This window comes from Phacochoerus africanus, chromosome 8 (genome assembly GCF_016906955.1).
Source record: "Phacochoerus africanus isolate WHEZ1 chromosome 8, ROS_Pafr_v1, whole genome shotgun sequence".
NCBI classification, from domain to species: domain Eukaryota; kingdom Metazoa; phylum Chordata; class Mammalia; order Artiodactyla; family Suidae; genus Phacochoerus; species Phacochoerus africanus.
Window position 1 is genome coordinate 116,059,696 of NC_062551.1, and position 144,179 is coordinate 116,203,874.

General features: G+C 40.0%; 1 protein-coding gene and 1 long non-coding RNA gene across 2 annotated transcripts; one reads left to right on the plus strand and one right to left on the minus strand.

The window, feature by feature from the left end:
* Positions 1–7,528: 7,528 nt before the first annotated feature.
* KLHL14 (kelch like family member 14) lies at positions 7,529–106,245 on the minus strand. Its single transcript, XM_047794069.1, has 8 exons — positions 105,221–106,245; positions 78,062–78,183; positions 28,345–28,434; positions 23,429–23,507; positions 15,493–15,683; positions 15,253–15,411; positions 12,107–12,264; positions 7,529–9,201 (listed from the first exon to the last, which is right to left on the minus strand). Exons 1-8 carry the CDS (start codon positions 106,174–106,176, stop codon positions 9,061–9,063), a joined length of 1,896 nt encoding a protein of 631 aa, XP_047650025.1. The 5' UTR covers positions 106,177–106,245; the 3' UTR covers positions 7,529–9,060.
* A 1,116-nt stretch (positions 106,246–107,361) lies between these two features.
* Positions 107,362–108,983, plus strand: LOC125134589 (uncharacterized). The gene is made up of 2 exons (XR_007136694.1): positions 107,362–107,822; positions 108,857–108,983. It is a non-coding gene; the product is annotated as an uncharacterized LOC125134589 (long non-coding RNA).
* The last annotated feature ends 35,196 nt before the right edge of the window (positions 108,984–144,179 follow it).

Here is a 144,179-nt window from a genome sequence, read left to right on the forward strand (position 1 = left end):
TGTGTGACAGCTAAAGTTGGCTGGTTTCTCTTCCCACAGGATTTCTCCTTTGCCTGAGCCAAGGTTGATCAGTGTGTGGCCAGCACTTGAAAATGTCCCCAGAAAAAAAAAAAAATACCAGCCACCATCAGCTCACCTCAGAACACTGATTCCTTCTTTGAAACTTTAGTTCATCTACTCCTAGTTGCTTTTGTAACTCTCTAATGCCTTGAAAACTAGTAAAAAAATAACTTATTCATCTTTTGCTAGTTGTCACAGTGAAATCTTGGTGTAGTGTGGATTATGTCATTCTATCTAAACATGAAAAATCCTTGCCCTCACACTTTTACATGTTCTTCATTAATTATACAACGATTCAACACGTGAATCTAGAGATGATTATAAAAATCATATATATATATATATATTTATACAACAGGGTCACTTCACCATACCGCAGAAATTGACAGAACATTGTATATCACCTATAATAGAAAAAATAAAAATCCTAAGAAAAATCCTTTTTATCTAGTAGTTTTCCATATGAAACTGGCTTAATTGTTGTTTACTCTGTTTTCAAGGCTTATCTTACAAACATTAATTGGAAAAATACCCATTTATTTTAAATTTATTCTTCAGGACAGACTTTATATACTTCCTCCGCTCTGTTTTGACTCCCTGATTCCTCTAGTTGGACATTAAAATCTTCCTTTCTTCAGCTTCCACATCTTGACTGCACATAGATACCTTGCATTATAATTATGTACGCATATTTATATTCTTCACAGGGAACATCTTACAGCTTTGTGCACAGTGGAAGGCATAAATGAACAAAAGACTGATAGCAGAAAACATAATAATACTCAGGGGAGACCAAGAGAGTTCTTGCATATTCATCCTCGACACTTAGGAAGAGATCACCCAGGGAGCAATATTTGTGGATGTTTTCTGAACTGGGGGCCAGAATCACACCAGTCCTATCTCATGTGTGTACTAGGGCAAATATTTTCATAATAGTAGTGTTTTTATTTAAAGAAACAAGGGTTGCTGCCTAATAATTATGGCTTTCAGAGTCATTAAACAGGGGAAACGTGGTTAATATGACAAAGGCCACTTGCACACTTTTTTTTTTTGGCTTTTCATGGAGGTTCCCAGGCTAGGGGTCCAATCGGAACTGTAGCCACTGGCCTATGCCATAGCCACAGCAACACAGGAGCCGAGCCATGTCTGTGACCCACACCACAGCTCAGGGCAATGCCGGATCCTTAACCCACTGAGTGAAGCCAGGGATCAATCCTGCCATCTCATGGTTACTAGTCAGATTCATTTTCGCTGCACCTCAAAGGGAATTCCTCACGCACATTTATTGACAAAGGCTGTTTGCAGAGTTTGTCATATTGGCAGCAGTCAAAAGTGTCTTTAAGAAAATCCTTGTACGAGTTATATTTTCAACATTATGAGCATAAAATATCCGAGTCCGAAATGACTCTGCTACTCCAGGGATTCTAATACTTTCAAAATCAACTGCTACTCATTTATTGAGCCCTGCGTGGACAAGGCATTGTGGGGGGAAACAGAACACTTGAGACATTGCACATTTTACTCCAAGGGGATTAGTTAAATCAAGCCATAAATTTATCTTAAAATATCATGAATACAATAAAGTATGTGCTAGGTGCCATGCGAACAGTGTAGATAGTCAACATTCTAAGGATTTAGAAAAGATGATGAGCACACTACAGATGGTCTAGACAGAGACGTGGATTCTATTTTCTCATTAGACATGAAGCCTCAAGGGCTTTTGGCTTTAAAGTTCCCTCTTTTCTTTTCTTATTTTTCTCTTTCCTAAAAGTTGGTTTAACATGGCCAATCATGTTAGAAGAGAAGTGAATACATTTAATATGGCATCCAATCCCAGCTGGTTTTAATAGTCTGAATTGCTTTTAAGACAAACTTGTAAGAACAAGGAAAGGACTGTCTGCCAAACTATATGCATGCCATCTGGCCTGAAGTGAGATCTTGGTGGTGGTCTGAGTCCATTCACAAGAAGAAGACAATTTACCACAACTTTCTGGAAGAGCTCGGAGGTTGGGTGGGGGCGTCGCAGCGTTTCTCATTAGAAATGTTAAATGAGGAAAAGGGCCAGAGATGACTGAATAAGACAATATCTTCAGAGAGCCAGCGCCTTCATGTATTTCAAAGAGGTCATTATGGTAAAACCATATTACTTGTTGAATGTGTAATAGAATGTGAACTGTGGAGTGAAAATTCATGGTTTTATCTGACAAAACTGTGGTAGAACTTGAACTGTGGAGTGAAATTCATGGTTGGGGGGCACCAGAAAGAACGCCTAAGAATGTTGTTTGAGGATTGTATGCGACACCAGCCCATAAATCAGAATTTGCCAATGTTTGCATATTTGTTCAGCATACGAGGAAATTGTTAAAAATGACTATGAAGACCACCTAGTCACATGGAAGCTATGTTTGTGAAATGCTAAAAATGTAAGAGGTCAAGATATAATTCAGTTGTACAGAATGCAAAAAAGTGCAAATGAAAAAGACTGGGAAGAGTCTGCAGCACCAAAGACAAATTATTATTGCATGGGGGAGTACAGGGAATTTTGTTTTATCCCCCTATATTTCCCTAAATGTCTGTAGCTTGATTATATTATATTAATATATTATAGATTATATTTAAAAGCATAGTACTTTTATTCAAGAACTATTTCATGACTTTATGGTTTTTTTCAAAGACCTATTGCTATCCTCAAGGAACCTTGAATCGAGTAAGGGGGTAAGATGTAAAATCTTACAAATAGTATGGAATATATAACAAAAGAGAGCCATAGGAAATCAGATGAAAAACATCGCCTAGGACTGTTGTGATCATGAAGGCTTAGTGAAGGCAGCAAAGTTTGAACTCGACCTTGAAGCACAGGATTTTAATAGATTGTGTTGAGCCTGAAATGACATTCTCTGTGGAGAAAATGCACAAACAAAAGGGCAAAAATGGAAAAGCATAGCTGTTTTTGTGGAAAAGCAAGGATCCACATTGCTCAGTGAAGAGAGCAGCAAATAAAAATGTGTCTTAAATGTGAGGCTAAGGCCAGATTTTTAGGTATTGTTGCCAGGCTAGAAGTTGGACTTAGTCCTCACATCCTAATATTGGATATGCGTATTTCACTTCAGAGTTTACAAGGTGCAAAGTGTTTTCACATCCTTTACATATGAGTTTCACAATAATGTTTTGAAGAGGAGATTATCACCCTATATACAGAAGACAAAGGTGAAGCTGGAGAAACTAACTCATGTCCCCAGGTCACAGAGCAAGTTCTTTCTCCAGCTCACTCTTCCTTAGTTCATTCATGAGAACGATATAGCATTTGCCATAATGCACCATCATTAATCGTTCACTTTCCTCTTCGACAATCCTACTCATATATGGAAAAAGCAGTCAGTCAATTCACCAGGAATTCCTACATGATTTCAAATGATGGATTTAAGAAATTTGTGAGGGGGGGGGGTTCCCATAGTGGCTCAGGAGGTTAGGAATCTGACTAGAATCCATAAGGGTGTAGGTTCGATCCCTGGCCTCACTCAGTGGGTTATATATCCAGTGTTGCTGCAAGCTGCAGCATAGGCTTGGAGATGTGGCTTGGATCTGACATATGATAAGGCTTGCAGCTGCAGCTCCAATTCACCTCCTACCCTGGGAACTCTTGTTTGCTGCAGGGAAAGCCCTAAAAAGAAAAAAAAGAAAGAAAGAAATTTGGTTTGTGAAGAGGAGAGAGTGCTGGTCAGAGGATAGCTTTAGATAAAGCTGCAGTTTGAATCTCAGCTCTGCTACCTATAAGCTGTTTGACGTTACCAAATAGTTTATCCTTTCTGAGCATTAAGTGTCCTTACCTTTAATACAGGAATAATATTTACCTTATAGAGCTATTTAGAGGAGTAAATAAGAAAACATATATAAAATGCCCAGGAGGGGGCCCAATAGCAAACCTTAAGTTAGTAGAAGTGTTACATTGTTTGTTAGAATATTGCTGATATAATGCCTTTGAACTAATAACTAAATCCTATCCTTTATTCCTTTTTTCCTAATTGAGTTCAATCAGTTCCCAAATGTCCCAGATTTGAATGAATTGATTGGAAGCCAGGAGCCTGCCATCTCTCTAAATGTAGGATGACTTTGTCCTGCAACCAAAGGTTCACCCCCTCAACCCCCGCCTCTTCCCATATGTCATTTTGTTGTACATAGGGGGTTTGGAAGGTCAGAGAGGAAGAGTCGATAAGTAAAAAAGTGGAAGGGAGATCACAATCAAGGGTCAGTTTACCTGGATATAATTCTTCTGGGCCTAAGTAGACAGTCTTAAGTGTCAACTCACAGCAACCATCTTGTTTTTAACGTCACTCCTACTGATGTGAAGAATTGGCATTTACCAAGTCCTTAGTGTATGCTAGGCAACGGCCTAGAATAGGATAGAATAAGCCACTCATGTTTCAATTTGTAGAAGACTTTTTCCTTATTCTTACACCATTATGTTGCATTTTTGAATCACACTCTTTTTTTTTTCCTTTTTAGGGTGGTATCTATGGTATATAGAAATTTCCAGGCTAGGGGGAAAATTGGAGCTGCAGCTGCAAGCCTATGCCACAGCCACAGCAATGCTGGATCTGAGCTGCATCTGAGCTGCAGGTGTGGCCTATGCTGTAACTTGTGGCAACACCAGATCCTTAACCTACTGAGCAAGGCTAGGGATCAAACCTGTATCCTCATGGACACTATGTTGGGTTCTTAACCCCCTGAGCCACAAGGGGGTAAAGCACTTTCTTATTATGCATGTATATACCTGAATCTTTTATTATTGCACCAAACCTGTAGAGCCAACCAATGTAGAATAACTCCATTAAGAAATCCTACCCATTGTGTGGCTCATATTTAATGCATGATGCACAGCAGCACTATACAGCTACTACAGCTGTACAAATAAAACAGAATAAGTATTGGGATATTTTCTTCTTCTTCCTTTTTGTTTTTTTGGCTGCATCCATGGCATGCAGAAGTTCCTGGGTCAGGTATTGAACCTGCGCCACAGCAGGGACTCTGTATGCCACGGATGCGCAGTGACAATACCGGATGCTTAATCCACTGAGCCACACAGGAACTCCAGGATATTTTCTCATATTGACCTGTTGCTTCTCATTGCCATTTTATTTTCCACTCAAATTTCAACATCCTCTAAGGTCAGGTGCCTCTAGGAAATCAGGCTTGATTAGTCATGATTTTCCTGCCACCTCATCTACAGGAACTCGGTTTATTAAGATACCCACTCACTAGTGTGTATTAATTGGCTTTGGTATGCTTTACCAATGCTACTTTCAGCTGGTTTGCTTGCTCATTTAAAAATATTTTGACCTAGAGAAGCGAATTTTATCCAGAGTCTGGCATTTATAGCAATGCCTATGGGATATGTTCAATAAATATTTGATACTTACAATGTTGATAATGGTGAGAGTTTGTTAAGAGCTGTAAGTGTCAAGCAGCTGGGAAAATAGGAATTTGGCCCCCGTAGGGGAGAACAAATGCAGGTACTAATTTTGAGACCAGACACAGCTTAATTAACTAAAAAAATCTAGTCCCTATGTCCACTCTTCCAGTTTCAGCAGTCTGGTTATGGACTTAAAGTAGGTAGTCCCTTGGGATTAGGAAAAAGACAGGTATATTTGCTTAACTGATCATGATAACCAGTCAGCACTAGAGCTTTGGGGGCTTCAGAGTATTTGGAAGAAGCCTGCAACAACTAGCCACTGGCTCAGGAGATGAGGCTACCAGAGAGAAGGGTCTTTTCTGCTCTGCTACACTAGCATGGGGGGATGACGAGCCAGTGGAAGAGAGAAGCTCCACTACTCTTGTTTCTGTGGAATACCAGGGAGGGTCCAAAGACCCTTTAATCATGAGTTTGATCATTAGTAATGGTAGATTTGGTTGGGAAGCATTACAGTGAATTCTTTCTAGCTTGCATGCTCTTTGCCTGGAAGCTTGTCCAAGCCTCCAGCTACGTGCCTCAGTTTCCTCTACTGTCTTCCACAGCCGCTTCCTTTCCTTGCCCCATGCAACTGCTTTTTCAGATTTCTAAAAAGAAAATAAAATTGAACACTATGTATTTAGATAGTTGACCTAATTAAATCTGTGATTCATCCTTTAGAAAGTGAGAAAGTCTTGATTAGTACATGCGGTGCTTCTAACAATTTCTGTAAATAGTTATTAGATCTTGGCTTCTTGTAACACTTTTTTTTTTTTTTTTTCCAGAGCCGCTCCCCGTGGCATATGGAGGTTCCCAGGCTAGGGGTCTAATCGGAGCTGTAGCCCTGGCCTATGCCAGAGTCAGAGCAACTTGGACTGTAGCCCTGGCCTATGGCGGAGTCAGAGCAACTTGGAATCTGAGCCGCGTCTGCGACCTACACCACAGCTCACGGCAATGCCAGATCCTTAACCCACTGACCAAGGCCAGGGATCGAACCTGCAACCTCATGGTTCCTAGTCAGGTTCGTTAACCACTGCGCCACAATAGGAACTCCCAGCTTCTTGTAACACTCTTACAGTGGAAGAGAACCAGATTCAAGTCATGATTTTCAACCCACAACACTTTTCCTGAAACATTCCAAAATTTTTAGCATTGTTCATACTACACATACATACATACATATTGCTAGGAAGCTAAACTTGTAAAGTGTATCTGCAGAATAAAAATATTTATGCATCGGGGAGTTCCTGCTGTGGCACAGTGGGTTAAGAATCCGACAGCAGTTGCTCTGGTCACTGAGGAGGCATGGGTTTGATCCTCAGCCTGGCACAGTGGGTTAAAGGATCTGGTGTTGCCTCAGCCGTGGTGTAGTCACTGCTTCAGTTCGGCTTCAATCCCTGGCCTGGGAACTTCCATATGCTCCAGGTGTGACCATTAAAAAAAAAAAATTTATGCATTTACATATTACAAACCTTCAAACAATTTAATGTGGAGATTGATACATATCCTTTATAAGTCGGACTATGAGAGACAATTGAATTGGTACATAAAGTTTTTATTTAAAGTTTCCCCCTTCCAAGCAAGCTTCATTTACACATTCTAATATTGTACAAAATTTACATTCTGTCACTTATTTATTCACCTTTCACTTTCTAATAGTTTGTGTCTTTCTGAAATACAGAAAGCTTTATGTATAGTTCTCATAAATGCTTTTTATTTATTTTGGCTAGAAATAAAAAATAGATGAAGAACAAGTCCAAGGAAAGCAAATATCTTTGTATAAACTGTGACCTTCAGAAGAAACTGGGATGGTTGATGACAGTAGGTCCTAAAGGAGACCTTGTATTCTTCATGACGTCAGCTAGGATTTTCTCACAAAGTACTGTAACTTTTCATTCTTTCTATATATTCATATGCGATCAAGGAAAAAGAAATGAAAGTTGATTGCACTGGATATATATTCATATATATATATTTTTACAACGGATCCTTTGGATCTGAACATACAAATAAATACAAAAACAACAAAGATTGCACTTTACTGTAGAAACAGCATTGGATTCCAGTACATCCATCCATCTTGACATGCTCCGCAGTGAAGGTTGATCACCAAGGCATTTTTAATCTGTGGCTTCCCCAGGTGGTTGGCTTTCAAAGACACATTGGTTAAGGGATTTTACACGGTCAGTGGGTGATTAACAAAATATTTTAGGCTTTGATTTATTCCTAACTATTGTTGGGCCAGCTCCGAAGAGCTTGAAAATCAAATTTATGTTCCTGCTAGTTTTTTTCTCTTTCGATTGGCCACACTGAGACTGTCTTATGCCCTCCTGGCCTCCTGCTCCTAAATTCCTCATGCTTCGCAAGGAAACTAGCAATTGCTCACTTAACTGAGCCCAGGCATCTCTGGTGATAACAAACAAATGTGATGAACTGGGGGAAGAACGAGGTCCCTCGTGTGCTTTTCTGGAGCCAAATCTAGAGCCTTTCTAGAGCTGGAGGTAAGGAAGGGGGGGAGGTATTTTGTTAGGAGCTGCAATTTGCTCTGGCAGCTCTTAACGTTTTATGTTTTAGGGACAAAGCAACAAGGGGGATTTGTTCTTAAGAGAAATTTTTCTTCCTTTTTGTCCCTGAATTTCAGAAAGCAATCTCTCAGTTTTCACTGCGAGTTCAGTTTGGGTCAGATGTGTTGTTAGCAGAATCTCTTGAATATCATATGACTGCCTTTGTCAGTTCTACCTTTTGAAGCAAATAACAGCTGTGTTCACTACTTATATGCTGCCCCCAAGGAGAAAGTGTGGGCCTCTATAAACTGAATAGTGACATAGTGCATTTCGTTTTAATCTTTCAGAGAAAGTGGAGGACACAGAAATTATGACTCTGGTGGGCCTAGAACCTGCAGGGCAGAAAGCAATTGCTGCAAGAGCCAGTGTCTTTCTTTTCTCCATTTCCACAAGGTTTTGTAAGGGGCAGAAGGAATATGAAATAAAGTTAAACAGAAACAAAAACATTCCTCTTGAATCCTACATGATTTTCTATAACTGCGTTGCCTATGGAGTCTGTGAAGTAGCCACAGGTTAGGAGTTTAGAATCAAGGGACCATTGCTGTAATGCAGTGTGAGTACATTGGTGGGTCAAATTCTGAATCATTCATGAACACAGTATCCCCAAAACTTCAACATAGATCACATGCAGGTAGACTATAATGCACAATACTGATCTCAGGTCTCTCTGGGGGCACGCCTCTGTATTTTATCTTTCTCCTTTTGCAAGGTGAGATCCACATGAGGAGTTTTTGTAAAGCTGGGACAAGTTAGAACCAGTCTGAAATGGAAGAGTCTGTCACCCCAGGAAGTTTGGTGTGATCCGAGTTATAGACTCAATATCTGTTCAAGAACAGGTCTTCCTCTTCTGAAGCTTCTTGTAAATCATCAGAAACCAAGAGTGGGTTTGGGCAGTTGTAACATTAGAATGCATTGTTCCTATTATAATAGCCATGTCACCTGTCATTGCTTCCTAGAATGTGATACTGTTCATTCCAGGGTCTCCTTGTGTTATTTGTTATAAGGGACACAGGCGGGCAGGATCACCGTTGCACAGGCTGGACCTGCCAGTGGTTCTGCTACATCTCCTTCCAGTTCTGTCCAGGTGCCTTTTTCTGGACAATAGCATATTGTAGATGACTTGTAGGCCCCCTGGAATGGCAGAGCACAGAGCATTTAGGGAAGGGTGTTCAGAGCAGTGCAACGGCAACCTTATTTGTCACTGTTATGTTGGGAAGACAGTATTGTTTCTCTACTCTTGCTAAAAAAATTCCAGGAGTTCCCATCATGGCTCAGTGGTTAGGGAACCTGATTAGCATCCATGAGGACACGGGTTTGATCCCTGGCCTCGCTCAGTGGATTAAGGATCCGGCATTGCTGTGAGCTGTGGTGTAGGTCGCAAACAAGGTTCGGATCCCGTGCTGCTGTGGCTGCTGCGTAGGCCGGCGGCTACAGCTCCGACTGGACCCCTAGCCTGGGAACCGTATGCCTTGGGTGTGGCCCTAAAAAGACAAAAAATAAAAAATAAAAATAAATCCAAAAAAACCCAGTAGATTTTAAATTTTTATTCTAAGGAAAATTTAAGATTAGCAAGATTTCAAAATCTGGGTTTTTGTATGCATATGTGACTAATACTAAAAGTCAAATACCAGAGTTCCCATCGTGGCTCAGTGGTTAACGAATCCGACTAGGACCCATGAGGTTTCGGGTTTGATCCATGGCGTTGCTCAGTTGGTTGAGGATCTGGCGTTGCCATGAGCTGTGGTGTAGGTCGCAGACGCGGCTTGGATCCTGAGTTGCTGTGGCTCTGGCGTAGGCCGGTGGCTACAGCTCTGATTAGACCCCTAGCCTGGGAACCTCCATATGCCGGGGGTGCGGCCCTAGAAAAGACAAAAAAAAAAAAAAGTCAAATACCTATAACACCCTAGATGATTAACAAATCCTTTATGGTAACTTACCCCAAATTGGAAATTACTTCTCTGGTTTAAACTTTAAAAAAGAAACATTTATCTTAAATATTCAAATAATTGAAGTAAATTGGATTTTAGATGGCTACTTCACTTTTCCATTTTTATCTTACTACTCTATAGAGTCAGAGATGGGGTTCAAAACCAGATTACAATACACTGGAAATGAAGACTTGCCAACTTCTTCACACGTTGATTTATTTATTTTCAAGAGGCCACATGAGAAATAAAAAATATCTTTAATCTTGTTTCCTTTGTCAACCCCTGGGGGTAGTAGTGCTTGTATAACATTTCCCTTCCTAAACCAAAGCAGCTTTGTTTTTATCATAGGCAAGAAACAAATAAAAATCGCAACAGACATAACCATTTTCTGAACGTGTACTCCTGATGTCTCGTTCCAAACATACATACTCTGGCAGCCAGCGATTTGCACCAGCTATATGAATGAATGAATATCACATGTATGAATATCCCATGATATATATCAATACATATGCACTTCCATGTAACTAATAACTTTTCAAAGCTTCTTAAAACTTTGTGTAACAATCTTGTTGGATGCCAAAGAAATAAAACTAATTAATACTATTAGAACCTCAAATTAATCTTATAAAACCAACACATACAAATAGGAAAATATGGGAAGAGTCATTATTTAAAAAGTGACTTTGGGGGTTCCCACTGTGGCTCAGTGGTAATGAACCAGACTAATAGCCTTGAGGACACAGGTTCAATCCTTGACCTCACTCAGTGGGTTAAGGACGTTGCGTTGCTGTGAGCTGTGGTGTAGGGCACAGATGTGGCTCGGATCCTGAGTGGCTGTGGCTGTGGCTGGCAGCTGCAGCTCTGATTCGACCCCTAGCCTGGGAACTTCCATATGCTGTGGGTGCAGCCCTAAAAAGCAAAAAAAAAAAGTGACTGTATACCCCCCTAGACCCTGTGTGTCTTCTGATGTGATATAATCTGAATCACGCAGCCACCTCCTTACATGTTCCTGCCAAAATAAATACATACATGGATACGAGTAACAAATAAATGCATATCCAAAATTTTTTTAAAAGAAAAAAAGCTGAACTTAATTGAATCCTTATCTCTAACTGCCAGTCTATAAGGAATAAGGAGACAAAGGACTGTTTTTAAATGACAACACAAGGACATCATTAGCTAATTCCAGAAGGCTGGATATTCTATAGGATAAGTGACCTTGCTTTTTTCAACGTCAATGGCATGGAACAGGAAGAGTGGCAGGTGTAACCCTCTAGATTATAAGAGATGTATGAGATATAATAACCAAGTACAAATAAGTCTTATTGGATCCTGATTTGAACATATCAAAAACATACATTTTTTTTTGGCAAGTCAATGGGATAAACTTGAATATGGATTGGATATAAAGGAATTATTGTTAATTTCATCAGGTGTGATAATGACAGTGTGTTTTTGTAAACAAATGATTTCCTTAGAGGAATACTGAAGCATTTAGGGTGAAAAAATATGTCTAGAGTTTGCTTCAAATTGCTTCAGTCAATTTTTTTTTAAGGGAGGATAAATGAAATAACTATGGCAGAGCACTGATGGATGCTGAAGTTGGATGGTCCCTTAACAAGGGCCCATTGAAGTTCAGTTTTTGTATATGTTTGAAATTTTCATGAAAAGATGGGGGGAAGTGGAAAACAATGGTAAATTACATAGCCCTAAATAGAAGTTGTGGATAACTGAACAATTAATTTCCATTTTCTTTTATGCCTAACTGGTCAGAAACTTTTCAGACTCTCCCGGTCAAACAATTTTCAATTTTCATAGAACCTTTGTAAAACGACTTCAGTCTGACTTTTAGTTGGAAAGTTAGAATTGCGAAAGCCTGGGATGGGAAAGAAGCAGAGACCTACTGCATTTTTGTGATACAAGTGACCAGAGAGCAAGCCAGCTCCACAGAAACCACATTGATTCCATTTTACTACTTAATGTACTTTACTGCTTGCATAGAAACATGATCCTCTTAAAAGGCATGAGGGTGGGTGGTAAGAAATTTGGAAGGAATCAAAAAGTAAGCACAAGTAGAAGAAGAGGAGGTGAATGTGGTCACATACCATACTCCAGCTGTAGCCTCCCACAAGGTAAATGCTGTCATCAAGCACTGCACAGCCAGGACCACTTCGGCCCTCCAAAATGGGAGTTTGGAGAATATTCCACTGGTCACCTTTTGGGTCATAGCATTCCACGAGCATTACATCGAGGTGGGAGAAACCTAAGTGACAGAGCAAAATGGAATCGCCAATGAACAAATTCTCAAGGTCCCAATTTAAAGTGAGGGCTTCCTTTGAAAAAAGGATCTGGAACCAAGAAGTAGATAAATGTGTCTTTGATGATACAAATATATAAATTTATGGTGAAATTGGGAGACATGTCAGACCTAACAAACAAACAACCGTCCACCCAAAACCCCAATCCTGGATGTTTTGGATTAATTTAAGGCAAGAATGCCTGGCGAAAAAAAAAAAAGGAAAAAAAAAAGAGTTCCCACTGTAGTGCAGTGGGTTAAGAATCTGACTGCTGCAACTCAGCTCACTGCAGGGGCACAGGTTCGATCATTGGCCTGGCACAGTGGGTTAAAAGATCTGGCATTGCCACAGCTGTGGCATAGGTCCCAGCTGAGGCTCAGATTTAATCCCTGGCCCAGGAACTTCCATATGCTATGGGTGTGGCCATTAAAAAAAAAAAAAAAAAGGTAAATTTGGCTTACCTTGGAGTGTCAGTAAAGTTTTATTTAAACCTTACTAAAAAAGGTTTAAAATAGTTAAAGCAAGCATTTTATAGATTGCTTACAATAAGCTGGTTGTTTTATCTAAATACTTTATATAAAGGAACTCATTCAATCTCCTCAACCATCCTTTAGATAGTATATCATTATATTCATTTTATAGATGGGAAACAGGAACAGAGGGAGTTAATGACTTAAGTCACAGCCAGTAGATGAGATAAGACTTCAATCCAGGTGAACAGGCTTCAAAAGTCACACTTTTATAGACTAACCTCTATTGCTTTTCTTAAGTGAATACTCAATTCTCTCAAAATATTTTACTTTTTTTTAATAGTCTGACTATATTTATAAAAGCTGTGATGATGTGAATGGTTTCCAATATCTACTAAAAATAAAGGTTTAGAGTAGAGGACTAATTTACACTGAAGGAGTTTTTCCCACTTCTGATAAAATTTCTGAGTGGCTGGAGCAGTAACTCCAGAGCAGAGAACAACTCAGGTTCCTGGACTGCACTGAAGTCTTGTCTTCCATTTAGGAAGTCAAAGGAGCTTCAGAGTCACCGAGCAGACCAAATCTTCAAAGTTTTTTGTTTTTGTTTTTTTCCTAGTTAAATGCATGCTATGAGTGTTTGCTAGCTGACAATCACAACGCATGCACTAAACTAATCAACATACTGGGCTTTTCAAAGTAATTGAGAAGATAGATCAAAAATTAGAAAAACTTCATTACCCATCAGGTGGACAGATTATTTCAGGCCACTAACTTCTGACATAAAATAAACCTTATAGATTTGGGAGCAATAGAGCAATGTACTAACTGTAACTCTATGGTGTAATCTTTTCCTTTTACCATTAAGATTTGGATGATAATTTTTGAAGTATTTGTACTTGGAATGAGGATTTGGACAAGTTCCATCAGTGGCATCTATAAGGACATGTGTGTCTTCTCTGTACTGAGTACCTATATTATATATGTTGACTATTATAACCCTCACAATTACCAAGGAAAGCATAATTACCCCCTTTTTACAGACATGAGGTAAATGTTTAGCATAAGACCACACAACTCTAAGAGCATAACTGGGATTCAAACCAAGGCTTAGATACAAAATCCATACCCTCTCTTCCTTGTGCAGTGCCTCCCTGAGCTAACCTAATTTTGATGTGCTATTTTTCACTCAGGTGGTCATTACTCAAGTCTGCTCTGACCAAGTATAACCTTAACGATGAAAAGTTCCTGAATTTTTTAGGCACTTTCATGCAAAAGAAATGAGTAGAAGTCATAGTTTAATGTAGAAAGCTGTAAGTGAATAGAAAATACATTGATGTAAAGGAATGAATGGTATAGGGACTGAGATGAAAGGGCACCAATGAAAGGAAAAAAGAATGAAAAGGGAAGAGTTTGAAGAAGTAAAGATAATTCCTTTCCACTGAAGAGAACTCAAAGGTGAGAAACAGACATAGATCAGGATATTGACAATTCTGATTGAATATGAACTATGAATACTTAAAAATTACACTTGTCCAGTATTTTTACATTTAAGGATAAATGTATTAGGAAAAATAGAAAAACGTCTATATCTAACCCGCTGCTTAAGATGGTTATATGATTGGAAAAGAAATGCACAGAATCGCTTATGTGCCGTGTTCAAATAAATACCTTTTTCTCAGTTCATTCAGTTTCAAGGATCATGGAAGGTCAGAGCTGGAGGAGATTTTAAAGACCAACTTGACCAGCTTCTTAATTTTCAGATGAGAAATCTGAAGCTCAGAGCAGTTCAGTAATGTTCTCAATATCATGACTCTCTCTTTCCTGTCGAGTTCAGTGTCATATACATGCACTGAAAGTTACACACATGAACACAAACTAGAAAAAGTTGTAGCCATTTATATATATCAGGAAAAGGAGCCAAAACATGGCTCTAAAAATATTATGCTTTAAATGTTACTTATTAAAAAAGCAAATGGAAAGAATTTGAGAATCATAGATGGTTTGATATTCAACTCTTCAAATAAAATATTCTAAATTTAGACATGAAATCTACTGTTTCCTTTAAGAAAAATGACATATTCACATCTTTATGCAGCTATGACTAAAGTTCTTTATGATTATTACAAAAACAATTTTCTGGAAAAAAATCCATTACTATAACTTTGGTGATAGGGAATAATTTATTTAACTGAACTCATTGTTACAACAAATTGTTTGTGCTTTTCTGTTATTAATGCTCCTGTTTTTTATTTTCTGTTGACATCATTATTCATTTCTTTAATGTGTGTGGTAACTTCAAAATAATCCTATCTGCAGGAGAGCCAAAATAAGTGCTTGCCTAAGGGTACTGCTAATTTACACAGAGTGGATTTTATTTGGTCAACATGTTTTTTACTTGGTTAACTATGATTATCTAACGAGAAACCCCCTTAGCAAGAAGCATGAGATGCAAATGTTATTGTGATTTAAAAAAAAAAAAAAGACCTTTCAAATGATTTCCTCCAATTGCATACAAGCGATCATTCATTACAGCCAAAGTGTGGATGGCACGTTTTGTGTTCATATCTTGTTTTCGAGCCCAGACATCCATGACGGGGTCATAGCAATAGAGCCATGGGACATATTCTCCATTGTGTACACCCCCTGTGAGTTAAACATAGACATACAAGTCAAGAAAGTGCTTGGGAACTGAATTTTGTAACAGAAAGCAGAGGAATGACTTGCCTGAAATGTATATTTTCCCATTGTGCACTGCTCCTGCGTGAGCTGCCAGAGGCTGGGGCAAAGAGGACACATAACGCCATTCATTTGTTTCTAGGTTATAGCACTCCACGCTGGACAAGTAGCCAGTTTCGTTCCGTCCACCAATAACGTATAAGTGTTTGTCCAACCGACATGCGTAGAAACTGGCTCTTCTACAATGAAAAAAAAAAAAAAAAAGCAACTCACTCTAAATCACAAAAGGAGCCCAGTCGGGAAAAGGGGGACATCCCACTTCAGCAAGGTGTGCAGACCTTTGGAAATTACACATATAGTTACCTTCTAAATCTGTAACCTTGTATAGCAATCATGCGCAGGGCCCATTCTGGTTAACGTTACTGATAATAAAGTCATACTAGAGGAGAAATTCACCAGCTCTTTGTTTCAGCTCTTTTTATCTTGCTTTTTATACACTGTGAAAGTGTTCACTAATGTTTGGGATATTTGGTACCTTGTAAGGATATCACAGCTCAATAAGACAAAGTGAAAAACGAGGTAGATAATGTAACAATAATAAATTATCTTGACATTCACTTTCTTTATGGTCCTTCAAGGGTCATTGTTCCCAATTTATAAGAGAACTACATCATCAAAATTTTTCTTCAATTATCATTTTTTTTCTTTTTTCCCCCTAGTATTACTGCAAATAGAGAAACTTTTTGAACTGAATATGGTGTTGAAATTTTGGTCTTATACAACTAATTTTAGGAATTTCATCTATATAGCTTTTGGTGTTGAATCTTACAAATATCTCAAGTCTCTTTTCAAGAGAGGCTATATGAAATTATAACACCATTCCATCAAAGGCAAAACACATGCAAGCTGTGTTGAAAGGACTGGAAACAGGGAGGCCAATTCTGAGGTAGAATATAATCCAGGAGTGAGATATTAAGGACCTGAATTAGAGTTTTAGTAGAAAACGGTTGATGCAAGACATTTTAAAGGAAGATGTCAGACTTGGTAACTAATGAGATAGGAAATCTTAGAGAGAAAATAGGTTGGAAGAGGACTCAAAAATTTGGAATTAGGATGACAAGGTTGAAATCTTCAGCATGTCCTTGTCCCTTTGCTTCTTCTTTTTTTTTTTTTCTCACTGATGCTACTGGAATAATATGCTTCATAAGGATAACATGTGGTCCAATACTGAAAAAGTACAATTGCGAAGTGCCAAGCGACTCAGAGAACATCATTTATGTTTGATAAATTAATGGTCTTTATAAAAATTCATGCCAAGACTCTTGGGCCATGTCAATAGCAAAATGAGGAGTCCTAGAGGTTTTTAACCAGGTAAACCTATACTGTTTGAAGAGTTTCCAAGCAGTGTTTACAAGGTGTCAAAACCTCTGGTAAGCAGTATCTAGCATCTTGATGAAGAGTTTGGTCTCTGGAATCAGATTGCCTGGCTATGTAACTTCTTGGGTGTGTGGCCTTTGACATGCTACTAAACCCCTCTCAGCCTCAGACTGCACATCTCTACATGGGGTAGATAATGGGACTTCCTCCAGGGGTTATTTGTGATCACATGTGTAAAGTGCTTGTCATAGTGGCCAACATTTTGTTCACGCTCAGGAACCATCAGCTAATATTATCTGGATAAAAATTTCTTAATAATCAGCCATCAAGATGTTTGTATACAAGCTTTTCCTAATAGTATTTTAAGTGATGACTAAAATTTGATGTTTGTTTATGTAATTTATTAATATATAGTTATGGTATATGTTATAGATGATGAAGGGTTGTTTTATTTTATTTTTTCCAGCTTTGCTGAGGAATAATTGACAAAACTATAATATACTTAAAGGGTACAATGGATGATTTGATATGTGCATGCATTGTGAAATGATTCCCACAATCAAGTTAATTAGCACATCCATCAGCTCACAGAGTAACCTTTTTCTTTCTTTCTTTCTTTTTTTTGGTGAGAGCACTCAAGATCTACTCTCTTAGGAAATTTCAGGTAAACAATATGGCACAGTTACCATGTTGTACATTAGAGCCTCAGAAGTTACTCATCTTCTAACTGAAAGTTTGTACCCTTTGATAAATCTCTCCCCATCCTCCTTCCCCTGGCCCCCATCCCCTGGTAACCACCATTCTAATCTGTTTTATTCTGTTTGACTTTTAAAACAAGATTCCAGTAATGGAACATGACGGAGGATAATGTGAGAAAAAGAATACACACACACACACATACATACACACACACACACACATATATCTATATCACTTTGCTGTACAGCAGAAATTGACAGAATGTTGTAAATCAACTAAATAAAAAAATTTAAACAAGATTCTACAGTGATATCATACAGTATTTGTCTTTCTCAATCTGGCTTATTTCACTTAGTGTAATCACTTTGGGTTTCATCCATATTTGCCATGTAAATGGCAGGATCTCCTTCTTTTCTATGGCAGAGTAATATTCCATTGTATATATACACGCACCACATTTTATCTGTATCTATCAACAGATGCTTAGGTTGTTTCCAAATCTTGGCTTATATGAATAACGCTGCAATGGATATGGGAGTGCAGATATCTCTTCAAGATATTGATTTTGGTTCCTCTGGGTACACTATATATGCAAAAGTGAAATTGCTGGATCATAAGGATTGGTGGATAGTCCTGGAATTATTAGAATCATTGTTAATTTTAGAGGAATATTTTGGCTATTTTTTTCCCTACATTTTCTTGATGCTTTTGAAAAAAAAATATACTATGGAAAATTCAGGAAGATGATGAAAAGATCAATAATGGAAAAAGGGAGAAGGATAAAAGTAAGAAGAATAAAGAGCAGGTGAGACAGATTTCATTAAATATGGGTTTCTATTAATCTGGGCCATGTCTTCTGAGAGGTCCATGAAGTTCTGAAATTGTAGAAGGAAGTTTAATAAAATGTTGCATATATATATATATATATATATATATATATATGTGTGTGTGTGTGTGTATGTGTGTATATACACATGTTACGAATATATATATTTTGGAGGAGTATATTTGAAGAAAGATTTTGGGAGGAAGCTTTAAATCAGATAATCAAAGGAATTGCTAACCTAAAAAAACTGGGATTTCCTGGTAAAGAGAAGTAAAAACTCATCTAAATATGAAGTTAGGTTTAAAAACAATTGCAAAATTAAGTGCATACAGCTGGACCACTGGTTCCTTCCATTTCTCTAACCAGATTTCAATTGCTTTCTCATTGAATATGATTGGTCAATGTTACTTTTACTAGTGCTTTTACCTTCTCGAGTTAAAGTGTTCCATTGAAAAGACTGACATACGTCTACAAAAACCTAAAGTAACACAGATATTTCTTTGCACTATTGACACAAGGATAGGTAAGGATCCCTCTTCCATATGATTTTATGACAGGTCTTGGAGTTCTGAAATAATTAATTTACTAATTTTACTAATGGGCCATCTTTAGTAGGTCAATCCCATAATTTGGACCATGTGGGTTGTAATGTACTATATTCTGAGTTCTTTTATGGACTATGTACTACGTACTGTTTTCTGGTCTTGAAGAGAAAAATGTTAGTTATGGTAAGTATGAAAACCCTCTAATTAAATTTTGATAGTGGAGAATAAGAGAAAGATCTTCTTTTGGCAGTATGAACATCTTTTATCTTGTCTAAAGTTCAGTTTTCTCACTCTTTCTGATCTGGTTCCTTTCTTCCCCTCTGACACCAAGTGAGCCTGCCAGAATGCTCTCTTCGGAGCCCAGGCGTTCCTAATTTGATGCTCTGTGTGTACTCCTAGCTTTATCCACACAGTGTCACTGTTAAGTTCTGAATGGGAAAAAAAATCATTGTTTCACTTCCTGACTAAAAGTACATTTTAATGTAGAAATTCTACCAGTGAAGGTTCTGAATCTCTGACTTTTCCTTTACATGCCCAAAGTGAGAATTCACGAAATGCATTATAGAAACACCAGATAGATACTTAATCGTCTGTCAGCAACTGTGGACATTTGCTCAAGGCTAAAATTTTACCATACCAGTCTCTCCTGCGAATGCTTCCCGCCCCTCTCCACGTGAAGAGTGCACCTGATTAGGCTTTTATTTTGGGGGAAAAGTAAGCCCAAGATTATTGAAGATTTTTTAATGGAATTTCACTATTTGTATTTCAAATTGTTCTTCTCTCCCTCCACCACTCCTCCACCCCTTGTTCCAATTCCAGAGAGGCGATTCAGTGTATTGAGAAAAACTTTAAAAGACTACCAAGGATTTCTTAAATATATTTTGGACCTGCATCTTTTACTGATTTTTACAAGTCCTTTCTAACCGTTGGGGTGATCAGTTTATATCCTAAAGCATGACATTGAATTATTATAACTTTATCTTGGTTTCAACTTTTGACTTTCACCAACAGGTTAAAAACAATAGATTTTTTTCAAACAGAATATTGTCTCCCATTGCTTTTTATAAAGCTGCTGGAAACCAAGTATTTAAATCTAGAAACATCTCTGATGTATTTTCTTCTAGCTTTTCACTTACTCTGTGAAAGGTAAGCTCTGTAATTAGTGTTTTCCAAATGACTTCTTTTCCTTTCTCTTTTTTTATTTAGTGAAAAATAAATATTTTGTTGCAGAATTTTTTGGAAGGGTCAGGGGATGTGACATATTGGAACAGAGGCATGGGAAATGATCTATTTTATAGGCAGAGAACAAAATATGTTTTGTTTTGTTTTGTTTCCTAAACTAGCTGGGGGTAATACTGCCACAGAATAATACCTAAAATGTCTACTTTTATTGAAAAGAAATCAAAGGCATCAATGCATTTTCATTGATCCAAGTGTTTGTTTTGCCCGCTTCTTACTGAAGAATCAAATCCTAGATCTGAGACTTTGCATTTACATTTTTACTTTTGTGTAAGCACTTCTCTCAGTAAGCTCATAGGTAGCAGGCATAAAGTTCATGAGCTGACCTATGGCTGAGTAAGCCTGTGCCCATTTCCCTGTACTTTATTATATTCCTTTGGAAGCTCTGATTAGGTAATATATCCAGGAATTTGCCCAGCCATTTCTGTAAGAGAGGGTGACCCCAGAGGTGGCTTTCAATGTGTTTCTATTATTCTCAATCAGTTTGGTAACTTAGCATAACAACTTCTCAGCAGCTGGGCAGCAGCTAATCAAAGGAGGGAGATGGGGAACTTCTGATGAGTTTGAAAAATGATTCTATACAATGCAAAATCAACTCAGTCAAGTGTCTTGAGAAACTTATTTTCTGATCTGAAGAATGTCTCATGTATATTTTGTATTTTTTTCCGTTTCTTTGTTTAATCACCAAGTATACCACGCTGGCAACTAATTGTACTTGCCATGTTGAATGGAAGCTGGGCAATGACAGAAAAATCTCATTTAAACTATGGATTGCTGCCTGGGTCAACCAACCCATAGGAGATATGGAGCTAGAAGATTGACTGGGCATTTGTGAGATCTGCCTTTTCTCATTCAGCTTGGAAGGAGCTCTTTATTTGGTCTATCGAGTTGATTGTTCTAAATCCAAAAAAAAAAAAAAACTTCTTTTACTAGGGACCTGACATGATATACCATAATGACTTAGAAAGAAACGTTAAACAGTCCATCCTGTCAACGGTGGCTGCCGGGCGCCGACAGACCATGGCAGGTCTTTTTATCAGGTCAATGAGCTGCTAAAAATTGTCTAAGTAGGACCCTGCCATGATCGGCCATAGTGCCTCAGAGGAAGTCATTATAGAATATCAAGTAAACAATACACATTTAAAAAAATTACTAATTAGGTTTTGAAGCAACACTTCTCATCCTTAGGGGCTCTACAGTGAGATAATTGACCACGACGTGAATTATGCCTCCCAAACCCAAGGCATGAAGGTTAATTATCATGGTGAACAGCCCCCAGCAAAGGGGACGATGGTGATGAGATGGTGACATCAAACATGTCATTGATGTGTATTTTTAAAAATTTTTTTAAATAAAACTTTCTGGAATGGTTTTGATTAAAGGGCAAAGTGATGCAGCTACAATAATAGCAACTAGAAAATAACCACAAAAGGAGAGAAATAAGGTACGTTGCAGAAAGACATCAGGAGGGTTTTATATATATACACATGTATGCAACTGGAGGATTGAGAAATTTGTCAAGATATTAATTGACTCAATAATTTCTTGAAGTACCTTTAACCTAGACATTCCTAACAGTGTCTCTTTGGTCTTTAGGGTATATTGTGCCTCATCGTTTTCAGTGTATACCTTTTAGTCTCCTGAAAGAGAGCTTTAATATATGGAATGGAAAGTTTGATAATAGCACGATTCATACTCTCTGTGGTAATGTGCCTTTTTGAGTGAATGGTATGATCTGAAAATTTCCTTTTAATTTGGAATTTATGATTTGATCTTAGTGTAATCTGATTGAAAGTTTTAAAAAGATGTTTGAGGTGGAGTTCCTGTCATGGCTCAACAGAAACAAATCCGACTAGCATCCATGAGGACGCAGCCTTGACCCCTGGCCTTGCTCAGTGGGTTAAGGATCTGGCATTGCCATGAGCTGTGACAGTGTAGGTGGCAGACGAGGCTCCAATCCCGAGTTGCTGTGGCTGTGGCTGTGTTGCTGTGGCTACAGCTCTGATTTAACCCCTAACCTCAGATGTGGCCCTAAAAAATAAAAAAGATATTAAGGTGAAAGATCATGAAGGAAATAAGAAAGAAAATTATTTCTTAGTTCATTTTCGCTGAGAGGAGGAAATAGGTTGCTACTTATTGTTACTATTATATTGCAGAATTTGTTCAAGAGGATATAGACATATTATTTGAAAAGAACTAAGTGTTCAACAGTTAGTATGTGAGTTTGTATATGCATATTAAGACAGAGCCTCCTGTCTAAGTAACAGTCAGGAGAACCAAATATGTTAAATGTAATTGCTTTCTTGTCCTTTGATCCTAGGAGAATTGGGTGGGATCAACACTGCGTACATTTAAAGTGAGGATATCTTGCAAAACTTTTTTTTTTTTCCAGCTAACAAGTCACCTGTTTTTTGAATGTATGATAGGAAGAGATTTGAGGAGGCAAATGTAAGGGATTTGAGATAGTGAGACTTGAAACATTCAATATTGAAATACTGCATCAAAATGCATAGCATTGTGAGAATGGTGTTTTATTTTTCAATGATAGGATTTAAATGTACTATAATGACAAAGACTGGGGTAGCTAGTAAGATTGCAGCTCTGCTTGTCAAAAAACTAATGCAATGAAAAGGAAGACAGGTCATGGAGGGCATTGTGCTAACTGAAATAAGTCAGACAGAGAAACCAAATACTGTGTGATATCACTTATATGTAGGATCCAAAAATACAAAAAAATAGTGAATATAACAAAAAAGAAGAAGATCCACAGGTCTAGAGAACAAACACGTAGTTACCAGTAGGGAGAGGGCAGAGGGGAGGGGCAAGACAGGGGTAGAAGATTAAGAGGTACAAACTATTAGGTATAAAATAAGCTACAAAGATATATTGTACAACACAGGGAATATAGCCAATATTTCATTATAACTATAAATGGTTTATACTCTTTAACAATAATGACTCTCTATATTGTATATCTGTAAGTCATATAATATTGTATAGCAACTATGTCAATAAAAAAGTGTACCTTGACTCGTAAAAAGAGAAAAAAAAAAAAGGAAAACCCGTCATGTACATTTTTTCTTCCCACATTGGGACAAATAATTGACTTATCTGATTGCTTTTTCTTCAATGAGTTAATAAGGCAGTTAATCTAAGTTGGCCAGGCTAGGTTTTGTGTTTTGCCTCATATGTCTTCTCATTGGCTCTTTTTAGTGTACTTTTTCATGGAAAAGCATTCAGCATCTTGCTTCCTGTAATGCAATCATAAATGTTTCAGATACAAGAAATGAACACTTACCTTTCTTGCATGGGCGGAAGTTGTATCCAGCTATTAAATCGGGGATCGTATCGACTGACAAAATTCGTACTGTGTTTTCCTGTAAAAATATATTTGAGACTCTTACAACTTAGATCCCTTTGTTGTTTTGCACATTTAAAAGTATTTTATAAGATGCCTCTGTTCTCAGGTTTAACAAAGTAAGCAGAGGGACAATCTCACATGGTATGAGAAGAGATCACTTCAGGTGTTTTCCCCTCTTCTTTTCTCCTCCACATTTTTGGGGAAGGGGGGAGAGTTGGAATAAAAATAAACCATTATAATAAAAGCAAGTGTGTTTATCAAACCAGGTTTTTCTCCCCAAAGTGGTGGTACAATTTCTGGATTTTAGTGTTCATATGTTTTAAAAACATGAAGTTACTGTCTATACATAATCAGTTCTAGACACCATCTTGTGTGATAGCATCAGTTAGAGTCTTTTTTGTAATGATCCAAGAATTCTAGCAGTGGTAGGGTCCATTCAGTCCCATGGAAATAAAAGCAATCCTTCCAATAAGAGTTGGATTAGGAAGTCAGTTGTAGTCTATGTTTGTCATGTAAGTTCTATTTATGCATTTGGGAAAAGCACAGTCACTGTGATGTATTTGTAGGTACCTTTGCTGAAAGGGAAAACATGAGTCCTCAGAGCTGGTTAACCAGCTAATCTCCTCTGTTGAGCCCAAGATGTACCATAATGCCTCCAAGGGATTAAAATGAATCTAATTTTACATACAGATTGACACCAAAACAAGAAATAGAAGCAAGAGTATATTCCATTTTCTGTGTAGCACTTGAGATGACAACTGTCTACAGCACCTGAGGTCTTTGCTCTAAAAGTCTATTTTTGTTAATATGCATGTAACTAACCATTGGAATATGGGTACCAAACTTCAACAGGAATAAACAGCTCACTCATGCACGCACGCACGTGTGTGTGTGTGTACTTGCACTCATGCAGGCATGTATACACAGCACAATAATTAATTGCACAAATATATATTGAGAGCCTACTATGTGTCTTATGTAGTCTAGGTTCTGAGAATATATTGGTAAACAAGAAAGAAACTCCCTGTCTTTGTAAATACATAAACATGCACCTGTCAATAAATAAATAATTATCAAGTGAAAATGAGAGTTATAAAGAAAAATGAAGTAGAGATTGCAAGAGGGGAAGCCAGTTTCAGTAGAATGGTCAGCTGCTCACAGATGCCTTCTGCAAGCCAATCAGATATCTGCAGAATTAGCCTCTCAGGCAGTGCAGAAGGTGAGTTGAAGGTCCCTGGGCTGGCCATGAGTTCAAAACCAGCAAAAATGTTGGGGTGACTTGGACTGAGTCAGAAGCACACCAAGGTCCAGACACAATGTGCCTTGTGGACTGTGGTCGAATTTTGTCTTTTGTTATAAGGACATTAGGAAGTCACTGGAAGGTTTTGAGCACGTGAGAAACATGGCCTCATTGATCTCTTACCACACTCACTTCAGCTGCTGTTTAAAGAATTAACTGTAGAAGGGCCACTCTGGAAGTGGGGGACCTGCCAGGAGGTCACTGCATTAGTCAAGGCAAGAGCTGAGGGTGGCCTGAATGAAGGCAGAAGCAAGATATGGCCAAGTTTGGGATCTATTGTATGGGTACAACCAATAAAATTTTCTGATAGATTGAGCATTGGGATAAGAAAACATGAGTAATTAAAGATGACTGCCAGGTTTTTAGCCATAGTGACTGGATGAAAAGTCATGCAATTTACTGAGGTGGGAAAGACTAGGCAGGAGTAATTGGGGGGTTAGGGAGAGGAGCCATGAGCTCTGTTTTGGACTTAACCTTGTGGGGCCAATGGGATCTCAAAATAGAAGTAGGTTGCTGGCTAGATGAGGCAGGTGCAAATTTTGGAGTCACTAGTTCAGAGAGATTATTCAAAATCATAGAACAGGATGAAACCTTTTAGGGAGAGGGTCTGGAAATGAAAGATAATGAGTCCTGGGAATGAGCTTTGGGGAAGAAGAAGAAAAAACAGCAAAGGTAAGAAATCGTCAGAAGTGGGAAGAAAGCATATTTTGGGAACCATGTCAAATAGTGTTTCAAAAAGAGGACTGGGCAACGGAGAACTGACCAGAGGATTTAGCAACATGGGGATTGGTGATAAATGTGACAAGTGCCGTTTCAGGGACAAGAGGGGATGAAAGCCTGAGCACTGATGTGGTTATAGGGAGGGCAACAGAATATAAGCTCAGTAAGGAGGGCAGGAGGGGGTGACAGACAGTGAAAAAGTGGTAGGGTTGAGTGAAGGAGGTGGCATTTCTAGGATGATGGCAGATGATCGTCAGATAAAAGGGCAGCAGGTGGTAAAATCTGAGGACGTCCTTTGAAATGGTGAGTTTGGGGAGTTCCTGTAGTGGCCCAGTGGGTTAAGAACCCAACTAGTATCCATGAAGATACAGGATTGATCCCTGGCCTCACTCAGTGGGTTAAGGATCTGGTGTTGCCTTACACTGTGGTGTAGGTCATAAATGCGGCTCGGATCCCGAGTTGCTGTGGCTGTGGCTGAGGCCAGTAGCTGCAGCTCCAGCCAGTAGCTGCAGCTCTAATTTGACCTCTAGCCTGGGAATTTCCATATGCTGCAGGTGCAGCCTTAAAAAGAAAAAAGGAAAAAAAAAAGAAAGAAAAAGAAATAAAATGGTGAGTTTTAAGGATGTGAGTATGGCAATGAAGAGGAAATAGAAAAGCTACCTGCCTCCAATATTGTGCAGTATAAGGGTGGGGGTGGGGAACAGAATACAGTTGCCATCAAAGAGGGTGGCTGGGAAAACAGAACTTAGAGAAGAGCCAGGTGTTGATTAGAAAACGAGTTGAAGGGGAGTTTCTGTCATAGCTCAGCAGGTTAAGGACCCGATGTTGTCTCTGTGAGGTTGCATGTTTGATCCCTGGCCTCGATCAGTGGGTTAAGGATCCGGCATTGCCCCAAGTGGACAAATCAGTGAGATCGGATGCCACAGCTTTATGGAAATCTGAATTCGCTCAACGAGAAAATCTTGATTCTCAAGAGAAGGGAATCTGTCCCTTATACACACCCTTCATCCCCCCACTCATCCTTTCAGCTGTGTGTATGACAGAACTTGACCAGGAAGCAGTGGCAGTTTTGGGGGGAGAGGGTTTTCTGTGTCACTAATTAAGTCTGTTTCATAGGATGGGAGGTTCATAGTGTTTTGTGAAGACTGAGTTGTTGCCCCAAGACTGGTCTTTTTTGAATTTTAACTTTTATTTTTTTGCTTTTTAGGGCCACACTCGTGGCATATGGAAGTTCCCAGGCTAGGGGGTCGAATCAGCAGCTGCCGGCCTATGCCACAGCCACCACAACGTGGCGTCTGAGCGGCATCTGTGACTTACACCACAGCTCATGGGAACACCAGATCCCTGGTCCACTGAGTGAGGCATCCTCATGGCTACTAATCAGATTCATTTCTGCTGAGCCACAACAGGAACTCCCCCAAGACTGGTCTTTTAACAAAGGCTTATCCCACCAGGGAAGGGAACTGGACTGAGAGGGTACTGTGGTACAGAAATAGGGCTTTCCAGCCTTCTCTTGCCACGTGTTAATTTTAAGCTGGCCTTCAAAAACAAAAACCAAAAACATTCTGCAGATTTTTCCTTTGATAAACCTGTTGGCTTTGCACTGTTTCCTTACAAATGCTCTATTCTGTTCACATCACTTCCAAGGAGGAAGAGAAGTAAAACAGTAAATGGACAGTTCACAGTGGATTGTGCATCTACCAGGGTGTTTTTGTTTTGTTTTGTTTGTTTGTTTTGGTAACATACCAAATCTGTCATTGCAAAGATAAATTAGAGGAGAGATATTAAATAACATTTTTGTTCCTGACCCAAATCTGTTTCTCCCAAAGCCCAGGAACTGTCTTCTTTCCAACACTAAAAGAGAAGAACCAACAAAGCTGATCTTGAGAAAGAATGTCCCCTTCTCTTTAAAGAAATGTTCTTGGAGGGTGGCCTGGGTTGTTTTCCTTTAAGATTTTCTCAAAGGAACAGATGTAACAATTTTCTATAATTTGCCTTGGTGCAGATGCTGAAAGAAAACATTCACCATAAAATATATGCAGTATATGTAATTTCAGCTGGATGTTCTTGGGTTTTAAAGTAAAAATGTGTACCTGCAAGCTGTTTTATGGTTTCTCAGTCATAATTATCTCTGTTACACAGAAGGCTACAACTGCAGCCCTTCCCTTCACATGCAAGATTTCCAAAAATATCTTGATAATTTTGCATGTTCTGCAAGGCGCAGTGCTTGCCCAGCGTCGAGTTTGGGAAGTGTATTAAAATGTTTAATGTCTTTTTGTGATACGATTATGAAATCACATCAACAAGGAAGATGGTGAATAATTGGTGGAAGAAGCCCTTTGCCAAAGATGCAGCAGCCAGAATAGGTTTCAAGCAATAAATGCTGCGGAGGAACTTCAGCTCAGGTTACCTACAGCACGATGGCAGATAATGCTTATTTGTTGAAACTGCATGTTATTATCCTGATAACATGGGAGACAAGTGGTGGAGAAAGTGGTGAGAATTCTTAATAGCTGTCGCTTGCTACCTGCCTCTAGGGAGTCTGGGCTTCTGCTGGTGGCATTCCTCAGGGGATGGATACGGAGAGCGGCTGGGCATCCCAGGGAAGCCAAATCCCCAGACAGTCCATGAGTGAACGCACTGCTGCGTCTGTCCTCTGCCAGCTCAACGGATGACCCTCCCTCCAATTGTCAGCCCACTTCACCGACTACTTCATTTGTCCCTGCTGCACGGAAATATATTTTCTACGGTAATTACCAAATGGACCGCCCCTGGTGCCTCTCATCACGCACGTACTTGTTGAGCACCTGCTATTAAGTGGTTCAATAGTTACCATTAGGGTTCCATTGGTCCTCTCCGCCCAACACGAACAGGAAGTTTTCCACTTCCACGACGCAGTGATGGGCGCTGTTGTATGGCATAACTGGAAATGAGAAAAAAAAAAAGACGTATAAAATTTTCCATCTTAGGACTTGAGACCTTGGCTCCCGACTAAGAGGCTTTCACCAAAATGTAGAAAATGTGGAGTTCCCATTGTGGCGCAGCAGAAACAAATCCGACTAGGGACCAGGGGATTTTGGGTTCGATCCCTGGCCTCGCACAGTGGGTTAAGGAGCTGGCATTGCTGTGAGCTGTGGTGTAGGTCACAGATGTGCCTTGGATTCCACGTTGCTGTGGCTGTGGTGTCGGCTGGCAGCTGTAGCTCTGATTCGACCCCTAGCCTGGGAACCTCCATATGCCGCAGGTGCTGCCCTAAAAAGAAAAAAAAATAATTAGAAAATGTGACACTAAGTCAGAAGGAAGAAGAGCACAGAGACAGCAGAGTGGGGCACCTACCAATCCATGGGGGCTGGCTCAGTGATTGCAAACCCAACCCCTTTTGATTAATTTTACATAATGTTATTCCACAGACTAGTCAAGAACAACCTGTCAGGCTGCTTTCCATTCTTTAGTGCCCCTCACCTGCCTTATGATGGGGATCATGGTCTAAAACCATGACTGACACTGCCAAATGGTCAGGGCTGGGGGTGACTTCTTGGAAGAAATAACCCGGCATACACTTGGAGCCATTAAGATGCTCTGCCCAAACTTGGCTTGCTGGCAATCTTTCCATAAACAGACTCGGGGTGCTTGGTTGCTTTCTATTCCACAGCAATGAGCAAGCTGAATTTCCATACAGTTTTAAGTTTTTAAATTAAGGTCCTGCTGATTTAATGCCTTCTCCAAATGTATACGCTTAATTTCCTGTACAATGTCATTAGCAGCACAATCACACATTTTCTATCTATCTGCTTAAGAGCTCTTCTGGAACAAAGATAAAAACTGTCAGGAACATCACAAATATCCATTCCCCTCATCTTGCCCTTCTCTGCCCCAGATGTGGTGGCTGGGAAGAGGGGGGTGTGATTCCAAAACCCACAAAAGCCAGGTTTCTCTAGATCTGTTTTCCTTCACATTTTCTTTTTGGGAGACACATAGGACCAGAATGGGACACCCCTGTCACCCCGTGTGCAGCCTGGTGCTGGTCTCTGCTATTATAATATCATATGGAGAATGTAAGCTTATAGGGCATTAGTTATCATAGCACATGCAGTGGTTTGGGCCCAGTGACACCAGTAGGAAAAATGATGTCCTTGTTCAGCTCATCATATGGGCACCTTAAATCTAGGTGAGGACAAATGGGGAGGTGATGTGCGTGTTCGGGCAGGGAACTTATTGCTTGACACGGATCAACAGAGCACTTAAGAAACCAGTGCAGTGGGAAATCAATATGAGTCAGGGCCAGCTCTGACTTTGTACTCTTTTGCCAATGGTGAGAGAGAGAGAGAGACAGAGAGAGAGAACCTATCTTATACCCAATTTATTTTGCGTGATATATAGCTCTCATTTCATTTTGTTTTTATTATCTTCTATTTTTCTCAGAATGCACTTATGCTGGCTATGTAAACAAAAATAAGAAGAAACAGGCACAGCTTGGAAACCTATAATACAGCTCCTGAAAGGGCAAATCAGATCAGTGAAGCTTCTTATTAAAGGCTTTTAGGAGTTTTGATTATTTTATGATGTATTTGCTTTTACTGTGAATATTCATTGTTTTTGAACTTATATCCACAAGGGGGATGGCCCTGGTGTAATATAGAAACCCTTGATCTCTGGGGTAATGGAGAAATTGGATGTGCCCTGGAATTGTGTGGTCCATGAATAAGGTCAGCTGATTTAGGAAGTCATCTCAGGAACGTCCTTCTGCCCCCCCATCCTCAGTTATCTCTTTGCAAAATGCTTTTAACTACATAGCTCCTGCAGGCTTCACTTTCCAGAGCCCACTGGGGCAGAACATATGCTGAGTTCATGGAGCAACAAAACTTGGGTGAATGGATATGTTTTGAACATCTTCTTTTTTTCTTAAATTAACTCCTCATTGTTTGGAGTATGATGCTGGTTCCAAAATACCAAACACAAAACTATGCCACCCATATATTATGTGTATTGTGTATATTGTGAACGGTACTACTTTGGCTTGTCATAATGTCACCTGGGCAGAGTAAACCTGCAGCACTGATGATCATCCATATGCATCTATTCAGATGAGACAGGAGGGTAAGAACAGAGACCCCTGAATACCTCTAGCTTACTTTCTGACCACCGCTCTTGCAATGTTTCTTTTAAACTTTTGGTCACTTCGATGCCCACATTTTACAAATAATAAAAACCTATATTATCTTCTTTTTAACTGGAAGTCCAGCTTTATAATAAAGCACAGACTCTGAAATAGAACAACAGTTGTGTTTCATTCTCTCCATTTACTTGCTCACATTCAGGCCAAAATTAAGTGAAGGAAATAATACATGATTTATCCTTAAGCCTCCTTCTCATTTGATTACCCCTATTGTTATGCTTTATGCAAACAAATGAAACTATTGCACTAAACTATTGAAACCGTCAAAATAAGAGGTCTTTGAAATGTTAATATAAGGGCTACTTAAAGATATTCTTATTTGTCTATCCATTTTTACTCTTGTTTTAAAACCTTGTATGCCATATTTCTTGGCTACTTCAGCATTTTCATTCCTGAATTATTATCTTTTCTGAATTATTACTGTGAATTGAGAAGCTATAAATACATACAAATAACTCTTTGAGATTCTTTTGAATATAAAGTGCTCCAAATCTATTAGGGAAAAAATCTATATTAAATCAATGTTTGAGTTTTGCAGAAGACCTCATTTCTTTGACTTCTGATTAAACCTGAAGGCAAGCAAAACAAAGAGGGCAGTAAGCAAGAGGAAACATCTATTTAAAATGGCCCTGGATACCGCATTTATTGATTATCTTTTAAATAACAAGGAAGCAGTTGCCTGCCACTCCCTTCCAGATTTCTCTAGGGGTGGATGCTGGCCTCGCTCTCAGATGCAGGCACTGGAGAAGTTTGCACTCCCTGTTCATATACAGCCCGGTGTGAGTTTTTTAGCGTGTCAGTCAGTGAGTTAGAGGGAAAGGGTAAAGAGAAGCTAATCAGGATGAAATGAGATTAAAGGCTGTCTAATTTTACAGCAACTGTGATCCATCAGCCACTGTGAAAGTGACAGTGGAAATGAATGATGGAGACAGACAGGTGGGGCTGTACATTTCACTGATTTATCCTCAAATGCACTGGGCCTTATTTTATTGAGTGAACATGACCGCATTTATCATGACTGTCATCTAAACCCACTTCCCTCCATTTAAAAAGGTCACTTTACTCAGAGGGAGCAGGAGAGAGGCACTTTCAAATCAGATTTAAAATCTCCTAACACGTGTTTATAAGGCCCTTTGTGAGAATTCTCAACTTTATTAAACACACTCGAAGCGTTAGAAAGGAAGGGGAATAAAGCAAAGAAAACTGGAAAAGAAGAAACCTTTGGTCACTGAGGGAGCACATTCATCTAGTCCCTAAATTGGAAGCCATTTGTACCATTTTTGCTTTTCCTCCCAACACCTGATATTCTCTTCTCATCTGAGAAATTCAAGAAAACATTTACATTTAATATTTTAATTAAGAAAGTAGGAAGCAGGCTATACTATAAAACAACTTGGGGAGGATACTAAGTCACGGTATTCACTCTTCAGAATGACTAATCATCACCCACTCAATAGCTGTTAGTCATTGTTACAAGTTAAAACTCTGCTGTAATTCACTTATATACCTGCTCATTGTTTTCCCAGAATTTTTAGGCCATAAAAATCCCAGTGATCCAAATTCTTTTACCCCTCCCTCTACCAGTGCAATGAAATATCCTGGAATGTTGTGCACAGAACTGGACTTTGTGGACATGAAAATTAAGAGTCACAGAGACACACAGAATGGACTTGTAGTTGCCAAGGTGGAGAGGGCGTAGGGGAGGAATGGATAGGGAGTTTGGGATTAGCAGATGCAAACTATTATATATAGAATGGATACACAACACGGACCTATTACATAGCACAGGGAACTCTATTCAGTATCCTGTGATTAAACCAGGATGGAAAATAAAATAATATGAGAAAGAACACATATATATGAATCACTTTGCTATACAGCAGCAATGAACACAATGTTGTAAATCAACTCTACTTTGATAAAATAAATTTGAAAAAATGAACAGTCAAACCCTCAGAATATTTTATGTTACTTTCATAATAGTAAACACCATTTACCAAATATTTATTATATGCCAGGCACTCTCTCTATGTGTAAAACGTGTGTGTAATAATATTTATATAAATATAGTTACCTATATTATATCTCTGAAAATACAATACTTATGTTTTGTTCTTTACTTTTTTTAGGGCCGCAAGTGCAGCATATGAAAGTTCCCAGGCTAGGGGTGGACTTTAAGCTACAGCTTCCAGCCTACACCACAGCCACAGAAACTTGGGATGCAAGCTGCGTCTGTGAACTACACCACAGCTCGCGGCAACACTGGATCCTTAACCCACTGAGTGAGGCCAAGGATCGAACACACATACTGATGGATACTAGTCGGGTTTGTTTCCACTGAGCCACAATAGGAACTCCTCATGTCTTGTTCCTTTTTTAAAATCTTTTTTAATGTTAGGGCTGCACCTGCAGCATATGGAGGTTCCCCAGCAAGGGGTCAAATCAGAGCTGTAGCTGCTGGCCTATACCACAGCCACAGCAATGCTGGATCCTTAACCCACTGAGCGACACCAGGATCGAACCTGTGTCCTCATGAATGCTAGTTAGATTCGTTTTCGCTGAGCCACAATGGGAACTCCTCCTTATGTTTTGTTCTTACTTGCTCTTATTCAGGTGGAAATTACATGAAGGGAATAATATATGACATTATAATACATGATAAAATAAATCTACATTTTATTTGCCTATATCTTTCATTTACTATAACTAACTACAAGGGAAGCATCAGTCATTCATTTCATTTCTGTAAGAAATACTGAGGCTGTGAGAGGTTAAGTCACTTGTTGAAGGTCATACTCAGCTAATGAATGGCAGAGATAGAATCCAAACACAGGGATATCTGGATCCCAACCCACGCTCTCATCCATTTCACTCTACTGATTTTCAATAGGTATGTTCATCCAACCAGCAAGTAATTACTGAGTACCTGTGTGTTCAATGATGGTGTTCCTGAAATTTCTGTGTAATTTTTTTTGGTATTGAATCGTTTTTTAAATGTTTATTATTTTCATATTTAAAAGAATCCTTAATTAAAGCAAGAGGACACACCTTTACATTTGTTTTTTCTGTAAATCTATATATTCAAATAGTAGATTTTCTTAGAGTAAGATATATTTATTTGATGGAGCCAGAAAAACACTGACCAAATCAGCCAGCTAAGGATGTAAGGATGGGTAGAGTTCTGTTGGTAGAGGGTTTTTATTTATTTTTTAAACAAAGAGGGCATATTTCTACCTCGCAAGCAGATTCAAAGTATCTTGGGCACACAGGGTTTTTTCGTGGCATGTAAAATATGCAGGGGTCTTGTTGCATTTATGAAGACCATATTCTGCTAAAGATCCATACTAGTGATTCCTTTCATTTTACATCTAAGTAATATATACCTCTTCCAACAGAAACTACAGATATCCATTTTTTTTTCTTTTTATGGCCACACCTGCAGCATATAGAAGGTCCCAGGCTAAGGGTCAAATCAAAGCTGCAGCTGCCTGCCTGCACCACAGCCACAGCAACTTTGGATCCAAGCTGCATCTGCAACCCACATCACAGCGTGAGGCAATGCTGGATCCTTAACCCACTGAGCAAGGTCAGGGATTGAAATCCACATCCTCACAGACACTACGGACACTATGTTGGGTTCTTAACCCACGAGCCACAACAGGAACTCCCATGTATCCTTTACAACCACAGATTTGCATGAACGTCCAAACAAGCGACTGCACAGGACTGTGCTAAGTTTATAAGATTGCAAAATAAATACACGGTTATCAAACATTTATCATTTCAATGTAACTTTATGAGGGCCTGGATTTCCTTTTGGCTCCGAATACATAAACTTGCAAAACTGTCAAATATGACATAATTTTTTGGAAAAAGTAATTAGTGTCCATGTTTTGTAAAAACACAGTCTTTTCAAAAGTAATGATACATAGGAACAATAAGTTTTCTTCCTCTCTCTATCAGCCTTTCACTTCCCTACAGCAGAGGCTATTATGTTATTGCATTCTTGGGTTTTTCCTCCAGAGTGTTTATATATATGGGTCATATTCTTTAATACAATTGGCACAGCATTCCCTAGGCACCCTCTTTAGCCCCTTGCTTTTTTTTGCACTCAAGAATACATTCATTTACTCATTCCCCACCAATCAAATATCCGTTCAGTTGCAACTCTATACCAGGCAACGTTCTACCTGCTGGGAGGTTATGACAAACAGCATCAAGGAACGTTCTAGTCAGGGGAAAACATAATCAACAGGGACATAAATAAACAGGCAATGAAGTGCAATGAAGACAAGGAAATCAGGGTCCATGGAGAGGGAGAGCCAGGGTGAGGAATTTTGACAGTGGTTAGGGAAGGTCTCCCTGAGCAGATGATTTGTGAGCAGAGAATTGACAGAAGTGAGCAAGGGAGCCAGGCAGGTATAGATGTCAGTGTAGAGGCAGGAGCAGAGGCAGGAATGGCAAGGGCCAGGTATGCAGGCGTGGAGTGGAACAAGAACAGCAAGAAGGCCAAGAACAGAGGGCTCTGGGATGAGGTCTGGGATGGAGATGGAGGGCAGAGCTGGGTGACGGTGGGGTCTTGGTCACCACTTGTACTGTCTACCATCCCATTCTTTCCAACGGCCACATAGTGATGGGTGTCCTATGATGTATTCCATCCCCTTCAGATGGCTACTTGTTAATTCATTCAACAAACATTTTCTAAACACTCACTATGTGCAGACACTTTCCTGATTGCTGGTAATCCAGCAGGGATCTAAATTGACAGTGTCCCAGCTCTCTAAGAGCTAAATAACAGAGGAAAGAAAAGCGTAAACAGATACACAGTGAAATGCACGGAAACACAGCCAGGTGGTGACAGACAATGTAAAGAGGAGAAAAATGGGATAATATGTGAGAGAGTGAGTGCCTGGCAATGGCTCTAGCCGGGCTAGCCAGGGAAGGCCTCTCTGGGAGCTGGCATTGAAGGTAAATTTTGAAGAGTGAGAAGGGGCTGTTAGGAGAAAATAAGGGGAAGGAATCCATGCAGAGACCCTGAAGCACAAGTGAGCTGGAGCAGCCCAGAGAAAGCCCCTGTGTCTGGAGTCCCAAGGGTAAGAGCTGGAGAGACACAAAGTAAGTCAGGAAGTAGCCAGAGGCTGGGTAGATGGGTCTTTATAAGCCGGGATAAGCAGTGTGGATTTTATTCTAAGCAATGATGGAGGGAAAGGTTTTAGAGGGATATTAGCAGCAGCAGGACATACTCTGATCTATTTTAAAACTACTGTTCTGGGAGTAAGAACCTGACATAGCATCTGTGAGGATGCAGGTTTGATCCCTGGCCTTGCTCAGTGGGTTAAGGAACCGGTGTTGCCGCAAGCTGCGGTATAGGTCACAGATGGATTTTGGATCTGGCATTGCTGAGACTGTAGCATAGGCCGGCAGCTGCAGCTCCGATTTGTCCCTTAGCCTGGGAACTTCCATATGCCATGGGTGTGGCCCTAAAAACACAGGGAAAAAACAAAAGCAAGAAAAACACTACAGTTCTGGCACCTATGGATACTGTGGGAGTAAAAGGGGAAGATTAGGCAGGGAGCTACTTCTGTGGTCTACATGGGAGATGAAGTCGTGGCCAGAAAGGACCCTAGGGTTGGAGGGAAGGGGACATGTGTTGAAAGTCATTGCTATTATAGACAGTGCTCAGCTGGGTGTCCTCATAGGTACGCAACACGCATACCCTTTATTTTATCTGTAGGAGTCATTCTTCCAAGTGAAATTCCTGAGCCAAAGGATGGGTGTGTTTCACAATTTGAGGGATATCATCATATTGTACTCCGTTTTACATTGTACTCATTTGCCAACATGGTAGGTGAACACAGTTAGTTAAAATTTAAATCTCCATTTATTTAATTATGGGAGAAGCTAAGCATCTTTTCATATGCTTAAAATCTATTTGTATTTTATATATTTTCCTGTTGGTTTTTGATTTCTTGATATCATATGTTGCCTATTATTATGTGATCTCTGTTTTTAAAGTATTCTTTTCTGTGGCAAACTGGCAAAAGAAATAATATTTTGGAAGTATGCTATTTCTGGAATATATACTTGTGAAATATTTACTCTTGAAGCAAATTCAAATAGCAATTACATTCTGTTGAAAACAAATACAACCTGAGAGATGCCTCACTTTAAACATATTGAATGAGTATTTCTTGCCATAGGATTGTAGAAAAACTTTTAAAAAATAACTTCTTCAATTTTATAATAACTATAATTGAGAAACATAAATGTTTAAAAATTTAGTGGTTTAATTCTAACCATCTCATCTTTCTGCAAAGATCTAGCGAGGTGGCCAGTGCTTCTTTGGAGATAAAAACAGACACAGAGTAAAACATCTTGCATGAAACAGGTGCTTGATAGATATTATTAAATATGTAATAAATAATCTGCAGAAAAGGCTCTGTTACTCTTTTCTGGTTTTGGACTGGTCTATCCCTGAAAACTACAAATAAATGGAAATGTTTTGTGTATTTGGGGATGATTTGATCATTATGGGCGGTTAGTCTGGAAAATTAAATCCTGGAAGAAATTCACATGGTCTGAATCTAGTGATGAGTTGGTGGAGGTTCTAAATTAACCCAAAGGTTGCCAACACTTTCTCCCTGGCTTCCAACATGTTCTGCACACTGTATAACTGGAGACAAAGTTATTGAAGTGAGTTCAAAATCAATCTGAAAAAAAGTGCCTATATGTTAGGTTTCAGAGGCCATGCAAGAACCAAGAGAGTCTGTTTCCCTTTCATAATTTGAAACTGTATCTAAGGACAGATACTCTTCCTGACAATGAGTATTGCTTTGTTACTCTCTCCTCTGTGCAACTATTGCAGTAAATGCACACCTTTACCCTACACTGGACCAGTCACGATACAGTGTATTAAAATCACCTGTCCTTTGCACATCACACCCCCCTCCCCGGCCAACCAAAGGATCTGTGAGCTCCTTGTGGGCAGACTGTGTCATCTCTATAGCTTTATGCCCAGCACCATGACCAGGACAAAGGACAGTACAGCCTTAGGCATTGCTCTAGCTTTTATACCTATTTCAGTAATTAGAAATATTAGTGAATCAAGAAGTGCTAGTACCATGAATGAGTGAATGCTGGCTTAGAGAGACTGGAATTTGCTTCTTCAGAAGGTATAAAAAATGTGAAAGGTACCAAAAGATGTGAAGGAGGGAGGGCGTAAAAGAATTAAAGGGAGGAAATTCAGGATTCTGTGGCTTCTAGATGGATGTCACCCTAAATGTAATACATGGGTTAAACAAGGAGGTTTGTAAGTTCTCCAAAGACTGTGACATATTTCTTTAGGAACTATCATAGGTCTAATTGTGCCAAGGTCGAAGGTTTTCAATAAATCCTTATTGCTTTATGGTTTTAGCTCTGAGCAAGTAAATGGAGGGAAGTGCTAACAGCCAGCGAGGCTAAGGGGACTTAAAAATAGGACCTCTGTTAGCCATTTATGCAAAACCGACTTTCAAAGTCTTATTTTTAATCACAATAATTCCACTATTATGTTCTTATATCACGACTGTTATTATAACATCAGCTATTTTACCTTGGATATTTCTTGGCATGTTAGAATTTTTTAAATAGTTCTATTTTCACTTTTGGAAAGTGAAAAAAAAATATTTGGGGGTGAAAGCCACAGTTTCATCCAAAGATTAGAGTTTGTTTGTTTGTTTGTTTTCTGTTTTATAAAGAGTTGTGTTTGCAGAGACGTGGTGATGGAACACGCTGGCACTTTGATGTTTGTCCTTTCTTAAGGGCCAATCCAGCACCTTCCCGATCATGTCCTTCTCAGGGAGTGAGAAACTGCACTTATTGTTCTACACCCAAAGAGGCTCATTAAAAAAGAGTCAACTCTGTAAATGAATGAAAGTAGTAGAGCAACTCATATAACTTAAACTTGTGATGATAAGATCCTCGACAGAGGTCAAAGGAGCCAGGCCTGTTCATGCCATGGATGATATGGCAACAGGATAGCAAAAATGACTGTGAAACAACTTAAATTCTCTTCGATGATGACCCTACAGCTGTCTCAGGGTACTTGAGGGCAGGAAGAAGGAAATGGGTATGGTCCAGATAACAAGGAATTGTACGGAAGCGTTTTCTGATGTGGATCACACTCAATATTGAAAAGTGAATTCTTGTGGTTCAATTTTAAACCCAGGAGACAGCAAAAGAATCTATGGACTCATTCATTTGCCTCATTCAAAAATGTGTACTGAGGAATTAGTTATTGCACTAAATTCTCAGACGCCATTCCTGTATTTTCTTGTGCTAAACTCTAGGATGCCACAGTGCAGAGAGAAGGAGAAGGTATAAACAGAGAAATAGGATACACAGTTTTAGAACAGCAAGAGAAGCACCAAGGAGGAAACGTCCATAACTTCAGGGAGAAGATGAGACCTAAGATACATCATAGAACTAAGACGGGATTTTCCAGGCTATCACAGCAGCAGAAGTCATTATCAGTAAAAGAAAAATGGATTCAGCAAATAGTTATTGAGTTCCTATTATGTGCCAGAATCTTGGGCTAGGTCCTAGGGATATTATTTTAATTTTAATTGGATTATTTTTATAAAAAATGATTTTTTAAATGAAATCAAGTTCCAAAGTGTCCTTACTACTATGATAATATTATACAATATCAACAACTGTGTTGAGATTACAGAAAATGTGGTTGGGGAACATGGGAGCAAATAAAAGGGAGGGAATTAGACCACCAGCAGTCATGGTCTCTGCTCTAGTTGAATCTCTCCCAATATTTGGAGCCACCTGAGAGTTCTGGAAGCAGTTGGTAGGATTGGCTGCACTGTGAGCCATGGTATTGGTCTTTTAGACACCCCCTCACCGCATTTGCTCTTCTTACTGCTTTGGCGTGGCATTGTGCTATTGCACTGACTTGACATGAAAGGACATTTCATTACAAAGATTCAGAAGGATTTGCAATATACCCCTCTGTGGCCATTTCATGATGGGTGCATGTGGATGTGTGTGTGTTTGTACACCTTCATGTGACTCCATGTGTGTGTGTTGTATCTGGGAAGCATGAGAGCCTTCAAGTTGGGCACTGAAGATTGTTCTGAGTCAAGAGCTAATAACCTCCCAGGGAAATGAAAGTACTGTCCATGATCTTAGGAGATGAGTTCATGGTGGAGGGTCTTGGCTGATGAGGTACTTAGAACTGCTGCTCAAGCATGTTCTGAAATCTGTATTGCTGGGAAAGAATAGACAACTAGAGCTGTGCAGATCCACAGAGGGAAACATGTAGGCCAATGAGATGAAAACTGAAGTTCCACTTTCTCCTCTTTTGGCACCATTTTTTTTTACTGGCAAAACTAGATAGTCATTGACTGCTAAGTGACATTTACTTATGCATATATTTATGAACATGCGTGAATATTTGGCACGTCTCTTATCTTAGAATTCAGATTGAGCCTCTAAGACAGAAGCTGATCTAAAGATCTGTGCCAGGACTTTTGGTGGGTAAGTGCTGCATGAACCAGCCTTTGGGAGACTGGATCTCTAGGTTCTTGTTACTCCAGGTGTGTTCCATGGACCTGCAGTACCAGCTCACTTGGGAGCTAATCAGCAATGCAGAATTCCAAAGACCACCCTAGACACCCTGAGTCAAGCCTCATTTTACAGATCCCATGGGTATATGTAGTCCGAGCATCCCTGAGCCATCCCAGATGCCTGGATCCTATTCCTGACCTTCTGGAATTTCCAAGATTGGGTCTAGGAACCTGAAATTTCAGTATGCTTCTGAGATTGTCCTTAGGCACACCGACAGTCACACTAATCCCCAAAAGACTTGCTCCAGTCATGTTTAAATTGGGTCAGAAAAACTGAACTCCTTAAGCTATTTTGGTAAATGATTTCCTTTCTTTCTATGCAGAGCAGTTTGTAGGTTAATGTCTGGCAGGTAGTTGATGCTCAATAAATGCTAGTTTTGTGGGAAAAAAAACATACCTGTGCCAGACCATGGATGCAGGATTGGTCATGTGATTGTACACACACACACACACACACACACACGCAGCCTAGATATACAATGATGTGGAAGACTATTCATGAGATGGGATTTTTTTTTTTTTTTAAAGAGAGTGGTTGTGGAACCAGAGGGCATTTTCCATTCACAGGAGAACAGATCACTCCTCCCACCCTCCACCACAAAAACAAAGGCTGGTAGAGGAATCTTGGGGCAGATGTTTCTGTGCCTCTCGGGGCTTGGCAGGCACAAGAAGTCTGAAGACAAAGGGCTGGGAGCCATCTGTGACGGGAGTGTGGAGGGAGAGGGCTGGTGCAGGAGTGTTTTGCATTTCTGGATTTCGTGGGGCCACTGGGTGGGTACCCAGTTCCTCTCTGTGGGCTGAACTGGGGCTTGGGGACTCTGCTTGGCTAGAGCTGCCAGAAGGGATCCCCGATACAATTGCCAAGAGCAATTGCCAGGTCAAGGTGTCCCTAAGAGAAGCCATGTGGTGGACAGCAGGAAGTCTTCAGAAAGAGGTTCACAACAGAGCCTGTAAAGACAGCTCATGAGGAAGCAAAGTCAGCTTTACGGCATTTGCCTCCTGGAAGCCGGGTTCTAAAAACACCAGGAGAATAAGAGATTTCCTCCCCTTGGCTTCTCCTCCTCCAGCTCTGTCTCTGGTTGAACCTAACTAGTCAGATGGCTAACTCCCATCCAAGGGTATGTCAGCCAGTCTCACCCTCACATTAACTTCACCATGTAGGAAAGATGTAACAGAGTAAGGCTGAAACTGTGATCCTAAGAAAGGCCTGGCCTTTCCTATAAAGGTTAGACTTTGGCTGATGTCTTAGACTTCAGGAATGTTCCCACTACCTTAACTAAGAGTGGCTGTCTGTGCCCAAATTGTACAACCATGGGATTTATGCTGCTTTTCTTCTGGGAGTATGGAATTTCGGTATCTGCTAGGCAGATGTCTACCTGAGAAGCCCCCAGTAAAATCTTGGGGCAGTGAATCTCTAGTGAGCTTCTCTGGTAGAAAACATGTCATAGGTGTTATCACAATTTGAATCTGGAGGCAATAGGTGCATCCTGTGTGTCTCTGCTGGGAGAGAACTCTTGGAAGCTTGAGCCTGATTTCCTCCCGACTGCCCAGGCATCCTTTCCCTTTGCTGATTTTGTCTTATATTTCCCCCCATAATGAGTCATAGCTGTGAGTACAACCATATGCTGGTCCCGGTAGTCCTCCTTGTCAGTCATTGAACTTGGGGGGTCAAGAGGAGACAGAGAAGCTTTAAGTGTACTTAGAGAACAAGGTTTTGATTGAACACCCCTACAATCCCTGGGGCTGCTTTAAGAAATTCCTAAGGTTTAGCCACAGGGAGAGATGAGACATCCAAGAGAGAGTTTCTGAAAAACCAGTGGTTGGGAAAAATGAAGTTGTTTTTAGTTGGTCCTGTATATGAAATTCTTTCAATAAACTGATTATGGATCTATATATTTATGACATGGCTGCTTCTGGGCTCCAGGAAAGCATGGGCTCCAGATCTCCTTTGGTTGGAATCAACATGCAAATCTCCCAAGGATCCACCAAATCCCTACAGCTGTCTCGTCACAGGTACTAGAGGATTTATCAGAACATCTGACACCATGGCCCTCTTTATTGGGAAATTGGCAGTTACTTGAAACATGACTGCAGACATGTAGGAGACTGTAAGGGGTATACAGTGGTGCAGAAGCTTTGTGGCCAAAAAATAATCCAGAGGAGGGAGAAGTCACAAGGCTTGGCTCCACTAGGTAGTGATGTGCCATTTTTAATCTCCATTCATTTTTAAGCTACATCCTTCTGCTGCCTTCACAGGGTGTTTTGCTTAGCTTTAAAAAAAAAAAAAAAGCCACAGAAAATACAACCTTCTTTACCTCCCTGCTCCTTCCAGGTATCATTAGAGAGTCCCATCCCCGGGACCATAAAGCCGGGCCCATCATCACAGTGCTGGACACAGTGAGTGACTGGTCTCGAGATGGTCCCATGACCCAGCCAGGCCCTTCAGAGGGGGTTTCACGTGGGCACTGACAAGAAGAAATCTTTCCTTTCTTACTGCAGATCCTGGAGCTGCCTGTGGCAGTGGAGAAGCAGGTCTGAGCAAAGGTCATGGAACCAGGAGGAATAAGACCGAAATTTTGATATCTTGTTTCTGAGCTGTCCATGAGGCCAGCACTGCCCTGTCCTCCTGGTTATGTGGCCCCGTATATCCCTTTTTCCAACCACACTTTTACAAAGGCCTACAAACAATATCCTTGCTTTTATTTTTGTCCCCTTTTGGCTTCATCTTCACAGGGCTCTCAGAATGATCCTTCAAAAACCCAAGTCAGATGATGACATTCATTTGCCATTGACTTTGGAATAAACTTTAAAGTCTGCAGAATGGCCTACAAGGATGCTCTGGCCTGGCTGCTGCCCCACCTTCCTAACATCCTTTCCTACCACTGTCCCCTCACCAATGGTGCTCCAGCCATAATGGCTCCCTTGGGAATCTTCCCAACGCCCCAAACACATTCCTGGTTGAGGGACTTTGTACCTGCTGTGCTCTCTGCCTATGTTCTTCCTTCGTGTGTTCTCACGGCTCTCTCCTTCACTTTGTTCAGGGTCTGCTAGAAAGGGAGACCTTCTCTGACAGCCCCATTTAAAAAGGCCTCCCCATCACTCACCACTCCTCCTTAATAGCACTCGCTAATGCCTACCATTCTACAGATCCTTTGTTTATAAAGTATTTCCATACTAATACATTAGCTGCATAGGTAAGCAAAATACGAATATATTAGCCACATGACTCTTTTGCTCACCAATGAATCCCTAGTGCCTCAGGAAAAAATCTCTTGCACAAAGAAAGCACCTGATAAATATTTTTAAAGTTGATGACAAAATAGTTAAGTTACATTGAACTGGATTTCTGTAACTTGCAAACAATATTTTTAAATTTCAGATGGAAAAAGTGAAGAGATTTAGTGAAGGTAGACTAGTATGAAATAAGCATATTGTTTTAGTTACTAGGCTCAATATTGGAGGCTTATGGGCAATTTACCTTTTAAAACGGAAGATAGTAGGGTGCCACACAGATCTAGATATGGTATCATTTAACTATTTGAGTTCAGCAGTTGTGATTTTCTTCACCAGTAAGATGTAGATTATAATATCTACCTCATAGGGCTGTTGTAAAAATTCAATTAAATTGGGTAACTTACAGAAAGCACCAGGCTCATTACAGACAAACTATAAAAGTTCATTCTTTTATTGTCCCCTTTCCTTAGTTCCTCTTTCAAATATTCTTATGTTGTTTAATTTTACAAAGGACAAAAAAGAAAAAAAATCTCCAAATAAGCAAAGTTCCTTCACTTGCGATATTAACTACTTGACCAAAGTATGACATTATTACAGCATGGATTTGACACAGAAGGGAATTTAAACATAGGTTTGGCTTATTGGGGTAGAAATGTATGGTCCCCAAAGATTCACTTCTGGATTGTGGCTGGGATGAAGTGACACAGGTTCCCACCTTATCAAGAGATATGTTGATGATCTTCATGTGGTTTAATTAACTTCCTAGCAACACACATTACATATGTTAGTTTTTACCTAACATATATCAGATACCTACTGTGTGATGTGTATACAACAGAGAAGAATCCAGGGGCTCATGTGCAATGGAGAAAAAATTAATGTGCACATGAAAATATAATGCAAAGTAAATTATGGTTAATGACATAAGCCCAAAGGACAGAGAAGGATGAGGCAAATGAAGAGTAATTTTTTTAGTTGTCTTGGAAAATAAAAGCTAAGAGGAGATTTGGGGTGGGTTCTTGAAGGAAGGGTGGGAAATGGACCAAGGAAGAAGAGCTGGGGAATTCCAGTTAATGCCATCTGGGTGCACAGAGGCATGGTGGCTGGGGAACTGTTAGGCAGCTTTGCGGGGCTGGAGTGTAGAGTAAGGTTTGAGAAGCAATAGGATGTAAAGTTGGAAAAGTGGCACCAGACAAGGTCAAGGAGGTCCCTGAAAACCAGAGTCTACCACTCTCAGTAGAGAGGACTTGAAGGTTTCAGGAGGGCAGAAGAGCCCTGACAGAGTAAACAGGGAATAGATCCTGTTCTTAGATTGTGTTAACGTTCTTTTCTCACCTGGGTGTGTTTCTGATAAAATTTAAAAAAGCCATCATCTTAAAGATCATAAATGCAACCAAAGAGATAAAAGTCTAAAGGGAGAAAGAAGAAGAGTATAGGCACCTTCAAGTGTTGATCCAGAAAAGGTAAAGCACAACCACACATAAGGCTATGAGACAAAGAAAACGAAAGAGGGAGTCATCAAGAGGGGAAAAAAGAACATTAACTAAAACATAACAATTGATAGAGGAGTGCTTAAAGAAGATGTGGTACATATACACAATGGAATATTACTCAGCCATTAAAAGGAGAGAAATAACAGCATTTGCAGCAACATGGATGGACCGAGAAATTATCATGCAAAGTGAAATCAGCCAGACAATGAGACACCAATGTCAAATGCTATCACTTACATATGGAATCTAAAAAAAGGACACAATGAATTTCTTGGTAGAACAGATACCGATTCACAGACTTTGAAAAACTTATGGTTACAAATGAGACAGGTTGGGGATGGGGGGATGCACTGAGGGTTTGGGATGGAAATGCTATAAAATTGGGTTGTGATGATTGTTGTACACCTATAAATGTAATAAAATTCATTGAGTAATTAAAATAAAATAAAACATAACAATGAGCATTTGTATTATTTGTGGAAATGGAGTAGGCAATGACTTTTTTTTATAATAACAAAGGGAAGGAAGAGAGGCTGTAGTCCTAATAACTAAAAATTAGATATTATTGTAAATAAGATTATCCTTCAAATAGCACTTCAAACTCCATGTGGATTCTCCTTCACTTCAAGTTGATAAAAGGGGGTGTAGCATAATGTACACCCACAGAGTGATAACTACTCAAAGCAGTGTCACCCTACAAAGTTAGAACCACTACTTAGCTCCTACTCTCCAAAAAAATAGCTAATGAATTGTCATCTTCCCTCAGGAAAAGCATCTGAACGTCAAAGACTAGTCACAAGGGCTAAATCCTTTGAGGCTCTCTCCTTTCCACTGTCTCTCAGACTCCTCCTTACTTACCTCTCATGTCCTTACTTCCTTCCTGCCTCAGTTCAGATTTCAATGCTCACCTTTGTAATAATTTCCTGGTACACACACTCACTCAAGTCTCTTGCTCCTATCTCTTTTCTTCACACATGTATAGAAGAACCAAATCTTGGTTATATCCAGCCCCCCAGAACTGAGTGTGGTTGGAGATATTTATACCATCAATTAAAACTCATGTTACTAATAGACTTACACACAGAGAGAACAGACTTGTGGTTGTTAAGGGGGAGGGGAAAGGGAGTGAGAGGGACTGGGAGTTTGAGATGCAAACTATTACATTTAGAATGGATAAGCAATGAGGTCCTGCACAGGGAACTATATCCAGTCTCTTGGGATAGACCATAATGGAAGACAATATAAGAAAGGGAATGCATATATATGTATGACTGGGTCACTTTGCTGTACAGCAGAAAATGGTACAATATTGTAAATCAACTATACTTCAATAAAACTTGGAAAAAAGTCATGTTATTGTTGCCTGAAATTCCAGCTGTGTTCCCCTATACCATTCATTATCCCATTAAGGGTTAACGAACTATGGTCTACAGGCCAAATTGGCCCTCCCCCCATTTTGTAAATAAAGTTTTATTGAAACACAGCCACAGCCATCAGTTTACATATTGTCTATTATTGCTTTCTTTCCACAATGGCAGAGTTAAATAGTTACAACAGAGACCTAATGGCCTGCAAAGGATGAAATATTTACCGCCTTGCCCTTTAAAGAAAAAGTTTTCTGACCTTTGTCCTAAATGACTATTCCATACCTTGTTCTCTTTCCTCAACACTCTACCATCTGCTCCCTGATTTACTTTCCGCTGATAACCTTGTTTTCTATTTCACTGAGAAAATAGAAACATTTAGAAAAGAACTCCCACAGGCTCCCAGCATTGTACCTACCAAATTACCTGCATCAGTCTTATCTGTACTCTGCCTGTCCTTTTGTTTCCTTTTGTTATTAAGGATGGATGGACCATCCACACTTACGTTGAAAGTCAAGCCCTCCATTCCTGTCCCATTGCCTCTCAACTTTTCAGGGATATTTTTTTTCCAAGCAATTTTATCAAGTCTTGTGTCTTTAATTTTTTCCCTCTTTATCAAATCTCTCCTATCAGCAGAGAAACATGCTGCTATCTTGCCACCTTAAAAAAAAAATCTTGTGAGTTCCCATCGTGGAGCAGTGGAAATGAATCTGACTAGGAACCATGAGGTTGTGGGTTCGATCCCTGGCCTTGCTCAGTGGGTTAAGGATCCAGCGTGGCCGTGAGCTGTGGTGTAGGTCACAGATGTGGCTCAGATCTGGCATTGCTGTGGCTCTGACTTGGGCTGGCAGCTGTAGCTCCGATTTGACCCCTAGCCTGGTAACCTCCATATGCAATGGTGGGGCCCTAAAACACACACACACACACACAGACACACACACACACACACACACAAAGAAAAAAAATTCTTGGATCCATATCCTTGTCTTCCTCCTACCCCATTTCTCTGTTTTCCTTTATATAAATAATTCTTGGAAGAGTTGTCTTTACTCAAGGTTTCCAATTTTCCTCCTTCTGTTGTCACCAAAACTCTTTCAGCTAGGCTCTCAGCTTCATCATTTCACTGAAACAGCTGTTACTAACGTTCATGTTGCTTGGCCCAATGTCATTTCCTAGCACTCAGCTCCTATCTACAGCATGTAGCACAGATCACTCTCTCCTTTACCTGTGCCCTTCCAGGAGACCTTCTTGCTGGATCCCCCTTGTCCCTAAGTGGCTGTCCTCTAGTATGACTCTTGGCTGGTTGCTTCTTATCAACTCAGTCTGTAAATGTCATGCCCCAAGAGCTTGGTTTTTAAATCTCTTCTTACCTCCATCCACCTCCATCCATGTAACTTGCCAGTCACATGACTTTAACAACTTCGGTACAGTTCTCCTTGGCTACCATATGGGCTCTCCAACTTAACATGCCTCCAAACAAGCCCCTGGCTTTCCCCTCCAAACATTTCTTAGTCACTGTCAATACTATCCTACTACCTGCTCAGGACAAAAACCTTAGGGGCATTCTTGACTCCTTTCTGTTTCTTATATTATGCTTGATAAAAATGTCATTCATTTCTCATGGGATAAAATATATCCTTGCAGACTTTTCCTTTGTCTATTCACAAATACATAAAAATAGGTTATGACATATGTGCTTTTCTAATCTGCCCTTTTCACCTGTAAATGTATAACATTTTCATTTTCAAAAAAATATAGATTTTCATGGGTAGTTTTTAATAGTGGCATGCTATTTTTTTTTGGTATGGATAAACTAAAACATACTCAACCATTCAATTAATTACTTTTATAAATGACACATGTGAATATCTTTGAACATACTAATGATTGTTTCCTTAGAACAAATCTTAGAAGTGAGACTACTGAAGTCAGGACCATTGTATTTCTTAAAAATCTTTTATGTAATATACATATAATTGTATAAAAATAAATAAATGCATTTTCCAGATTCCTAGATGAGTGTGACATACTAACATATAATTGACGAACACTACATAAATAAACTATTGATAATTTAGTAATGTTCTTTTACTAATTACATTTGAATTGCAGTTGTGAATCCAGTTTATGTAGAAGACATCATATATTTGATTTATAGAAAATGTGCTTTGTGACTGTGGATTCAAGGTTCTTATGATTGCTTCATGGCTCCCTAACAATTCACAAACTGGCAACCACAGGTTTGGTTGATGGTGATTTAGAGAAGCAATTCACTTGACATATGATCATAAATGGAACCTCTTTCCTTTTCCATCCAAGTTGCTGACTTCTTGACATAACAAAGTGTTACAGTAGTAATATTAATTCTGGTACTAAGCAGACAAGTAAAAAGGTCTCATTAAAGCAGAGTAATTATAGCTACGTAGTCAGAATAAAGTAGGATTTTAACTGTGGGCTATTTAAATTAACTTCCTAGATGGAATTTTTTTTAACATGCTGTGAGGGCTTCCCTCTGGAATTCATGGCAACCACTTCAGTGTTCCTCTGGAGTAACGTGGAAGAAGTCTGATTGCCATGGCAGCACTCTCCTCAACTCCTTTCTTGCACGGCTGCAATTTTGAACTAAGCCACTAGATGGTGTACACTGTTCTTTGCTTGCCCCCCAGAAGAGGCAAGAACTATGCTCAGATATATGGGGCTCTAAGAAAGGGCAACAAAACAGAGAAAACTACAACAGTTAAGACCGGATTTGAGGAATCTCTTTAAGACCCTGGTGTCCCCCCCGCCCCTTTTTTCCCCTGATCAGACCATGCTGAGTTAGCGAATAATAACAATGTTATTTTCTTTATTTGGTTTCTCCCAACTGATTCCAAATATCTGAGCTGGCCAAAACCTATCTCTGATTCTCTAGGTATTCATGGTAACCTACTTTTGAACTTCATACTTCAGTGCTTGAGGCAATATAGTTTATTTTCTCTTTTAGAAACTCATGTGGACCAATACTTAGCAGAGACGACCTATGCTGATATTGTTAGACAGATTTTTAAAATAGACCAGATTTTCCAATAACCTAAAAGATCTTCAGGTAAGTCCTATGGTGTTTATGTGGCAGAAATGTAATACGCTAGAGTTTACTACTGTCCTTTTGTTTATAAGCAACTTTACTCCATGCATCAACATAAACTTGCATTTCTACTGATGGCATACGCATGGTTGGGAAAATGATTTGCCTTCCTTTGTTTTTTAGGCAATAATTCCACATAACAGTCAAACATTTTTAAATGGTTCAGTTGCTTTAAGTCAAGAAGCAAACATTATAGAGATGTTGAAAGAACATTCTCCTTACCTCAAATTTTTCTCTCAGGTTTTCACAAATATACAGGCTTTTAACTATGGGTGATTGTTTTTTTAGTAGCATCAATATATCTTTTATTCTCTATTGAAATCACCTTTAATTCAGAAAATTGCTTTCAGATAAGAAGGAAACATTTTAGTGAAGAAGTTGAAAGACTAAAAAAGCCCTCTTCCTTACCTTAAAGCACTCTTACAAACAACACCTACCTTTAAACTATGGACCATCCTTTTTGGATGAAGTAATTTTAACCTGTCTTCTAATCTATCTTGTTACGTTCACCTGGGTCTTCTATGAATCATGGCTCCTCACCTCACATCGCAGTTAACTTTCTGAATCCTTGACAAAGATGACTGTAGCAAATCAATATGATCATCCTTTGCGAGGAAATAGCATTCAAACCAGCCGGGGTCTTTGCATTGACAAAAACTGCTCCAAGATCTTTTTCATCACACAATAATGGGATGAAAAAAAAATGTCTGTAGGTGGATCTTCAGTTGGAAAATCTAAAAAGTCAGTGAAATTATGAAAAGCCTTCATGGTGCTTCTGAAAACAGATACTAATTTTATGTTCTCATTTTTGGACTTACATTCACCTGACATTTAGAAGTGACTAAACTTATTATTAACTGAGAAACCAGAATTCTTGGGCTCTAATGATAAATGATGACTCTATTTAAAAAATATATTCGACTCATGATTATTCAATGACCAGTGGTCTGGTTCATATATTATTCCAGTATTATTGTTTCTTCTGTGACCACCTTTCAGCCTGCTCTTTGGTTATTTAATTCTTTAGAGAAGAGGTAAAGCCAAAGGACAGTGGTAAATGCAAATAAGTTGATCATGTATCAGCTATGAAAGAACTGTGATTTTTTTGGTGTGTGTATTTGTAGGGAGGGCATAGGATGATAGGGCTGAAATTTTATAAACTGTGAGGTTTTCAGTTTGCTTGAATTCTAACCTTTTTATCTCTTTATTTGTATAATTGATATTTAGAAACTGTTTTTTTTTCACATCAGGTTTTGTATCTAATTTATATTTAATGTTTTCCAAAGATTGCTTTTGTAGATACAAACCTTTTACATTATGACTCCTAAAAGCTTTAGGTTTAATATCTTATTATTTTACATACCCCGCTGTCCTCATCTGTCAGTCTAGGCTGGGCTTATAAGAGCGAGGCTGAAGTGAGACTGAGACTGAAGTGCCTCCCTCTCCAAACCGATCTTCCTAATTAATGATGGTCAAGGTGTTAGACCATTAGCTCCAAAGCCTCTATTGCAACATGTTGTGTAAATGGGTTATAGCAAATGAAGTGAACCCACTGATTATTTTAGTGCTATTTTAGTGTACCAAATGCCCACTTTTAGTACACAAAAAATTGCTATCAGTTCCCCTCGTTGTTCTGTTACAGGCAGGCTTAAGGAAAGAATAATTGTTACAATTGCAGTTTGATGATAGATTTAAGTTAATCAATTGAATTAGAAAGAAAACATGTGGGAGTTCCCATTGCGGCTTAGTGGTTAACAAATCCAACTAGGAACCATGAGGTTGCAGGTTCGATCCCTGGCCTTGCTCAGTGGGTTAAGGATCTGGTGTTGCTGTGAACTGTGGTGTAGGTCGCAGATGTGGCTCGGATCTGGCGTTGCTGTGGCTCTGACATAGGCCGGCGGCTACAGCTCTGATTGGACCCCTGGCCTGGGAACCTCCATATGCTGCAGGAGCAGCCCTAGAAAAGGCAAAAAGACAAAAAAAAAAAAAAGAAAAGAAAAAGAAAACATGTGGCAGGGAGAAGGACAAAGGGAAGAGATTCCTCATGGTTACCTGAAATTTAGGTTATATAATTCACATTTTCTCTTGGGAGCCCAATGATGAATTGAAGAATTAGCCCATGAATCAGACGAAACACTTTAGACAAAAACAAAGGGCTACTATAAGACTCCCAGCTGTTCTTCCTTGACCTACTCCTAAAAAGTTGGTATGCAGTCCTTCCATCATTTATGTACTCAACAAATATGTATTTATTGAACCCCACTCTGTGCCAGGCACCAGACATACATAATCCTATTTTGTTAGGGTTGAGTTATTAGTTCTCTTTCTACTCCATCTCTTCTTCCTTCCGAATCTCAATTTGCTTACATGCTGACTTCAGATTTTGTGTCCCTAGCCTTTTCTCCCATCATGTAGACCAGCATTTTCCACCTTTTGAGATCACTTCCCTGAAATTCTCCCAGTCTCTCCTTCCTTCATTGATACATTCACCAGATATGCATTAAACACCTCCCATAGGCACAAAGCTGAGTATGATGGATCTAGACACCACAACTCTATGTCTAAGACTAAACTTCTTCCATCCTTCTCTAAACTTGAATCTCCTTCTAGGTTTCCTTCTTTGAGCAAAGGCATCAGCTCAATGTAGCCAATCATGCCAGACAGCCTCTTATCACCTACTGCCCAGCTTTACCAAATGAAGCCTAACTCTCTTTGTGAAATGAGTTTTAATTTTGCCATTCCTTCATCATTTTCATAGCCATTGCTGTAAATCAGGCCCTTATTATCCCCTGCCCAGGTTATACAATAAATAGTTACCCTGTCTCCAGTCTCTCCTTTTCCCATTCACCCAAATTAGCTTTTAAAATACAGATTTAATTATGTTATTTCCCTGCTCAAAGATTTTTGGTGACTCCCCACTGACTATGGAATAAGATCTAAATGGTTTCACCTGACCCTTTACACCGGCTCTCAACCCACTCTTCAGCAGTTGCCAACTCTTCGCAATTTCCTAGGTTTAACATGCAGTGTCACACACCCTGCTTTTGTTTATGTTGTTCTTTCTCTGCGTGGAATAAAAAGAACTCATCGTTTGTATGTCACTTTCCAGTTTATAAGGGATTTTCCCCATGCACCTTCCGAAAAGTAGGCAGAGATCACTTCCCAGAATTTAAAATCAAGAGAGCCAGGGTTCTTAACATGTGCATGATTTACTGAGGGTCTTAGGATTAGCAAGAGAGAAGAATTGCTGGGAGGAGAGTCATCTGTTATTAGCTGATGCCAAACTTTTCCAAAGTGGCTCGTACCTATGATACTCTCACCAGCATGGGACAGTAGCCCTGCTGCCCTCACATCCTCAACACTTGCTACCAGCCAAATTTTAACCTTTTATCTTTCTGAATGGTGTGAAATCGTATCTCACTGTGGTTTTAGTTTGCATTTCTCATTAGTAATGAGGCTGAGCAGTTGGCGAAGTTATTGATGAAACAAAGACTAAAAAGGAGCCAACCAGATGAAGATCTAGGGGAAGAGAGATTCAGGGGGCGAGAAGGATGAACAGCAGGTGCCAAGGTCCTGTGGTGGGGCCAGGGCTGGGCTGTGGAGGAACAAAATGGGGTGGGAATCATAGAGCAGGAGAAGGGTAGAGAGTGGCTCAAGACAAGACCAGCCGAGGACGGATCAGCGGGGAGGAGGGCTGTGAAGTCTTTGGCTTTTACTCTAAGGGAGATAAGAACCTGGGAGGTTTTGAGCAGAGGGTCACACCCTTACTCCCTCCCTCTGGCTGCAGGTGGGAAAATCATGATTGGAACCAAGTAGATGTAGAAGGGGATAAAAAATAATAAAAAAAGATTAGCAAGAGAGCCCATATACTCAACATCAGCCCATATACTAAACATGTGGGCACTGGCACCAAAAAACAGACTAGATTGAGGTGTAGCATTTTTAGTCAATAAAATGAATTTGAGGAGTTCCCTTCGTGGCTCAGCAGAAACGAATCTGACAAGCATCCATGAGGATGCAGTTCTATCCCTGGCCTTGCTCGGTGGGTTAAGGATCTGGCGTTGCCGTGAGCTGTGGTGTAGGTCACACACATGGCTCAGATCCCGAGTTGCTCTGGCTGTGGCGTAGGCCGGCAGCTGCAGCTCCAATTTGACCCCTAGCCTGGGAACCTCCATATGCCAAAAAATATGTATATATAAATAAATAAATAAAATAAAAAATAAAAATAATAAAATAAAAATAAAATGAATTTTTTATATAATGATTTTTTTTTCATTATAGTTGGTTTATAGTGGTCTATCGATTTTCTACTGTACAGCATGGTGACACAGTTACACATACATGTATACATTCTAATAAAATGAATTTGAGACACAGGTTTCTCTCAGTATGTGATGTCATATATTTTATCAGAGAGCTGCTTCTACACAGAAGGCCAATTCTTAAGTTCCATATATCTTTGGATTTATTACATTTCTCAGAGTTTAAAAAATAATTTCAGCATTTTTCAGTCACCATGGCAAACTCCATCCTATTTTTAATCTTTGTGTATCTTTGCAGTGATATAAATATACTCACAATATTGGTCCAGTCTAGCCTCCAGGAACATTTTGTAAAAATAACACCTGATAGTTTCATCATAATGTGTAATATCCTGTGCTACAATTTGATGGAAACACACTATTTCAACAGATATTTAGCCAGTCCTTCTTTGGTGCAACTATGGTAGGCAGTTAATAAATAGTCCATAGGGAGGACTGCATTTTCAAAGCTTGCCCACAATTTTTGAACTTGAGCTATAAATAAGATTTGTCTATAACCCATAAGTCCATTATTCAAAGACCAGAATGAATTGGCATTTCTCTCATCATTAATAACTATAAGCACCTGGGGGCCTCACCATATAACATTTTATGTGTATCTCAAACAATGTGATGTAACTCTCATCCGAATTGATCACTCTAGGAATAAGATGTGAAGGTTAACTGACTTTGATGTCTGTCAGTTTACTGATTTCCAGGGTTGCTTAAGCTGCCATTGTAGTTTAGGTACCATTCAGTCACTTCTTCAATAGTTATTCCATGTGTTTGACACAGTGGCTATAAAGATAAGGCATAGTTATTCTTGCTTTCAGCACAGTGGAGTAGACATTTTAAACAACTACAACTCAAACAAATAATAAGCTTTCTAAGGTAGGTCTGAGCAGGGTGCTTTGACAATATGCAGGAGAGCTCAATTATTTGTTAGAGATGGGTCAGGAGATAGCCTGGTGCTTGGTCTGAAAGACATTTATGGCCAGGTGAGTATAACAACATGTGTTTCCTTAGCAATCTTACCTACTTTTATCTCAGCCTATCACATTATATAGATGTGATTCATTTATGTTTCCTGTGAAAACGGAAGAGACCTTAATACTATGGGCCACAGCCTATTTGTATCCCAAATTCCAAGCACAAAGTTGGAAACAGAACAAGTGTTGCATGGTTGTGCATGGAGTTAGAACTGAAGAGTATTCCATGTAGAAGACAAGGTGTGGACCATGGCCTCATTGTCAGAAGGGCTATATCGCGGGGATCTGCATGTGGTTTGAAAAGCTGGAGGAAAGGGTGTGGGATGGGAGAAACAGCTAGAGTTAACCCAGGAGCTCCCATTGTGGCTCAGCAGAAATGAATCTGACTAGCATCCTGATGCAGGTTCGATCCCTGACCTCACTCAGTGGGTTAAGGATCCGGCGTTGCCATGAGCTGTGGTGTAGGTTGCAGACGTGGCTTGGATCCCAAGTTGCTGTGGCTGTGGTGTAGGCTGGTAGTTACAGCTCTGATTCAGCCCCTAGCCTGGGAACCTCCATATACCGCAGGTGTGGCCCTAAAAAGACAAAAAAAATTTTATTTAAAAAGTGAATTCAGGGAGGTAGGCTTTAGAAGCTATGGAGCTGGATCTCATGGTGTGTGTTTGGGGAGTTTACTGATGATTTCATGCTAGGGATTGACACTGTGGACAGAGATGAAGAAATGGATTGAAGTGGCTATGGAAGACGAAAATGACAGCACTTGTTGACAAGATGAAGAAGGGATTGGAGGAAGGAGACAAGTCAGGGATGACACTTAGGTTTTCAGGTTGGGGAGATGGAGATGTCATTCACTGCAACAGAGACCAACAAAGACAATGGGTTTGGAGGCAAGATAATGATCTTACAGCCAAGTGGAGATGTTCAGGAGGTAATTGGAAATACAGTGGTTGGTTTCAAGAGAGAGGGGTGGGAAAGAAATACAGTTTAGTGTTCCATCAACTGTTAGGGATGCCACGTGGCAGGAGGGGTGTTCAGGATGGGAAGAGGGCTCAGGAGGATATTCTGCTAAACTATAGTACTTAGAGAGTAACCAGAAAAAGAGGCATCCAGGATTACTCGAGAAAGCACATTTTTCACAAAGTCACATATTGGAGTAAGAAGATGACTTAACAAGACAGACACAGTTCCATTGAGATGAAGGACATGGGAGAAGTACTAGAGGTACAGAATGGATGATCGCTGGACCAGAAGTCATTGGCCAATAAACATGCTGAGTTCTCCAGATTTCAAGACCAGGCCCACTAAGCTTCCTCAGATGTGAACAGTGTTGTCATGATTCTCCTCCTCCTCAAGTTCTTCGTCTTCTCCCTTGGAAGTGCATGTGTTTAAAGGTTATCCCCTTCATTAGTCTTATTAAATGGAAATATGGGAGAATGATGAGACGACACAGGGGCAAGATGACAAGTGCAGGTGTAGAGAACGAAGCCCGTTCTCTGGAGAGAAGGCTCTTGGCTCCCATGTGAGCCAGGAGGTAGCTGGTGCTCTGAGGCTGGCGATTTCTGAGCTACTCTACCAACTATACCCTCCAGCCCATGACTCTGGATACTTAGATAACATGAGGAGGCAGGGCACAGCAAAAGTGGCAAAGGCCCATTTAAAATCCTGCTAAGAGGGAACCTGGGGATTTCTTTGCAGAACTGATCCTTGAGCAACATGGTGGATTAATCCAAGTGTAATTTACAGTTGGCTCTTTGCATCCACGATTCCTCTGCATCTGCAGATCCAACCAAACACCATGGTGTAGGACTGAAAAATATCTGCATCTAAGTGAATCTGTGCAGTTCAAACCTGCCTTGTTCAAGGGTTAATTGCAGCCTGCAGAGTGGCACACACTTGGGGCCGTTTTAGAGAGGCAGAGGGGAGCCCCTGTTGTCCACCAGCCCTGGTGCACTGGTACCACACACTACCAGGTAATAGGGAAGCCATCTATTTAAGAGATAAAAGAAAGGAAAAGAAGATTTCCCTTCAAAGCTAGTTTGAAAAATCAAACTAGATTTTTATTGAGCTTAATAATACTTATTTTAAATGATGTGTTATTGCTCAGTCCCTGAGCATTTGTTCAGATTTGATGCCCATGAAATTTACATTTTTACCGTTTTCTGTTCCCTTTGGGGAAGAGTTCCTCTCCTCCAATCCTGATACATTCAGTTTTGTTTTTTTTTGTTTTTTTTTTTTTACATTTTTTAAAGTATATTTGATTTACAATGTTGTGTCAGTTTCTGCTGCACGGCAAAGTGACCCAGTCATATATTCTTTTCTCATACTATTTTCTATCATATTCTATCCCAAGAGACTGGATATAGTTGGATAATTAATCAAATTCTTTTTTCACATGACTGGTCTTCCTCAATTACCAACCTGAAAATCTCTGCAGGGTGAAAATGTCAGGGACACAAGTGTGGGGACATCTTCTTGAGTAGTCTATTTTTTCTTTCTTTTTGGCCACGCCCACAGTATGTGGAAGCTCCCCAGACAGGGATGGAATCCACAGCACAACAGTGACCTGAGGTGCTGCCGTGACAACACCAGGTCCTTAACCCACTGGGCCACAAGGGAATTCCTCCAGTAGCCTCTTTCTGCTTTCAGGTCTCAAGCACAGGGAACCCACTTGCCTGATCTACCCATTTTAAATCCACAAGTATCCATCTGCCCTTGAAAAATAGTGTGGCTCTCCCATAGGACTATTCCGGCAATGGCTTCTCCTTCATCATTTAGTGATATTCAGAGGCCCCAGCTCAAGCCTATGCCATCCCTCAGATGTGTAGCCCCTTTTCTTGTTTTTTTCTTTTTACTGCCACACTTACGGAAGTTCCAGGTCAGGGGTTGAATCAGAGCTGTAGCTGTAAGCCTAAGCCACAGCCACAGCAACACTGTGTATGAGCCGTATCTGTGACCTACGCCACAGCTTGTGGCAATGTCAGATCTTTAATCCACTGAATGAGGCCAGGGATTGAACACGTATCCTCATGGACACTAGTCAGGTTGGTAACCCATTGAGCCACAATGGGAACTCCTGTAGCACCTTTTCTGCATCAGAAGCAGGCTTCACGTCTACTGTAATATGAACATCACTGACAAAAAAAGAGGAAGCTGGGAAAAGGGTGAGGCGCAGTATGGCAGCAGAGCCGTGCCCTATGCAGAAGGAACTCGGAGCTCCACAGGGATCGGGGCTACTGCAGACAGTGCCCTCAGTTCTCACTTCAAACACCACTCACACTTTCTGATACAGGTGAGTCAAACCACGAGTTTTCACTTTGTCACATTAATGCGTGCAAAGCACAACTCGGTACCATGGAGATACTGTCTTCAACATGGCCAAGAGGATCATGGGGAAGAAGAAAAGCCATCCATTCATGGTCATTCCTACTATGGGGGAGGAACTTAGGATCACACTGGTCACAGGCTTGACCTGTAACTGGTGTGCACGCTTGGTGGCATCATGGCACTGTCTCCTTGCTACCTGCCTCTACTCCAATTTGTTTACTTGGTCATAAGTCAGTTTGACACAGGAGAAAAGGAATTTGGGTAAGCCAAACCAGTTATTACAGTTCCAAAGAACTGAAAACACTGCCAGTGGAAGAGCTTGGTATCTAATAAAAGGCAGCTTCGTGAAGCATGACTGCTGGGCCCTGCAGAGGCACTCACCACCCCTGATGGCCCTGCTCAGTTCTTCTGGGTGCAGATGCTATTGACCATGTCTTGAGGCTCCCTTCCCTCTACCTTCTGGCTGAATTTGGTTTCTGAAGATTGAAGGAGGGAGGAGAGAAAGGTCAGAGTATTTCTTCCCCTCGCTTCCTTCTTTTGAGTCAGTATGGGCTGCCTTTCTTGTTTCAATGAAGTTTCTAGTTCTGGTAACATCTCTCACCCCTTGCCTTTCAGCTCTAAGAGTGGTGACAGTGTCCCACCGCATTAGCACTGGGGGTCGAGAAAGGGAGTACACATGAGGTGTTCTTAACCCTTGTCTATATCTATTTAAGTAGCTCTCTTATAATTAAACATCTTCTGTTTCCTGAGTGATTCATCAAATATGCTTTAGCTTCAACATGGCACCTGTGAGCTCTCACCTCTGCGTTATCCGCAAGCAAAGAATTAATCATTTTTCATTCAAAATGGCTTCAGGGAAGTCAAAGCCTCTGAGATATACTTTTCTAAATAATCCAGTTGGGAAAAAAATACCATGTTAAAAAGAGTTCAAATAATGTCAGTTATAGGTCAAAGAACTCCTAATAAGGTTTCATGGAACATGGCTTAATAGAAAGAACACTAAACTAAATTAGGTCAGAAGCCATGGATTTGAGTCACAGATTCATCAATTACTGCATGACCTTGACAAGTCACTTAACCATTCTGAACTTTAGTTTTTTCTCATAGATCAAACAGTGATAATAATGCCTGTCCTGTTTATCTTACAAGGGGATTGTGGGAGACCCAATGAATGGATTGACTTGAAAGTGCTTTCCAAGGATATAACCCAGCGTGGTTATAAGGCCAAAAGGTATCCAATAAACACATAAAGTTCCTCAGAGACAAGATAAAAGCAGTGCAATGTGGAGTTTGAGAGGTAAGCTTTGAAGCCAGCTGCTTCGGTTCACAATTTGGTTCCCCCATGAACAAGACTTGACTTTGGTTACCTCATCAATAGAATGGGAATAATAGTGATCTCAACCTCACACTGTTACTGTGACTACAGAATGGGATAATCTGTGTAAAGCATGGAGCCTAATGTCTCACATATAGATGTTCTCCATCCATGTCAGTTTCAGCCACGAGGTGGAGAGAGGGCCCCTTAGTGGTGGCAGCGTCAGACAAGGGTGCAGCATCTGGTTTTTGGAGTCAAAACTTCATGCCTTGGAGTATTAACTCATATATTTACCAGCTGTAAGTTTGAACAAGTTATTTACTCTTTCTAAACTTTAGTTTTTAAAATATTCAGGATAATTCTGTCTGCCTTAAAATGGCATCTTGTGAGCACCAAAAAGAGGTATGTAATGTGATTAACATAATATGTATACATATAATAGGTGCTCAATTAAAACGGTTATTACCATTTTGGTATTGCTAAAATCAAAACGCACTTTCCTTGTCTTTTTTTCTTTTTTTTTCCACAGCATGTGGAAGTTCCCAGGCTAGGGATAGAATCTGAACCCCAGCAGCGACCTGAGCCGCTGCAGTGACAACACCGCATCCTTAACCTACTGTATCACAAGGAAACTCCCCTTCCTTGTCTCTTTATCCCTTACTTCTTTGGCATGTGCAGTCTGTAAAGAGGCTGGTTTACATAACAAGTATCTGCAAGTTCAAAGATAGAATTAAGACAAGCAGAAAAGCCTAACTACACATATATAAGGGCTGGACATATTTCTGAAAGGCTGACATCTCAGCACAAGCAGTATGTGACCTCTGGGAGGACCCCGTAGCTAATGAGCTTATGCTCAGCTACTTTGGGCCTTGCCTGTGGCCGTGGCAAGGGTAAGAACTAATCCCCTGATTCAGCATTTGCCCCATTTCTGTGGGGCGTTGTCCTGTGAACCAGGCAGGGCAGTGGAGGTAATTGACAAGGCAAGTTTAATGTTGACCCCTATGTTGCTGGTTGAGAAAGTGTTTCATTAAGGTTCAGAACAGAGTCTGTCTAGAAGTTAAATATGAAGGTCACAAAATATTCCCTGAGGGTCACTACGGCTTGTGACTCAAGCACATGATCTGTGGAGGGAGATTACCTGAGTTCAAATCTTGGCTTTACTTCTCATGGACAAGTGCTTTTACCTCTTTATGTCATGGTTCCTCCTCTATAAAATGTGGGTCATAGCAGAACTTGCATCATTGGATTGATTGTTGTGAGGATTAAAGGAGTTAACATATAAAATGGCTTAAGTTAATAAATGTTATGCTTACCATGCGAAGTATTTTATTACGAAGTGGTGATTTGTGAATAAAATAGATACGTCCTTAGATTTGAGAGCAAGGGGTGGCAAACTATGGACTGCAGGTCAAATCCAGCCCTCCACCTATTTCAATAAATAAAGCCTTATTGGGACACGGCCTTGTTTATTCATTTACGTTTTGGCTGTGCTGCTTTCATGCTATATTGGAAGTTGAATAGTTGCGATAGAGACCTAATGGCTACAAAGCCCCAAATATTTACTATCTGGCTCTTTGCAGAAATACTCTGCTGACTCCTGGATAGACAACTACTACTAACATATTTTTCTCAAAGGGAAAAGATGGCATAGAATTTATTTGTTCTGGGACATATGTTTATATTCATGAGTTTGTACTCTGTCAAGTGTCATATCATACACTGTAAATAAGTGCAACTCAGAAGACCTGGGAAAGTACTTCTGTGTGCTCACCCTGCCCCCATCAGTTCTGCTTAAGGAAGCAAAATGCATGAGAAGATGCTACTAACTTACTCTCAGCAGAATAAGTGACCTTATTCTCTAGTCATGTTAGTGGATTTGCACTATTCCAGCCTCACTTTCAATGGGGTCTCATTAGCAATAGTCATATTAATATTAATTAATGCTTATATGGCACTGGTTGGGGTGCCTGCGGCTTGGAAAAAGAAATCTCTCTCTATGAACCCAGGTGAGCTGTAAAGGGAATCGAACTCTTTTCCTTGGCTTTTCTCAGATCATGATAGAGTGGATATCATATTTGTAAACGACTAAACTTTATTTGGTAAAAGGAACAAAAGTGCTTCTTTAAAAGCTATGTATTTTATGTTTATGTTCCTTATTTAAACAAACAAAAAACCAAACAAAAACAGAATATGGAGAATTTAAAAATTTCCAAAGGTCAAATATCCTAAATGTCCATTGATGAATGGATTAGATGTGGTACATATGTACAATGGGATACTACTCAGCCATAAAAAGGAATAAAATAATGCCATTTGCAACAACATGGATGCAGCTAGAGACTCTCATACAGCGGGATTCTCAACATGGATGCAGTTATAAATTCTTAAGTGAAATCAGTCAGAAAGACAAAGACAAATAACATATGATATCACTTACATGTGGAATCTAAAATATGGCACAAATGCACCTATCTACAGAACAGAAACAGACTCAGACATGGAGAACAGACTTGTGGTTGCCAGGGGGAGGGGGAGGGAGTGGGTTGGACAGGGAGTTTGGGCTTAGCAGATGGGAACTATTTCATTTAGAATGAATAAGCAATGAGGTCCTGCTGTACAGCACAAGGAACTGTATCCAATCTCTTAGGATAGAACATGATGGAAGATAATGTAAAAAAAGGAATGTGTGTGTGTGTGTGTGTGTGTGTGTGCGCACGCATGAATGACTGGGTCACTTTGCTATACAGAAGAAATTGGCACAACATTGTAAATCAACCATATTTAATTGAAAAAAATTTCCCCCCCAAAGGTCAAGGAAGATTATTTCCACCAATGAAAATGCTGGGTGGTGCCACCCTTCTGGCTTTATCTTGTACCCATGTCCACGCAAGTTTTTGGGTTTGGGGCTGAAACAACCTGCAGCAAGGGATGGAAGATGATTCCCCGGTGCTGAGACTAGCAAATGAGTTGGCCGTTAGAGATACATATAAATTATGAGAACCATTGTGGATCGTTTTCTGAATTAGATCAAGAAACCTGTTTACCGGAAGATGTGGTATATATACACAATGGAATACTACTCAGCCATAAAAAAGAATGACATAATGCCATTTGCAGCAACATGGATGGAGCTAGAGCATCTCATACTGAGTGAAATGAGCCAGAAAGACAAAGACAAGTACCATATGATATCACTCATAACTGGAGTCTAATATCCAGCACAAATGAACATCTCCTCAGAAAAGAAAATCATGGACTTGGAGAACAGACTTGTGGCTGCCTGATGGGAGGGGGAGGGAGTGGGAGGGATCGGGAGCTTGGGCTTATCAGACACAACTTAGAATAGATTTACAAGGAGATCCTGCTGAATAGCATTGAGAACTTTGTCTAGATACTCATGTTGCAACAGAAGAAAGGGTGGGGGAAAAAATGTGAGTGTAATGTATTCATGTAAGGATAACCTGACCCCCTTGCTGTACAGTGGGAAAATAAAAAAAAAAAGAAAAGAAAAGAAAAAAAAGAAAAAAATAAATAAATAAAAATAAATTGTAAAAAAAAAAAAGAAACTGTTTACATATATTTGTGACAAACACAATATAGGACAGCAAACCTTGAAAATTTAATAATAATATTAAAAGCAAATAACCATTACACTTCTCCTTAATTTATCTGCAATACATCTTTGATTATCACTCAGGTGGGGAAAATGATTTGGGTTTTTGACAAGAATAAAGACAGAAAAGGACACATTATCATTAAAAAAAAAAATGAAAGCTCTAACATGAAGAAAGTACTTTAATCCTAAGGAATTTTATGCACACACACAAGAGCAGCTACCAATACTTGGTAAAGTTAACAATTTTGGTAATGCAATAAACTCCAGGCAAATTTATGAATGAACATGAAACAAAGGTCTGAGATTTACCATGCACCCAGACTGAGGAATGCCTTTACAAGCTTAGCACAGTGTAAATAATATAACCAAACCAAGAGTGCAAAATGCACAGCTTTCCCCTCTTTACAAAACCATATCTTGGCACACAGAGCTTACAATCATAACTTTTTTAAGTGAGGAGGTACATACAGAAACCAGTGGTAAAGTTGCAAGGCTCCAGGAAGTGAAAATCACCCCCTTCTAAAATAATTTTTGCCTACAAACTATTGCATTGGAGTGGATAAGCAATGAGATCCTGCTCTATACCATGGGGAACAATATGTAGCCACTTGTGATGGAATGTGATGGAGGATAATGTGAGAAAAAGCATGTGTGTGTATGTGTGTATATATACATACATACACAATGTACATATATATGTATGCATATGTATATGTATATATACATATATACACACATATGTACATGTGTATATATATGTATGTATGACTGGGTTGCTTTGCTGTATAGCAGAAATTTACAGAACATTGTAAATCAAATATAATAGAAAAAATAAAAACCTTGAAAAATAAGGAGGAGTTCCCATCATGGCTCAGCGGTTAAAGAACCCAACTAGCATTCATGAGGATGCAGCTTCGATCCCTGGCCTTGCTCAGTGGGTTAAGGATCCGGCGTTGCTACGAGCGGCAGTGTAGGTCACAGATGCAGCTCGGATCCCACGTTGCTGTGGCTCTAATGTAGGCCAGCAGCTACAGCTCTGATTGGACCCCCTAGCCTGGGAACCTCCATATGGCCCTAAAAAGACAGAAAAAGTAAAATAAAAATAAAATAAAATACAATAAAATAGTTTTTGCCGAGAAATAACCCAATACATAGAGTAGTCTTTCATCTTAAATTAACAATAAAGGGGCTAGTGGAAGTTTCAACAAATACACATGTATATTTAGGATCTTAATATATTCCATTTGTGCAGAAAATATTTTATTTTATTCTGCTTACAATACCAAAGTCTAGTCTTGCTTCACCTTTAACTTTTTACAATTTGCACTCTGTTATTACTACAGTAATGAGAAACAGAAAAGGGTTTGGGCTCTGGAGCTTTATTTGGGTACACATTTTGGCTCTGTCATTTACCATCTGTGTGACCTTGAGCAAATGACTTAATGTCTCTGTGTCTCCATTTCTTCCTCTGAAGTAGAAATAATCATAGCACCTAATACCATAGAGTGTTGTTGTAAGAATTAAAGGAACAAATGCAAGTGAAGTGCCGAGAATGTGTGCCTTGCACACAGCAAGTGTTTAATGGCTCTTTGTTTTATATATATATATTTTTTTTCCTGATGTGTGTCATTTGCCAAGTGTGGTGATATGAACTGGGTCCACCCCAAAGATGTGCTTAAATACTTTTTTCTCTTTTGTAGGCCGCACTCGCGGCAATGGATGTTTCCAGGCTAGAGAACGAATTGGACCTAGAGCCGCTGGCCACAGCCACAACAACGCAGGCTTCGAGCCCCATCTGCAACCTACACCACAGCTCACGGCAATGCTGGATCCTTGACCCACTGAGTGAGGCCAGGGATCAAACCCACATCCTTGTGGATACTAGTCTTGTTCTTTTCCACTACACCACAACGGGGACTCCATATGCTTAAATTCTAAATACCAGTACCTGTGAATGTAACCTTATTTGGAAATAGGGTCTTTGCAGATGTAATTAAGTAAAGATGAGGCCAGACTGGATTAGGGTGGGCACTAAAGCCAGGGACAGCCCTCCTAAGTGAATGTGACCCCATCACACAACTTTATTCAGAGCTGCACTATTGATACAGAAGCCATTTGTCCCAGGGGGTACTGTAAGTTTCAATTCAGTTCTACTAAGCCATATTGAAGGTGCTCCACAGCCACATGGGGCTAGTGGCTGCCATGTTGGATTGTGTAGATATAGATAGAACATTTCCATCACCGCATAAAGTTCTGTTGGCCAGTACTAGATGATATTTCTATTGTACTATGATTTATTTAGGAGGCAAGTAAAACAAACAGACAGGTTGTGTAGAAAAAGGAATGTGTCATACTCTTATAACATGGGTAAGCAACTCCATCACTTACTAAGGAAAAAAAAAAGTGAACATGGTAGAGTCGATAGTTGGACATCTGCTCACAGGAAGCCTCACTTGTTGAATGATCTATTGTTTTCTTCTTAAAGTCACCTATATCACTGCTTTTCTGTCATTTGGACAAAGGATATTGTATTCAATTTGTGTAGACTGAAAACTAGCTTATATCTAATGCCAGCCATCACTATGGAAAAGTATGGCTTATTTTACCTGCATCCTGGCAAAATGCAGCTCGTATCGAATTGGTTAATTCTCTGGTCCCTTAATATTGTGAAGGAGGTAAATGCTACAAAGCGACAAATGAGATCAAGAAATCTGTGAGCTACGATCTCTCTCTTCCTCTTCAGATCTAATCATACAGATGAATAAATTGCTATGAAAAATACCAAAAATAAAACTAAAAACAATGACTGAATCATTTTTTTTAAAATCTCATGTACTCTGTGTTCAGGTAGCAAGAAATTTAATTCCAGTCCAACCAGTCTCCTGTGATTTTTTTTTCCCCTTTCATCTAAGATATTTTTAATGCTCAGAGGCGTTATAATAGAAAAGGAGGTATTTTTGCCTGGTTTATACCCATCATCCTTACCATTACAACAAGACAAAAGCATTAAAGTAAAATTAATCATGTCAAAAGATTTTAGCAAAAACAAGTGAGACCATGCATAAAGCATCACTTTGTCTAGTGTGAAGTCACGCTCTGATTAAAAACATATAATGAAAGTGAAAGTGATACATCATTGCCTTAGCAGTAGGATTTTCTGAAAGTGCTTTGCGGTTCTCAACATAAAAATGTAGCAGGATTTTGGTCTTTGAAACTCACAATGATTATTGTTCTAGTTAGATAACTGGAATTCAATCTTAAAATCTGTTCTTTAAAGAAATGAAGACAATGACCAAATAAAGCATGTCAGTGGGATTAATAATTAGCACACACTGTAAGGAGCAGCAGTTTGCCTTGATATCTAGGCACAGAGGTAAAAAAGCGTCTGCTCAGCACTCCCCTTTCACAAAACCTTCTTTAATGCCAGCTACATACAGCAAGGCCCTTAAGATATCTTCTATAAAGCATAAGACAATATAATTAATAAATATTAAGGAATGATCACTCCCCAGTAATTGAGTCACTTTGTGTACAATACACAATGAAAATTCGAACTGGCCAGATAGTCACAAAATATAGATTTGGTTCCTTGATGCTGCCATAGAGTCATGTCATTGAGTCTGAAAAAGAATAGTTTGCCAATTTGTACTTTGCCTTAATTAGTCCATCAGTTTTATCAGGATGCATCAGTTTTTTCAGTATTATCAGGACTGATAATAATCAGTCCCCTGAGTTTTCATTTTTTTAGGTAGTAATTTTGAAAGTCATTTCAATTCCTTTTTTGTCATTTCTCTCAATAAGAAAAACCATTCTGTTCTATGGGGATTGGTGTATCTACATGATTTATATCTCTATATGTGTTTGTAAAACTATATTATAGATGAGTAATAGTCAATATATAATAAACAGCAGGAATAGTAAAAATTACATAAACTTGGATATATTTAAACCATTTGAGGAGAGTCAAAGGTAGAAAAATTCCCTCCCCAATGCATTATAGTAATATTTCAAGTGTACTTTAAAATTTTTTTCTTTCACATAGAAGCATCTAATCTTCTGTGAATAAAGAACAGTCCTGACAATAAAGTGACACTGATGCAGGAAGAGACAGAAAGAAGCATGGAGCTTCTTCATCTTCTGACTAAGAATTGCTTGAGGAGTCATGAGACTATTTGCATGTGACAAGGAGAGTGAACCAAATATTCACTGAACATGAGGGTGCCTTGCCATAATCATCAGGGCTACCCAACAAATATTCAGAGTATCCTCCTTCTGAGGGCTTGGGAGGATTGCTGCATTTGATCTATCGGTATCTGCCCAATAACATGTGTTAATTTAGGGCAGAAGCTTCCAGAGTCAGTGTGAAGTTTTTCTCTCCCCGCTGCCTTGGCAGTGATAAGCCAAATAGTGGATTTTCCATCCATCTGACTCCTGGCATGAGAAGACAGGGAACAGAGACCTAAGGAACCTACCATAGAAAAGAAAGAACTATTTACTTATCTAAACCACCAAGATTTGGGGATTGTTGTTATGGCTGCCTAACTTAGCCTAGCCTCTAGCTGATACAGGCAATGGTACTAAGAGGGTCAGTGGCTGAGGACAAGGAAACTGATATTGGAGGGTGGGAAGATGGACAGCACATTATGGTTTGGAAAACCAGTTGGTGAAACTGTTATTTGCTCTTACTTGAATGGCTAGCTGGGATTTAATAAACTTCCACCTTCAAGGGAAGAGGTTGGAAAACAGAGAGTTGATAGTAATGTATTGGTTGCTGTTGGCTGCCCTTGGCAAGATATAAAAAAAAGAGATGATCTCACACATACAAAAAAATTGACCTATTTATAAGCGGGATTGAAAGAAACACAGTCCAGAAATTGAGGCCTGTTCAGCAATGGAGGAAGCAATGTTTTGCAGTCTCATCTGGTAAAAGATAAAATTGAAAAGACCTTTTTTTTTTTTTTTGTCTTTTTGCTATTTCTTGGGCCGCTCCTGCGGCATATGGAGGTTCCCAGGCCAGGGGTCAAATCGGAGCTATAGCCGCCAGCCCGCATCAGAGCCACAGCAACGCCGGATCATGGATCATCAACCCACTAAGCAAGGGCAGGGACCGAACCCGCAACCTCATGGTTCCTAGTCGGATTCGTTAACCACTGTGCCACGACGGAAACTCCTTGAAAAGACTTTTGAGGCCAAAAAGGCCAATTAAACCTCAGCTAATTGACGAAGACCAAATTAAATGTATGGTTTTCATCACCGAAAGTTCACCACCTTAGAGTATCTTAGAAGAACGTTTCAATGAAGTGTGAGACACCAAGTAAACTCTTCTAACTCAGGGTAAAGGGTAAAAGGAGAGCTTTCCCACTAAAGCTAGTGGTAGATATACAAATATAGAGAGTATGAAAGAGGGAGAAAACAGGGAATAAGAAAACAAAGGAAAAAGCAAGCCAAGAAGTATATCAGAAAAGAAATGTTTACATGGTCCCTGGCCATGGAGTGGATGGAAATATAAGAAGACAGCTACATTTTCTAGAGGATGAATTACCAAAAAACTCACCAGTGTGGACTACATGAGGCTGTGAATTAGAGATTTAAAATAACCACTGTCCCCTAAATGTATTGGATGGGGAAAGTACTTAGAAAACTCTTCCACTCTCAGGGAGTACACATTCCTCAGATTCACTTCAGATAAGGAAGATAATGGAAGGCTGATCTCCCAAAGGGTTGGAGTCATGGTCATGGGAACAAAGGACAATAAGCAGAATTAAGAAGAAATCTAATCAAGGAATTCAACCTTGGATAGGCACTCTTCCAAATGTCTATTTGGTGGGATTGCTAGGTTGCCATGCTCTTTCTAAACTGAAGTTTATTAAGCTCCTTCTGTCTCTAATCCATCACTGTGCATTATGTCTGAGGGGACCAAAGAGTTTGTCTCTGGTTGGTTCCCTGATCAGGAGTCTCAAATGAGCCTGATACTGGGATGACTGTCCATCACCCAGAGATTGAAAATGAGCTTGATGTGTCTTTGCTCCTTGAGGTGGGGAGGGGTGAGTATACTTTGAGCATCATACAAAGAATATCTGAAGTCTAGTAGGATATATTACAGTAGTCACATAATTGCATTTTTCACCAAATAACTTGAATTTTCCTCCTCTGAACTCTCCTAAGATTGTACATTCCAGCCCCCTTGAAATAGGATGTGGTCCTTTGACTGAGCAGAAATGACAAGGGTCATTTTAAATTGCCAGTATAAGATGCTTGCAGCTCATTCTTCTCCCTGTTCCACTGATGGTGGAAATACATATTAAGATGGAGTCCCATATCCCTGGATCCCTGAATGACTCAGATATCCTCTTCCAACCTGTGCTGGGATATAGCATGAATTAAAAATAAGGGTTTTTTTTTTTGTTTGTTTAAGATTTTGGAGTTGTTTGTTACCACAGTATAATCAAGCCCATCCTGACAGATACACTTAAGCTTCATGCCAAAGACAGAGAATTCCATTCTGAATCAAAAGTGTGTCTTCATTCTCAAACTTCTAATGAGAAGGGAGAAGACATGATTCACTTCTGTTTGATTATAAAAAAATACATAATGGACTCAAATGGAATAAAAATGTATCAAGGGACAGCTATACTTGAGATACTGAGCCCAGAGCTTTATTTGTACTGTTTCATTTAATTCGCACAATAAATCTAAGAGGCGAGTATAATTATACTCACGTTGGAGGTGAGAAGGACCAGAGAGAGAAAGCAGCATGCTCAAAGTCTCACGTTCAACAATATCTGGGGTGTATTATAATTTAGATCTATCTGTAATGAAAGGCAGTACATTGTTTCTGTGTGTGTGGTTTCATTTCTGCCACTGCTTCCAAGACAGAATTTAAATATCAAGAAATCTTCTTTGAATTATGGCTTGTCAGTAATCTTCCATGCAAATTTCATCACTTACACATCATAATTTGCAATTTAGTCCATAAACCAAGACTATAGTTTTGACCTCTAGGAGGATATTCATTCAATTAACCTGTACCAGTTCTACTCTCTGAATGTGCTACTGCTCCAAGTGCATTGGATCCATTTACATTTTCATGGGTTTGATGGGTCAGTGCAGATTAAATCCCATTCATCTGCTTGGAGTCTTGACTAATAGCACTTGTTGGTGAGACAGATTGGTGTGGTATGTGAGGCAGCACTGTGTGATGGAAATACAGAGACCAATGTTCTATTCCTCATTCTGCCACTTAATCATTGTGTGGCTCTGCATACAACACCTTGCTCTTTCAGTCACTTAAAGCACAAGCCAAAATTGTGAACCTGCCATAGATATGCTTTCATGGTCAGGTTTCTCCTACATCTTTATTACATATCATGTCTTTCTCCCTCTCACTCTTTGAGTTCAGCCATGCGCCTTCTTCCTGCAGGGTCTTGGGACTTAACTATTAACTAACCTGGTACAATCATCTCTCACATCTTTATCTGGGCACCTGGCCACCTCTGTCCCGTCGTCCTTTAGTTCTGTTCATCCTTCAGCTTGAATGTCACTTCTCTGCTGATATTTTCCATGATTTCTACACTAGAGCTGGTCTCTCTGTTACAAGAGCTTATGTATTTTATACCCTTCCTTCAGAGCAGTATCACATGTTTTCATTACATATTATTATCTGGCATTATTTATCAATGCTGATTCCCTCACTAAATTCTAAACTTGTTGGAGACAGATGACATTTGCTTTGACTCAGCCTTGGTTTCTTTTTTTTTCTGTATCTAGAACAATGCCTGCTGCAAAGACTGTATCACTTATATTTGTTCAATGAATGAAATTAACGTGTAAAATGAGAGGGTTGAGCAGGAAGATCATTTAATCTTTTAGTACTCACATTCAATGGTTTGCCAGACTTCATCTGCAATTTGCCTGGGATTGACACAGAGCAAATTTAAGCAGCCCTCATGACTCACGCCTCCTTCATGCCAGATTCAGTAGCAAATATCACAGCTTGTGTGTAAAGAAGGCACCAGAATTATTTGTACACTTGCCGTTCTCTGGAGAAAAAGTGATTACTATATTCAAGGGAGGTATACACCAGAAATAAAGTCAACCAGTTTTTCTAGGCACCCAACTTATTTGAAATACAGTATTTGGAGTGACCACCACACATATTTAAAAAAAAAATCTATGAAAAATCCACTAATGCACTGGTGCATGAATACACAGTAGCAAATAATTCAAGATATATAGCAATGTGCAGCCATGTATCTCAAATTAGAATTGAGCTCATTGAAGGTAAAATTAGATGCTAACACATTTAAAAAGTCCAAACACAATCCTCTCTCCTTCTTCTTTGTCCAAAGTCATGGAAACAATTACTCCATGGACTGAAATAAGAAGTTCCAAGCTAAGAGAGAACAATGGCTCTGCTATTATATAAAACCTTTAGATCACTGTGTTTCCAGGAATACCAAAAACATGAGAAGAGTATCTCTATTCTCAATTCTTAATTCTTGACCCTATCTTAATAATTCCTTGAAATAGTCCCATCTAATTTGATTCTTGGTTAACTCTCTGGCTACACCACATACTTCCTCAACCTTAGATTCTCCTATAGATACACAAATTCTTTTCAGTTTTTTTCTTTTCTTTTTTTCTTTTTTCTTTTTATTTTAAGGGACATACCTGTGGCATATGGAAGTTCCTGGGCTAGGAGTCGAATCAGAGCCACAGCTGCCGGCCTATACCACAGCCTCAGCAACATGGGATCTGAGCCATGTATGCGACCTACACCACAACTCACGGCAACACTGGGTCCTTAACCCACTGAACAAGAACAGGGATTGAACCCGCATCCTCACGTACACTAGTTGGGATCGTAACCCGATGAGCCACAATGGGAATGCTTCATTTCAGTTTCTAGAAGGCACCAATTCTGTCTTGCCTTTTGGCACTCCCAGTATAGGACCCGTTAATTAAAATACTTTCTCATCCACCTCTTTGCACCAACAATTCCTATCCACTTTTTTTTTTTTTTTTTTTGGTCAGCTTTACAGAAGATGACTTTTAGGAAAGCCTCCCTAACCTCCCATGTTTGGATAAAAGGCCCCCTTTCATGCTCCCACAGTAGCCTAATTTCCCTTGTCTGTCCTTCTTACACTCTATCCTAACTGCCTCCCAGATTCTTGGGAGGAGAGATGAGCACATTCTAGCCTACTGTCCAGCACCCAGTAGGTATGCAAGAACTGCTTGCTACCTAAAGGAATAAGGCCTATAGTTAAGTATAAATTCTTCCCCAGAATCGAGTCATTCTGGAAGCAGCTCGTTGTTTTCCAAGGTTCTCCTGCAGTGAGAAATGCACTATCTATCAACTCTACCTACCTGTCTAGAAATAAAATTAAATAACTTGTGGGTTTTAGTTCTTGGTAATAAAGATCATATGAATAAAGGAAACCCACAGGTATAAAACCCTCAATTAAAATTACTTTTTATTTCTTTCAAAACAAATCAGTATAAGAAATGATGATGTTCTTTCAGCTAACTTGACTCTCCTGCAATATATCTTCAAACCACAGAAATGAACTGAAATCAAGAAACAGAAGGACCACGAAAAAAGTCAGATTGAAAGTATAAATGTGCAGATTTATTATTCTCTGAATAGAAATTAAACCCTTCTCCACTGAACAGATATTGGATAAATATCCAACCTGTATTTATCTTTTGGAACTGGATTCAATGTCTTACATAAGATGAATTTTCTCAGTACTCTTCCTTCAACATTTATGGAAAGTATATATATAAAATGAAGTGTGTGTGTGTGTGTGTGTGTGTGTGTGTGTGTGTAAATGAAGATTCCACCAGTGTCTGATCTTTGTAAGTCTCCTAGAAGAAAGTGATGACACCAGCTCCAGGACCTTTGTGGATGGGATGAAATTCAATGTTCTTCATGGATCTGAGAAGACAACCCCAGGAAACCTCTGCACATTGGTTTGCTTTATTTTCTACCACAGAAAAACACAAGTTCCCAAATCCTTGCACTCCCAAGTAGAGGACAGAGCTGTAAAGTGAAAGGAAGAGGAACAAAAGTCCTTTTGCCGTTTGTCTAACAATGGAAGGCACACACCTTTCTCACTTAGCTCTTCTAACTTTTATTCTAACGTTATCAAAGGGAAGTCTTCATCAGCAGGTGGAAAGATAAATCTATGTTTTGAAATCCTTTTTCTGTCATTGCTCATAGGAAGCAGAAAGAAGCCCCTAATAAGTGGACTCTCATCTGAAATCTAGGGAAAATGGGAGTCCATTTCTGGGAAACACTTTTATCCACCAGTAAAGAACTTGGCCAATGGGGAAGCCAGATAAAATAGACAGCCTGCAATGTCAATGGGGAAGCCAATAAAGTCAACAGGAAGCCAAATAAAATAGACAGAGACTGTGCTATCACCTAGGAAGGAAGGTAAGCTGCTTCCACAAGAGGACTTCATAAAAACTTTGCTATGTCAGCCCCATGTTACAAAAGTCCATAGTAGCCACAGGAATTATTTTGTTTGATTTTGACATGAAGGATTGAGGGCCTACAAGTGCAAGAGGCAGGCTTTTTGCATTGGCCATTTTAGTATTCATGTCTCCTGTAGCGCTTTCTAATAAGTTAAGAATGAAACGGGAGACTGCGTGCAGGAGTGAGAAATGCAAGAAAGCAGTACTGTAAAATACAAATGAACAGAAGGGCATTTCCACTTCCCTTTCATTATTAACAGTCAAGAGAACAACAATGCCAAGTTTATTGTTAATACTTAACACTTCACATGTACAAAAGGACTGACCGTCATTTTTACAGGGTATTTCTCAACACTTTCCTGATTGAGGTTGGCGGGGGCTGGGGGGGGGCCCTCTCTGTTACTTTTCCTAACATGAATTATATAACATTATATAACTAGTTTTTTTCCAAAGAGGAAGATAAAAATGAAGGCTGTGCTAGCATGTTACCAAAACAGTCTTTGCAGTGGGAACAATGGTTCCCTTTACTCTTTGGGTGGACCAAGCTACTGGTTGGCTCACTGTTGAATTTTGTTTTCTTTATATTAGGTAGTGCCCCTTTTTCACTTCTACTCACCTCCACTCCATTCAATTCACTTTATTTTATTTTTTTGACAATTTTTTTTTACCACGCCCATGGCATGTAGAAGTTCCCAGGCCAGGGATGGAACCTGTGCCACAGCAGCACCCCAAGCCACTGCCATGACAATGCCACATCCTTAACCCACTGACCCACAAGAAAACTCACAATTTATTATTATTTGTGGATCCCTTACATAGTGTCTCTAAAACATAAATAACATAACAGAATAAGAGATAAAGGAAATAATGACTATCTTTCCTGTTAATTCTTCTTCGTTTCATTATGTGTATGAGAAGTGTGGCTTCCAGAAGTGGACATCTGTGCTCCTGCCTGTGACTGCCATCCTTCTGAAAGGGGCATGTCTGCGAGACAGGCTAGAAAATGTTTGCTCAAGCCAGGTGGGCAAAGGATTCTTAGACTGAAAGGCTTTTAAAGGTTTTGCTAGTTTGCCTATTTGTTAATTTTATGGAGAGAGTCATTCAATAAGTAAGCAGACCCCACACCAGGAACTGTCTCCTAGCGCTGTCATCCTCACTTCCCACCAATTTGTTCAGCAGTCCTTCTGAGTGAAAAAAAAAAATGCCATGGGAACCTCAGCAATCCCTGATGTTTGATCAGATTTGAGAAGAATCTGGATATTTTCTTATCCCAATAAGAGAAATTTCTTCATTTATTATTAGCCCAGAGAGTGTGAAAATTGGTCAGTTACCCAACTTTTTAATTCAATTTAGCCAAATAAGATGCTTTAATTAAAAAACACAAACCAACAGCAGACATCATCCAGATAAACTATCTATATTTGTCCAATAAACCTGAAAAATATGCTTTCACTTGGGACCATGTAGTCACAGCCCATTGGGTAATAAACTCTATTTTTTAAAGTAGAAGCCAAGTGAAATGAAGAGAGTAAGTAGAGTAGACACTTGTTTCAAGGCTATGAGCCTGCCTGGGTATAAGAAAAAAGATTCAAGATCTTTGAGTATGTTCCTGTTATTAGAACTTTTCTATACATTAATGTCTTTATGTCCTTCAACTTCAAATCCGATGAATGGAGTCAACAGAAACCCATTTATCTTTACTTCTTAGTCTATAGGTTACTATATCCAACATATGAAAAGTAGAGAAAACATCTTAGTATTATCATACCTGTTACAATGTAATTTATCTTTTCCCATGTGGAGAGATTGAATTGACTGATGCCTGTAAGGTATAAAGGTACATACAGTCCTTGTGCTAATATTGGCAGCAGTGTTACAAGAATAATAGCACCTGCAATTGATTGAGTTCATCCTATGTGCTAGGTGGTTTACCAACACAATTTTATTTTAAAGATACTCAAATGATGCTGACAGAATGAAGGAATCACGACTCTGGACATTTATATGATTTGCTCAAAATCACAGACGTGGGTTTGAATCCATGTCTGACTGATTCAAGTTCATGCTTTCTTACTACATCCTGCTATGTAAGGAGTCAAATCAGGCAATGGGAAAAGTTTAAGTAGGGTAACCATATGTTCCAGTCTATACCTGTTGTCCCAGCATAATTAACAGATCCCCATTTCATGCTTCAAAGTGTCCCAGTTTGACCTCCTCCTAAACTGTCAGTAGGAATGTAAACTGGTGCAGCCACTATGGAGAGCAGTATGGAGGTTCCTTAAAAAAACTAAACCTAGAGCTATCACATGACCCAGTAATCCCATTCCAGGGCATATATCCAGAGAAAACCGTAATTTGAGAAGATATATGCACCCCAATGTTCACTGCAGCACTATTTACAATAGCCAAGACATGGAAGCAACCTAAATGTCTACTGACAGATGAATGGATAAGAGAAGATGGAATATTATTCAGCCATTAAAAAAGAATGAAATAATGCCATTTGCAGCAATATGGATAGGCCTAGAGATTATCACACCAAATGAAGTAAGCCAAAGACAAATATATAATATTATTTATATGTGGAATCTATTAAAAAAAGGATAGAAATGAACTTATATACAAAACAGAAATAGACCCACAGACATAGAAAACAACGTATGGTTACCACAAGGGAAGTGGGGGGGAGGGATACATTAGGAGTTTGGGATTTATACATATGTGTGTATGGGTATGTATGTATGCATATACATGTATAAATGAATCATTTTGCGGTCCACCTGAAACTAACACATTATAAATCAACTACAATTTTAAAGAAAAGTGTCTCGGTTTAAACAGTAAATTGGATGATCTCTGAACAGGGCTTGAAATGAACCTAAGACTTAACTTAGGTACTATGCCAACTGCTTTAATTAATATTTCTGCCTTTAATGAAGAGCTTCAAAGTGCTAGAAAACTAGACCTTGCCTGATGAATTTGGGACAAGAGATGGATTTGTGAATGAATAGCATTTATGGCTTAAGTCTAGTATCTCCTTGTCCCTTAGCCTCTCTTGTTCCATCCTCTCTCAAGAATCTCTTGTCCCTCCTCTTTCCTCTCTCCTTCTCTCGATAATCCGTGTCTCATTCCATGTAGGCGCTCTCTATTGATCAAGTGTCAGAAAATTGATTCTTTAGTTTTACTTCAGCTTGAGTTTCTGATGAATCTTAAAAATACAGCTTGGTCATTCATTCAGATGTTTAAACCACTATTAATGGTATTTTTGTCAAGAAGAGAATGAAAATCATTTCAAGGCATCTCTAACTTATTTTTCTTTCTTCCTTCCTCATCTGGCTGCTACTCTGCACCATTTGGTTACTACAATCATCGTGTGTGGGTATCCAGGGAGCTTTCCCGTTTCAGCTCCTGGACAGTGCTCTTGAAGGTTCGCTTGGGTAAGCCAACTCTGAAATGTATTACTTCCAGAACCACCTCACATGTCTTTGCTCCTCTTCAGCTTTTATGGGCAAACTGTTGTCCTGTTTCTATGATTTTAAAGGGTCTTCAGTAAGAGGAGAGGAAATGATTTTTTATTAAAAAAAAATCTAAGCTACATCACTGCTTAAAAGACACGGGCAATCAGAAAATCTAGCTCTCATTTTTTGTCAGTTTTAAATGTGTGGCTTTGATTTATGGATCAAAATTGCTCATTTATTATTTTATCTATACAGCTCTGGGCAATTTTGACAGTTAAAATTTAGTTTTATTGACCAGTGCAGCCACTGTGCCCACGAGGGGACTGGTGCCCACAGTCTGCTGCACTCAAGAAACGATGATTTTTGATTCCATGCCCAAGTCAGATTGGGAATCATAACAGATGTAACAATAAGTTCCAAATCTCAGCCGCCCAAGGTGAGAAGTTTGCTGTAAAACACAATCACCCTTTAAGGAGGGGAGGAGACAGGTCTTGGGCGGAAATCCGCAAACACAATTTAATGCAGGCGGGGTGGGGGGTGGGGTGGCCACGGGTCTGTCTGTCCGTCCCAACTCTGGAGCAATGGAAGGGGGTGCTTCTCTAAAGACCCAATTCTACAGAGTAAGGATTAACCAGCAAAGATACCTAAAAAGCACAATGAATGTTAGTTACAGAGACAACGAACGGAACAACCATTTTGAGGCGAGAAATTTCTTAGTGCTATTCACCAACCTTTTACTTTTCAAAAAGCCAAGACACAAGCGAAGCATTATTTCTGGAAGATCTCGGTTGCCCTCCCCCTCCATCGCAGCACACACAGAAACACCAACTCAGGGCAGTGATTTTAGGCCAGTTTTAATTTAGGCCTCTTCGACCACCAAACTGGCCATCTCTGCAATGTTAATTTAGTCTTTTACTCCAAATCCCCCAGGATACATAAACAGCCCTCCAAAGGGTAACCAATCAATAAAATGTCTAATTTGATTAACCATGTTTTCGAATTCATCAAGATAGCTCTACCCTGAAATAAATAGGTGGGTAAATAAACAAAGAAGAACACTCACTTGTGAGTATTTTCCATGTCTTCTTTTCATCGTCGTAGTACTGAACCAAATTGCTGGGGAGCCGGTCCGGTCCAGGAGGCAAACCACCAACCAATAACAGCATTTTCTTGTTAGAGCGAATTCTTCACCCAAAACAAAAGAGGAGATGAATAACCACATTATTGGCGAGCCTTTTTAGTGGCAACAAAATCATAACCATCAAAAGAATGTTCCTTGCTTGCAGATTTCTATTTCATTTTTTTCCTGTTTCTTCTCCCATTCATGTCTCAACAATTTTTTTGAACTGAGCAGAAAAATGATCAGAACAGCGACATATCCCCATACTCCAGGAATAATAAGCTCCTTTTATGCAATTTGTTAAAGGTTCATTCTAGAACGACCTTTTTCTTATATTATCCCTTTAAATCATCACTCTTTACAGCTGAGTACACATGAAATGCTTTGGAGTTGTACTAAGGTTAAGCATTAAAGTTGCATGTCAAAAATCGTATTAGTCAAAATCATTATTATAAACCATTCTCCACTCAAAGAACCTTGAAAAAATTAAGGTTATGCAGAGTTTGTGAGCCAACTCTTTAATCACCTGGCGAACTTCAAATACCAGTTGGGTACAATTAGTAGCACAGGGCTAACTGGGGTGGGTTCACCAGAACGAACATGAACATGACTTTCTGTTTAATTTAGCCCAGAGACTTCTGCCTTTATCCCCTGCCCAGCTCCCCCCACCCCACCCCACCCCAATCCCAGGGCACCACTGGTGACACAGCAGCACCAATTGGTAAAAATGAGACTGTGAGGTTGTTTTGAGCCTCCCCAGAGTGGAGCCCTGCCAATGCTTGCCACTGATCCAGCGGCATGGACTTGCTCAACTGTGCAAAGTCACTCTAATTCCCTCCCTCTGTTTTTCTACCTTCTCCCCCAGGGGGCAACCACTGAAAGGAGTGACTACCCACCCATCAAGAGCTGGCAATTCGCTGCTATTAACCGTGACTGTGATTCCCAGTCTGCCTGGCAGTTCCTGGGAACAGGCCTGCAACATCTCATATGCAGTAAAAGCTATAAGATGCACCCTGGCCGGCACACTTGATCTGATGGATGTATGATCCTCTGGAACAGTAATGGATTGAGCTCACTTGCGATTGGAGCGGGGAGGAGAGGCCCAGACCCCCACATGGGGCCTGCTGATTTAATGGTTGCTTTACATATAATTGAACTTTTCATTTACCTGAAAGGCTGAAGGTGGTGGTGGAAGAAACGAAAAAACCATGACTGAAGGAAAAGGTCCATAAATATAAAAGGGTTCCTCTTAAATATGATGGCAACCCACCGTGGGGCTCTGAATCTATTCTTACGTATTCAGCCCAGTCGTTCTGATCCAAGGACGCTTGGCGAAGTATGCCCTTGTGGAGAAGCACTGTTTGTTGGTTAAGAACCTAACATTCGGAGAGTTAACTTAATACAGTTAATGACATTTCCATGTGAAGGAAGGGAGCGAGAGAATTCCTTTAATGAAACTCCGGTGCCATTGAATGCATCATATGGGCCTCAGCAGAAAAAATAACTTCTAGAGAAGCTCCTATTAGGGACTCCTGAATAGGAGGAATGGTGCTTGTCCAAGAATGTTTGATGTGCTATCAGCCTGCAATACTAACTGGGCCACACACAAACAAACAAACAAAAAAAAACCAAAAAACCTCAACTTCTTTGAATTTAAAGTACCTTGGAACTGTACCCACATGCCTCAGAGCTCATTAGTTGGGAAACAATACCAGAATACAAGAGCAAAGAGTTCCATATTTTGAAGATTTCAATGCTTGGGGTGGTTTGCTGAGAGGGGTTAAAAACTCAGTGCAATAAGTACCTCTCTTTTATTTGCAAAAATACATACATAATTCAGGTGCCATATAATCTCCTACATGCCTAGCTGCAGAACTACAGAACACCATTTTTTTGGACTGTAGTTTTTAGCCCAAATAAGCAACCACTCTGTGGGTATAAGTCAAGATGAGAGCGAATATATTTTTAGATTGCTGTCAGTTACCAAGTGTAGATTGACCTGTTCGACCAGATCTGTGTCTGGCATGACATCACATATCCACAGGCTCCAGACTGGAAGTCGGGGAAGATGGACCAATATCTCCCCTTAGACACAGAGGCAAGGACTCATGGAAGTGGTCCTTCCCTGTAATTAAATCTCTGTTTTAATACAAAATAAATGTACTGCTTTCAAATTGTGTTTCAAGAGTGACAAAGGGAGATCAATGCATGACTTGAGTATGTTCCTAAGGGTGTTTCAGCAATTGATAAGGCCAGCTTCCCTGGACCAAGCCCATGGGCGCTTTGTAACACCTCCTTCAATGGACTATCTCTGCAGGTGAAGCGAGGACATAGACTTTGGCCTTTCTGTCCAAAGAGGCAGTCATCGACATCTGCCCCCTAACAACTGGACCAAGATGACCAATACTCAAGCCACTGAACAGCTGGCAAATGGTACCAACATCCACCCTGCTAGCAAAGATGATTCAAAGGGCGAGCTGGCACAGCAGCAACAGGAGATTCCACGTCAATGAAGATAAGTCACTAACCACCCAGGCCTGCTCAGGGAATGTGATGATGAGAATGACATGGAAGGAAAGGAAGTCCCAGCTCCCAGCATTAGCTCCCCTCATTTTTTGTGAAGGAACAGTGCTCTGATGCAGACGGGTGGGCTTTTTGGTGAGTGAAAACACATGCTGAGTCTTTTGCACTGTTATACCATCACTCATTCAATGTATGGCTAACTCGGAGTATTTTGTTTCTAAAGCTTATGTTGTTCAATGTTCTAGCCTGGTATTGATATTATTTAATTCTAAATAAAGTTGAGTTATTTAATTCTACTTTGTGAAGGTGAATCGCATAGAAACCCAAAATGGCATAAAGCATGTGAGAAGTGGCACTGCACAGAAGAAAGAACACATAAAGTAACAAAACACATTTGAGTGGTTTTTCTCACCATTTTCTCCATTGACTCTCATATAGATATAGCTTCCTTTTGTAGTGAAGTGAGAAAGTTTTTAATAGTCAAGTAAAGTGGCAGAAACAGCGTTCAGACCCAGGCCTTCTAACTCTACCAGGCCCAGAATCTTTTTAAAATTCAAATTTATTTTTAAAATTGTTATTTTGCCGTAATTTCTGATTAGGACCTAGGTGACCTGGATTCGGGCTATTGTTGCTATTCAGCAGAGTGACTTTGTATAAATTACTTGACTTCTTGGAGTCTATGTTTCCTCATCTTTATTTTTATTTTAAAAATTTTATTTATTGATTTTTAAAATTTTTATTTTTTCTATTATAGTTGATTTACAGTGTTCTGTCAGTTTCTGCTAAAAAACAAAGTGACCCAGTCATACATATACATATATTCTTTTTCTCACATTACCCTCCATCATGTTCCATTACAAGTGACTAGATACAGTTCCCTGTGCTATATAGCAGAACTTCATTGCTTATCCACTCAAAATGCAATAGTTTGCATAAATATCTGACCTGCATCTTCAAAGGACTGTCATGAAGATTATATAAAGCTATGAAAAGTTCCATGTAAACTCTATGGTAAGTTATTATTAATCAGTCTTTACTATTGACAATACAAAGTGCGCTTCATTTCATTATGCCAAACTTGGTTAGTTAAAAAAGGAAAGTAACATTTTTCACTGAGATTCTTGAGTTCATATATATAAATACAAGCTAATCAAGAAGGTCTCTCTACACAGCTGTTATCTTACAATTGTATATTCTTAGAAAATTATACCTTTAATTATACTGGCTATCTTTTGAGCCTTGTTATAAGAAAGTATACATTTGGACATTACATAAAACTGCGAACCTTTCTGGATCCAAATGAAGAGACATAATAGAGATTACTCTACATTTCTTATTTCTTAAGAATAAAACAAATTAGAAAAACCAACACATATTTTACTTTGATATAAATGCAATGTCAACTATTCAATTACTCCTAGAAACTAATACACGTGAATAATTCCCATGGAAAAGCTTCCATTCATTTTACAATGTGCAATTATAATAGTGACAATGACAATAATGACAGATAATAATGAATGCATATTGGATATTGAAACCTCTGATTATCATGCCATTTATTTGATGTGTGTGAAGTTCAATTTGAAAACACCATGAAAATAGATACCTTGTGAACTAGAAATGTAAAACTAGAAGAATCTGAATTAATTTTCTCAAGGAGGTTTCAATTATTCTCGTCTAAACAATTCCTGTAGAGCCTCACAGGTTTAACGTTAGATTAGGCAAAAATATACCATATTGCAATAATTAGCGTTCCTTCATATGGGAACATAGTACATTTTTTAGAAGCTCTTTACATAGGAAAACGATTTAGGCAAAAGTAGTCTATTCTCTTCAAGTCTGTTAATATTTTTTAAATATTCCTTTTTAATCCCATTTTAGCACCACCTAGACCAAAGTAATGTATTTAAAAGACAAGTAATTAGAGAAACTTAAAAGAGCTAAGTATGTAGCGATTAATATTATTTGGATGCCTTTCAATTCTTAGATTCTTGCATAGAAAAATATAAGGTTAAAAAGGCGATGGGATTTGAAGGTCTCCTTTGTTCCACCTCAGTAATTGCCCAACATTTACCATGTGTCACATCTGTGCGTGTGTGTGTGTGTGTGCGCGCGCGCGTGTGTGCTCGCGCGCATAGGTACGTTGGTTCCGGGGATGAATGATTGAAGGATGACCTAAAACCTCCTGGTGTAAACAAATTTTTCATCGTACTGGTGTTCTAAGTACTGCAAAGTCTCATTTATTTATATGCCAGTGATTTGGAACTTTAATAATTGGGAAAGAGGCCAGATCAAGTTTTCCTTCCCCTGATACAGGAAAAAAGTTTTTCTTAATCAGATTGGAAGAAGAGTTTTAGCCTAGCTAAGAATTCGCCTGGTTCTGCTGTCAGTTTTACTCATAACAAATAATTCTCATTCATTTTTTAAAGAAAATGTCCTGCAATATTCTTAGAAATCATTAAATTAGGGAGTTAGGAGAGAACTTGGAAGTCATCTAGTTCTGGAATTCTCAAGCCTGGGAAGTCATCAAAATCATCTGAGGGGATTAACAAATTTAGATTCTTAAATCTCAATTCCCAGAGATTATGATTCAATGGGATGAGGCCTTAAAAATCAATAATGTTTCACTATCTTCCAGTTGATTCCAACACACAGCCAGACTTGAGGCCACTGATTTGAGGTCAGTTTTCTACATAATGTGGAATTTTTTTTTTTTTTTTTTTTTTTTTTTGCTGTGTATGGGACATATGGAAATTCCCAGGCCAGGGATCGAACCTGTGCCATAGCAGTGACTGGAACCACAGAAGTGATAATGCTGGATCCCTTAAATTCTGGGCTGCCAGGGAACTCTTCAACAGTTTTCTTAATAAGTAATATTCTTATTAATTTGGAAATTCATAATTCAATGGACCTTGGTTTTTCAAATCTACTTTGCTGCGGAAAATTGTTGGACTGTTGTGTTAGATTTATTTTTTTTCTCTTTGTGCTGGGCTGAGAATCTGCATAAGTCTTTCAGAGAAAAAGAGCAAATACCCATCTTTGTGTCATGGAGGCACCTTCAATATTGGAACATAGTTGTCATATGTGTTCTCTTTTCCACGTTGAAAATTTTCATTCTTTCTGAAAAAGTTTCAGTTTTCATTACTATCCTGTTCACTTCCTTTGAGTTGAGACTATCATTGCCTCTTTTAAAAATGTGAAGGTCAGAACTGTACACAATATACCAAATGTGACATGTGATGTGATATTATTTTTTTAGGCTTTCTAGAATCACAGTGGTCTTTTAGCTGTCACAAAGCAGCCTTGGTTCCTGTACAGCTTCCAGCACACTACAAATACAGGTTGAAAAAAAAAAAAAGCCAGATTTTCAAGTGGGTTTTTTTTCCCTATCCTATATTTCTTCTAGTTAAATATTTTAAATATCAATGTGTGACTCTTTTTAAATGCTTTTATATCTACTGATTGAGACACTTTGTTTCCATTCATTTAGCATTTGGCAATTATTATCTGAGTTTCAATTATGTTCCAAACACTTAAGGTCATGATGCCAACAAGAGGAATACACTCCCTGTTCCTCATGGTAGTGACTGCCATCCTAGCAGGGACATGTACTGGAAAAGTCACAATTCTCAAAGCAGAACAGCTGGGTTGTTAAGGGTGTAGGTATCACAACTAGGGTTAGACTCCTGGCTCAGCTCTTCAGAGACAAGTGACCTTGGGCTAGCCTCTCTGCCCTCTTCCACCTCATTTGTAAAATATAGGTAAGAATAGACCTAAGGTTTGTTTAATTTTCAGGACTAAAAAAAAAATGTATCTAAAGCATTTATAACTGTGCCAATTAAATGCTATCTATTACTATCCTCCTTCTCTTCCTCCTCCTCCTCATCATCAGTATTAGCTATTCCTTTGTGTAATTTGCCACAGCCACAGCAATGCCAGATCCAAGGGGTATCTGTGACCTACACCACAGTGTGTAGCATCGCTGGATCCTGGATCATGAAGTGAGGCCAGGGATCAAACCTGCATCTTTGTGGATACTAGTTGGGTTCTTAACCTGCTGAGCTACAATGGGGACTCCTGAGAACTTTTATTCTTATTCATAATCATTAACCTTACAAAGCACTCATTTGAAAAGCCATCTCTGGAATTTTGGCATTTTCTTTCTTTTTTTAAATAAAATAATAATAATAGTAATAATAATAATAATTATTATTATTTTGCCCATGCCTACAGTATGCAGAAAGTCTGGAGCCAGGGACTGACCTGAGCCATAGCAGTGACAAGGCCAGATCCTTAATCCTCTGAGCCATCAAGGAACTCCTTGGCATTTTCTTTTGCTGCTTAGAAGCCTTTTCTGATACCACAGGCGCACAGTTTATAAACAGAATATTTACTCCACAAGCAAGTTTAACAAAAATATGAAACCAATGGGCTTCATACAATGGTATTGATCTAGATCTCATTTGTAAATTCGACCTGCTCACTCTTGGCTACCATGTCTCTCTGTTAAGGAAGTCACCTAAACTTTATGATATCTAAGTCACCAAATATGATGGTAATCTTGACTCTTCTATTTTCTTGCTTAGTCAATGTGTTACTAAATCCTATGGATTCTGGACCTGTAATGTTTTTTCAGTCTATCTCTTCCTTTCAAGCAACCTGCCAGTACCCAGATTCAGCTGGGTGGCCTTCTCTTGAACTATTATAGTAGTGGTTCCTCACTTTGGGAGCTTCTTTGTCAAATGAATTTCAGCAAAGCCTGACACTAATTAATTACTTCAGTCCTCTTTTTAAAAACTATCAAAGAATTCCCTGTTACTTATCATCTATAAAATGCACTTATCCTCCACATTAAAACCTTTTTTTTCCCCCTTCATCTCTCTCTCTGCCTCTCTCTCTCATAATGACTTGCTTGAGATCCTTTTCAGAGATAAAAGAGTTTCTGAGTTAAGATCTGAAAAAAAAAAAAATCCTGAAAGAGGAATTTCTGATGGAAACTGCTTAGACCGTGGGGAAAAAGTAAACAGAAGAGCCCAAATCATTGGCCAGAAGGAGACTCTGCAAATCAGCTAGCCTCCCCTAAACTTCCAGCTAGAAGGGTACCCACCATTTCCCAGAGAAGAGCTGCTACCCTTTTTCTAAGTTTTCTCCAGAGAAGTAAAGTCTCCAGAGAACTTGTTCCAGCTGATTTGCTGTCGTATTTAGGTTTCTTTATCATAGCTGTTCTTGGTAATTACACAGCAGCTTTCATCACAAGAGCCTTTAAATAGATCTGATAATGCCTCTCTGAGGTAGGTAAACGCAGAGTATCATTATCCCCACTTAACAGATGAGAGAATAGAGGAAAAAGGGCTTGGGCATCCTTTCCAGTGCCTCAGGATGGGTTTTATTTCCTCCATTTCACCAAGGAAAAGTCCCTGGGGCTTTTTCACACAACCCCTCTGGGATTCTCAGGTGTGGCTAAAAGGGCGTTTGCTTCCCATCTCCTGACACTGTGCCAGCTCTCATCCTCCCACCAGGAGTCTGGCCGCGTGGTGACAGGGGAATGGTCCGTCATATACAGTATTTTGTTTTCCTAAAACACAAGTAACTTTAAGATTTGTTTGATCTTATCATAAAGACAGCACAGGCTCACTGAGAAAAACTCTAAGCATATTTAAGCACAAAAAGAACTTAGTATTACCCAGTAGGTACTCAGTAAATGCTTGTTGTAGGATGAAATGATAAAAGAACGAAACGGTGAAAAGAGTCAAAGTCATTTGCAATCCCACTATACAGAAACATGTCATTATAGACTCTTTATCATTCCTTTTTTTTTTCCTCATCTGTCTTAATGTCCAGTCTGTGCAGATGGTGATGGGGGTATCAAAAGGCAAAAGAGAAAGAGGAGAAGCCATGTTTCTGAACCAAAATGTGGAGGAGTCAGCAGGTGACCTATTGGAGAACAGACAGTCCTACTGACTGATCTCACATCTAACCTGCATGGCCCCAAACCCTTCTGTTTTTCATCCCTTGTTTTTCATTTGCGCATGCCCAAATAATTGTCTTGCTGTCATCACACCACCACACCCATCGTCTTTATTTGATATCTCTGTTTTTGTTTTTCCTTTGTTCTTTAGGATCAGTGTTGTCTCCCAGAATGGGGCTATGCATGAGGAAGGGAAGTTCACCAAATTTCAGTTGTTAGCACAATACAGGACCTACAGGATCTTTATCATACTATTTACTTAAAGTTTTATTTAAAACTGCTCACTTAAAAATGCTTAATCCCAGTCCAATCGAGTCATTCCCAATGGTGGCTGATCTTTAGAATCACCTGGGAGAGCTTTTATAAAATATTTAGGGTGGGGACTCCTCTCAGAGATTTAATGATCTAGTGTGGGACCTAAGCATTGATGCTTAAAAAGTGATTTTTTAAAAAAGCTTTTTGTGTGATTCTAACATGCAACTGCTACTGAGAATCACTGTATAACAGTTATATTTATGAATCATGGGATTCATGGGTTAATTGTGTTTTATCTATAATACATGTTAAAGTATAGTAATACCTAACCTAATGATTAAAATAAATCAAAAAATGGTTTCTCGTGTACCTTCAAAAGTTGTCTTACCAGAGGTAGGTAAACCGTAGCTGAGGACACACTGTAATAAATGGAAGAAACCAGGACTTTAAAATCTGAACCTCTGAAAACCTGGTCATATTCCAACTTGGCCACTTACCTGTTTTCATTTGGTTTGTTTTTGGCCACACCCCACCATGTGGAAGTTCCTGGGTCAGGGATCAAACCTGTGCCACAACAGTGACAATGCCAGATTCTTTACCCACTAGGTCACCAGGGAACTCCTGCATATGTTTGATCAGCATCTTTAATGACTGTAGCTTTGCACGTTACCGTTGTAATGGACTATCTTCCCACCCCTTCGCATCTCACCTCAGACCCTGCAGGACAATTCTTCCCTGTCACATTGATCTCCGAATGTCACCATGTCCTCCAGTATGCAGGTAGGGTAGTTTGCTGATGTTTTTGCCAGATTTCTCTGGGCACCAAAGCTGATGATGGAGAGGCCAGACATGACAAAAGGGCCGTAAGGTCTTCATCTGAATCCATGAAATGCAAATCTCCTCAAGGCTTAGTACATGAGTCACAAGAGCCAGAATGGGTCTATCTTTATATAATACCTTGTACTTCACACTCCACTCCTGGTCTTTCACTTTATGAGGGAACAACAGCTTCCAGCCAACTTTATACTCCCTGCATTTCGCCCCTCCTTCCCCACCTCCCAGATTAAAGCTTCCTTGAGTAACTAGAAGCACCTGAATATCTTCTTTGCCTGATTACCTATATAATCCCCACTTCTAATGCCTACTTAGAGCCTTTCTTCTGAAGCCCATACATTGCATTTGCAATGGAAAAAGCATCTCATTAATCCTCCCCACATCCCTCTGAAGAAGTTGCATGGCAAGTATGACCTCATAGACTAATCCTCCTGCCTGCAAGTGGGATTGGGGCCTCCCTGCTTACTAGCACAGATGCCACTCAACATGCTGGCAGGGACACCAATGTTCGTGTAACAGGAGAACACTCTTCTCCTTTGCTCAAGAGAGAAGTGGTTCTGTGCAGCCTGTCACCAAGGAGCTATTCAGGCTCTGCGCAGCCTAGTGACGAAAGGAGACAAAGCATCACTCTTAAGCCAGTGATGGACTCATAAGCAACGCCTGCATTTAAACCCCTAATAAAGGCCAATTATTAGACTATGCTGCCTCTTGAGAACCAATCTCATTATTGAGACTTCTCTCTCTCTCCCTCCCATCTGGCTACCTTTTTTGAAAAGAGTGACTTTTTGACCTGGGGAAATTTGGGTACCAGCTGCACAAGAAAAAGTGCAGAAAGACACAAGATCACAGAATCACGTTGAAAATTCAGGCTCAGGATGTAACACACATCGCGCTGAAATGACTTGTACTGGACAGTCCGAGATCTAACAGTCAAAATGACTACTTTAACAAAATCACGTTCCCCCAAACAGGAGTCCAGCCATCCAGGATGATGCTGAGGGGAACAATGGCCAGATCCCACCTCACAGGGTCTAGAGACCAATTTTACCCATTCCTCTAACTCCAGGGAGAGATTTCTCTTGTGGGGAAAGTAGGAAGCTCTTTCTGAGGAACGGGAGCCAGCCTCCTGCCAAGCCGGATGTTTCCGGTTGGAGAGTCACTGCAGGAGTGGCCATGCGAGGAGACAGGGAGAAAAGTTAGTTAGTAACTGAATATATTACTGGAGGTTTCTCCTGGAACATGCATGGCGACAAATAGGTATCCATATTCAAGAACAGGGAGTTGCTGCCACTGAGACCTTGTAAATGGGCCCAGAATGTCTTTTGAGGGGAAGAAGGTGATAAAATCACGCTGAGCTTAAGATAAATGAAGAGAGTTATCCTTATTTTGGGGGAGATAAGCGGCAAGGGGCTCAGGCAGGCCTGGGGTGGGTGTGTGGTGGAGACAATGAGGTGTGGCTTGTGGGATCCAGCTTAGGGACACCCCGCTGCTGTGGGTGAAATAGGAATCTCTTCCCCTCCTCCTCTTTCCCTCTCCCTCCCGGTGGGGAGCCAGTTCTTTCTGTTCTTTGCTGCTTCACCAACCCTGGAGGGGCTAAGTGCTAACGTAAACCCTAGCTGGAGGGCTCTGCGGGGTCTCAGAGGCCCCCGACATCCCCCTAACATCCCCCCACCCCCAAGAAAGGGCATCTGTAGAAGCCTCTGAGACCCACCACTCAGCCAATCTCTGACAATCCCCTTTTCAATCATCCGACCTCTGACAGGCAGAAACAAATTATTCTGGGAAAATTAACCATGTTCTCTGAAGCTGAATTATGGACACTCTACAGTGTGGCATGAATTATTCCGAAAATTCTCTAGTGCAGCAGGTTACCCTAATTTTATCATCAGGAAACAAATTCCCTAGAGTCTGATAATCCAGCAACTTTCCCTATGATTCATTTCCCCATTACTTCTGTCAGTCAATGAGATTTCTTTTTAATTTTGCAACACATTTTCCTTAAACTGATCTCCCAGTAAATTGCTATCAATATTTTCTTCCATTGTCTATAGATAGGTAGCAAACTGGAAAACTGAAGCATCTGCTTGGTCTCATGATTTCCACAGTGTGGTCCAAAAACCACTGGTAGCAAAGCCACCTGGGATGTTGCTGAATATGCAGGTTCCTGGGTTCCTTTTCCAGACCAATCTATTTAGAATCTCTAGGGTAGAGCTGGGGAGGATCTGTTTCATTAAAAAAATAAATAAAAATCAAAAAAAAATCAAAAAATCAAAAAATAAATTAAAAAACTTTATGGTTGATTCTTTTTGTCTTTTTTCTTTTTAGGGCCGCACCCACAGCATAATGGAGGTTCCCAGGCTAGGGGTCTAATTGGAGCTGTAGGTGCCGCCCTATGCCACAGCCACAGCAACGCAGGAGCCGAGCCACATCTGTGACCTACATCATAGCTCATGGCAACGCCAGATCCTTAACCCACTGAGCGAGGCCAGGGATCAAACCCACAACCTCATGGTTCCTAGTCGGATTCGTTATATGCTTGATTCTTAAGAGAACTACTGATCTCGGCAAGATTTTATGGGGCCCAGGAAAGTGAGTCTGCACTTTTTTCTCTCTTCTAGGTTTGTATTAATAGAAGAGCTGTTAATATATTGCTGAGCTGGATAATTGCTCGACTGTCTCTATGATTTGCCTGTTGAGATCTAGTTGAAAAATAATATTTCTAGTTTCTCAAACCTGTTTCATAATTCCTTGTGTCCTCTTCTTGGCCCTTGTTATGTATTGTGTTGCCTCCAAATTCATATGTTGAAGTCCTAACTCTCAATGTGACCTTTTTGGAGATAGGGCTTTTAGGAGGTAGTTAAGGTTAAATGAGGTCATAAGTGTGGGGCCCTCATCTAAAAACCTTGTGTCCTTAGAAGAAGAGGAAGAGATACTGCTCTTCAGCAAGTGGTGCTGGGAAGACTGGACAGGTGCATGAAAATCAATGAAGCTGGAACACACCTTCACACGATGCACAAAAATAAACTCAAAATGGCTTAAAGGCTTACACATAAGATATGACACCATAAAACTGCTAGAAGAGAACATTCTCTGACATAAACTATACAAACGTTTTCTTAGGACAGTCTCCCAAGGCAATAGATATACAAACAAAAACAAACAAATAGGACCTAAATGAACTCACACACTTTTGCACAGCAAAGGAAACCACAAAAAAAAAAAAAGGAAAAGACATGCTACAGAATGGGAAAAAATAGTTCAAATGATGCACTGATAAGGGCTTAATCTCCAAAATATATAAACAACTCATATAACTCAGCAACAAAAAAGCAAACAACCCTAATGAAAAATGGGCAGAAGACCTAAATAGACATTTCTCCAAAGAAGACATACGGATGGTCAGTAGGCACATGAAAAAATGCTCAACATCCCTAATTATTAGAGAAATGCAAATCAATACTATATTGAGGTACTCCCTCACACCTGTCAGAATGACTATTATTAATAAGTCTACAAACAAAAAATGCTGGAAAGGGTGTGGAGAAAAGGGAACCCTCCTACACTGTTGGTGGGAATGTAAATTGGTACAACCACTATAGAAAACAGTATGGAGGTGCCTCAGAAAACTAAATATAGAACTACCATATGATCTAGGAATCCTCCTCCTGGGCATATATCTGGACAAAACTTTCCTTGAAAAAGATACATGCACCTGTTATGTTCATTGCAGCACTATTCACAACAGCCAAAACATGGAAACAACCTAAATGTCCATCGCCAGTTGAATGGACTAAAAAGATGTGGTACCTATACACAAAGGAATACTACCCAACCATAAAAAAGAATGAAATAATCCCATTTGCAACAACATGGATGTAGGTAGAGATTCTCATACTAAGTGAAATAAAACAGAAAGAGGACAAATACCATATGATATCACTTATATGTGAAATCTAAAATATGGCACGAATGAACCTATCTACAGAACAGAGACAGACTCACAGACATGGACAACAGACTTGTGTTTGCCATGGGGGAGGGGGGAGGGACTGGGAGTTTATTTTACTGTACAGCAAAAATTGGCACAACATTGTAAATCAACTATACTTTAATTAAAAAATAGTAAAAAAAATATATATATATAAAACTCTACAGTGTCGAAAAAGAAGAAGAGGAGGAAGAGACACCAGACCGCCCGCTCTCCCTGACCCCAGCTCTGCATACAGACATGAGGACACATGTCAGGCCCTGTGAGGACAGGAAGCTGTGTGAAAGCCAGGAAGAGAGCCCTCATCAGAAGTGGTCAGACTCCTTTCTTCCTCCTCTGCTTGGTGCCTGGCTACTTAACATATGCAGTGCATGTTAATGGTTAACAATGTTCCAGTGGAGAAAGGGCAGCCAGGAGGGCTAAGAACAGACACAGCTAATGGGGAGAAGTAATTCTCATGAGCTTTTGTGGAAGATTCTAATTTGTGTTTATGAAACTAGAGACATACATTTCTTTGTGCCTTCAAATATTTAAAGGTTTCTTATGCTGGGAGATTCTACAGTTTTCTTGCCATTAAAAATGGGAAGGAAAAAAAGGGGGGGGGAAGCATTCTCCAGAAAAATCTTTTCGAGGTGAGGTTATTCTTTCTAGGTCAAAAAGACTATTGTGTTCTGCAGCTTGGGCTCTCAATTTGACTAGGGTTATGGAAGGCTTGAGGCAGTGTACAGAGGGGGCCCCTTTCCTTGGAATGGATTTTTACTTAGGCTACTTGCTGCTGGTTTCGTTTGCTGCTTCCTAACTCTGGAATAATCACAAACCTTGAATTTATTTGAGTGCAGAAAATCGTGTTTAAATGTTTCAGTTTTGCATTGTCTGCTTTCCCTCATTCCAATTTTTTTTTTTTTTTTTGGCCTTTCAGGGCCATACCTATGGCCTGTGGAAGTTCCCAGGCTAGGGGTTGAATCAGAGCTGCAGTTGCCGGCCACAGCCACAGCCACATGGGATCCGAGCTGCTCTGCGACCTACACCACAGCTCATGGCAATGCTGGATCCTCAACCCACTGAGCAAAGCTGGGAACGAACTTGTGTCCTCATGGATAACAGTCAGGTTCGTACTGCTGAGCCACGATGGGAACTCCCCCTCTATCCTAGTTTTGAATATAAGAATGTCTGAGTGACAAGTGAAGTTTGTTGTGCTTTCAGGGTTCTGAAGTGCCTGCCTTGAATTAGTAGCAAAGGCAGATGAAACTGGACAAGCTATTCTCATGATGAATTTAGCTTTTTCCATGTCAGAAACTGCCTTGGTGTATGTGTACTGAAGCCCTCAGCTGAACTGCACCCATGACTGAAAATCCTGGGCTGTGCTGTTTCCTGCAGATCCCCATAAGGAGCTCTTTTGCATCCCTTTTCATTTTATTTATTTATATATTTATTTTCTTTTTAGGGCTGCACCCGCGGCATATGGAGGTTCCCAGGCTAGGGGTCGAATTGGGCTACAGCAGCCGGCCTACGCCGCAGTCATAGCAACGCCGGTTTTGCATCCCTTTTCAAATGAGAGCATTTGTATTTCAGGGTGGTGTTTTTTGTTTTGTTTTGTTTCGTTTTTTACATGTTTCTTCTTCTGTAGTGATTCTTATGAGTTATCAGTCTTAGCAAAGAATTTTACCCTATTTCCCTAAAATAATTATTGTACAAACATACTTTGAATAAAAATTTCAAATGCACCTGTAAGACAATTTAAAGAAATAACTTGAGTAATAAATTTTTTTTTTTTGTTCGAATGAACAATTTGCTACACCAGGTCCAGACCAGCACTTGAAGACTACAATAACTAAATCAACACAGAGCCAAAATAATCACATGGAAAAGAAAACAAACACCATCAAAGTCAACCATAGATATTTTCCTCTGCCACACTAAACACCAAGAATTTTAATAATAGACACAAGTGCCATATAAAAGTATCTGGAGAATTTTCTACTGTACATCTGCATGCATTTGATTTTTGTTTTTGTCAAACAGAACATCCAGTTCCTACCAAAGGTGGCCCCAGCTAGGATCTAGGAACCATAAGGAGTCCTTCTAAAAATGCCTAAAAGACTCTTCAACTCAATAAGAAAAAGAAAATAACCCAACTAAAAAAATGTCCAAAGGATCTGAATTAACTTTTTTACAAAAAAACATACAAGTGGCCAACAAGCACATTGAAAAGATGCTCAATACCATTAGCCATTAGGGAAATGCAAATCACAGTTACATAGCACTTCACACCCATTAGGACAGCTATAGTCAAAAAGACAGGTATTAAGTGTGGGCAAGGGTGTGGAGAAACTGGAACTTTTATACACTGCCAGTGAGAAAGCAAAATGGTACAGCTGCTTTGCAAAACAATCTGACAGTTCCTCTAAAGATTAGACATTTGTTCACTGTTTTATACCATATGACCTAGCAATCTCACTCCTAGATATATACCTAAAAGAAATGAAAACATATGTTCACATGAGAACTTGTACATAAATGCCCATAGCAGAATTATTCATAATAGCAAAAAGTGGAAACAACCCAAATGTCCATCAGCTGATGAATAAAGTGTGGTTTATCCATACAACGGAATGCTATTTAGCCATAAAAAGGAATGAAGTACCATTACATGTTACAACATGGATGAACTTTGAAAACATGTTACATGGAAGAAACCAATCTAAAAGACCATATATTGCCTGTCTGTTTATATGAAATGTTCAGAATAAGAAAATCTATGGGTTTATGGAGACAAAAAGTAAATTAGTGGTTGCCTAAGGCTGCATGGGGCAGGGTCAGATGGGGGCTGGTTGCTAATAGGTATGGGGTCTTATGGAGGGGATGATAAAATATTCTAAAATTAATTTTGGTGGTAGCTACACAACTGTGAAGATACTAAAAATCATTGGATTGGGCACTTTAAATGGGTGAATTGTGTTATATGTAAGTTATATTTCATAAAAGCCGTTCTACCTGAATCCCAAAGGCTTTTCTAACTTTTCTGATTGCTGACATGGATAGATCAAGAGGATGGACCAGATTCCAGGACTGGACTAAGCTCTGTAGTTTACTCAAAGGTGGATAAAATGGACACTGTCAGCTAAAATGATCACTCTCAGAGCAGCACTTGGGACTGAGGCTGTGAGAACCCAGAGCTAGAATGAACATACTGTATGGAATTAAGAGTCTTAACAAGTGAATAGAAAGGCAAACTAGAAAGAAAGAGAACTATTTCTATAAAAATAAAAGCTATTAATTACTAAGCACTTATGGTCTGGCACCATGTTAAGTGCAGTACATACATTCTTCCAATGTCCAGAATTGCCCTGAGGATGTGGGTATTATTATGTGCATTATAGGTTAGTAATCAGAAAACTGGTTAGTAAATTTCCCAGAGAGAGCTAGCTTGCTTGTAAATGGTCAAGGTGAGTTTTGACCCCTGTCTGACTTTTAGGTCTGAAATACTATGCAAAAGAACTGTTTAAGATATTTGCATTGTAATGTGATCTTTCTCACTGTATTTCCTATTACGTCATTTTCTCTCTCTCCATGCATATATCTCCTAGCTTTACTTTGTAAACTGTACCTACAAATGTCACTGTGGAGTGAACGCTTGTGAAAATCTCAAGACAGGGAGTTTACAGGAATTGCCACTGACAGTAGTACAGTTGTCATAGCAACCAATCTATCAAATTGGTCCCAGCTAGGAGGCACAAATTCTGCCTCTGTAATACACCAATATTGGCTGGGATCCCTCACAGTATCCATGACCCCCGGTTAGTACACAGGAGGTAGAAAGTGCTGAGGTCCTGGCGTGCATCTTAAAGCATTAAAGTTTTCCCTTCAAAGTTTCTCTCTGACTCACAGATTTTCCATTCCTTCTTCTAAGCCCTTCCATTTGCCCAAGATGGTCCAGTGTGGTTGATTCTGAGGGGTGCTGAAAATCAGGGCCAGACTGTGTCTGCTGCTTTGTTCTAAGCAGGATTTACAAATATGACTGTTTTCTTTTGGTAAAAAAAAAAATTGACCCTCCCAACCCAGTAATTCCTCACGCAGTGCCGGGCAGTGAATCTTTGACTGTCTCGGCCCCACCCGCAGATACAGAATAAAACTGATAAAAACACATCTTAGAAGCCACCCTACAGAACATTTCAAGCTGGTAGCATACAAGACGCACTTTGTGGATGGCTACAGACACAGACATGTGCACACATCCAACGATCCGCATTTTTCAGCCCTACCTCTACAATGTCAAGGACTCTTTCTTCTCTAACCTAGGTCTCTCTTCCTCCTCCTCTCCATTTCACTGGCCTCGCCTGTCTTCAGAGGCACCTGAAGGCAACATAAGGCAGGGAAGTGAAACCGACTGTAATTCTTCAGTTCACTTCTCTGCAACCTCCAGTGAGCCAGTCTCCATACGGTGGCCCAGCTGAGCTGGGAGGAAGCTCGGGCCCCTGCACAGGTGCAACTCACCAACCCGCTCACGGGTGCTCTGGGAGCCCAGAGCCAGACACGGATGCCAGGGGCTCTGCCAGCCGCAGAGAATGATGCACGATGTTGAATTTATGAGATTAAAAAGGGACTGTCCTCTGTGAAAGCAAGAAATGGAAGACTCTTACACCTAAAAAGGCTATCATGTTTCCCGTTGAGGAATTAAATCTAAATTGCTGAGAGCAATCAGAAATTCTGATTTTCCCACGTCCTGCTGGTGCCCTTGTGTTCACCTTTGGGTCCCTCCAGCATCATTCATAGGTCCCTAACCTGTGACTCTCATTTCTGTGCTATCAGTGAAGTCACAAATATGTTTAGGAGTTTTCTCGATGGGCAAAAACGTATTCAGGGGAATTTCGCTTGGCATATATTTTAAAATTAAAACAAATCAATTATAAGTAACACTCTCTGTAGTGTTATGTTCTCAGCCGATCCTTGCTAAACCCCAGGAAGTTCAACTATGATTATTTTTATTTATTTATTCATATTGAAGTATAGTTGATTTACAGTGTTGTGTTAGTTTCCAGTGCAGAGCACAGCAATTCAGCAATTGCTGAATATATTCTTCTTCAGCTTCTCTTCCTTTACAGCTTATGATAAAATATTGAGTATAGTTCCCTGTGGTATACAGTAGGTCCTTGCTAGTTATCTGTTTATATACAGTGGTTATGCTCATGTTAATCCCAACCTCCTAATTTATCCCTTCTTCTCCTCCCTTTCCCCTTTGCGAACTCTAATTATAAACCCATTTTACTGACGTGGGACTCAGCTAAAGTGGAGCTAAGATAAATACATTTAGGTTTACGAATTCAAAGGCGGCAGTGTTTCCACTTTCGTGTGGATCATTTACTCGGTTCAAGTATAAAAACATGCTGATTTTTCCATGTGGAATTCATCCATGTGGTAGATAATCCTTATTAGCAGGGCCTGCAACTTCCTCTGTGATATGGACAACCCTTCCTGCACAATCTCTAACCATACACACCTCCTTCCAGCTCCTGGAAGGTACCAAACCCTTTACCGCCTAGGGTTTACGCACAGACTCCTCTCTCAGCTTGTGCTTTCCCCAGCTGCAGACCCTGCCTCCCATCAGACCCATGAATCTGCATATCTCATCTCATCTCTCCAAACTCATCTTAAACCTCATCTTCAGAGAAGGAATTCTTCGGCCACTCAAACAAGGTTACCGCACTGTGTACTGTCTCCCAGCAAATGGCACTTTTCTAACCTACGGCATGTACTACCAGTGTGATTAACTGATGTAATTATTTCCTTTTTTTCCCTCTTACACTGTAAACTACGTGAAGTCACGAATGTGTCTGTCTTGCTCGATTTTGTATCTCAGAACGTAGCACAGAGTTTGGTTCATATACATGATCAGCACAGGTTCGGGTATATTTCCACAGCAGAACTTGCTAGTGGTAAATTTCCCACTACGGGCATGGCAAGGTCATAGGCACTGGTTTAGAAAAGCCACCCAAGGTCATGAAGGTCACCCCTGTTTCTCAGGTCTGCTGCCAGCTCTGATTATACCGGAAATTAAGATTTACAAAGAATACAATTATATTTTCATCTCCTCCTGTTGGCATAATAGGCTGGCCCCTTTAAACTCTGATGCTTCTGAAAGTACTGCATTATCTAGCGCAAGATCAAAGAGTTATTTATAAAACATCTTAACTCAGATTACAGATATATAATTATTGAACTGAGTCAAATTATAGGAGTGGAGGTTCCATGATGGACGATTTTTTTCTTGTTAAAAATATTTTTCTTTTGAAGAACGAAGTTTTTTTCCTTTTAGTCGAACATTGTCTATAACTGCAAATTACATGCTCACTAAGTAGTGATTTAAATGCTTCTTAATTTGTGCTTATTAGTCCAACAAATATCGAACATCTACTTTCCAAACTCTAGAATTATCTTGCCCATCCTCCTCTGCTACTAGTTCTCTTTTTCTTTCTTACTCATATGGATCATTTTAAAATAGTTTCTTTGATTTCCCATATTTCCTTGCATTTTTCTACTGAACTTTTCTTCTTTTTTTACTTTTACTTTCCTGAGATTTATCTTTCTCTTTTCTTATCACAAGTATTTGCTATTTTCATTTCCCGACTGCTGTAGGCTTTCTAGGACCTTCCTCCTTTACTTCTAATGTTACAAATAGCCTTAACCTGATTGTCTTTAATATTATTTGTGAATAAACAAGTCTTTTCTGTGTTCACCGTAAAATAGACATATTCACTATATGTTACAAATGAGAGTCCTTCCCCTTGTTAACTCACTCTCCTGACCACATCATAATAGTATTTATTTGTTTGGGGTTTTGTTTTTTTAAGAGAAATCATCATTAGTAACTCATGCATCATGAATTATTTTGAATGTTGATGGAAAAGACATAGCAATGAATATATTTTCTGAAATTCTAAATGAATGACAGACGGCATAAACACTACAGCATAGCAATTGTTAAAAATGATTTTCTGGAAACAAATTATAAACAGAATAAATTTCCAATGAGCATAGTCCTATTTATGTTATTAAAACATACGGGCACTTTTGTAATTCTGGTTTCTACCTGTTCTATTTATCACCTATCAGCATCACCAATGTGAATAGCTTTCTATTGTCTTTACGGAGGCAAAGCTGACAGCATTTTATGATTCCAATGCACAGATACCTAGGGGAAAAATTCTGGGTTCAAATTCAAGCTCCAGGGCTTTGTTTTAATTTGTTTTATTTTCACAATTATTTTTCATGGTTAAACTGAAAGTTCTTATTAAATTAATTTATTTAAAATACATTGGCTCTTTTTCTCACATTATCCTCCATAATGTTCCATCACAAGTGACTAGATGTAGTTCTCTGTGCTACACAGCAGGATCTCATTGCTTATTCACTCCAAATGCAACAGTTTGTATCTACTAACTCCAAACTCCCACAAAACATTGTAAATCAACCACAATAGAAAAAATTAAAATCTTAAAATAAAATAAAATACATTTTATTTTAGAACAGGCTTATCCTGTTTCTAGCAAGTCATATCATGCCAGTAATTCTCAGCAAACTCATTATTTAGCCCCTTACTCTCAGTGCTAATAATTGAGTAAGAGAGACTTTGGGCTTTCTACTGCATTCCTCTCACTGGAATTCCTCATTCTACTCTCCCTCATTGGCTGGGCAGTTTGAAGAAGTGTTAGAGGATTGTAACTTTTTTTTTTTTGTCTTTTCTATGGTCGCACCCACGGCATATGGAGATTCCCAGGTTAGGAGTCTAATCAGAGCTGTAGCCGCTGGCCTACGCCAGAGCCACAGCAAGTGGGATCCCAGCCGAGTCTGTGACCTATACCACAGCTCACGGCAATGCTGGATCCTTAACCCACTGAGCAAGGCCAGGGATCAAACCCACAACTTCATGGTTCCTAGTCGGATTCGTTAACCACTGAGCCACGACGGGAACTCCTAGAGGGTTATAACTTTTAATCACTACTATGCTGTGGTAAAACAAAGCTATAGGTGGTATAGATTAGAGTTGCTCTTCATAGAAGCCATATTTACAATATGCACTCATAATAAGAGACTGTTCTTCAGATGGTGACAGCTGACTTCCCACTCAATACCATTCAGATGACTGGAAAAATTACGTATTTTCTCTGAGCCCCAATTTTCTAATATTTAAAAAGACTGAAAGGACTAGAAAGAATGCAAATTAATATGTCAAGCTCATTCATGGTCAGTGCTTAACTAGTGATAGCTACTATTATTATTGGCAAACAGCAGTTTTGTGTGTGTGTGTGTGTGTGTAATCATCTTTAAAATTTCCTCCATTTTTATCTTACATTGGCATTACCAAGTCACATGGAACTGAAACATATCCTAAGTGTCCACCACAGTTATATTTGAGACCAATACCAATACATATTGAACTCCTATTTGGGAATCAAGGATGGGCACTTGATTTAGTTGGGGAGAAAGACACAGGCAAACCTCGAGCAGCAAGCATGCTCCTTCAAGAAGTTACCTACTTTGGAGAAGGCAAGGGAGTTCTACAGACATTTTCAGGCCAGGTAATTCCCCCAGCAGTCAAGCGTCCTAACAACATATGCCCTTCCATCACAGCAACTGGAGATAAGGGTTGGCATTTAGAAAAATAATTGTTCACATGATTATTTATATGCCTAGTTTATTCAATATGTGCATATCAACCTCAGAAAGCAGTATGTTAAATGTATCTGGCTCCTCTAATTTCTTATTGGAAATCATTAAAGTACCATACCAATGATTAAAGCCTATTCTGAATAAAGTCCAATCTATGTTAGTTGGTCTATATCCAGCATATTTGAAAAAATAAGCAGTGCATTCACTGTTTTAATTGCTTATTCTATTTACCTTCCTGGGATCACTATTTAAATTCTTAAGTCTGATTATGGAAAGTTGAAATTTTAAATTGGCACGGTAGAAGTATTATTTTATACCACCCCACCCCGCCCTGGAATGGTTCAATCACTATATTAGATGATAGAATAGAGAGGCTCATAGTAAGAAGCAGAACACCATGGATGAGACACAGATTCAAGAGCCATACTTCTTGGGCTCAGACTTTGGCTCTGCCACTTACCAACTATGCAATCATGGACAAAATACTTAACTTCTCTGTGCATCAGTTTTTCCATCTATAACATGAAGCAAATGATAGTCTTCCCTGAGGGCTGTGATGAACATTAAATAAATTAACGTTTGTAAAATGCTTAGAACATCACTTCATAGGAAGTACCTGTTGTAAATAAAGTAACACATTTTTCACTGTATTTTTAAGTTAAGAAAGTTCAGTTACTTAGAAATTAGTTAAGGGAATGAGTAAGTTCATAAATATGGGGGGAAATATAAGCATGAGTTAAAAATGTGAACATATCTGCGATTGTCAGTAAGTCCTATAAGCCAATGCCATGCACTAACATCTACTCTAATTGTGTTTTGATCGTGGGATATAACTATTTGGCTCCCATACCTGTGATATAATTTTGTAATCAATGATCCTGCTTCAGATAATAAACAAATTGTATTCTGAATGGTTGAGTGACTTCTGATATAAAATCTTACTACCTAACAACTTCTTATCTGAGGGTATCAAATTGATACAAAGGGAAGTAACAATTTAGAGGATGCAGTGGCTGCAAGATTAGTTTGCTTTGCTAAGGTTGTTATTCAGGTCTTAGAAAGGGAACCAAAAGAAAACACTGTCCTACATTTAAAGCAACAATTTCTAAATACCCAAACCAGAATCAAAACTGTGCCTCAAGGAAATCTAATAGTTTGCAAGTAACCTTAGCAATAGATAATTAGTATTACAGATGTTTAAATATATTTTTATGTTAATTTGTGTGAAATCTTTAAATAGTTTTGTAGAGAGCGAAATCTTTATAAGATAGCCTTCTATATTCTAAAAAACATAATATCTTGAAAACTACACTTCAAAACAAGACTGTATATGGGACTGTAATAGCTGGTGATTAAATGTTTAAAAAATATAAATATTTTTACAAATGCTTTTTTGTTACAGGTGTTTTCCTGGAGGAGGTTCAATGGCCTTTCGTAATGTGCAATTATAACATAGATTTAGGAACATATTTATAAAATATAATAGTGAGGCTTTCTTATTTTTCTTATTTTCCTTCAACTTTCACTAAATGTTTATTTAACTGTTACATTGTGAGAGGTGCAATGAAAATGTAGAAGTGAGGTTAATTAATCCAGTCCAATTTGATTATTTTGGGTACTCAATTATGCATAAAAATTTACAAAATATAAATAAAAAACTTTTCAGGTTACGTAAACTAAACTTAGACTATAAGTTCTCTGATATTTACTTTTTAATGCACTAATATTGCATGTCATGTTGCGTTACTAAATTTTTGTACTTTACAGGTCTTTAATAATGACTTTCCCAGAAACTTTTTCAAAAACTTATTTCTTAAATGTTCTATTTCTTGCAATAAAACAAAATGAAAATAACTAAAAAATAAGACTTCAAAATATTTTAACTTTTGTCCACCCAAGTCTCATGATCTTAAATTAACTATATATCTGAATATAAGGTAATAAGTCTCTTGTTTTTTGGCATTCTTAATGCTTAGTTTGCTAAAATAAAATATGAATCTGAGCACAAATGGCATAATCAGAAAAACTAAACAACTAAGGCAAAAATTAAATTAATATGGGTATTTATGAAGTCTTTATGCTTGGCTTGCTTTATTTTTCTAGACTGAATACAAATTCAAAATTACATAATAATTAAAAAACACGTTTTAAATATTTTTATTATATTAATAGTCCTACATTCCATAGATAACATGTACTCTTAAGTTAGTAAATACCCCTCAAAGTTATTCTATTTGCTTGTATTTTGAACTTATTCCAACAGACTGGCCAATTTTCACTTCCCAACTCCTTCTCCGAACTTGAGGAACTCTTTCATAGTTAGACCTTAGAAACTACAGGTAGATAAAAAGCAATGAATAATATGCCCTTTCATTCAACTGTCTTCAATAAAAGTGACACAATTTCAAAAACAATTGTTTAACACATTTATCGCTCTGCCAAACTACATGTAAGGCTGAGAGAACATTTTTATATTATGCTGATGCTGTAATAAGTGGGCCAATCTGATACAATTGGTTTCAACTTACAGTATTTTTGTCTACATTAAAGTTAAGATCTTGATGGTTATTCTTGCACTCTTTCTGTGAATTAAAATTAGAATAATGTAATTAGTTCCTAAAATTAAAATGATACAGTTACTAATAACGGAACTAAGTCTAAATTCTATTACTTGGAGATCAACAGTGGGTTCACATGAACTATCTTCTGCTTTTAAAGGAAAATACAGTTTTATTCCTCCCACAGAAGTATCAGATTCTTGCAGCATCCATGACACTTGTAAGCATTCAGTGGTCAGACACCACTACATATCCTTCAAATGACATGGCCCAGTGAAGCTGGTCGGTGTCGTCAGGGAGCCAGGCAGCCTGGTATCTCAGCCATCCACCAGGACAGAGCCAGCAGGCCCCAGCTGGTATGCTGAACCCACACTAAAGTGGGAAATGGATTTTGCATTTTGAAAGTCAACTCTTCTAACAGGGAAACCCAGGACATATTTATCAACTAAAAGTGCCTGAAAGGTTTCAGGCTTATTTATTGGATCAAATTTATATTACTCATTTCCCCCAAATGAGTCTTAGAACAAGTTAAATCTTAATTTTATTATCTTCCTGGGTTTCTGAATTTATACTAGATTATACATTTTAAAAAAATATGAATACTGATATGTTCAGGACTGGAACTGAATATGTATGATATATGCTGAATTAAGTATACTTGTAAGTCATTTAAAAGTTATAAAAGTTAAAATGACAGACTATTGACCACCAGTGTCCATTGGTGTGGTGACATCTGCCCATCACACCAAGCTTACCATTTTGATCTTTAGGCAAAGGGGACACTCTTACAAAATAAAAATACTTTCCACTTTCTTGTTGTCACTGGGCTCTTGCATTCACTATTCAAGGATGAGTTTTGTTTCTTGCTTGTGCTATTGTTTTACTGTCATCTTCTGACACTACAGTTCATTAATTCATTTCTCACAAACAGTTGAAAAATCAACTTACAAGATTTCTAAGTTCAAGATTTCCCATGCCTCATGTGGGCCTCACACCAGTGCTTTCTAAACAACTGTAGAGACTGTCTTCCAATTTCTTAAAACTTTAGTTACCTTGGTCTGGTAGAAACATCATGATGGAAAAAATAAACACGACTTCCATAAGGCTACAGAAAGTGGACCCCATCTTTCGACATATCCTTCTGAATGGGAAAAGGCCATGATGGATTCTTAAACCATATACTTTCTAACATAGCTTTTAGGTGAATTAGACTGGGGATAACCTGGCATATGGAATCATGATGTTTTATCCGGAGAAACTGAGACGATACTGCTTTTCCTTTCTAAAAAGAGAAAGCAACCCTCTGTTGGGGCTCATTATAAAGGGTTTTAAAATTACAAAAACAAAACAAAACAAAACAAAGAGTTTTAAAATTGGAGTCAATAAAACATTGTCAATTCCTAATCTTTTTTAAAAAATCTCAGCAGCATTTTTAAAAGGCATTGTTCCTTTCTCTCCTTTGACGTGAAATCCTGCCTTCACTACACTCCAAATATCAAGAACAGCCACAATAACAACTCTCCAACTTCTTAGGACTTCAGAGTAGGCACCAGACCTAATTGTAGCTAGATGACACCCCTTCTCTCAATTTTCAGCTGTGTTCCCCTTTGAGATGGGCGTTCCTAAGAAGGGTTCATTCTGACACCCTGAAACCTCTTGCTTCACTCTCCTTTGAAAGCAAAAAGGAAAGGTTTTGCTTTGCACAAGATAGAAAAGTTTGCCTGGGTGTGTGATACCAGAATTTCCACTAGTGACCCTAATAAACAAAGCCTCCCAACAGCTCTAAGCTCCCCAAAGGGAGAAAACCACCCAGTCACTGAAAAACACAAAACAACTTGAGTGTCAGAATGAATGAAAGCTTTCCTCCTCCAGTACTTCTGCTCTCCCAAGGCAAAAAAGAGGTGGAGTGGAGTGGGGACTTGTCATCACAGAATCCTTTTCCTTCAGCAAGCTCATTTTGAGAAGAGAGAGGACTGGATAGAAAGGGTTCCAAAGCCAGGGCACTTCTAACGGTCTGGCCTTTGACCCCACCTGCCTGTCCATTTCAGTCCACAGGTCCCACATTCCTCGCTCCGGGGATATTGAGAACGTGGGCTTTCTAGCTCTCAGGGATGCAGCGAGGCCAGTTTCCTGTTGACCTTTCAGGGACTCTGAAATCAACTTTCCCCACACAGTCTGAATTGTTTGTTTTCGTGGGTTTTCAGCCTGCAGGAGCCTCCCTCCCAGCCCCCCCTCCCCCTCATTCCTGCCCCCCTCCCCTCCCTCCGGCCTCTCAGGCTCCCCACCCCCCTTTTGTTGTCTCCTACCTGCTGGCCAGGCTCTGCCTGCAGTGCTGCCTGAAGGGCATCAGGTGGTAGTTCATGGCGTCCAGCAGCAGCTTCTGGCAGACCGGGTCGGTGCGCATGAAATCCACTGACTGGACCCGCTCCACCAGTTCGGGGGCCGGGATGAGAGCGAAGCGAAGGCGCTTCATGAGGTCGGGCGCGTACTGCATGCGGGTCTCGCGGTCGTGCTCCAGCCACAGCACGGACATCTGGAAGAGCGCCAGCTCCGACTCCACCGGGGGCGGCAGCGAGTCCAGCAGGGCGCGCATCTCCTCGAAGTTGAGCAGCAGCACATCCTCCACCAGGTACTTGTTGGCCAGCTTCTTGGTCTCCTCCAGGCCGTGCAGCGCAGCTATCTTGCACACCTGCTTGTAGTTCTGCACCGAGATCTGGTCGTTGAGGAACTGCACGCAGAGCTTGGTGACCTGGGGGATGTGCAAGATCTTGCTGACCGACAGCACCTCCTCCACCGTGTCCAGGGAGAGGGTCACGTTGGCCGTGTAGAGGTACTCGAGCACCAGGCGCAGCCCGATGGACGAGCAGCCCTGCAGCACTAGGTTATTGATGGCCCGAGGACTGGTCAGCAGCTTGTCGTCGGGGGAGGAGGAAGGAGTCCCGGGCTCCTCCTGCGGCGGTGGCTGCTGCTGCTGTGGCGGCTGCTGCGGCGGCTGCTGCTGCTGCTGCTGCGGGTCCTTGGGGGCCCCCAGGCCGTCCTGGCCGCCGACCCCTCCCCCGAGAGGGGGGTGACTGGAGAAGAGAGATCGGAAGTACTGCGAGCAGGAGGCCAGCACGGCCTTGTGGCAGTGGAACTGCTGGCCCTGGGCAGTCAGGGTCACGTCGCAAAACAGCTGCTTTCTCCACAGCAGGTTGAGGCCGTGCAGCAGGTTGTCGCTGTGGCTGGGGTCGAAGGTGGAGGTCCTGTCCCCGGATCTGGACATGGCGAGCTGACTCCGGGCACCTGGCTTTAAACCCTCCTCCGACCTGGCAGACAGGGGTGGGGGATGGGAGGGAGGGGGAAAGGGTAGTGGAGGGGGTGGGGTGTGGTCGGGGTGGGGAAGGGTGTGGAGGGGAGGGAGGGAGAAGAACCACAATCAGTGCTCAGCTTGGCCTCCAGACCCCGACCCTGAGAGGCAGGTCTGAAGGCGTTGGATCCTTGAGCGCCACCAGAAGGGCCCCGAGTGGGGTCCGGGCGCCCGTTCTGCTCCCTGCTACTCCTCTCCTCACCGCCCACACACTTCGTCCCTCACTTTCCTAAAACCACCCGGGCTCGGCTCTTGGCAGCGACAGCGGTAGCAGCAGCGACGGCAAAGGGGCGGCTGAGGCCGAGACACCTCGTGTGCTTATGTCCATGCCGGGCCGGAGGCAGGGAGAGGCGGGGAGTGGGGTGCCGGGGTGCCCCAAGAGCACAGAGGCGACCGTCGGCGGAGCTTCCAGGTCAACTCGCGCCTGCAGCTTTGCTTTTCGCAGTTGGTCCAGTTTTGGGGGGGTGGGGGTGGGAAAGGGGGCCCGACAAGCGCGCGGGCGGGCGATTCTCAGCCCTCCAAATGCTGGGGACCCTTCGATTATCCGTGCTGCCCCGAGAAACTCCTAGGCTAATAGTCTGAGGGAGCAGATAAAGCCCTTTCTTCTCCCGGGAAAGTGCAGCGGAGCGCGGTGAGGACCAGCTCAGTGGACTCGGCAGAGGCGGGAGCTGTCCTTATCAATTCTAGCTCATTTCCCTCACCCCGGCCCTGCCTGCTTCCCTGCTTCGCAAACTGTTGGCTTCCCCGTCACCACTCAGTTTTGCTAATTTTCCAGAGACGCCTTTAAACCTGCCAGGAGAATCCCTCCAGCCCCCTCACCCCGACCTCCTCTCCCTCCTGCCCCCCTCCCCCGCATTTCAAGGAGCAGAAGTTCAAGCGTGTATCTTCCCTTCCCTTTTGGGGCGGCACCGGGGAATATGAGGAGGGAGGAAGTGGGGCCACTTAAGGGTATTTAGAGGGAGAGCCGGGAGGCCCAGAGGGATTCATGTGGACGGTACTCCCTCCCCGGCACCAGGCTCAGTGGCTTTAACTCCAGTAACTACCAGAAGTTCAAGTTAACTGGCAGGTGTTGCGGGGGGGGGGGGGCTGTCCAAGGGGGAGGGGAGCGCAGTTCGGTGCGGGGTCTCTGCACCCCACACAGCCTCGCCACCGGAAACCGCAGTTTCCTTCAGAGCCCCTCCGTACAGCCCCCAGCGGCTCCCCACTCGGGCACCCCCACTCCCCTGGCCCTGGAACTACTTCTGTAAAAACTCTGAGCCGCCCGCGTCTAGGCAGAGGAGGGCAGGATGGGGGGAGGCGAGGCAAAATCGATACGCCAGGTCCTTAACCTGTAATTGCACCTTCTAGGGCTGAGCAGAAAGGGACCCTCTGCCCACATCCCGCCCGTGCGCCCGCCGGCCGGGGAGAGCTGCCGCCGCCGCCGCCCAGCTCAGAGGGATCCCGCCGGACCTGCCCCTTCCACTGCGGCTCACTCTGCCCTCCCTGGCGCCAGTCCTGGATCGCCGGCTTCCTATTTACACCGGACTGGGCTCCACTCGACTCACTTTATCATCCCATTCCAGGTGGACCCCAACCTCCCCTTGAGCTCCCTCCCCCGGCTGCACCCCACCCTCCGCCCCCAAAGCTCTGGCTTTCGTGAAACATCTCCCAGAGTCTCTCCCTTTAAGTGGACCCGGTCATACCTCTAGCTCTCCCCGCTTCGTTGTCTCCCCCCACCCCCATCTTTTCCTGTCCCCCTTCTGGTTCTCCTCCTTTGCCTTTCCCCCTCATCTGGTTATTTCTTGCAATAGGAGTTTTATTCTTTATGAGCGTTTGCCACACAACCACCCCGGCTACCCTTCTGAAAGACTCCCTCCCCGTCCCTCCCCCCCGCGCCAACAATCCAAAAGACAGAACAAAATACACACAAGGCAGACACAAGGCCAGAAACTTACCTGCTTTCAACCAGCTGCAAAGTCAAGGCTCACTTAAGCTCCCCCCCAAAAATCAATTGTCCTTCCTTTTTAAAGGTTTGCTCTCTCCTTGGGAGGGGGGGGAAAACACCTTCTGGTTCCCAACTCCAGGCAGTCACTCTTTACAATTTATTTTGTCGTACATCATTTGATCACCATGAATTAGCAACAGCAAGAAAATGTAGGAGAGGGAGAAAAGAGAAAGAGAGAGGGAGAGAGAGGGAGAGAGAGAGAGGGAGCAGAGCTTTCTGCAAGAGAAGAAGAAGAAAAAATGTACGTGTGACAAATTATGCTACCAAGAAACAACACATCATTATCCTTGGGCCTGGGGCTCAGTGAGTCGTAACGAGAGTAATAGGAAATCCACGGTTGGGGAGAGAAACGGTCGTGCTTGGCCAGTAGAGAGAGACCATACAGGGGGATGGATGCTGGAGAGACTCGCAAAATTATGGCTCAAGGCTATTGTAAAAATTGTCGAGCGTAAATGACTGCGATTTCAAACATCTTTGGAAGAAAGAAGGGGAAAAAGCGAGCCCCCCCTCCCTCCCTCTCCCTCTCTCTCCCTCTCTCTTCTCTCTCTCTATAAAGAACCGTCAAGTTTTAGTGCGCATTGCTAATTAGTCAATTTCTCTCTGCCTTCACAGGCTGGCGACTTCGCTGCTGAGCTGAAACTGCTAATTTCTGTGACCAGCTTTTTTCTTAGCTGTGATCTGGATGAATGAGTAGCTGTCTCACAGAGATGACAAAAATAAACTCTAATCCCCCCCAAAATTTCCACTACATCTTTCTCATGCATAGATTTATGATCTTCAAGCGCTCTGTGCAATATGCAAACTTTTTTTGTGTCTGTATATGTGCTGTTGTTTCCAGATTTCACTACATTGGTATGCTGCTTTTCCCTTTCACTCCCCCCTCCCCCCACGCTATGAAATGCAGAAACCGTCTGATCTCCAAGTATGCCAGGATGCCACTTTATAGTGTCTTGGTATTTGGGGGGTTGAGTCTGATTTGGGAGTCAGGAGCCCTGGCCTAAGAGGTGAGTGGCTGAGTGTACAACCTGGGGTGGGGGCAGTGGAGCTGGTGGAATAGAAGGCAGCCCTTTGCTTTACTTTTGTTTCCCTGCCCTATTCAAGCTTTATGATCTTGTTGGAAAACATATTTTCTCCATCATTTTATCCAGTTATACCACCGTCTCTGAACTTCTCTGTCAGTTCTTCCACAATAAGGGTTCAGAAGTAACATTTCTGGGGGAGGAAGATTATCCTTTTGTCAGATTTGTCTTTCAATTAGGAGTCTCTGATTTGCAGGAGCTAGAATCAAGTGCTAGGAAAGTCAGCTGCAATCTCATAAATGTAACCTTTAAACTTAGGAGCTCATCTGATATATAAGGTCGGCTGCAGAGAGCTCACATTTTTGACCCTGCTTAGCATGCAAAATGAACCCCAGCATGACTCTGGAATTTGAGCTATACCAGAGATTCATGTGCATTTTGGTAGAGGACATGTTCTCTAGACTTATCTCATGATGTATTGCACCCTTACATTTATAGCCCTGCATTTTGGTTGTCAGTGGGGGCTGGAGGTGTCCAAGAAAGAAAAAAAAAAAAAAAAAAGGAAGCAGGGAAAAGGAAGGTATGCCCTTGAATAAAATGAACATGGAGGAAAGCTAGACATGAGTTAAACTGAGTTTTGTTTGCTCTTAAATATATGAACATTATTCATTTTAATTTATATGTGCTCTGATTAGTAAACATTAAAATACACATCAGGACACCACCGAAGGGCTGTCTTTCTACCTTCCCCCTTTGATCTGTGAGAGATGAAAGACATCTGCTTAAGGGAGGGGGGGAAACCTGAAAATTCTTTGGTTCAGAAATAGGGAATTCCCCATTTAGAATGATAAACATTAACATTGCATATGAGATATTTACTCTTAAATAGAAGAAGAATCTAACCGAAGCATTTATCCCTCACAAAGGCCTGTCTCTATCAAGGTCCTAGATTGTCTGAGAGTAGGACTACTTTACTCAGATCTGGCTGAGATGTCACATTTTCATATTCATATTTATAATAAAAGATCCCAATACATAGTACAATAATAGAAAAGGACAATTTGATTAGAGGAAGGAAAAGAAAGAGAACACATTATCCAAGTCTTGGTCCTATTTTTTTTTTTTTTAATTTCTCTTAGTTAGTCTTGACTAGGAAGACTGTGTGACTGTAATATAGTGCCTTTTGGGGGTTCTGTTTCATTAGCAATTAAAGCTATCAAGTGTGTGAAGTGTTACCAAACTCTCAGAAATGCAAAGTACAATTTTATAGTATGTTTTTGATGTTGATCTTTTATGAGCTTCCAGTGAAGTATGCGGATCCAAATCCAAAGTGGAGTAAGAGTACTGGTCACTTAAATTGTTGCCATCTTTCTGTTTTATCATAAAGGAATTAGGAATCAAGGTATATTTTATAGACCTCACAATATCTTAGGTTTGAATTTTTATACATGTTGATAGAAGATATTGATCACTAATTATAATTACTAGGATCTTTGCCATTTCCAAACAAGTAAAAGCCACATTTCAAAATTTTTAACTACCTATAATTTTAGTGCTTATTTAACTACTAAGGAAGCGGAAGGGAGCACTGGGGTTGCAGTTCTAAAACAGCTGTTGAAATGAGGTGGCTAGGCTGTTTTATTTTGGATTTTAAAGTTACACTATTTCATGATGTTTAAAATCCAGGGAAAGATTACACTTATGGCTATTTTATAAGCAATTAAAAAAATTAAAATAAAAAATCCATTCATAATCTGTGTGTAAACGAGTGTTAATATCCTGTAAATCACACACCTCCAATATCTTGCTCTGATTTTGACTGAAATTATTGCAGAACTCACAAATGATATGACACTATTTACAATAAATCCCGTTATGAAGGATTCAATTTGCAGCAATCAGATGCTAGCTACTAAGCGATTTTAAGTATTTGAATTTTATCCTACTTCACTGTTCAACGTACAGAAATTGCATCTGTGTGTTTGATCTGTCCTGCTGAGCTCTACCAGCAGCCTGCATCTCTGCCACTATTGTTTTTAAAATGGCAGGAAGGACGTGACTAGTCAAGAGCACTCAGCGGGATGGATTTCACATGGCATAAGAGAAGCCAGAATTGTCTGATAAAAAAAAATTAAAGATGATCATGTAGTCATCTAATTCAAGCAGTCTTCATACTTCGACAGAATTATCAAAATTATTCATCAGTGAATCTGCATTTAAAGTATGTACAGTGGAAAGATGCTGAAACTGCTGGCACTGAGCAGTCTAACCAGAGCTGCCACCAGCACTGAGCAGGCTGGTCAGCCTTCAGGGAGGCAGGGATCCAGGAGTATCAGTGGCTCAGTTTTCTCAGGATCATCTCACTGGACTGGGGGTACCCAAGATTACCTCCATCACGTGGTTCAAGAAGTGTTATGCTGCCTAACAGAAAGGAGCAGCTGCACTGAAATTTTATTTCTCTCATTCTTCACTTTTCTGCTTAAGATTTATGAGTTATCCCCCAATTACAGAAACATCAAAGCCTGTGTGTCTTTCAGTTAGGAAAACCTACTTCTGGTGCCCTGACCTTTCAGAGTGCCAGCATTGTGTAGTGGGTGGATGAAGACAGATATTTTTCCATTTTACAGTAAAATTTAGTAAGGAAAGACCTGTTGGCTCCCTAAAGCCAGGGAGTGGAAAACCCAGACAAAACTCTCAGGTTTCTAGTGTTTTACTTTAAGTCTTAGCCAGAGATATTGCAAAGCCATTAGCATCGAGAAGCTTATTGAAGAACAAAAAATCAGAAGCAACAATAAAAGATAAGAAACAGTGCTATTGTCTAGCATTTAATCAAAAGCCAAAGGTCTACTATGGCCCCAGGGTCAAACCCAACTCCTTGGCCAGCATCCTGGGTTGCCATGATCTCATTCTAGTGGGTCTTGGAAGTCTGTTGTAAGCTGTTTTATGAACACAACCCATTTTCACATCAGTGCTGATGCTTAAATGCTTAGGTTGTGTCCTTATGAGAGACCTTGGTTTTCTACATACAGAAATTCCACCTAGTACTCAAGAAGAAACTCAGATTTCTTTCTGATGTGAAAAATTTCCTGGCACCCGCAAGCAGAATAATAATAGCTAATCCTTATTGAGCTTATTACTTGAGGGGGGACACTAGTCTAAATCCTTTAAATGTTTTATTTTCTTAATCTCCTTGCTAATCCTATGAAAGTATGGTAGATTGTAAAAATGGACCCAATCGCCATCCTTCCCGGAATGAACATGCCATTATGATGTGGCTGCTCTTCCCATCAAGAGGGGGATCTATTTCCTCGCACTTTGAATGTGAGCTGGCCTTGTGACTTGCTGTGACCAATAGAATGTGCCAGATGTGACTTTGTGCCAACTCCAAACCTGAGCCTCAAGAGGCCTTGTATGCTTTAATTCTCCCTCTTTGAACCCTGCCAGCTGCCATGGGAAAAGACCCAGGTTAGTCTGGTGGCAGATAAGATATAACATGGACCAATCCATTCCCCAGCTTGCTTGATAACTGAACTCAGAGGTGTGACTAAACTCGGCCAAGACAAAAAACTAACATAGCCCAGATTACTGACCCACAGAACTCTGAGCTAAATAAATCGCTACTGCTTCAAGCTGTTAGTTCTTAGGGTGATATGTTCCCTAGTAACCCTGGCTGATAAAGAATGGTTTAATTACCATAATTTTATCAATAAACAAGAAGTGCAGAGAAATCAAGCAAACTTTTCAGGATCACACAGCTTTTCAAAGCCCACAATCTGACTCCAGAGATGAACCATTCTGCTGCATTGGCCGCAAAACAAAGGCCTGCCTCCCGGGAGCGTCATGCATTCATTCATCAAGCATAGGTTAAGTATTTATTATATGTCAGCCAATGAGGTGAAGGTTGAAGATACAGTGATGAATAAAACTGCTTCCTTGCCCTCAAGGGGCAAACATTCTAACGGAGGAGACAGGCAGGTAAATTACATATGGTAAGTGAATAATTACAATATAATTGCTCTAATAAGGATACGTATAATGAACTACTGGAGCCTAAAGGAGTAGGCTCCTGACTTCCTTCTAGTGCTTATTATCTGTAATATATATATATATTTTTTGGTCTTTTTAGGGCCGTACCCATGGCATATGGAAGTTCCCAGGCTGGGGTCGAATCAGAGCTGTAGCTGCTGGCCTACACTACAGCCACAGTGACACTGGATCTGAGCCACATCTGCAACCTATACCACAGCTCAGAGCAACGCCAGATCCTTAATGCAATGAGTGAGGCCAGGGGTCAAATCTGTGGGTTTGTCACTGCTGAGCCCTGTAATATTCTTTGGACATTTATTATTTACTTCTTTGTATTGTTAGTTATTTGTTTAGGATAATAAGTTTTATGATTTCAACTAGATGATAAGTTTTGAGGGTAGAAAGAGTGCCTGATAAAATCTCCCATGGTGCATGGCTCAGTATCTTGCCTGGAGTAGTTATTCAATAAAATCTTTTGATGGACTATGAAAGGTAAGTTTTCAGTTTTATTGTGGTAACAGCAGAAAGAACAAAGAGGTATTTCATAATCAGAGCTTGGGTTGGGTATTTGACTAAAGTCATGTTAATGCCTTGATTATAGATCTACTGTCTAAAAATTAATAAAAATCTTTATAACATTGTGAAATAATTTGTTGTTCACAGTACATGGGTTACAGTTTGATGGGACCTTAGTGAGTGCCTCCAGGAAATACCTCAACAATGGCAACCATCACTCTGCAAAGTGCTCTTAAGTACTTGAAGAGAGCAGATACTTCTACAGAAATATTAAACCACCAAGCAAAGGTAGCACAGCATCATTTGTCTAAGCCTGGATTCTGGAAGTAGATCGCTCACATTTGAATCCTAGCTCTGCCTCTTTCCATCTGTGTGACCTTGGGCAAATAACCTCTCTCTGCTCAGTTTCCTTATCTTGAGGATGGGACTAATTGTAGCACCTCCCTCTTAGGGTTTTTTGATGCATCAATTTTTGAAAATATTAGTAAAAGTACTTAGAACTGTTCCAGAAACATAGTGAGTATCATTGTTCCTTTTTGTTTTTTCTTTTCTGTCCATTATGTCCATTGCTCAACAAATACTGAATAGAGGAAGGAAAAATCTACTTTTTTCAGAGTTGCAATGATTCATGATGCTATTTAAAAAGCAACTGGTCACTTTAATGAAAAAAACCACTATTTTTGACTTTTCATTTTAAATATTTTATTTTATAGTTTTTTACCTATTACTTTGAAAATCTTCTTTTTTTTTGTCTTTTATCTTTTGTCTTTTTAGGGCCATGCCCGCAGTGTATGGAGGTTCCCAGGCTAGGGATTGAATTGCAGCTGTAGCCGCCTATGCCACAGCTACAGCAACTTGCAGATCTGAACCACATCTGCAACCTATATCGTAGCTCATGGCAATGCCGGATCCTTAACCCATTGAGCAGGACTGGGGATTGAACCCAAGTCTTCATGGATACTAGTTGGGTTCATTAACCACTGAGCCACAATGGGAACTCCTGAAAATCATCATTCTTTTATCTTTGGGGACAAGTGGCATCTCATATACATGTCTTGAGTGATTGGGATTCTAAAAAAGTAATGATGTTTATTATTAATGATAGGTTAATGATAGTTGCAGATTATATTTCTGATTCTGAAAAGCAGCTCTTTGGTGATAGTACTTCAGATGAGAAAGGATGAGATGACAAAGTATGTTGTACTTTAGCCTCTGTCTTTGATGTTACCTGTGACTCTGGACAATTCACTTTTCTCCCCCAAGTCTCAATTTTCTCCTATTTGGAGAGAGATGGCATTTCCCTCATGTAACTACTGCATAGGTTTGCAATGAAAAGAAGTGACTAGAGTGAATTGTTCCCAAAGAACCATTGGAAATGTTCCCAGTGACGTATGGAAGAAGATGAGGATTTAGGTAATAGAAGAAGAAAAGAAAGTCTCTGCCCCCTAAAAAATACCCATGCATCTTTGTGGAAGTAGTCAGATACAACAAATCAAAAACTGAAAGTATTTTGAGCATATCAATAGAAAGTATATTAGGTACATTCACAAGTAAATTCTTTTAGTATGCATCAAAATTTTTCAAAGAGTTGGAGTTTATGAGAAAGTATTTGTTTTACTCTAGACATGTCATATTCCAAATATGCATTAAAGAAAGGCGTGAAACTCTTTCTCTATACTCAAGACAATTCATCTTTATCATAAAGTTATCACCCAAATTTGCCAATTATTCTAATCACCTTTCCAGCCACAAATTTTTCTTTTATTTGTGGCAATATTTTTTTCTTATTATTTCTTAAAAACAAAGATACATATTGCTGTGTTGGAATATTCACCAGCCGATTGAAATTTTTATAGTTAATAGAGAGAAATGACTGATGTTTCTCAGTCAAATACCTATATGCCTGATCATTAATTATTACTGTGTCATTACAAGGATATACTGTCTTGACTGAGGTCCAGTTTTCCTTAGAGATGACCTGTTTATAACTAGAGATATCAATTTGTTTCTGCTCTTAGTTTCTTTGATATTAAAGTAAATATTATTTTCACAATAATATTTCTCTGTTCCTCTGTCTTATCCCTTTCACCATATCCTTCTTACCCCTCCATCCCACACTAGTATACTCATTCTATTTCTAACAATTTGTTGATGACAAATATCCTAATGTCTCTAAACTTTAATTTTCTCTTTTGTGAAGTAGAATAATAATTCTTACAATATTTATTTATTTTCTTTTTAAAAAATTGTTATTTCCCCAATACAATTTTTTTTCCTATTGTACAGCATGGTCACCCAGTCACACATACATGTATACATTCTATTTTCTCACATTATCATGCTCCATCATAAGTTCTCAGTAATACATGGCGGGATCTCATGGCTAATCCATTCCAAAGGCAATAGTTTGCATCTATTTATTTTTAGGGGCAGTGTAATGATCAAGAAAACTAGTGTATGTGAAAATAATTTGTGAACTAATAAAACAAGGCAAGGAGTATGATTATTCATACTGTCTTCATAGGAGATCATACATATGTGGGTAGTTGGAGATGATATAACACGGTGGTCAAGAAAGTGAATTCTCAGAGTTCCCATCGTGGCTCAGGGGAAATGAATCTGACTAGTATCCATGAGGACGCAAGTTCAATCCCTGGCCTCTCTCAGTGGGTTAAGGATCTGGCGTTGCTGTGGCTGTGGTGTAGGCTGGAGGCTATAGCTCTGATTAGACCCCTAGCCTGGGAACTTTCATATGCCACTAGTTGGGCTGTAAAAAGAGACAAAAAAAAAAGGAAAGTGAATTCTGGTTAAAAATCCCAGTGACCCTATTTACTAATTGTGTCAAATAGTCAAGAAACTTAATTTCTCTGAGATTCAGTTTTCTGAAAATGGGGTTCATTTATCCTACAAGCTCATTGTGAGAATTTGGTGTGAGGATGCCTCGTGCATAAAAAACACTCAATATCAGCTTGGTGAACCTCAAAGAATGAATTCACAAGAGAACTGAGAAATAAATCTATTCCCATATTAACTTTCCTTGGATTTTAGTTTAATCACCTATGGAGTGAGGAGACCCTACAGTTACTAACTTCCTTTTTAGCTCTAAAGCTCAAATTCTGTGACTCTATTTCCTTGAAATGCTGATTGAAGCATGGGAAATAGGCTCCATTCTTCATAATGCAGAGCCTGGGTTAATTTCTTGATGTAAGCTAAAGGGATTGGCCACTTGATTTAGTTATGATACATCCCTCTGTCCCAGTTCAGTCATCAGAGATAGCTACAGTTGGAAGGGTCCTCACTCCATATCCCTTCCAGGTCTCTGGAAGAGAGACCCTTGCAAGGTGTAAAATTTGCAAAAATAAGACATTTTAATTGCAATCAGTTGATTGCCTTCTATTTCCACTTTGACTTTCCCTCATGTCAGATGGTTTGAAGGGACCATAAATAATTTTGAGAGATGGTGAAAGGAAGGGAAGGTGATCCAGGAATTTAGTGTAGACTGAGGTAGTGGATGTAGAAGGATGTATTTTTGTGTTCACAATTACTGATCTCCCTTCACTTATGATGGGAATACATCCCAATAAATCCATTGTAAATTGGTAATTACTGTTAAGTTGAACATGCATTTAATACACCTAACTTAGCAAATATCACAGCTTAGCCTGGCCTACCTTAAACCTGCTCAGAACACTTACATCAGCCCACAATTGGGAAAAATCATCTAACACAAAACCTATTTTATAATAAAGTGTTGACTATCTCATGCGATGTATTGACTATTGGACTGAAAGTGAAAAACAGAATGTTGTCTGGGTCCTGAATTTTTTTAAGTGTATCAGTTATTTACCCTCAGGATCATGTGGCTGACTGGGAGCTGCAGCTCCCTGCCACTGTCCAGGATCATGACAGAATATTATACCAAATATTGCTAGCCTGGGAAAAGACAAAAATTCAAAATTCGATGTAAAGTTTCTACAGAATGCTATTGCTCTTGTAAGTCATTGAAAAACTGTAGGAGACTGCCTGTTGTGGCTAAGGGAAATGAATCTGACTAGCATCCATGAGGACACAGGTTTGACCCCTGGCCTTGGTTCAGTGGGGTAAAGACCCAGCATTGCCATGAGCTGTGGTGTAGGTTGCAGATGCAGCTCGGATCTGGAGTTGCTGTGACTGTTGTGTAAGCCGGCAGCCACAGCTCCAATTCAATTCCTAGCCTGGGTACCTCCATATGCCATGGGTGCAGCTCTAAAAAGACCAAAAAAAAAAAAAAAAAGAAAAGAAAAGAAAAGAAAGAAAAAAGAAAAAAAGAGAAACTGCAGGTTAGACAGTGCAAGTCAAGGACCATCTGTACTTCCTTGTAAAGTTATTGCTAGCCCCTCCCCCCAGTAAAAGAATCACCACCAGAAATATTTTTACTTCCCATTTTTACTTCCCACTCTGCTAACTCACACACAATAGAGACAAGAAAGTATAGGATTAGAAGGTATATTCTCATATGAATGTGCCCCATTGCAACAGTCCCTGGAGACCATGAGGGTATTTAAGATGGTGCTCTGCAAACACATGAAAAGATGTTCAACATCACTCATTATTAGAGAAATGCAAATCAAAACCACTATGAGGTATCACCTTATACCAGCCAGAATGGCCATCATCCAAAAGTCTACAAACAATAAGTGTGGGAGAGGGTGTGGAGAAAAAGGAACCCTATTGTACTGTTGGTGGGATTGTACATTGGTGCAACCACTGTGGAAAACAGTATGGAGATTCCTCAGAAAACTCAAAATAGAACTACCATTTGATCTAGCAATCCCACTCATGGGCATCTATCCAGAGAAAACTATGACTTGAAAAGACACATGTACTCCAGTATTCATTGCAGCACTATATACAATAGCCAAGATATGGAAAAAACCTAAATGTCCATCAACAGAGCAGTGGATCAAGAATATGTGGTACATATACCCAATGGAATATTACTCAGCCCTAAAAAGGAAACAAATAATGGCATTTGCAGCAACATGGATGGACCTAGAAATTATCATGCTAAGTGAAGTCAGTCAGACAGTGAGACACCAACATCAAATGTGATCACTTATATGTGGAATCTAAATAAAAGGACACAATGAACTTCTTTGCAGAACAGATAGTGACTCACAGATTTTGAAAAACTTGTTTTCCAAACGAGGCAGGTTGGGGGGTGGGGGAATGTGCTCGGGGTTTGGAATGGAAATGCTATAAAATTGGGTTATGATGATTGTTGTACAACTACAAATGTACTAAAATTCATTGAGTAATAATAATAATAATAATAGATGGTGCTCTTCATAAGAAAATTTGAAATCATACAGCTTGTGCATGAAACGCATAGAATTTCTCCCAAATATGTCATATTATCCATACTACAAGTTGGGAAGATGAAGGAAATTTTCTAAGCAAAAATAATTTAAAAAGTAAATTTTGGAGTTCCCGTCTTGGTGCAGCAGAAACGAGTCTGACTAGGAACCATGAGGTTGTGGGTTCCATCCCTGGCCTAGTTCAGTGGGTTAAGGATCTGGCATTGCTGTGAGCTGTGGTGTAGGTCAGCGGCTACAGATCCGATTGTACCCCTAGACTGGGAACCTCCATATGCTGTGGGTGCGGCCCTAAAAAGACAAAAGACAAAAGACAAAAACAAAACAAAACAAAACAAATTTTGGTCAATCATGTTAAAAGAAATCCTAGAAAGACTAACTGGTAAAAATTTATTTTCTCTAGAAAATAGTATTATTTAGAATTTGCCATCATGCCAGTTGAAGGTCATGAAAGCAAAACTGAAAAAGCAAATATTTACGCTTTCAAGATGAGCCAGGTTGGGAGTTAGGACACCAGAAGAATTTCTAAGTTACTGCTGATTTCAGAACCATGTCGATAAGTGACAATGTGCTTTAATGACAATGTATACATTTTCATACCATGACAGTGCTTCTATTGCATAAACCTCAAAACATTTTTTCTAAGAAACAACATATGCATGCAGATGAGGCCTTACACATAGCAATACATAGTTTGTTGACGAATGAGTGAATGAAGAATGCGCAATGGAATCCATCAGCACAACTGGAACAAACAAATTCAAGTCTCCTAGCCCCAGTGGTGACAGGTCAATTACCTAAGAGGCTCCAGGTAGTAGTAGGTTGAGTCCTTGGGAGCCAGAGGATTCTTCTAGGCCAGTAGGGAAGGGGGCTATACCCACAAAAGAAAGCTCTAAGAGCCTCAATTCTTCATTTCACGGGAGAGGATTCCTGAAGTAGAGAGGATCTAAAGGGAAATCTCTATTCAATTCTTCATCTTTGTGCATCAGAGCAATCCATCTACCCCCACAGCTGCTTCTAACGGACTTGGATGGATCCTCAAAGAAACACATGTGGGGTGTAGGCAGGAGCAGATGCAATTTTCCAGTGCCTAAAATGACAAATTTTGAAAAGCTAGCAATGTCACGGATACTGAAAAATCCACGAAAATTGCACAACATTAAATAACTGCCCATACACGCCTCTATAATACTCTTTTCCCTGAAAACTTGGGAATGAATGGAAGGAACATGCTTTAGGTGAAGGGCTATAGGAGCCTATCTCTGGCATCCAGGCAGCCAACAGTGGCAAATGAATCTGAGCTGTTGATTGGCTAGAGTGTAGTTGACCATTCTACCCTCTAACCCCTGCAGGTGACAATCACAGCTGCCTAGTCAGAACTGAACAGGAGGCTGTGCCTGTCTCCCAACATCCCCTTTGTGTCGGAGATGCACTCCTGTTCGCTCTCCCATAGACCCTACTAAGAAGATATGCAGTTCTACTATGAGGGCCCAAGGGTAACTTAAATAATTTCTGAAGTTATAGCTTACTGTAAGCTTTCATGCACTTACTCTGCTGAAGAAAATGAATTTACTACATGGAATCACACTCCTCTTAAAACATCCCTGGGTCTCCACAACCTACAGATAGATAACAAGCACAAAAGTACTTATAGACACTGATCTATTAAACCATTTCCCTAAGATACCTACAGTCTTCTCATATGAAACAGAAGAAAATCATTAAAGCTATGGTTTGCCAGACAATTACTTTGTCAAATCTCAAGAAATTGCATAATAAATTGTATACATGCATCAAACACGAACATCAGAGTATAACAAGCTATGTCTTTCCAGTCCACTTGCTCTTTCATCCAAACAGTAGCTTTTGTTTTCAAGAACAATGCTACATACCTTTGGAAGGCTTTCGTAAAATATGGCTATACATTTCTCTATCAAACTAAGTAGAAACAATTGAAACAGTATGCACAGTAATAGGGAAACGCACGAATAACTTCATTATTAATGTCTTATTGATTGTTTATGTTTTCAAATAGGCAAAAGTAGCTGCTAGTATTTTTATTATGTAAATCTATATGAGTATTTCGGCTTTACCTGTTTATTGGCAAATTTACAATCCACATTATGGACATCTTTATTGCTGTACACACTTATTTGATATGTGCATAACTGAGGTCACTTTACAAGCTGACTAGTAGTTGACTCAACTTGATGACTATGTTACATTTCTGAGCTTATTTTTCCCTTTGGAAAATTAACTGTACAAGGAAGCCCAGTAAATCTTTACTTAAAAATTCCAAACTTTAGATTGATTTCAGCAGTGAGTTTGTATTGATCTCAAAAGCTTTGCGTTCCTAACTAAAAACTAATCTTTATTTCACCCTTTAGTGGCTGCAGTCATAAATATGCTCACTCCTACCAGTGTAGACTGGATTAATGGTTATTGGAGATTGGGGCCTCCAACTGAGTCTGGGAAACCTTAACCTTTGGAGGACAACATGAAGGCATTTACCCCTTGTCAGCTATAATCCCTAGGTCCATTTTTGACATTTACCTGAGTGTTAAAGAGGAAGTGGAGCAGGGACTGGGGAATAAAGCTCCAGAGATTCTGCTTGTCTATTAATCACTCGCAGTTAGATTGACTGCCCTGCCTGATCCAGCTGCTTCCGGCCATCAGAGTCACCGAAAGGCATGGCCCAGCCACTCCACTCTGAGACCCAGGTTAACTCCTTCTGGGGAAGGCTTTTCCCACCTGCCTTTGAAGAGGGGCTTATTGAGTTACTAAAATCCCCTCTGTTCTGGTGGTGGCTGCAGGGGGGCGGGGGTAGTGGGATAGATGGGGAGTTTGGGTTTGGTGGATGCAAACTGGAACATTTGGAAGGGATGAGATGGGCAATGGGGACCTACTGTACTGCACAGGGAACTGTGTGTGATTGGGTCACTTTGATGTACAATAGAAATTGAAGAAACACTGTAAATCAACTTAAAAAAAATTAGGAGTTCCTGTTGTGGCTCAGTGGTAATGAACCTGACTAGTATCCATTTGGATGCGGGTTTGATCCCTGGCTCAATGTGTTAAGGATCTGGCAGTGCCATGAGCAGTGGTGTAGGCCGGCAGCTAAAGCACCGATTCGACCCCTGGCCTGGGAACTTCCATACACCCTGGGTGTGCCCCTACTCGCACCCAATAAATAAATAATAATAAATTAGAAAATTTAAAAAACCCGTCTGTTATTATCATTCCAACTTGACTGTAGTGATGGAACAAACATTTTGGTGAGTGTGTCCAACCCATGTGCAAGGTCGAATCACAGAGAATAAGAGTTAAAAAGGAGTAGAACAGAATTTGTTATCAATAACATTCCAGGCAGTGACAGACAGCCAGTGGTTGACAAACAGCAAGGAAGCTATAAAGCAGACTCTCCCAAAGTGCGGTCCTTGTTACCTCCTGAATCACCATAACCAAATTAGAGGGTGAATTTGGGATTTCCTGGGTGCCAGCAGCTTGAACTTCAGCAGGCATTTAGTCTTGTTCCCCAAATGTGAGACCCACTCTTGTAATGGTGTTGTTTCACCCTGTTACTACTTTCTGTGGTGGAAAGTAAGAATTTGATTTTCTTGGACCTGATGGCAGGAATTACTATTAGCTAACCCAATATTCATATTTCCTTTTATCTTTAATAAGGAAACCTTAATTTTCACTTAAGCTCCTTGTTGCCCACTTATCATTTTCCAAACTTCCTCACAGCTCAGTGCAAGAGGGGCTTTCTTGCAGGATTTATAAATTTTCTCCTTTAAAAGGTGGGAGCCCTTTTTCTTCCTTTTCTCCAGTCTTTGGCCTGAAATGGGCCTGTATTAGCTGGAGCCTCTGTACCACCTTCTGGACCCTGATGACAAGGTTGATAGGATTGGTGGGTCAGAGAGCTGGAAGGGGCTGAGTCCCTTAGGGTTTCATGAAACCACGGCACTGATCCGGTGTGTCTAATCCCACCTTGGGGAAGAGAAGTCACTGTAATTCATCGCTGAATGAGATACCTAACTGGTATAGACCCCTAAGATCATGGGTTGACTTCGGCAAAATCCTCCCACTCAGATGATGCCAACTTTCCCCCCAAGCATTACTTTTGACTGTGAGGGCAAAAGTTGTGTCTGCATGTTAATAGAGGCTTGGTTATGTTTCTGTGAGCTCAGGGGTCAGGGGTTACTCCTGGTCCTGCTTAGAATTTCAGAAAGGTATGTGTGCTCCTGGCTATGGTCCTCAGAAAGGTGATAGGTCTGCAGTGGCTAGTTGGCTGTAGGGGTTCTGAGGAGGGTGACAGACCCAAGGACAGACGTGTGTGCAAGAATCTAGATTGCCTGTTAAAGCAATTGATCACTTAGTGGTGCCCTCTATGCTCCATGAAGTTAACCTTTATCAGACTTAAGGCTAGGGCTATTACATATGGATGAAATGCAGTGTCTTAAAGACATTCAAAGCTTACATAAAGTGTCCCTTTTACCTTGAGGAAGAAAAAATTGTATTCCTTTTCTCCCGTTCATGCTTTCATTTTTTTTTTTTCCTGTTTCCAAATCTGATGCTATCAAGTCATTATCTTGATAATGTAGGGATAGCACTTCCAACACTTACTGTCAAGACTCTTAAGATCATGTGTGAATACAGCTGGAAATGTAAGATTCTCTTTCCTTTGCCGATGCTGGCTTAGTTATTGAAATCACTTATTAAAGGATTTCTCCCCTTTTCCTCTTCTCTTTCATTCTGCTATAAATGCAGTTATGTTTTAACGTGATTACCTTTATAGATTAGTGGGATGGGTACTGATTCACTTGCACGGTAGTTTGTTGAGAAATTTCACACCCAAAATCCAGTGTGATTCCGATTATGTTAGAACAGGAATTCTCAACGTGTGGTCCTTGGGCAAGCAGCATCCGCAGCAACATCATAAAAGCACAACTTCTTGGACCCATCCTGAACCCACAGAATCAGAAACTCTGTGGGTGGGGCTCAGCAATTGGTGTTTTTGCCAGCCTTTCAGGTGATTCTGATGCCCATTTAGGTTTGAGAACCAGTGTTTCAGAGTGACTCAAGTCATCTCTACAAACCAATACCCCAAGAATGCCTAAAGGTTAATATTCCTTAGTGTTTCTATGCAAATGAAATCTTAGAGAGACACCTACATGTTGGCTTGTGAATATTTAACTGTATTTCTTTTATCTCGTCTGTCATCAGTCTACAGACAACTGGGACAGGCAATAAGGTGACTCACTTTGTGCTAAAATAACCCTAATAACACCCCAGTGTGTATAACATGTTTTTCAGTCTTCAAAGTGCTGACATGTAAAATTTCATTTGGCTATGTAATGGGTTTAAATATAATTTAATTAATTATTAATTCCTGCCATTTAATTGCAGGAAAAAATAATAAACACAATCTATTGCAGGACCATGTTTTATTCTTTTCTTTGTCTTTATATCACTGGTTCTCTAGAAACTATGCTGGTAAAATAATATTATTTGATGAATGAGCATCTAAATAAGTATTATTTAAGTATTATTTGGATTAAGGGGAAAATCTACTGAGCATTAGGCCAAATCCATTTGAGTGAAGAGGAAACTTTATGAAAAACATTTTAATTTCTACTTATATATTAGACACTAAGACTTTGACATATATTAGCAATCACGGACTTACACGTGCCCTCTAGAAATTGGCTTATTGTCTTCTTTTTAATAGGAAACACAAACTCAAGCTAGCTGTTGGGTCATACCCACAAAATCACCCTTCTTTGTGTGTTGTTATTAACTACTATTAGAAGGGAGAATATTTTTTTCAAGAACATAAATATAATATTTAGGAATTGATTTAAATGATTCTTAAGTCCACTTAAAAATTATACCTATAATCTAAAGTAGGATATTATACTCCATTAGTTTACCATTTACTACGACTTAAATAGTATTTTTTAAAAAATTATATGAAAAATTATGTTTAGAAAACGGGGAAAAAATACAGCAAAGAAATTCTAAAAAGAACTTAGCACCTAGGTAAGTGCTAGGTTTATTAAAGGCATTAACCAAGTACTTTTACAAATATTCCAGGATTGCCATTGTAACCATTTATTTCAGGGTTTGATAATATTCTCTTAGCTCTGTGACTTTTAAAAAATATCATCAATCCTAAGACTCTTAATCTTTTCACAAGCTCTCCAAAAACAGCAAATCCCAAACCACAGTGTTTTGAAGCAAACTTCTGATAAAGAATTTGGAGTATTTTCAATAAGAATTACTTAAAATTAAATTTCCAGGAGTGTGCTTTAGTGGAAAAGGTTCAAGCTTTGGAGTTAGAAAACTGGGCTTGAGTTCCACCTCCATAATTTACTAGCTATAAGGCCAAGTTATTTATCCCACTGAGCCTCAGTTTCCTCATCTGTAAATTGGGAGTCATATTAATCTCTTCCTTATAGAGTTTTTGCTAACATCAAACAGAACTCTGTGTGTTGATTTTACAGCCTAGAAATTGGCAAATAGAAAGTCTCTGATATAGGGTAGCTCTTGTTATGAAAGAAAATACAAATGTACAAGAAATAACTTGTAAAACATAGACGAATGCATAAATACTGGTCTATATACGAGTTTTTGCCAGAAACAAAGTAAACAATTACAGTTGGAGGATCACTCCAAGCACATGTTAGGGAAATTCAAACCAGTTCAATTACATGACTTTCTTCAGTTAGTGCAATCACCAAACACCACATCTGAGGAAATACCAAGGTCCTCCATCAACTGCTGTGAGAGAACGTCACTTATCACATAATTCCCTAGTAACTCAAAAGAAAGCTGTTCTTGAATCCCGGTATGATAAAAGACAAGTAAGTAGACAGGCCCATTCAGACAGTCTGCAAGTCAGCTACATCAATGTAGTGCTGAGTTTTCTGAGACAAAAATTAAAAAATGACTAAGAAAGTGAGTGACAGTGTCCAAAACTGACCCTGCCTTAGGTTCTTTGATAATTTCCACATCCCCAACGACTACTTACCCTAAAGGAACACTAATACAATAAAGGTAAACTGATATCCCCCTGGGAGACAACCGTCCTGCTATCTTTTAACTCATTGAACACCAGTCTTTCCTGAACACTTCCAAAGTGTATTGTGCTGGGAATTTAAAGGTGAAAAAAAAAAGTACAATAATTGTTCTGAAATTGTTCAGCAACCCAACTCTGGGGGACTTAAGAGAAGGATAGATAATTGTTGAATTGGGTAATTGTCAAATACAGAGCTAAAAATCAGGAATGTGAAAACAGTCATCAGACAAAGCACTAACTACAATACACTCACCCTGCGAAACCTCCATGGAAAATTTACACAGGTATGCACTTCTTCTAAATGATACCATGGGTAAACCAGTCAGAGAAGGTTTAAAGGCAAGGATGCAACTTTCCTAAAAGCTCTGAGGTCCTCAAGTTTTTTGTAGTTATAAGCACAAGAGATTATTTACGTAGAGCAGCAGTTCCAAAAATGTGATCCATAGATGTTTGGGTAGCAGGGGTGGTACCTGAAATCTTTTCAGAGACTCTATGAGGTCAAAACTATTTTTATAATAATACAAAAATGTTATCTGCACTTTTTTCTGTATTGGCATTTGTACTGATGGTGGAAAAACAATGTGGGTAAAACAGCTGGGGTCTTGAATCAAGGCAGTGACACCAAATTGAACTAGTAGTTATTATATTCTTAAAGGCTATGCACTTCCAGTTTAAAAATATGGTCTGTGTCACTTAATATATTTGGTGAAGCAATAAAAATTTTAATCTTGTTACATCTTAACCTTGAAGACATATCTTCTAAACAATATATGTGACAAAATGGGAAGTTCTCCTATATACCAAAGTATAATGTTTGTCTTAGGGAAAAGTTCTTGTGCAACTCTTTGAGTTGCAAGCTAAACTAGCCTTTTTTTTTTTTTTTAAGTGGAACATGACCTGACTGTAAAGAATGACTGAAAGATATTTTCAAACTTGGATACATGGCAGAAATTTTCTAGACAATGAACAAAATGAACCTCTCACTTCAAGAAAAGTAACTGACAGTTTATATTTCCAAGGATTAAATTTCAGCTTTGTAGTGAAAAACAGAATTTTGGAAAACCTGTATTCACCACCATGAACTTGATTTAAACACTTATCTAATGAAATATACTATTAATGGATGATATTTAAAAAATTATATAATGATATATGTCAACATTTAGAAGCTTTGTATAATTTAGTGAAGCAATATTTTCCAAATGTTAATGCTTGATGATACAAAATCACACAGGGGAAAAGGATTCATAAAAAATGTAAGGCAGACTGATGGACTTAGTGTAACAGAGTACAACAGTTCATTAGTGCAACTTCATATTCTATACTGCAAATGATTATAGGGAAATATCACTTGTTAAGTTTCAAAGTAATATCAAAAAAGAATATCTAAAATTAGCTGAAATGGCTACAAAAATTCCCTCTCTTATCTAATTACATGTCTGTGTAAGTATGGATTTTTCACATGTTCCTATCAGAGCAACATTACAACAAATTGAATGCAGAGGCAGACACAAGAATCCAATTGTCATCTATTAAGCTAGACAAGATTTGCAAACATATTAAAAATGCCACAATTCCCATTAATTTTTGTTTTGGATGCTATAGCTACTTTTCCTAAACTGTAACTATTACTAAACTGTTAACATGTAACAGGTATATCTTTGAAAATGAATTAATAAATATATTTTTGAAGTGTCTTCTTTTTCATTTCTAGTTATCAATACGTATAAATCACATAACTAAAATCACTTTGGAGTAGTCCATATTTTTTTTAACGGCATAAAATTTCCTGATGCAAAATGTTCGAGAATCAGTAGTGCGGAGTATTAAGAAAATGACTCTTGGTGATAGATTGATTTCTCACTCACACTGAAGAAGATCTCACAATCACGGCTAAATGTCACATGGAGTTGGAAAGGACGCTTTTAACCTTGCCGTGTTGAATGTCACTGGGGAGCCCCGTGGATGATGGTGGGGGATCATTCATGGGCTTCCTGGACATCCACAGGAAGTGACTCTCCATTACGAACAATTCCCTCTGGTAAAATCCTCAGGGCCTTCCTTTTCAGAAGGCCAAAATACTTCTAGCCCTGGAGCATGAGGTTCTTTGATTTTGTGATACCCCAGGATGTGAAAAAAAAAAAAAAAGATCTCAATGGATGATTATTTTTTAAAAAAACTTTGTAAATTTTCATGCAATTTTAATCTGCTTTAATTTATAAATATTGAATTTATGATTGCCTTTTAGAGATATGTATGTGTATATATGTGTATGTCTCTGTGAATACATGTGTGTACAAATACAGTGTCTGAAATTTACTTGCTGAAGGGTATGGACATTAAAACACTAAAAGTTATTCCATGGCTGTAGGGACAGGGCTCATGATATGAACTAATATAGTCATTACTGAAGTGCACCTGTTATACTTACTTTCTGTTCAATTCCAGCCACTTGGCTCTTTTGTTTTCCCTCTTCCTTCCCAGCGAGGTTCTAGCTCAGTACCCTTATTGTGACTGACTCCCCCAGGCTCTGCCCATTTTTATTAAGCACCAAAATGTCAGCTAGTTAGCCAAAAGATGTTGCTGAACTCTGAACAGAGCATCGCACACACTCATAATTAAAGGTGTACACGAACAAGGGAGACTTTGTGCTGAGTCAGGTCCCAAAGAATCAGAAACCCTCTCCTTGGGTCGTTCCCTGCAGAATTTCCACTGAGAAGAAAAATCCCTTTGGTTTCAGGCTGCAAACATGGCGGCAGGGGAGGGGGGGAATCCAAACAGCCTCCAACGTGGTAATAGAGCATTTGTATCTTACTGTGAATGAAGAAAGCCAGGATCTGTTCAGGAAGGATCTGGAAGAGGCCCCCCCTGGGGGAAAGGGAGCACAAGAATGCCAGGGCCAGAGACGCCAACATGAGTTTCGCCAAGAGTCTGTGTGGGGTGGTGGGCAGCGTGGTGCCAGCCAGACCTGGGTTTGAATCCATGTCCTCCCACTACCCGCTTACCAGCTGGGTGACTTGAGGCGATCGTCCTAATCTCATGGAGCATCAACCTCCTCAGGTGGTAAATGAGGACAGTTGTGTCTCCCTTGCAGGGTTGAGTGAAGATTCAGTGAGAGCAAGTGTGTGACATGCCTGGAACACAGTAGGTGTCCAATAAACTCCAATTTTCTTTATTTCAGCCGCTTTCACACACATTTTGACATGTTATCTTTCCAATGGGCAAATGGACCCATTTTTCGGGGAACAACCAGACATTTTTCTAAACTCTTCCCCCTAACGCCCTAATGAGTTCACCTGTTTTAAAGCCTTTCCTGGTACCTCATGCAGGCCACTATCAAAAGCTTTCTTTAAAAAAGTGCAAAGAATAGAGCGTTCATTCTCCTCTCCTGTCTTCACGGTCAGTTGTGTCTTCCAGAAATTCCAGGAAGTTAGTGAGGCCTGACCTTCCTCTTTTTCGTCTTCTCTTTTTGTAAAGCATGCCAGCAATCTTTAATCATGCTGTGATTTTCTAAATGCCACCCAGGTTAGCTTCTGAAGCAGTTTCAAAGAAAGATTTAACCCACAGACACACAAATAGCTGATCTGTACTTTTCTGAGACTCAGAAGCATTTTGTTTTTTAGAAATTACATTTGTCAGTTTTCTCTTTTTATTTCTATATTCATTTCTAGAAGGAAGCATTTTCTTCTGTTATAGATTTTCATAAAAATTCAGTCCTGATTGTAGGGTTTGTTGGTGCTGAGTCTTTGTTGGCGTGATTAATATGCAAAGCATTTTATAACATTTTTTTTTCCTTCTAAAAGAAAAAGAGTGGACATGTGGAGTGAACAAAATTGATCTCTTAGCTGCTTCCTAGGTCAGCTAGTTTTCACTTGATTGTTGGAAAATTTCACTGTTCGAAATGAGAAAATTTGGAAAGGAGAATTAGTAAAGAGGAAATAAGCTAAAACACTGCTGTAAATGCTAGTAGAGATCATGCTGTTGACCTACCTTCCTACATGCTGAAAATTACCAATCGGATTACTCTGACGGAAGAGGACAGTTGAGTTAGAGCCAGACAAGTGCACATGGCCACAGCCAAGATAAAATAACAGACAATCGCCAGAAAGTCTGGAGGAAGGGATTTTATTGGAACTATGAGGAGGCTTTAGAAAAAGCAAATCTGGAGTTCCCGTCGTGGCGCAGTGGTTAGCGAATCCGACTAGGAACCATGAGGTTGCGGGTTCGATCCCTGCCCTTGCTCAGTGGCTTAATGATCCGGAGTTGCCGTGAGCTGTGGTGTAGGTCGCAGACACGGCTCGGATCCCGCGTTGCTGTGGCTCTGGTGTAGGCTGGCAGCTACAGCTCCGATTCGACACCTAGCCTGGGAACCTCCATATGCTGCAGGAGCGGCCCAAGAAATGGCAAAAAAGACCAAAAAAAAAAAAAAAGAAAGAAAAAGCAAATCTCCCATTGGACTGTTTCTTTGCTGTGAACATTTCTCTGCCCTACCAGCTTTGATATGGTGATGATGATACCCAAAGTGACGATGAAGAAAGGCATGAGCAAATTCAAAGGGATGGTCTTAGGTTAAAAAAAATTGGTAACTTCATTACTTAAATGAGTTCTCCATTTTTCAATTGTATTTGTTCCTTGGTTGGTGGAAAAATCTGAATCCTTGTATTTGGCGAAATATTTACAGTGAGAAGGTCTTCATTGTTGAGACCCAGGGATGACTTGTCTATTTTGCCTTCCATACCCCTCCTTTCCTGAGCCATGGGCAAATGAAAATCCTGGAGTTACTTTTGGGAGCGAACTGCAGCGTACAATGCACAGTAAGACAAAAACATTCAACGTGGCATTGGCTGATGAAGCTGGGCTTGGTGCCTGGTGGGGTCAGCCTTTGTGCATTTCCTTTTACTTATATTTCTATTTTAGATATTTACTTCCATTCCTTTCGGATCCCCAGTGCATGCTGTGGAAATCCTTGTTAATCATTCCTCTTCCTTTTCTTTTCTTTTTTTTCCCCTCCCAATAGGTTGCATGCTTCCTTCATCTTGTGAGAAATAGGTCTGGCCCCTTTGACACTGCTTTCCCAAAGCATAGTGGGAATATCTTGTTATATGTCGAACCTCTTAAAGTTTCCTCTTCATCACTCCCCATGTGCTCTTTGCAAAACACACTGCAAATAATCCTCCATCACTTTACCTCGTCGTATCATTGCACCATATTTCCTCTCCTCTAGGTAAGTGAAAATGATGATGTGACTGAGGTCATAATCATTGCTGATCAGTACTTGGCCTCCTGCAAAGGTCTATGCAAGTACATGGGCTTTTGTAGGACGCCACTGAGCGGCTATCAGATGGCACTCCCTCCCCCATCCCCTTCTCCCTACTGAAAAACTTAATAACTTGGTATTGTTCAGCCAGTCATTCAAGTAAGTAGAGTGGAATTCTACCTGTTCCTCAAGGAAAAGTATCTGTGAGGTTGCTGCAAAGAGGGTTAAGCATTAGTAGCTCTTTCTAAGTGTAAAATGCTCATGGTTAGGTGAATGCAAACTTCAAGTTAAAGCTGGGTAACTTCCTGTGTTTGTCTGAAATCATGCACAAATGAAGCCAGTGTGCAAAACAGACCTCAACAAATACATTCCTCTTTTTTTTCGGTGGCATTTTCTAATGCTGTTTTTTCCCCCCAGCCAGGAGAGAAAACACCCTGGAAGTAGATTAGAAACACGAGGAGCTGAAAACTTTAAACTTTCACACATGCCGCCCAGTTTCATAAATGATCATGTAAAAGCTTTTTTTTTTTAAAAAAAAAAAAAAATTGGTTGTAATTTCTACTAGGTGTCACAAGCCAGTGAACCATTAAAAGTGAACCGGCTCACTGAACCGAGCTGAACAGATGGAATTCCAGCCCCTCTCTGCTTGAAAGGCTCCACGAACAATAGCAAGTCTTCTTTTAAGTCCCCCCTCGCAGTTGCTTGCCTCACCAATGCCCACACGTGGGGAGAGCTCTTGGGATGGGCACAGGGCCCCTCAGTTCTTTGTTCAGTTGTAGGGTGTTGTCGTCCAGGCAAAAGAAAAGGTCCTTCCCATTTTGAAATTCTCAGGACTATTCCTATCACTTTCAAAGTCCCAGTGTTATTTTTCCATTTGTCCCCAAGTGGAGGTTAGTAGCTGAATGTTTCATCCTCTTTTAATTCTGCCCTGAGTTGTTGTTCACTTGAATCTGTCCAGGTATAGATAAACCTTCAAAGACTGGGTGTGTGCCTGTGAATAGCCCTGAACAACACGGACTAGCGTTCTTCTCTTTGTCCAAATTGATTATTTCATTTTCACTTTCGTTTCAGGAAGTACAAGTGAGGGCCAGACCACAAGTCACACAATTTCAGTCTTTCCTTGGCTTCTATCATCCTGGTAACACTGGGAAGGGAAACTGATACAGATGGTTATGGACGTGCGTTACTAATCAAAGTGCTGAGGAGGATCTTTTTAGAGGACCAAGAGATCAAAACATTGTTTGTAGTCCATTCAGTAAGCATTAGTCAACCAATTTAGTTAACTCAACATATATTTATGAGGGCTAACTAGTGTCAGGTACTCTCCTGGATATTGTGTGGGATCTAAATTGGAATGAACGGAGTGCCCTTTGTGGCACAGTGGAAATGAACCCAACTAGTACCCATGAGGACACAGGTCCAATTCTTGGCCTTGCTTAGTGGGTCAAGGATCTGGCGTTGCCGTGAGCTGTGGTGTAGGTGGCAGACGCGGCTTGGAACTGGTGTTGCTGTGGTTGTGGCATAGGCCAGCAGCTATAGCTCTGATTCGATCCCTAGCCAGGGAACCTCCATATGCTGTGGTGCGGCCCTAAAAAAATAAAAATAAAATGAAATAAAGAAATAAATTGGAACGAAGTTCTTAAGTCTCTGCTTTCTAAGAGACTGTAATTTAGGAGGCAGAAGCTAGTCAGAGAAAATTATGCGTTTGAAAATACATGCCCTTTCAAATGTCTCCTTGATTTCTATGCTCTTGCTTATCTTCCTCTTTTGACTCAGACCTGGTGCCATGGCCTGTTGACATATGATCAGCATGTCATATCTTTAGTACTGGGATTTTGTAGATAGGTTTATTTTCAAGGCCTGGGTTTTGTGAAGCTTTAAACTGATTTTCCTTCCTTGAAAATCAGACCATCTCTTCAAAGCCTGTTCTAATAGGTTTTGGGAGACAATGGACCACAGATAAAACCAGAGGGGCCAGGACTGGGAGTTTGTGTAGTCACAAAAGGTACTGGCAGGTGGATTGTTGATTAACTCCAGAGAGGTCAGCTGAGGGAGAGATTTGCAAGCAAGAATACCAGACACCAGGGAGACAGGCATCAGGGATCAGATACTGAGGTTAGGATTCCGGAACACACAAGGTCAGGGGGTGAAAGAGAAGTTTTTGGCTACATGGGGTCAGGAGTCCAGGCCAAAACCTCTCAACAACAAGAGATTAGAGCCATTCAAAAGGTATGAATAATAGGCAGGAGTTTGATGTTGAATGATCTTGTGGTTCTAGCCCTTTACATGGCTCTGAACTAAGACTAGAGCTGGTTACATGTCTGCCTGAATCTGCACGAAAACAGTTTTTGGATTAGATGAAGGGTAGGGCAGAGAATTACGTATTTTGTAAGAACATTAAAATATAGTATTGGGAATCTGGGTTTCTGAGTTTATATATTCCTCTGGATGACATCTGCCATTTAATTTTTAGGGAGGAAAACACAGTCCTGAAGAATATTCTTTAGCATTTGTAGATTGGAGTTTGCCTCTATGTTATGGTAATTATTGGCTGTATTAACTTGCGTAGGTACTTAACCTCTCCAAGCCATGGTTTTTTTCAAGTGTAAAATAAGAATGACTTCTACTTCAGAGTGCAAAATAGTCACCACTGAAAAGTAAGAGACGCAAAAGTATTATTTGTAGACATTATTTTTATTATCACAAACCTCATTAATACAGATCTGGATTATTTTTTATTCAGGAATTTTATCCTTTTCCCTTTCAGAATGGCATATTGTGTATTCTACAAAGTTAATAGTTTGTCTATTCTTATTGATTTTTTTCTTCCCAGTGATTCGATCTTTTTTCAAAAGTTCTTTGCTTGTTTTCTTTATTAGGCCTGACAAGTAGCAATAGTACTTATGAGGAAATATATTTAAATACCCTATATTAAAAAATACATGTAATATATTTAAAAACCCTACGTAAAATTCTTCTTGATTCATGCTCAGAGGTGGCCTTCTAATTACATTGATTGAAACACTAGGAATCAGACTAGGTCTAGGGATAGTAAATCTAAATCCTTTTCTATCTTTTTCAAAATATGACTCCCTGTGGAACAAATATTTCCCATTGTCACCACCCCCAACACCACACAAAAATGAGTTCTTATAGGATTCTATAGGTTTCCTATATGGAAATCAATGTAATGACACTTTCTATTTTTGTGGGAGGTCAGGACTTAAAGCAATGGATACGCAACTGTGGAAATTGTTCAGGACGTATTTTAATTTAAATTCTATTTTAACTAATCATCGTGAGTTGCTATGGAAAAAACAGCCACATGTGGAAGACTCCTGAGGCAGAAACTAATGGATGCCATTAAAAAGAAAAAAAAAATCTTTTTTCTTCCCTCTTCATATTGGGCTTCAATAACACTCTATTTAAAATAGTAAAATCACATCAAATAAAGGATAAGAGCTTTGCTTTCTAGCCTAAATCTGAGTTTGTATTTTTATAGGCTCTAGAAAAATGTTTTTGACCTGGATTTTCTCCTTTCCCATTATGTTTGTTTGCATTCTCCTTCTTGAGAGAATAAGATACTTCTTCATGAGAGAATAAGATTCCCCTTCATGAGAGAATAAAATATTATTCTCTCATGTGGCCTGCACTTTAATAGCATTATTCAAACCCTTTTCTGAACCCTAACTTATTTGTGTTGCCTATATGTTAGTATCACATGGAGTGTGAGATTAACCTGGATGCCAGCGACAAAAGGCCATTGTCCTAAGAGCTACCATTAGTCTGTTGCTGGCTCCATGACAAAATTATAAAATTCATCCATCTGTTGATTAACTCAGGTTTTCTCAGAATGTTGTGTTTTACTTAGGGGACGATGCAGCTGTAGTAAACTGGTTCCATGGGCATTTTCTCAGTGCTTGATGTGGAGTTGCGGTATCTTTGCTGTGGTAGATTTCTCCCGGTTCATGGGCTTTGGGCTGAAGGTCAGAGTAGTGAGAAGTCTTAGGTCTACACTTAGGTTTGGTGTAGTCATTGCGAGTTCTCAGAGCAGATGGACGCCCAGGAGGGAAGGAGCCAGTGGTACTAGGCTCAAGCCACAGTCTACTCCTGAGATTTCCTTCCTCAACACCTCTTAGAGATTTCCAATATCTTAGCCCCATGCCATCATCTCTGGAATGCCTATTTTTAATCCATCCTTTACTTCCTTCAAGCTCAGATATTGCCTTCTTTGAGACACTTTCTCAAGCACCCATTTGCTTCAGCGCTGAGCAAATTTAATTGCACACTTTTCTGTACTTTCCTAGCAGTTCTTTATGAGTCTTTCTCCACCACTCATCCGTGAACCTCTTCACAAGAGGTTCTATCTAATCTTCTTCATCTTTGGAAGGCAGAGTAAATTAGTTGTTAAGACTATGGACTCTGGAGTTAGAAGGTTTGGGTAAAACTTCTTCCTCTACCTATTGTGTGATCTTGAAAAAGATGTTTAGTGATTCTGAACCATCATTTCATTGTCTGTAAAATGACTGTTACACTTAGAGGAGTTGCTTTGATAATTTAAAGGAACCCACATAAAGCACTAGGTGCATAGTAAGCTCTCAACAACCATGAGCCAATCATATTGATTTTTTTTTTTTTGATGTTGTGACGGAGTCCCACCAAGAAACAGAGGGCACATTCAAGCTGGAGAGTGTAAGAATATAATAAAGGGACAAGGAACAAAGCAGGACACTGTTTCCCAAGCTGCCACATAAGACTAAGACGTCAGCTGAATTCTGGTGCTGGGTCCTAAGCAGCACGTCCTCATCTGCAGGAAATTTACACTGCCCAATGAAGTCGCAGCTTTAGGCTCCATTGGACCACAGGTCCCGCTTTCACCAGGGGGCTCTGTGATGGTTCCACTAGTGTTGAAGCTACCATCGGTTTGGGCTCCTCATGCCAGTGGCCAGCAGGCAAAGAAAGGAATTGCTCTAGTGACATTTCGAGCCCATCCTTTTGATTGATCAATGTGACAATCGAAACACTTAGTGCCCAGCAGAGCCTGGCTCACAGCAGGGCTCCAGTACATGTTTTGTTTCACTTCACTTATATCATCCTTAAACCACATGGTTAAAAAATATATGGCTTCAAGAGGCAGCTGGTATATTTCTTTCATTTAAAAGTTGGGAAGGAATGAGGATAGAACCTTTCTGTGAAAGACAGTGAAACCACTCTGAACTCATAATTAACATTGAAAAGAGTATTACCGAGATAAGAGATTGGGGAGTAATACACCCTCAGTTCCAACTTTTGAATGGCTTCTCATTCACTCTATGATTTCAGAATCACCATTTTTATTTAGGGCCAAACCCATGGCATATAGAATTTCTCAGGCTGGGAGTTGAATTGGAGCTGCAGCTGCTGGCCTACACCGCAGCCATAGCAACACAGGATCCGAGCCGCATCTACAACTTAACACTGAAACTCACTGGCAATGCCGGATCCTTAACCCACTGAGTGAGGCCAGAGATTGAACCCGTACCCTCATGGATACTAGTTGGGTTCATTAAACTGAGCCGCAATGGGAACTCCCAGAATCAGCTTTTGATTTTCTTTTTTCTTTTTTTTGGCAGCTCAGTTTCCATAAGCACAAAACAGGTGCTGGGTGCTACCTCGCCTTCTCTAGATGTAAAGAAAACAGAGCACAATGCTCAGCCAATTTTACTACTGGGCCCCTCCTCCTCTTATAGCAGGGAAACTGAGATATGAGTCTGGGGACTTGATCAAGGTCACAGTCAGTGGCAGAACCAAATTAAAATTCATGTTCTCAGAGTCCTTTCCATGCCATTGCTTCACTTACTGACCCATGGTGCTCTACCAAGAAGTACTTCTGATGAAGTGAACTTTCAGGTTTCAATAACACAAAACCTTGGCAAGGACTTGAGGTAACAATCTCATATCATATACTCCAGTTACTTTCTGGCAAGAAACGACTGTCTCATATATATGTGGACTTAACTGCCTTGTACTGCCCGACACTGAAGAAAGTGGTGTGTTTTCAATGTTGAACCAAGAGTGTAAGAGCTTAAGAAAGTATTTGAAAAATAAGGAGGGGAAATGATAATTAGAACAGATGGCTTCCTTGAAGACTGTACGGTCCATTCTCAGGGACCACAACTTTTTTTGGTCATTGCTGTGCTTTCAGGCTTAGCACAGTGCCTGCATGTGATATATGCCCAACTGACATTGAATAAATGAATGAATGAACACGTGGAACTTCAAGTGTAGTTGGGTTTCCACATTTAGGTACCATATTACCCCACTACTAATATGGTGGATTTTCCTGTATCCAGCTTTCTTGAAAAAAAATGTGGTAGGTTTTCCTGTGTGACTCGGCAGGTTGAGAGCCCAATATGGCATCCATGAGGACGTGGGTTTGATCCCTGGCCTCACTTATTGGGTTAAGGATCTGGCATTGCTGCAAGCTGTGGAGTAGGTCGAAGATGTGGCTCAGATCCAGTGTTGCTGTGGCTGTGGTGAAGGCTGGCAGCTGCAGCTCCAATTTGACCCCCAGCCTGGGAACTTCCATAATCTACAGGTGTGGCCATAAAAAGGAGAAAAATACGATATCACTTATATCTGCAATCTAATCTATGGCACAAATGAACCTTTCCACAGAAAAGAAATTCATGGACTGGAAGAACAGACCTGTGGTTGCCAAGGGGGAGGGGGAGGGAGTAGGATGGACTGGGAGTTTGGGGTTAATAGATGCAAACTATTGTGTTTGGACTGGGTAAGCAATGAGATCCTGCTGTATAGCCCTGGGAACTATATCTAGTCACTTGGCGATGGAGAACGATAATGTGAGAAAAATAATGCATATATGTGTGTATATATGACTGGGTCACTTTCCTGTACAGCAGAAAATTGACAGAAACACTGTAAACCAACTATAATGGAAAAAATAAAAATCATTGAAAAATAAAATAAAATGGGAAAAAAGTCGTGTGTGTCTATGTAATAGGATGTTAAAATTTAAGTTTGGAGCAAGGTTTCACAATACAATAGATGCTGCACACCAAAGTGAGGCGCTGCATCAGAATGTGTGTGTTTTAAAGCAGAAGGTTAAGATATGATTTCACAGATTTGGAGTTTGACCTTAGGGGAACACTGACCCACATGGAGAATGTAACATAGAGAGGACAGGAGAGAGCATTAGGAGGACCATTCCTGGTAATGTTGGGCACGGCTTCCTTTTCCCCTAAGGGAAGGCAGCTGCACAGACTGTCCTCACTTAAACGGAGGGAGGGAAATGGTCGAGGCTCCCTCAGAAAGCTTCTTAGCCTTCCTCTGGGTTTGAGTTGGGAAATCCAAGAGTAGACAGGATGTGTTAGAAAGATGATTTGGCAACCGAGCAGAGGTGAGTCTCTGCCACATCCAGATAGTAACTTCTCTCTCTCTCCAAAAGTTTCAAGAGGCAAACCCCAGGGACCAGAGGGGGATTTGATGTGGGAATGACCTGAAGCCATTTTATGTCTTGGCAAAGAAGCTGGTCTAGAAGATGCCATAGAAATCCAGCAGAGAAAAATCTCTATAGAGTGGACTGTTTGAGAACTTGGGCCAGGTGGAGCTTTGGGGAGGGGAGTTCTGGGTGAAGCATAAACTAGAGATAGAGATGGGGGAGGGGGAATCAGCTGAGGACTTGTCAGATTTAGCTGCTATAACCTCCATGAGTGAAGGAGTGAGCTGTGACACTTTCCAGACCCAGAGAGCCGAAAGTCAGATTGAAGAAATGCTAATTCCTGTAAGATGTTTCCCAGGCCCTTTTCTGCTTCTCACGCCTTATCTTGCAACCCAGGAGGGCTTAGCTAAGGAGCAGGGCAGGAAGAGTAGAAGGGCTACTCTGGACAAAGAAGATGAGTGTCCTGCCCTCTAGGTGGCAGGCAGCTCTCCTGAAAATGGTGGACAGGAGAGAATTTAACTCACCAAGTTCAGAATTTTCCTAATTACCAGCAGTGGGCATCGGGCTATTGATTTGAGATTGCTGTGAACATAAGGTGAATCTAGAAGCATCTATTTCTTTTTTCTTCTTTTAGGGCCAGACCTGGGTCATATAGAAGTTCCCAGGCTAGAGGTCGAATCGGAGCTGTAGCTGCCAGCCTACATAACAGCTCACAGCAACGCTGGATCCTTAACCCACTGAGTGGGGCCAGGGATGGAACCCACATCCTCATGGATACTAGTTGGGTTGTTACCACTGAGCCACAGTGGGTACTCCCAGAAGCATCTATTTTGAAACAGTAAACACAAAAGCAAAGGATGTCTTGAAGAGGGAATTTACCAGCAGGGGGAGGGAGGGGAGACAAAAATAAAATTACATTTTGTTTATTATACCTTATAAGCTGAGCGTGGTAAAAACAGCCGATAGAGTTCTTTTCTAATTTTATTTTTTAATTAAAGTATAGTTGATTTACAATGTTGTGCTGATTTCTGCTATACAGCAAGGTGACCCATTCACAGATGTACATACATTATCTTACATTATCTTCCTTCTGACATTATCTTCCATCATGGTCTTAGAGTTCTCTTGATTTCATTTTGTATGTCTTTTTGTAAGCTTGGACACAGACTTCATATTAAAAACATAAAATTTTGATAGCTTTAAAAAAATTTTTTTGGCTTTGTCCATGACATGTGGAAGTTCCCTGGCCAGGGATCAAACCAGAACCACAGCAGTGACAACACCAAATCCTTAACTGCTAAGCCACCAGGGAACTCCTACTCTGATAGCTTTTGAGATCTACCTCTGTGTGGCATGTGTGCCCAAGAGGGGCTTCCTGAATTAAGGTCACAGATCTGGGGAGGCTGCCATGGTTCACTAGCCCCACTCCCTGGATGCCAGATTGGTGAGAATGCGTCAGTCTGGCTAGAATCAGAAGAAAGAACTTTGGAGAGAATTAGAAATCATTTGGTTTTACCGATTTAATGTCTGCATGGTCTCCCCTGTACTCTGGGAAAAAAAAAATATCAACCTGCTTTTGATCTTTTGTGTTTTAGAGCTACCCTAAGCTGGATCAATATTTACCAGCTGGTGAAAACACTTCCTATAACTGCAGTTCACGCACTGTTTTATTCCCTCCAGATTTCTCAAGTCCACTTCTACTTTTCTATCTTTCCTGCTGGCCCATCGAGGTGACCTGGCAATGGGGATACTGTTAGCTTGGTAGAAGTAAGACACAAACAAGATGGGAGAGAGAACAGTCTAACACACTGCTGATGATGGAAATGAAGAGGGGATCAAGGGAGTGGAGGTGATGTTTAATGAGCACCTACCCACTGTCATATGCCATGCAAGGAATTTCACATGACTGGTCTGATTTTCGCTGAACAATAGTTCCATTAAAGTAGGTATACCTATACCCTTTGTGTAGCCCCGCGAGTGCTTCACATGACTGGTCTGACTCTCTGTGAACAATAGCTCCATTAAAGTAAGTATTCTTGTACCTACTTTAGGTAGGAAATGAGAGAAATGACTTGCTTAGCATCATGAATTCAGGACAGTCAGATCCAAAATCCCTGCTCTTTCCACAATTCTGTACAGCTTCCTTGGAAACTGCATTTTTATTCATTTATTTTTGGTTGTGCCTTCATCATATAGACATTCTCTGGGCCAGGGATCGAACCTGGGCCCTTAACCTGCTGTGCCACAAGTGAACTCCTGGAAGCTACATTTTTAATATAGTTTTCAATTTTGCTTGTGACTTCTCTCATTCTTTTTAATCTCCAGAATCTAATCCCATATCAAAGCTGATCGTATTTTTAAATAAGGAAATTGTTTTGGATTTCCATTACTACGTTTTTATGAGACTACATTGACTTCTGTTATTAGAATTGAATTTTAGGATAGCAAATGTCATATGTTCTCTGTCAGCACTGTATACCTTACCTTTCCATTATAGCGCACAACCGTTGATTCCAATCAACTTTTTTTTTTTAACTCATTCCACATTTCCAATATTTTTATACTTCTATTACCATTCACAAATATTCTCAGAAGTGTGTTCCAATCTGGTGATATTATGATAACTTTCCCCTAGGGGTTTATTAGCTTCCATGTTGCTGTATTCATTTCACCTACTTTCATTTCCTTGGACTAAGTCCAGAATAGCCCCTGGTCCTGTTGATTGCTTCACAAGCTGTGTGAGGGAACATTTCTGCAATGCACTCGGAGACAAGCATCCATCTGATTCCATTCCTGTGATCTATCAGTCATTGTCAGGGGGTTGAACTTACATCACAGTAATGACTTTTATTTCCCTAATGCCTCCCTCCTCATTTCTTTTTCTGTTCATGGCCTAGCTTTCTGTTCCTGGAATGAATGAATATTTGCTTTTATTAATTAGATTCATTTTTGAAAAGTGGCTTTTCTATGTGGCATAGTTTGTTTTTTTGTTTGTTTGTTTTTTGCCAGCTGGACAAGGAATCCCAACTTGATCCCATTTGGCATTGACCAAGATTTTGACATGCTTCTAGAGGTAGAGTTGCTTCTAGACATAGACATTGGCCTACCACCCTTTAGGATAAAGTAACCTCTTAGGAAAGAATTCCTTCTAAGGGGATTCAACGGCAAAAGGTAACTTTCAAGTTCAAGGGTAAATTGCAAGTATGGTATGGCACACAGTCACGTGAAGGGTCCAATAGGCTGGCTACTGGGACATAAATCTCAGTGCTTAAGGTGAGGGAAAGGGAAAAACATGTCCAAGGAAATATAGAAAGAGGAATTTCTCCACTTCTAAGGGATGATAAGAACACAAGATATGAGCAGCATTGACACTGGTGGCCAAGTTGTTGACAGCCATATGGTGAAGGAGGAGAAGTCGTGCTGTCCCAGAAGTGGCAGCTCAAGAGCTAGTAGCATCAGGGCTGGCAGTGGTGACTCTGATAATGGCACAGTGTTACAGTGTCCTTTTAGATACAAATAAAACTTTAAATATGATTTTTAAACACTTTTTTTTTTTTGAAGACTAGTGCTATTCCTTTAAGAAAAACCACTGAATATGTTGATTCAAAATTGGAAAAGGAGTATTGAACTTAAGAAATGTACATTTTGGAGTTCCTGTCGTGGTGCAGCGGAAAAGAATCCTACTAGGAACCATGAGGTTGCAGGTTCAATCCCTGGTTCAATCCTTGCTCAGTGGGTTAAGGATCTGGCGTTGCCTTGAGCTGTGGTGTAGGTCACAGACGTGGCTTGGATCTGCAATTGCTGTGGCTCTGGCCTAGGCCGCCGGCTACATCTCCAATTAGACCCCTAGCCTGGGAACCTCCATATGCCCCAGGTGCGGGCCTAAAAATACAAAAAAAAAAAAAAATTGCATTTAATAACTAAAATACCTTTATTCTAAAATAAAATTTTCTTCTCCTACTTATCTTAGTCTTCCAATTACTTTGCATTTTTTCTTGCATTTCTCTTATATTTTTCTATAATTTTTGCCATTTCCCTAGACCAGTCTTTCATCTCATTATGCCTGGACAATTACAGTTATGCCCCCACAAGATGCTCTGATCCTTGTCTCTCATTTCTCTAATTGACTTAATACTGCATTAGATAATTGTGACTAAAATGGCAACCACTTGTAACCTGTTTGAAAATATTTGTTGGCTCTAAGTAGCTATAAAACAAATCTGATACTTTTTAGCCTGGCACATAAGCCTACTCATGTATACAGACCTTCATATAAATCTTCCCCTTATGTTTCCTTTTCTCAAAATTCTTCCCATCTAAACACTTTACTATCCCCCTCAATGGAGGTTCCTGAACATAGACTTGGTACTTTTTTTATTTGCTGGAATTAGAGCAAATTATATTAATACGCTAAGATCTTGTTTCAATCTTGCCCTTTTCATAAAATTCCACTCAGTCAGAGATTCCTGGCACTTCCTGCATCTGTGTGAACTACAGAAAGTCCTCTCCTCTCTGGTCTGAGGCAGGCAGCATCAGGGCAGAGGGCTTAGTGAGCGTTGTTGGGGTTGGGCTTCAGCTGCCCCGCCCCCACCCTACCTGGGTTGTTCATGCAGAACACAAATATTCTTTAGCAAGTGGTAGCCCTGTCAGCCCATCAGCCCCCTCATCCCCATAGGAAGTGCCCACCCTGCCCCCAATTCCTAAAGCAGTACTTGCCTCTACAATTCATTAGGCAATTAATCATGTATTATTTGATGACATCTTTTTAATTGTGGTTTTAAAAATTCTTTTATCAATGTTTTAATGTTTAATGTGTTACTGTCTTAAACTCCTCAGAATGTTCCCTCTTGAGGGCAGGATTAATATATCTCTTTGTGGTTCTCTGAATATACATCACAGTGTCTTGCATTGTAGGAACTCAAACATTATGTTTGTTGATTTTACTTGAATTGTTTTTATGCAAATACACATAGCTAATTACAAATGAAGCATGAATGTGTTGGAATTAATGATCAACAATTGGCTGTCCATCATTAGCTGAAAAGGATGTTTCTATCAACACACACACACACACACACACACATGCACACATGCACCCCCCCACACACAACTGCAGTGGGATTATCTTTTACTTTTTGATATAATGAACTATCCACAAGTATGAGTAGAGAGAATTATTCTTGTACTTTGATTTACATTGAATGCCATATGGCCATTCATTATAGTTAGGCTTTTCAACAT

Bases quoted from the DNA above. Each gene is read 5' to 3' on its own strand.
- KLHL14 (XM_047794069.1), bottom strand. From the start codon at position 106,176: ATGTCCAGATCCGGGGACAGGACCTCCACCTTCGACCCCAGCCACAGC. The intron at 28,435-78,061 runs GTGAGTGTTCTT...TCTCATTTCCAG, and splicing joins GACATGGAAAATACTCACAA to TTATGCCATACAACAGCGCC. The intron at 15,412-15,492 runs GCAAGTCATTCC...TTTAACTCACAG, and splicing joins TGGGAAAATATACATTTCAG to GGGGTGTACACAATGGAGAA.